Below are 121,896 nucleotides of genomic sequence, written 5' to 3'. Positions count from 1 at the left end.
CATAGCCCAGCTCCTCTGTTTCCCTATTCTAGGTCCAAAAGTCCAGCATGGCCTCTTCAAGAAGGGCCCCTCAGCAGACTCCCCCAGGAGACACTGGAAGTCCACAAGCAGGAAGTACACTCATAGACAAAATGTTTGTCTTGTTCTTTTTTTTTTTTTTTTTTTTTTTTTGGTTCTTTTTTTTTTTTCAGAGCTGGGGACCGAACCCAGGGCCTTGCGCTTCCTAGGCAAGCGCTCTACCACTGAGCTAAATCCCCAACCCCTGTTTGTCTTGTTCTAATCACTCTCTCTCCGCCTTGCTCTCAGAGGAAGACTCTGAACATCGGCCTGCGAAGGGAAGATGAAGAGACGATTCCCCAGCAGGCACCAACACTGGAGCGGTCAAGGAGAGCTTCGGTAGTACAGAAATGCATAACTCTAGGGACCATGGAAAGAGAGCCCAAGTACCCAGACCAGACCGGGAGGGCCACTCTGCTGGGGGCACAGGCAGCCCCCCACTGGATGGGATGGCCTAGCCCTTGCCTTACTTGGTATGTCCTTAGAAAAGAGGGGCAAAGAAATGGCATCGGGGAGCACTCAGCTGGGAGGTTCAGCACCGCTCTCAGAAGGGCTGTGAGGAAAAGGCTTCTACTCTTCCCTCCTCCCCTCCTTCCGAGGACTGTGGAGGAAGAAGCCACTGTCTGAACTCACCCTCCCCACCGAAGGGCTGGCTCTCTGTGGCTCGAGCCCCTTGACTACCCTCACCTGGCTGCCTGCCCCCTCAGACTCCTCCCAGGTCAGGGAAATAAATGTGCTGCTGTTGGCCGGATGCACCATCAAGTGCCCTTTCTCTGGTTGTCCTTTTCCCAAGGAGCACTGCTCGGGCTACACTGGCTGGGCAGGCCAATCTCTGAGGTGTGAAGAAAAGGCTCCAGGGGAGAGCATTCTCCCTCAAAGACTGCTCTGGAGGCCAGCTAGGGCACCTGTGCGTGTCATGGTCAAGAGGTGCTGTAGGTTGGGACAGTCTCTCCCCACCTCCCCCGGCAGTAGCAGGGAAGGTGAGGAAGACACTATCCGGCTGCTCACAGTACTAAACGCACACACACAGCGTTGCTCTGAAGCATGCGGGTGAGTCAGAGCTGTGTTGGTACAGGCACCATACGGACCACATTTATGACTCGCCCAGCTGGTGCCGCCTCCATTCCAGCTTGCAACACTTGCAGGTAATTTCACCAGCGGGCTGCAATTCACACCTGGGTCTACGATCGCGGGCAACCTGTCAACACTCCGACGTGGCATGGTTGGACACATTTTCCAGGTGTCGCCAGGCAATTCAGCACATGGCAGATCAGCCTTCCCACGGCAGAGGACGACAAGCACGCAGCAGTCATAGCCGAAGGCTGTCCCCAGGACTTGGAGCTCTATCTGCTCTCAGCTCTCACTTGTTTACTTGTTTATTTGAAACAGGACTGTGTAGCCCAGGTTAGCCTTGAGCTCACTGTGAAGTCCAAGCTGTCTTTAAGCTCATGATCCCTCCTCCTAAGTGCTAGGAGGACAGGTACGTGCCACCAGGCCACACTTCATTTTCTTATCTTCTCTCTAAGCCAGCGAGCTCGTACCAGATTCTCCAGAGGTAAGGAATCCTCTCCAGATCCGTCGCCCCAAACATGCTTCCGTCTGACATGGCCGTTTGTATTCCTCCTGAGGTCCTCTTTGCATTGCTGACTTCAAGCAAGCTAATTAATTATTTTAGACACCACGATTAAATCGACACAGTGATTAATCTGATAATCCTTTTTATGAAATTACCTCGGAAACGCTAACTTTTCATCTTCTGAAACTCGCTGTGTAAATTACTTTGAAGATTACATTGTACCAGCTTTTGGCTCCGTAAATCTTAATGGCACTGTTTTGCCAAAAGCAATAAAAGCTGTCCTGGATTTATCAGGTCCATCAGGGAAGAGGCAGGCAGGCAGGAAATTGAAGGTGACTCACACTGCAAGTGTGTGTGTGTGTGGGGGGGGGGGGGTTGACTGAAGAAACTGTTGCAACTTGCCACGGTGGTCACACACACCCAAGGAGGTCGGTAGCAGAGGGGCAGGCAGAGCTCCAGTCACAGCTGCCAAGGCTCCCTGTCTGAGAGAAGAGACTACAGTTCTTACAGGTGGAGGCCTCTTGCCCCTTCCCCCACCCCCAGCATCTCCTCCCAGCGCACAGGGCCGGCTCTCACTCAGCACACAACCCAAGTTCTAAGCTCAGAGGGCAGGCCCATTGCTAATAAACCTGCAACAGCCCCCAGATCCCTAGGCATAAGGAGAGGCAGGAAGTACGCCTGGGCTGTTGCCTTCCTCTGCTATACCCAGTGGGCCTCAGGCTGACCGGAATCACTCCAGTCATACTTTAGATGTTATCAACCAGGATGATTCCTACAGCCTGTCTGCAGTGACCAAGCCTATCCAAGTGCAGCATCCCCTTCCTCTGCTAAAGCTTTTGCTTTTTTTCTACTGAGTAGTGACACACTGGATCCCTCTGTGGGCCTCACCGGAAGTGTGTTACCTCACTCTGCAGTTCTGCACCACAGGCCTCTATAGATTGCAGGACAGGTGGAGGATGCTACCTCCTAAACCTAGGCCCCCAACTATCTAGCCATCTGAAAGACTTTATTGAATACCTACTTTGTCCAGGCTCTAAGGGAGATGGGAGGAACAAAATAGAGTCAACTCCTGTCCTCCCGACGGTGGAACTAACAGGCAGGAAACTCTATGAACGTGAAGGGAGATGGGAAGCAGACAGAGCCGGTAGTGGGGTCAGGGCAAAGGCCTGGGAGTCTCCCTGGCAGCACACTAACATTGGCTCTTCCTCACTGAGACGACATTTGAATGGAGAACTGGAGATGGAGGACAAAGCCACATAAATGCAGGAGGACGAGCATTGCAGGTAGAGAGAGTCACTGGTGACAAGGCCCCAATGAGGCACACACCTCATTATCCAAAGAGCAACACCACGGCTGGACTAAAGGGAACATCACGGCGAGACACTAAGGTCAGGTAGCTTTGGAATCCCCACGCCATGGAAAGAGCTGAGGCGTGGCCTCTCTGGGCATCTTACAAGGAAACCGCATTGATTTGTTGCCTTGTTCCGGTCTCAGAGGTATCCCCCAGGCAGACCACATGCTTCCACTGGCTCAGGTGAAAAGGCTGCGGGGCTGGGGTTTCCAAAGCTTGGAAGCCTCAAGGCCAGGAGTCACCGTTTGGCCTGAAGAAACCAAGGCACCTCACAGATTCCACATCGTCCCTACCTCTACTGCTGCCTCTCTGGGGTTGGAAGAGGACCAGCCCGCAGCTTCTGTCTCTTTTCCCCTAGCCCAGCTACTCAGATGATAGCTACAGACAAGGCAAGTTGCTTCACCTCCCCCAAGCTTCCACAGAAGGAGTTTCTGAGGAAGCTGATAGAAACCCTGAAAAGCTTCTAGCCCTCTGTGCTCCTCAGAAAAGTCTCGATGTGTGGTAAGTATTTGGTCAGTGAGGACTTCAGTTGTCCTCTGGAGAGTGACAGGGCAGTCCTCCTTTAGGAGGTGGTGACCCACACCCATCATCCCATCCTGGAGTTATTCTTTCCTTCACAGGAAGGAGCTGGGCCAGTCTGGAGAAGAAAGGAAGCTGGAGCATCCTCTTAGCTCACCCATCAAGGAACTAACTGGCCAGGGGCTCTTTCAGACAGAACCCGTCTTTGGCCCTGGGTCTCATCCCGGTGGCTGCCTCTTAGCAGAGCGGCCACGGGAGCTTTTCTGGAATAGGATAGCAGGGTGTGAGGGTCTAAGCGTGTGCCCTGAGAGCTCTGGCACCTGTTTGATACTTCTCGGATTGATGGTGGATTTTCTGGAATGAATCCAGCCCCTGGAGTTAAGTACATCTGCCACCTCACTTGAGGGTGCCAGGCTCCTCACCTCCCCTGTTCCAGGCCCACATCACCTTCCAGAATGTCCACCATCACGAACATGGCTAGGGTCTTTCCTCCCTGTTGCTTTTCCAGTGAGGCCTCTTTTCCCCCTAAAGTCATACAAGCACTTCCGAGAGAGCCATATCGACCGCCCTCTAGGTTGCCATGGAAACAGAGCTTTCTTTCCTCCCTCCTGTTTACCTTGGTCAGGGGACTGCGGCAGAAAGCAGCCTGTCGCAGGAGGAGAAGGGAAGGCGGGGGAGAGCAGGAGGGGGAATCAGCTCGCCTTAAACCAGATCATTCCGGTTTGGAGTGGCTCTCCCCCGCAGCCCCGGGCCCCTCTTGCAGAACAGCACTGCTGTATCACATAGGGGCTGTGGAGGAAGGGAGGATCCTCACCCAGTGAAGCTTTAGTGGAGAAGGTCCTAGCCCCCTGGTACCCCTGTGCTAATTCCATGTGGACCTGTCTCCCTCAAGGCCAGAGTTTGGTGTCCAGGGCATCCTCTGGAGGTGCTGCCGCAGGGTGACTGCTGTGCTCAGGTTGTCCTCCACCCCAGGATAAAGAGATGGGAGCTGAAGGCCATGCCTTGCTCTGTGTATGTACTCTTGAGTACCCTGGCCAAAGCGGTCTCACCCTGTTTACCAAGAGGTTTGTTGTCATAGCCTCGAACTTAAAATCTCCCAACTAACGCCTTAGAGAGCGAACTCCGATTATATATCAGTGCCTTTCGAGCACTGCCTCTCCTAACTTTCCACGTTTCCCCCTGCAGTTCTTCTGGCTTCTATCATCGGCTTCCTCCCTTTCCAGAAGGCGCCAGAAGGTGGGTGCTGTCCCTAAAACGCTTTCTAGCTCTGTCTGCTGCTCTGAGACTTCAGCTAACTGGCTCTGTCCTCAGTACCTGGTTATTGTCCTCAAACTGGTTTGCTGGGTAGAAGCCCTGCCCCCGGGTGCTATCTGCCTGAATACAAGGTTGTGCCCCGTGGCATCCCAGCCAGTTGCGTATCCACTAGATGCATAGTTAGCCTGGGCACCGGCCGCTGCCAGCCACGGTGCCCACGACCAGGCCCTGCGCTGCCCGCCAGGGGGCGGCAGAGAAACCACCCTGGGCGGCTTCTCTGTGAAGCACGAGGCCATCTTACATTCGGAAAATCCTGGCCTGAACACTGGGAATTTTGCCGCGACAAGTGACTGGCGGTGGCACCTGGGGGACCTGGCGCTGGCTTCAAGCGTGTCCCAGCCACAGGCTTCATCGTGCAGCACTGCGGCTCCGCGGAGCCCAGCCAACCTGGGGAAGGGTCCGATTCTTTAATTTAAGCTCTTCGCGCACCCAGAGGCGCAGGAAGGGTGAGAGTTCTTAACAAGGATACCCTTCCTTTGACATTGAGAGAGCTGGTAACCAACCCCCTTGGCAACAACACTTCGGTGGACCTTGGCCTGTCCTCCTATGAAGGCTAAGTAAGACGTCAAGCTTCTGTTCCAACACAATGTTTTTGTTTGGTTTCTGGTTTTGTTTTAAGAAGCCTTGGCTGGCCTGGAACTCAGTGTATAGACCAGGCTGGCCTCAAACTCACAGATCCACCTGCACTGCCGGGATGAAAATCAAGTGCACCATCGGGCCGGCTCCAGCACAAATTAACTAGGCAGAAAGTGGAGGGAGTAAGACTGGACTGCCGCATGTGGCATACGGCTCTGCTATTCTGGAGGAAGAAAGGCTGGGGGTTGGCCTTGTAGTCGTGGAAACCAGGTGGACAGGCGGACAACTGGGCGCAGCCGCCATGTTCAACATTCCAGAGGGCCTCATCTGCGTGGCAGGCAGTGCAGGGTGAGCAAGGAGCAGATGCAGACATCTTGAACCCTGATCTGAGTGAATTCCGGAAGTAAATAAGGGATTCAGTCACAGGGCTCTGATTAAATTTGTTCTCTTACAAGGGGGTGGGAGAAACTTTGGAAATTGGTAAAGACTCGGATTCTTGGTAGCTTTAGTGAGACGGTTCAAAAAAGATAAACTGATCTGCCTGCCCCTTCTGGGGTGACACACACTGACACCCGATATATTTCACAGATGCCATTGCTGTGAGGATCCTGGCTTTGTGTGGGGTACTAAAAATAGTAAGTGACCCAAGTGTGCAGCTGTCTCTGTCCTCCCTTCACCAGCCCAAGAGCTGTGCTCCTGCCTGCCCGGCTGCTGTGGGAGCTGAGAGCTCACTTCTGTATGTGAGGCTATGAGCTCCGAACCTTGGTGAAGCAGAATGGCTAATGTGCAGGGTCTCCTGGGCATGGAAGGTCCCCTCCACCTCTATTCACTCAGCTAAGGAGGTAGAAAAAAAAGTGGTACAATAATGTTCTTGCTTGGTATTATGAAGGGACAAGATAGTGAGGAATAAGCTTCAGGCAACACAAAAACAAAACAAAACCAAAAAACCACACACTTACAACAACAGATTTTTGTTTTTTAAACACACCTCCTTCCCCTTCATTTTTCCCTCTCTAGAACTGGCTCTTAAAAGATTCCCCAAATGCCACTTAGGCTGCATGTGAACGAGGGAGGAATTTAACAGCTGTACCCTTCAAATCACTCCAACTACAGACTCCATGAGAAAAGACATATTCACACCATCTAAAAAAGCAAAACAAAACAAAACAGGTTGTTTGGTTTTTGTTTTGTAAGGAGAAGGAGATGCCATTGGTCCAGCCCAGGGCACCCATGTCACATGCTAGGCAGGTTTCCTACCACCTTGCTATATATCCCCAGCCTCCACTCTAGTCTCAATGCCACAGAACTGAGTAGTCTAGGTCATGATGGCTTGTCTGTCTGTCTGTCTGTCTGTCTGTTTTGGATACTGTCCTTTTCGTCTCTAATTAGAATGCTGTCTAGTGGCTGTGTCAATCTGCGGCCTCCGCACTGTAGAGAGCATCAGTGACTAACACCCTTGCAGTAGTCTAAGTACTTTCTACAGTCATTTAATTCTCACAGTGGGGTGTCAGGAGACACCATTAATCCCACTTGAGGAGAATGACTCTAGCGCCATTTTCTCTTACTTCAGTGGTTCTCAAGGGAGGGAAGGGACGAGTCTGCTTGATCAGACTGTCATCCTCACATCAAGGTGATAAGGACAAGCAATGGTCAGTGTTCATTCTGGCCATGGCTCTCCAGTTCTCTGCTGGACAATTAGGAACAAGGAGGAGAGTGAGCAGCTGTGAGACGGAGTCCCCAAATCCTTAAACCAGCTCACCCAGAACTGAGATTTGTTAAAATAACATGTTTTATTTTCAAAATATTTAAAATAACAGTAACAAAAAATACCTAGAACTGAGTTTTGGGGATTCGGACCCCAAATTTTTCATTTTTAATAAATACGTATTTTTCTTTTTTGAATGATTGCTACATGTGTGCAGAAGATAACCTCAGGTGCATCTCGCCTTCTACCTTTGTGTGCGTTTAGGTGGCCACTTGCACAGGGAGGCTTTTCCCACGGAGGCATTGTGATAGCTCTCCATGTGTAGAGCGGCTTACCCGCTTGCTCTGCAGCTGGCTTCGTTCTTCCTCCTCCTCTGTCCACGCCAGTACGACAACGTGAGCATGCCACAGTGTGGCGCTCGCCTAGTCTACATAGCTGACACCAAACACAGCGGGACGGACATTTGGAGAATTAGATTAAGGAGTGGTAGCCACCCTAGGCCAGTCAGAGTTTACGCCTTTGGCAAGCATCCTACTCACCAAAGGCTACATTCCCAAGGTCCCTCATAGCTAGTCCACTTCCTCTGACTCATGAATAAACCACGCCCAAGGGAAAGGGAGTTCTAGAGAGGAGGCGTGCTTCTGAGAGAACCAACCCTGTTCCAATCCCACATCTTCCTAAAACTGCCAATCTCTGGCTGAAGCCCTCCCTGTGTGACTGTTTATATCTAAATACATTTAAATCAAGTTCCAGATTCTTATTCTGTCACCATAACCACTGTTGGAGTGTCCAATGGCCCATGTGGCTGGTAGCCGCCACCCTAGTGGTCAGTGCAAGTAGAGAGCACATCCTTTCACTAAACAAGGCTTTTTTTTTTTTTTTTTCCATTTTTATTTATGAGTACACTGTAGCTGTCTTCAAACACACCAGAAGAGGGCATCCTGTTACAGATGGTTGTGAGCCACCATGTGGTTGCTGGGAATTGAACTCAGGACCTTTGGAAGAGCAGTCAGTGCTCTTAACCGATGAGCCATCTCTCCAGCCCCTAAACAAGGCTTTCTGACTTGGCTGAGAGCAGAGTGGAGACCGCAGTGGTGCAGCCTAATTACACTAGGTAACATGGTGTGCTGTTCACCTCTAATAGCGCTGTAATAGTTTTCTGATAAACTAGAATCATGGATCCAGAGGAACAAAAATCATGAATATCAGCTGAGATACTGCAGCCCCTCCCCTCCCACTAGGCCTAGCCAAGGAACCCAGTCCGAGTTTTTCTCAGGGACTGAGGAGACTGAGGGATGGCTTGGTAGTCAAAAAAAAAAAAAAAAAAAAAGCACATGGGGCACTTGGGGAGTTCAGTTCTCAGCACTCATGCCAGTTGGCCTACAAACCCCTTAGAATTCCAGCTTGGGAATTGGCCTCTCCTCATTGTTTAGGGATAGGGTCTCCATGTAGCCCTATAGCCATCCTGGGGATTGGTTATCTATCTATCTATCTACTTACCGACCTACCTACCTACCTACCTACCTACCTACCTACCTACCTATCTATCATCTATAGTCAGGGTTTCTATGTAGCCCTAGCAGTCCTAGAACTCAGTATGTAGCCCAGGCTGGAATGGCCAGGATTAAAGGTGTGCACTACTATTATTCTTTCTTTTCTTAAAGTCTTTTTCAAAGCTCTTGCAGGTCAAAAGTATGAATGTCAAAGAGATTGACTTATTCTTTAGGAGGAAAATAAGGCAAAGGCAGGAAGACTGCTCTGCACAGGACATCTATGTACTGTCTATATGGTGGACAAGCGAGCCTGTACCTTTTCTCCTCCTTGTAGACTTTCATCATCACAGTAAAGAGCTGTCCTTATAAAAAGTCAATGGAATGTGTCCAATTCTAGAAGGCAAGCCTTAAAGTACTTGATGTGGATAGAGTGTCCCTGTCTACTCTGGACTAACAGAGTTAAGATATATTGCTGGGAGAAAGGCCACAAGATGAAGCAGGGCTCAGAACTGTGGTTTAATCCCCCCCAGAGAATTGCAGGACAGGACTCTGCTCCAATGACGGCCTTTTCTTTGGATTGTGAAGTCCCATGACTGCTCACAGGGTTCACACAGCCCTCATGCTTCCCTGTAGCTGTTCTTCACCACTCAGGGAAGTCTGACGCCACACAGACTGCTCAGCAGTGAGGGGCCTCCCCACAGTCGCTCCCTTGCTGAGAGCCGAGTTCTAAAGGCAGGGCTACTGTGAGTCCAGGAGTTCCAGGTGAGCAGAGAGGGGCGGGAGGAGGGCAGTGGAGGGCATGAACAATGTCCAGTGACCGAGGTAGGACTGGTGTATATGTCAAACAGGAGAGAACTCACACATGTGGAGAAATTACTGCAAACTGCAGACAATCACGGCAACTTGGACCGAATAGATTTAGAGATTTATTGATCAGATTGTTTTAGAAAACCAATAGCGAACACTGACAAGGTAAATAAGTACAGATGGAACATTTCAGGGTAGATTTACTTGCTCATAGGAAACCAGGGGAGGTGGAAAAGCTGTCCTGATCACATGGCATGCACACCAGACTGCAAAAGGACATCCACACTGTGTAACAGGACTGTGGCAAGTAGCTTTAAAGTAAGGCGAGCACTGTGTATGGCCTCGAATACCTGCAGGAAGAGCGGAGCCTGGCCCAGCCTCATAGCAGCTCCAAAGGGAGGCTGTCCTTTCCTGCCCATCCCTACAGCCTCCGCAGGGAGAAGCCTGCACTCTCCCTACCCCAGTCAGTGTGCTTCCTGCTGCCTCCTTTGTATTCCTGCTGTGTAACTAGCACAACAGCAATTAAACTACTTAGTGAAATCGGCCTCTGACTCGCTCTGTGCAGGCTAAGCGGGCCTTTAAAAAACTTCCCAAATGTTTTAAAAAAGGTTAGCAACATGGAAAGAACACCAAGAAGATGGTGCTACCATCGAAGCACAACTCGGAACGTCTGTTTTTGACACCAGACAAGGGGAGAGATTTTTTTCTTCCAAATCTCACAAACTCAGACAGGTGATAACATATGGAGGTCCCAGAACCCCACCGTGCCTGCTTCTGGCCCTGCCAAAGCTTCCAGAGTTCTAAGGTACCTGGGGATCAATAGAATTTACACCTGTGGTAGCCAGCTCTTCAAAAGCCTAGCTGTAACAATGAACCCTCCCTCATTCACCCTGAAGCCCAACACCAGGAAACAAGAAAGAACAAAAGGGAAAATGGCTTTTGTGCTATGCCAGAGTGTTGGTGGGAGGGCCACTCTCTAAACATCACTAAGAACACAGAAAACCAAACTGCTTTTACAGGAGACAAAACCAACACAGTCCAAGAGGACAGAGCACCCTTGCTGCGCACCAGGACATCAGACTGCAGGTAACTCCAAAGAAGAAACAGAAAAGCAAGCTTTGCCAGGAGCCAGGAAATGTGCTCAGATGGTGGGGTTTCTGTGTGTGTCTAAGAGTTTTCTCTGGTCAGGAGGCAGCAGAGAACTCAGCGGCAGACCATGCTTCAGGTTCCCACTTGTGCTCGTTCTCCTAAGCTAACTGGGACCCTGGCCTGGTGGCCGGCTGCTGGCCCTCCTTTGAGCCTCTTTTCCTTTGCTGTCAACTAGTCCCGTGAAAGGGGGGTGTTTGTGGAAGAGGAATAGGAAGGGAAAAGATATGCAAATCAATTGTTTGACAGAGAAGTTGAAACACTGATTATCTATGGAATTCGATTGTGTGTGCTTTCACCTTGCTACTGTGGATAACGAAAGATCAGTCATACTTTTAATCTAGAAATGTTAATATTTCCATTATATATATATAATTTTTAAATCTCGCTCTGTACTGGACACGAATGCTATAAAGCAAGCTTTTATATCAAGTCATTAGGCCCTGAAAGATGACTTCTGCCAGTGGAAAGAAAGGGTTGTGTTTGCCCTGAAAAGCAGGTGAAGTTTCAACCTATTACATACTGGTTTGCACTTTTCTGTAAAGTGGAAAATACCTTAGAGTAAAGAAGGCATCATTTAATAAGGTATTACATTCCCAGATAAATTAGCGTATGTGGGGGGAAACTGTATTAATATTAGGTTTTAACTCTCCACCTGGGCAACACTGTCAAGTGGACTTCCTTACTCCTGGGCAACACATGCAAACAGGAGATAGTACAGGGATGGGGAAGCCCTCACCTCTAACAAACTGAGGAACAGTAAGTTGTTTTATAACTAGAGTAAGAAAACATGGACCTGAAATAAACCCAGCTTTACCAAGAAGTTGGCTTGTGATCACATTAGAAATTCTTGGCATAACTTTAAGGCAGTAAGCTGACTTGCCCAAGATAGGTACAAACGTAGTGTCTCTGCTTTACGGCCATCTGTCCACATTGTCTTTACAGACCACGTGCTTCTACGTGTTGCACTTCCATTTCCAGGACTGCGGAAAGATGGCAGAGGAGCAGCGGGCACCACAACCTTCCCACACCAGGTGATGCCATCGGGAATCCAAGTGCTGCTTATAGAGAAACCAAAATGCTGGTGACTCTTAGAGAGGATCCAGCCCCCTTCCTTGAAGTCCTTCTCCACAGTCATTTGGCGTCCAGAGTGTGTGCGTGTACGTGTGCGTGTGCATGTGAGTGGCTGCGGCTTAGCTGCTCCCTGCCTGGCTTCCACTGTGTTCTAGTCAAAGACACTTCAGACCAAACCAGACTGCTAAGGTACAAGAGGTCATGCTGGCCTCTGACATCTATCTCAAAGAGACTGCCTTCAAAGGGCTTAACAAGGATGCCAACAAGTGTGGCTTCAATCAGCCCCTCTCACCACTTTCTGGTGTAACAGGACCAGAGACCTCTTTGTATTCCAAGGACCATGGGCACAGAGGCTGAACATTGTCTTTGGACCCTATATAAACCAATGACAAAAATCCATCTGTCATCCAAGAAAACAAGGCCTTTTAGTTTAGGATACATGTCCACCGCGTGTACAGGAGACCTGGCCCAGAGTCACACAGTTCTGAGCACACAAAGGCGCTCAGGCTGACTTGCTCTGTCAAAGGGTCCTATGAGGAGCACACCTATGGGTGGCAGGAAGTAGAATCGTACCACCAGGGGGTGGTAAGGTCTGGGGATGGGACCCCCAGAAGAGCAGCTCCTCAGGGGTAAGTGCTTCTCTCAGGATCGCAGAGCAAAGGCTCCACTAACTCAACCCACATGGATGGAGCATACGGCCTGGTGGGAGCAGAAGTCAAGAGACCTCCCTAGGATGGCACTCCAGGCAAGAACGTTTTTTTACTGCAACTCAAAGGTGACTTTAAATTCATACAAAGTAAAGAGATCTCCTCTGGGCTAAAAGAAGAAGAATGGTAAAGCTAGGTGGAAAAGAGGCACTTAAAGGAAAAATATGTTTGAAATCTCCTGCAAGCCTCCTCTGGAAGGAGCCTACAGCAGGGTCTGGCTGCACCCTCCCTCCTGCAGGCCTCCAGCATCCTGACTGCACCTATGGACACCCACAGGCTTACACAAGTCACTTGAAGACAAAAGGAGTAAAAACGTAGGTTACTTTTCTCTCCAGAACAGACAAAACAAAGCCAAGAACTAAAATCTCTCACCAACAAAAGCAAGTCACCCTGTCTCACCCCTTCCTCCTGCTGGGCTTTCCGATGATACTTGCTTCTTGAGGAAGGATATGCTGCGCCTTTTCCCTTAAGACCTTTTTTCTGGTTACTAGGCAATTACAGCATCGCGTGCACTGAAGCAGACAGCAAAGTTCAGGAGGGAATCAAGAACCAACTGCTTAAGAAAATGCAAGAACGTGGTCCAGAGATTTAAACAGAAACAAGCTTACAGAGAAACCGCTGCTATGCTAGCAAGGCCCATCACCCCAAGCAGAAGCGAAGATAGTGAGTCCGAAGGGTGCGGGTGCTGTGCCCTACTCTACTGCCCTTCGACATTTACACTGAGAATCTACAGCCCCCATGAAGAGGTCAAAGACATACTTAAAGCCATTAATAAGCGCAGGGGAAGTTCAAAACTGCCTACAAAGAACTTGATGCCAGATACACTTAATTTGAAAGACAATAACAGAGGGTGATGGTGACAGATACACTAAATACTGGCAGGCCAATGCTAACCACTGGAGCATCACAAGATTGAAGGGATCACAAATCAGACGTCGTCTGAACTGCCTGCTTTCGTCAAGGTCAGGCATCTTTAATCTTTACACCAAGTCACGAAGCACCAGAGTCTGGCACTCAGCACATCTCAGAAACACTAAGAACAACCTGCAGGACTACCAAGACTAGTGTTCTCGTTCTATCCCAGACTACCAGCTGTTGTTGCTGGCTTTTTAAGCTTTGTGTTTGTTGATGATATTTTAATCTGTAGTGTTAGTTGACATGGTCAATATGTTCAAATTAAAAAAAAGGCAACGATTCATCTCTCTTGATTCTTAACATTACGGGACTTTCGGGTGTTCCCTCAATCCCATGAGAAAGAGGAAATGCAGAAGTTTGAGGTGCATTATGGGGGCAGGAGGGAGGGGAGCAGAGAAGAAAGCACATGAGAGAGTGAGATGTCCACAGACTTAAACCCATTCACAAAAAGGCATCTGATGTATTTTCTGAATAAGGCCTTGATCAGGGTAACCAATCCTCTTTGTAGCACATTCTACACTGCCCATAAATAAAGGAGTCTCTTTAAATTAACATTTCCAGTATCAATGAACAGTCCAGAAATCCTCATTTCAAACGCTCGATGAGTTCCTGTGTGAGTCCAAGGTGCAGAAGCTGTGTTCGGGAAAGGTTTGCTAGGTTGGGGAAGGCCGCGAGCAGCTTCTCCCATGCCAGTTCCAGCAGGCTAGGTACCACCAGCCAGATCTTAAACAGCGATCCAGTCCGTTTGTTTTCGTGGATGTTCACCACTCCTCCGTGGATATACATGCAGCCGGCCTAGGAACAAATGGCAGTTAGAAGACAGAGTCAAACGCCAGAGAAATAGTAACCATGGCAGAGACTCAGCAAAGGAAAGGGAACAGCCTAGATCTAACTGAGGCGAGAAGGAACAAAACAATTCCACAGGCTGGAGATACAAACCAGGTGTGACTGCCAGGCCTGGGCTCAACACAGCCCCACAGACACTATCTGAACTATTCTGTCTCACTATCTGAACCTATGCAGAAGCCAAGTCCACTTATATAATGAGTAGGTTACTAAAGAAACAATAGGACTTTGGTGGGTTTTTTGGTTTTGATAAAAGGTTTTATGAACTGCTGAGTTGGAACTGGACTTTTTTAAGTTCAAAGGACATGGCCAGCTCAGTCTCCTGAGTGGTGGGATTACCATGGCCAATTCTACAGTTTTGTTTTATAATTTTCTTCTATTGTATTTTTGTTTGGTTGGGTTTTTTTTATTTGTTTTGTTTTGTTGAGACAGGGTTTCTCTGTGTAGCCCTGGCTATCCTGGAACTCGCTCTGTAGATCAGGCTAGCCTCAAACTTACAGAGATCCACCTGCCTCTGCCTCTTGAGTGCTGGGCTTAAAGGTGTGCATGTGTTTTAACTTCAAGTACAAAGAACTTTTTATTAACAATTAAATTTAGAGTATACTGATTATCTAAAGTACCAAATGCTGGTTATACTACAAAGATGAAAACCAGGTTTCTGTATATTCTCAATAATATGGTAACAAAGGGTAACATCATTCTGCTCTCTCTCTCTCTCTCTCTCTCTCTCTCTCTCTCTCTTTTTTTTTTTCTTTTCTTTTTTTTAGAGCTGGGGACCGAACCCAGGGCCTTGGCAAGCGCTCTACCACTGAGCCAAATCCCCAACCCCCATTCTGCTCTCTTATATATTACATTGCTTTTTTAAACTTAGATGTGACCGTACTTCCTTCTCCTTTCACACATGTGGTTGCTACCAGCAACTTTTCCTGGCTAGTCTTCCTCACCCTACAACTTCCTAAGATCAGCACAAGAACAAACTCACAGGTGTGACAGCTGCACAGTGAAAGTAAACGGGCTCTGGCATGGTGGCGGGGAGCTTCACCCACTGAAAAGTCTGAAGATTCAGCTTCCAGATGTCTCCCAGGATCACTTCTCCATTATAGCCACCACAAATGAAGACATCTGTCATGAAAGGAGAAAGCCAACAGCACACAAAGGAAATGAGTTGCAGCTACAGCATGTCTTATGGGAGTGCATGGTTAGCTGACAGGTGGACCGTGCCTCATCACAACTGGGACATTTTGCTGGGATGAAGGATGCCAGCCTCTAAGGCAGCTTCACATCAAGGTTCTCAAATTCAAGTATTTCTAGGTTACAGACACAGAAAGTGAGTGGACAGAGACATGAGGCACTGGAAATAAATAAACTGGAGTCAGGGAAAGCTCGTGCGCTGAAGGAGGGTGGCTGTGCAGCACCAAGAAATGCACTGGAGGGAGCAGGCCAGCCACTTCTTCCCAACTTCCAAGAGAAGCTAAAAATCCCACTAGTCAAGAAAATACTAATCGAAAACAAAACACAGCTACAGACCAGTTTCCAAACTCTTGCCTGGAAAGAGCATGCGTTTTTTCCTCCCACAGACACATATGCTCCGTATGGACATTTTACCTATGGAGAAATGCTCGCTGCAACATGCAATCTGGGCCACAAAACAGGTTCTTCCTGGCCATCTTCAGCCATAATAGCAAAAACTTATTTGATCTGTATAGCTGGGAGTTGGTTAGTTCATACGCCTGATCGATTTGTAGTAAAGGCCATGTGACCTTTTAAAGGCCCAGAAGTTCCAACTATATAAAGTGTGACTTCCAGAAAGCAAATGAATAAATGGCTAACTCGAGTTGGGACCATGTTTAATCCAATGCTTAATTAAACTATAAAACACAGCAGAAAGTTTTTTGGCTAGGATGCAAGAAAAACTTTAGCATTGCTGTGTCCTCAGAGGCAAAGCAGAGCAGCACTGCTCGCTATAAACCTATCCAAAAGCATGAGCCTAAGTTTAAAAGGCCCTGTGTGCATATAAAATGGCAGACAAATGCTACCTAAATCTGAACTAGAATGTCAAAGGCTCGGCTGTCAATTCTGCATATACCCCTTCCCAGGAGTGGGGAGGAGGGTGGGTATGCTCAATCATAAAAACAAATAAATGTCCAGTAAATTAAAAGCCATTAGCCAAAAATTCATTATCATACTTAGATACAGTAGCCTCTACTTTCTGAAATCACACCAAGCCTTTGCTACAGGAGGCCCAAAGAATGAACTCAGAGTCCTGACATCAGACAGAGAACAGAATAAAGTTCATGGTATAATAAATACTCTGAGAGTTATTACAATTTTAGTATGGTGTGCACCAAGGTCTTACTGCATAAGCACCCACACTGCTACAATCACAAATCATGCTCGGGGAGCCAGTGGTATAATAAAACTTTATCTCTCATCAACTTCAGAGTTTTTTTAACTGAAAAAGCCCAGACACAAAACTAGTTTATATTCTGAAAACTTCCAAGAGGCAAAATTCTCTAGAGTTTCCTTTAAGTTTAAATCATAAAAAGTAGGTGCTGTCCAAAATTATTCACCCCCTTTGAAGAGCTAATTAGGAAACCAGTCATTCTCAACAGCTATAATTACAGAAATGAATCAAACTTCATTTAGACTCCATACCATTTTTTATTTGAACACAACTGTGACATCGTCGGGCTGCAGGAAAACCTGTCAAACACATAAATACAGAAATTCAATTATGCACAGAAAACAATAGATTTTCTCACTGTGTGTGACTGTGTGTCTCTGTATACCACGTGTGTGCCTCAGAGAGACCACATCACTTGCAGGGTTTTGAACTACCTGACAATGGGTCTAAACTCGGGTCCTCTGGAAAGCAGTAAGTGCTTCAGCCAAGACCCCTCTCCAGCCCTTAGGCCCCCATTCCTTATTTCACATGTGCTTTTTCAATTTGTGGCGCGTAACCCAATGATCCTTGTCGAAACCTTTCTGCTCAGTCTCTGAGGGAGAACAACAACTGAGCAGAAGAATGTAAGTAGCTTCTAATGCCAGCTTTAGAAATACTTTATGTGGGGTTGGGGATTTAGCTCAGTGGTAGAGTGCTTGCCTAGCAAGCGCAAGGCCCTGGGTTCGGTCCCCAGCTCCGAAAAAAAGAAAAAAAAATACTTTATTGTCATGCCATTTAAGAAAACCACCCTACACCCCCAAAATATAATATTTTATATAATAATAATAATAATAATAATAATAATAATAAATATACAAGTATAAAATATAGTTGTAAAGACATGAATCATTACTTTTAATTTACCTATTTTTTCATGAGGTTTTGTTGCGATCTCCTCCCATGCATTTGTTTCAAGGTTATATGCGTGGATCTTGGAAGAACAAAAGAATACATGTACAGGTAAATAACTGTAATCTTAGGTACCATGAAAACAGATTTTCTAAAAGTAAACTTTAGGAAAAGTGAGAAAAGGGCTAGACTAAGGAGAGATGCACACGCCTCTTAGTGGTCTGTGCTGTCCTACTGTGTGCTGTCCTAGACCTTTCACATTTTCACATGTCCACAGTGAGTGAGAAACATCCTTGTAATAGAAAGAAGAAAGACAGCCCAGGAAAGGTTTCAGACTAAGGCTCAGCAGAACTCTTACAGGTTCAAGGCAGGCCCAGAGCTCCTCTGCCGCCTGACCTAGACCTCTCTGGGATTTCTAACTGACTTGAAATGCCCTGGGGAGGGATGACTAAGAAGAGTCCTAAGGAGCTATCTCTGGAGTCAGTGGTGTGGAGTCCTGACAGGGATGTTACATTCCCAGAAGCCTGCTCCATCTCTAACTACAATCCAATCTTCAGCCACAGCCCCACCCACCACACGTTCCTCAAGCCTTTTCAGCATGTGACGAATGTGAGTATCCTGCAAAGCCTCTCAGGAGCTCTGAGTCCAACCTTCTGTTACAGAGAACGAATACTGAGCACAAAACAAGGGTTGAAGCTGCTCCAAAATTCAAGTGCCCAACAGAATCATCTTCATTAGTATGATATATGCCTGTCTATTCATCTCCCAGTACCTTTCATTTCTTTAAGAAACAAAATAGTACCTTGTTTAAGGAATAGGCTGTCCAGGAAGTGCCTCCTCCCAAGATGTAAATCCTCTGCCCATCATGAGCAATTTCATGTCTGTACCTGAAAGTACCAAATAAAATACTTCTAGGTGAAAACGACCTTCCTAAGGTTTAGCTGTGAGGCTTTTATTAACTAAATATACACCATTATTTATGGTGACAAATGATTAGAAATGACCTAAGTGTTAACCAACAGTGAATTAGTTAATGAGTTACAGAATATGCACAAATGCACTAACAATCAGAAAGGACTAAAGGATGGCTAATCCATTCAGAAGTTCATCTCACACCATTACCTGGAAAACAAATGAGCTCTAAACAGGCTTCAGGCAGGTTTTAAACTCCCAGATATGCAAACACACGAGTGAGAGCTTGTCCAATCTCGACTGGTAATCTTAGCTATCTCTAAGTTTTGTTTTATCTCTTTCTTTAACTGCTGACATGTACTTTCTAGATTGTCTATAATCTTCCTGTCATAAGTCTGTAAAAGGAGGAACTAGCTCTAATAAGCGATCTACCTGTATTTAATTAAACCTACACTATGAGTTAAGATATTTGACAGAAATTGTGTGTGCAGAATGCTGAGTGAAACACCTACTAGAACTTTTTTTTTGGTTCTTTTTTTCGGAGCTGGGGACCGAACCCAGGGCCTTGCGCTTCCTAGGTACCTACTAGAACTTTTATCTAGGCAGCTGAGCTACAAATGAAACTTTCTCCCAAAGTGAAAGGCTCTGTGTGCTATTCTGGATTGTCAATTTGAGTATATCTGGGATTATTTAAAACTCAAGTGGCTAAATATACCTGTGAGGGCTTTTTTCTTAAAGCATTTGAGGTAAAAAGATGCACTTTCAATCCAGCTCTTTTGAGGAAGGAGATCCACCTTAAATCTGGGCCATTCCTTCTGGTGACAACCTATATAAAGGACACGTACAGACGAAGGAAGCTTGCTCTCACTGGCAAGTCCATTCCTTCTCTGACACTCAGCTTACTTCTTCAGGATTCCGGTGTATACTGAAAACCAAGTGAGACATCCAGCCTGTGGACTTAACAACTACTGGATTCTTGGGCCTGGCATTGGCAGATAGCCATTGTTAGACTGTTTATAATTTATAAGCCTGTGTGTGTGTGTGTGTGTGTGTGTGTGTGTGTGTGTGTGTTCATTTTATAAATTCTATTCTTCTAAAGACCCCTGACTAGTACAGATTTTCTTTGAATTGGAATTTCTTTTTTAAAAAGATATATTTGATGTATAGGTGTGTCGTCTGCATGTACTCTGCACACCAGAGGAGAGAACTGAATCCATAGGACTATAGTTACCGATGGTTGTGGGCTGCCATATGGGTGCTGAGAATTGAACTTAAGACCTCTGGAAGCTCTGGAAGCCATGTTAACCACTGAACCATCGCCCAGCCCTTTAGAATTGGAATTCTTTTTTGAGGGATGGGGTTGTGGGTGGGAGTGAGAGACACACACACAGTGATTTGAGACAGAGTTTCTCTATGTAGCCCAGGCTGTCCTGGAACTCACTCTGCAGACCAGGCTGGCCTCAAACTCCGAGATATCTACCTGCCTTTGTCTCCTGAGTACTGGGATAAAAGGCATGTGCCACCACCTCCCGGCTCAGAATTGGAATTCTTTTTTTTTTTTATTTTTTTTTTTCGGAGCTGGGGACCGTACCCAGGGCCTTGCGCTTCCTAGGTAAGCGCTCTACCACTGAGCTAAATCCCCAGCCCCTAGAATTGGAATTCTTAATCCTCCTGTTTCAGCCTCCCAGTGGCAATAATGTGAAAATGTTTGTCTTTCCCTGAAAGGCTTAGTGCTCACAGCATAAATTACATCCAAAGAATTGCATAAACAACCACATCCCAAATCCCCCCCCCCCCAAATAACTCCTACAAGGACACTGGAGTAGAGCAAATACAGACATGCTGTTTAAGGCAACAAGAGACACCCAATTAGTCTGTAGAGAGGGAATGCACTCGTCCAGTCAATACTCACTGACCCTCATTATGATTTTAGGGGTAACTTATTGTTGGTTTCTTTCAAATATTACTAACCTCGTACTACTGAAAGACTAAAAGGTACAACAGAAATAATATATTAAAAATGCTACACTTAGAGGAAAACACTCTCTTCTCATCAGCAGACCTTTCTTCCCTACTAGTCTGGATCCAGTGCAGTTAGCTACTTTCCTTTCATGTTGCTAAGGCTCTGAAGAGGTCAGATCTCAGCGAGAGGCCAGTGCTGTCCCCACACCTCACCTCTCCTCCGGCAGGTCACAGGACAGGTTGTTTGGTTTGAGCTGTGTCCACACCATGGTGTTGAGATCTAACTTGTGCAGGTCTGTGCTATAGATGTAGCCAGTTGTTCCCCCAAAGACGTAAAGGGACCCATTGATGAGGGCCATTGCCTGTGGAAGGGAGTAAGAACGCTCCTTAGTACTTAGCACAGAACTTAAACTCAGCAGATGCCCCAAACTGCGTCATATCAAATTCTCTTCTCTTTGCTTTTTCCTAGGTTTGCTTGTTGTTTTTTTCTTTTTTTTTTTTGTTTGTTTATTTTTCAAGACAGGATTTCTCTGTGTAGCTCTGGCTGTCCTGGAACTCGCTCTATAGATCATGCTGGCCATGAATTCAGAGATCCATCTGCCTCTGACCTGCCTGACCTCTTCTTCAGCCTTTAAGATATATGAATCTTGGGTTAGAAACATGTCTCAGTAGTCGGAGAGTTTCCTGCTCTCCCAGAGAACTGGAGTCAGTTCCCAGCACCCATTTGGGCAGCTCATAACCACCTGTGACCTTAGTTCCCCAGGCACCTCTGCACATACACATTGCATAAACAAAAAGAAAACATCAGGATTGAGGCAATGGCTCAGCTCTTAGGGCCTATTGCTCTTCCAGAGGACCTGAGTTCAGTTTCCAGCACCCACATGGTGGTTCACAACTGTAACTCCAGTTCTTCTGATCTTCATGGGAATTACGCACAGATGTATTACGCGCGCGCGCGCGCACACACACACAGACACACACACAGAGAAAATAAATCTAAAAATAAAATAAAGTGTCAAATTGACTCAGTGCGATAGTGTTCACTTATAATCCTAGTACTCAGGAGGCTGAGGCAAGATCACAAGTCTGAGGTTAGATTAGGGGCTCTATAGTGAGTTCCAGGCCAAACTGAGCTACAAAGTAAGACCTTGTCTCAATAAAACAAAACAAACAAGCAAGAAGACAAAACAATACCAAAGAAAACATAAACAAACAAACAAAAACCACATCAAAATCTCAAAAAGTTAAAGGTTAAAAGGCTGGCAAGATGACCCCTGTGGGCTAAAAGTGTCGGCCATGCAAGCCTGACACCTGAGCTCATCTCTACACTCCACAGTGAAGGGGACAACCAACTTGAAAATGTTGTCTTCTGACCCATACTTGTGGGCTGTGCGGCATCTGTGCACACACACACATACACACGTACGTGTACACACACACACACACACACACACACACACACACACACGCAGAAATAATGAAAATTCAGACCCTACAGCCAGGTAACATATGCCTATAATCCCAACTCTCATGAAGTTGATATTAAGAAGCTGGGACCAGCAACACCTGAGTCCTTGTCCACGAAGGAATGAAGAAATGACTAAAGCATTCTATAGACCTTGGAGGTTGTGTCTGACTGTGCCAGCTCTACCTAGAAAGGAATCTGTTGATGACTCTCAATGACGGAAGCTGAGCTAGCGACATCCTAGAAGTAGGAAGCGCAGAGCTGGCATTTCCCACCAGACTTCTCTTCCAAGCACCTACTCTGAAGCCCTGCCTCGGCTACTTCTCCATGCCTGAGTGGCTCCCGAGGTGGGACAGAGAGGGATCTAGAGCATGTCCCTTTCAAAGTTAGAGCTCAGAAGTATTTAATCACTCCTGTGCCAGACAGCTGAGCCACATGCCAAACAGTGCCTGATGTAAGTGTATCCACTGGTCTCAGAGTCTGTTATAGGGCAGCCCACTGTCTTTCTGGAGAGATCTTTATAAACCAAAGGTTAAACTGACTTACACACAGTCTCTACATGTTTAAGTTCAAACTCAAGTTCAGTCTCTTCTTAGGAGAAACAGTTCTTCAGAGAATTCTATCATCAGACCAGACTCAGACCACGATAAAGCTCCATTTACTCTAAGGTTTGGTGTAGTTAAAGAAACTTCCACAGATCTAGCTCCTACTTCACGCTGGATTAGAAGTAAGTAACAGTCCTGGGAAGATGGCTTGCTGGGTAACTTGCTGCTGTGCAAGCACAAGGACCCCAGTTCAGTTCCCAGCACCTCTTGAAACAACAAACACAACAAGCCAGGAGTGGTGAAGATGAACTTGTACAAGCAGTGCTGGCGAGGCGAGGTCAGGTGGCAGACCCTGGAGCTCACCAGCCAGGCAGTCAGCCTCAGCAGCAAGCCCCAGACGCCAGAGAGACACCGGCTCAAAAAAAAAGGTGGACAGCTCCTCAGGAACGATACCTGAGGCCGTCCTTTAGCCTGCACACGGAACAACAAAAGCCAACACCCAGGAAAGAATGGTGACAATAAGAGGGGCAATGGTAAGATTCACAAATTATACTTTCATACCAGAAGCGTGAAATGCCCCATCAAGTTCTATCTCCACTAAAACTGCAGCTGCACTGTTTTTTGACACTGCTGCTAGAGTATAAAAACATGAAGCAAATGCATCAACGTTAACCTGCCAGTCAGTACCTGTCCGTATATCCGACTGGGTCTCTTCCCACGACAGCTGAGTAAGGCCCATCTCTTGTACTTCACATTGCAGACGTGGACATCATTGCCGTTGCTCTCCCCAAATGGGATGCCTGTGCCTCCAAAGACAAGCAGGTTGTTTCCATGCAGCACAACTGAGAGAAGAGGAAGAGGAACATGTTCTGCTTGTGCACTGCTTCCTGTAGTGAGCTGCCCACGATCCCAAACCACTGACTGCAGTGTGCTGTCCATGCATCCAGACCACTGACTGCAGTGTGCTGCCCTCCGACCCAGAGCACTGACTGCAGTGTGCTGCCCTCCGACCCAGAGCACTGACTGCAGTGTGCTGTCCATGCATCCAGACCACCTGAGCAGCTCACGCATGTTTACTTTAATGATCTTATTAAGATCACACATATCCAACTGTAAGATTTTGCAAAAGAAATGGCTTACTTCACACTGTATGGATTATCTCACACGGCTCACTGCTAGATATATGATAAACAGCCAAGATGCACTAAATAAAATAACGTGCATAGCAATGTCAAGTTTACGAACTACAGAATACCACTGTTGTTCAAGACAGCTCGAATACACAGCACACCAGAGGAAAATGACCATTTTTGTCTTAGAAAAGACCCCACAGGACTAGAATAGGGGATTAAGGGATCATTCTCTGTCAGAGGAGTGATCTTTATACATTTTAAATTGTAGTTTCTGCCAGTTTAATCCTCTACCCGATAAAAAGAAACACCAATATCCTGCCGGCAGTTTTGGTATTTGCTCTTTATCTTTTCTGTTTGTTGCATTGTGTACAATCCTCCCTGTCTTCTTCCCTCCCTCCCTCTTTCCCTCTGCCTCTCTCATTTCCGTAGCTCTCCAACTTCCCATCGTCTTTTAACTCATACAGTGCAGTAGTTAACAGTCTATATATACTACAGCGCCGCCAAGAGTTGGATTTAATTCTAGTGGGACTTTTGGAGAAAACTAGTTAACCTCCCTAACGAATTGTAAATATTATTTTCTTCTCTCTTTCATTGTTACTTTCCTCTCTCTCCTGTCTCCCTCTCTGTGCTAAGTCTGCATCCAGAGCTTGGTGCACTCCACCATTAAGCAATGATCCAACCTCCACTTTTAGAAATGATAAACAGAAACAGAAGTAACAAATGTTTGTTTTTTAATTCCTCTGTTTATTTGTTTTCAGGAGATATAAGGCTAGTCTCAAATTCATTGCAATCCTTCTGTCTCAGCCTTCCAAGTGCTGGGATTATAGGTATGCACACCATATTGGCAAAAAGAGTTTAAATAGCTTAATGAGGGTTTCCTAAAAAGAGCTGGGATTCAATCCCAAGCAGCCTGGCTTCAGAGCATGAACCCTTAGCCATTTATTCTCAGAGTCCCTCTGAAACCTTGGGTTCCATCACTGTAGAAACTTATATCACAATGATGCTGTAAGGAAGTGAAGTCCTTCATTTAATAGCTATTAATTACTATAGCTGCAACTCCAGTTTTTCATTTGACTACATTTTTCCTAGGATATATGTAATACTTTATACTGAACCCCGAGATATCGTTAACCTCCCTTTACAGGTAAATAGTTAAAAACTCATCTGGCAATCCAATATTACAGTTAGATTCAAACCTGGAACTCAGAGATTCAGAGTCATTACACTATATTATCAGCACAGTGAAATACCTACTCAGTGACAACACTTACCATGTTACAATAGTGTACATTATTAAGAAGGGACAAGTGACACTGAACCTGCCACTTCAGATAGTTCACAAAGTCAAAAGTTCAAAACTGCTGGCACTTACGTGACATAGATGCCAATTCCCGGGGCATGTAGCCATCTGTGCCCATCTGGTGCCACACGCCTGTTGCAAAATGATACCTCCAAAGCTCCCTGAAGAGAGGATAGTCTTCGTTATCTGGCCCTCCCGATTCATCATAGTCTGGGTTATACCCTCCAAACACATAGAGATTGGTGTTATCTGCCACACAACGGTGTCCACTGCGGGCTGGGGGAGGTCTGTGGCCTAAAGAAGAAGAGGATGGTTTTCCAAAAGTGGCCCACAGTTGAAGAACATAAACAAAATTAGTAACAATCATTTGAACTTCAAAAGGGAGTCAGGGAGGGATTCCTAACACACGTGTCTGTCACTCACCTAGGTACTTTATGCATTACACAGACTACTCAAGATTTTTAGGGAGTTAGTCTCCACTTTTAGTCATATGATTTTCAAATTTCGAAGAGTAAAAGATTCTTCCCAGGAGAGGTGACACAGCATGATAAACTCAAGGAAATGACTGACGATGTGGAATTCAGAGAAGAAAGAGAGGCCTAGAATTTCAGAGGCTAAGAGGTCAAATTTCTTACTCTTTAGGTGAGAACACAGGCAAGCTAGGTTAAACTGTGACTATTGGAGAAAGCAATCACAAACATGAATGAGTCATGTCTAAGTAAACACATACATGTAAGTATACACTTAAAAAGAAAACTGGCTGTCATGTGCTCAGAGCAAAATTAATTCTTTGAATACCATTCCAAAACTTTTCAAAGAAGATCCTGCATTTATCCCAAAGAACATCTTATATTCTGTTTAAAGTTATCACTAAGAAAAGCTATTTATGAAAAAAAGGTTTAAACTCAAAATGGTCAAAAATAAAAAACTGTAGGTAAGACCTGTCTTCTGAAATACTCCATGATATTGGTAAAGACAATATTTTCTGGATAGGACCCCAGGACTCTTCCCCACACCCCCTCCCCAAAAAAGGGCAAAGTTTGGTGAACAGGAAGGAAGCAAATTATAGATTTTAAATATTTTTCCCTATGAGAGCTGGAATCAAACCTGTCTTGTGCATGGTTGGCAAGCATTCTGTCCTGAGCTACAGCCATAGACTCTTTCTCAAGTTTCAACTACACCAAACAGCCAGGCCTGTGACACAAGCCTGTAATCAAAATTACTCAGGAAGCTGAGGTAGGAGAACCATAATTTCAGTGCCTGACTGAGCTCAGAGCATAAGTTCAAAAACAGCCTAGGCAATTTGAGGACATAGCTCAAGTCAGTAGAGTTGCCAAGCATGTTTAAGGCCCTTGGTTAAATACCTAGTATACAGTAAGTAAATGACTAAATTATATACATTAATTCATTTAAATAATTTTGAGGTCCTTTTAAAGGAAAAAATCCACTACTTTATATTTCTATTATCCTTACAACCTCTTATACCAGTCTACATAAGCCCTTGAACAGTTACAGAACCAAACAGCTAAAATGCCATATGGACTAAGATGACTCTACACTCGTTACTACCCTAGAGATATCTGTTTTCATGTGCTACTGACAACAATATAATGTTCACTAGTACTTAGGGACACTGTTAGACGCCTAATAAATATGTTTTAAATTAGCATTTATTACCAAACTTGTGTGTCTTTTCAATCAAAAGCCCACTTTATAGGGTAAATTTGGAACAAGAGTTAAAATGCTATGTACAGAACTAAAATAACTGAAAAACAAAGCAACAATGTATCTTTTAGTCATTCTGGCCCCTGTCAGGCCTGTGTACAAATCACTACAGCTCTTTAAGGCCTGAATGAAGCAGCTCAGAGCCTTCTGATGCTAACTCCTTCCTTCACTTACTCACTAGGGCTGCCAGCCTCACTGCCCAGCTGCTCTTAAATGTTCACTGGCTTACAGGTCTCTTTCCAGGTGGAGAAGAGCTATTTGAGAAATAAATGTAGGTGCACCCACTTTTCTGTAACCTAGCCTATGGCTCACAGAGAACACTGAACAAGGTTGACAATGGAACTGGTTTGTAACTGATTCTTCTCCATTCATTTCATGTTTTTCTATTGCAAACAGAGTAAAAGTTCCTCAAAGGCAAACAGCGTGTATAATTATCCTGCATCACCCATATCAGCTGACACAGCTGGAAAAATACAACATGTTTAAAAGTTTCCCTGAGTTTAACTTCAGGCCAGAGTAAACAGTGGCAAAGATGATCAAAACAATGCCCAGCTCTGTGGACTCTGACGTAGTTATTTCCAAGATAGATGGCGTGGAGCTCACAGCAGAACAGGTGCTTAGCACGTGTGAGGCCTGGCTTCAGTCTCCAGCCCAGAGGAAGAAAAGGGGGAGAGGGCGAGTGTGATCTAGGGGACAGGGGCTAGACTGTGCAATGATCTTTGCAAGTTACAATGCATCTAGGAATCAGCAAGGCAAACTTAAATCAGTTGCTATGCTCACTAGTCAGGAACTATGATGCTCTCTCTCTCTCTCTCTCTCTCTCTTTTTTTTTTTGTTTGTTTGTTTCCAGGAGCATTAGATGATTCTTAGGATTTTTACATTTTCGGAAAACATGAGAAGAAATACAGTAGCATCCTAGGACTTTCAATGGACACAGAGCAAAGAACATGTTCCAAGTTTACCACCATCTTTATGATGAACATAACTCACGCGGCTCAAACACTTCGGCAAAACGAAAAGATGATTTGACATAAAATGTATCCATTCACTCATTCTAAGCTCAAACATTACTGGACAACAATTGTGAACTGTTATTGTGACAGCTTCGGGGCCAGTGACATTGTCTCTGGGGCTTACAGCCGAGCTCTGCCCTGCATGATGCAGTAATTCCTGGCTACACTTGAATGTGGCTGGGCCCAACTGGAATTTATGTTCAAAGATTTAGCACCCCTAAAAGAATGTAAAATTACCAGTTCTATGTTAATGATATAACAAAATGACATGGATTAAATAAAATATTAGCATTACGCCTTGTTTTTCATGAGGCTGCTACAAAAGTGTGTAGCTCGTTTCTCCCTGGCACTGCCAGGTGACTCTAACTGCAACCTTCTGCTGTTCTCACAATCTAGTCTAATTAAACAGCTGGGTGCGAGCATCTGCCCAGTACCTGATAAACAAATGCTGAGCATTCTGTCAAGGAGCCTTCAGAGCTGCACCAGGTTACTCACTCCCCTCTCCACAGATCTCCTTCCTACAGTCCCAGCCTAAGAGCAACTCCACATACCAGAAACCCACTTCTCTTTTTAAAAATCACAGGAATTTATCAGGGCAAGAAGCAAGCATTGATTTTCATCATGTGGCATATAGCACAGGCTCCTCGACCTTGACAAAATGAAATTTGGTTTTAGTCTCTGAATCCTCCACCAAGTTTTCTGCTAATGAAATCATCCACAGGCTTGGGTTGCCTGCTTCCAAAACTCACTAGAAAACGGAGTAGGGTTTCAGAGTGAGCTCAACAGTAAAGATTCACAGAGCCAAGCCCAAAGACCAGCATCCAACTCCTGAAATTACATCACACATACATATGTAAACACACACACACACACACACACACACACACACACACACACACACAATGTAAAAACATAGAAGTGAGAAATAAAAAATGAACCTATGTGCTGGGGTGATCTGAACATCCAAAAGAGACAAGGCTGTGGGACCTGAACACCTGAGCCATTTCCTTTCCTGAGGCAAGCATCTGTTCTAACTCAGGGGTAAATGGGAGCTATGGTCACTAGGGAAGTGGGTCTGAATTTGTAGCAGAAACAAGCTAGCTCTCTGAGATTATACTACAGATGATTAGGCCATTTCCAATGTTCTCATTATTACAAATAATATTGGAATAAAGTTTCTTCTACATATGCATATGAAAACATATGAATATACCTAGAGATTGAATTCTTGGGTCAAAGAAACAAGCATTTCAAATATTTACAGATAAAACTATTGTAGAGCTATACTGTTTCTCCAACAGCTGAACTGGACCAATTTATACTCCTACATATGTGTACTTTGTTTGTTTGGGGTTTTTTTTGAGACAGGGTCTTCAGTAGTAGCCCAGGATTACCTCAAGCTCTCTATATAGCCCAGGGTAATTTGAGCTACTGATCCTCCTATTCCTACTTTCAGAATGCTGGGACTACAGTTATGGGTCACCATGCCCAATTTTCAGTGTTGGAGACGAAACTTAGGCTTCATGAATGACAAGCAAGTATGCTACCAACTGAGCTATATACCCCTCCCAGCACTACTATCTTCCTCTATTGAGATAGGGTCTGGGTATGTAGTCTGGGCCAGCCTTTAACTCTGTTGAGGCAGGATCTCACTATATAGCATTGGTTGACCTGAAATACATTCTTTAGACCAGATTAGCCTTAAACTTGCAGAAACCTGTTATGCCTCTTCAGTGCAAGGATTAAAGGCATGTACCACCACATTTAGACAAGGCTTGAACTCTTGATCTTCTTCCTCTGCTTCCCCAGAGTGCAGTCCAGAAAAATATTTTTAAAGATTTATTTTCTGTGTGTATGAATGCCTAAATGTATATATACTATGTGCATACCTAGTGCCTAGGGTGATCAGAAAAAGACATCAGAACCTCTGGAATTGGAGTTATAGACAATTGTGAGCTGCCATGTGGGTGCTGGGAAACAAATTAAGGTCTTAATTAAGCGCTCTTAATCACTAAGCCATCTCTCCAGCCCCCCAGCAAATAATTTTTTTTTTTGTTTATCTATTCAAGTTTTAGCTGAAATTTAACACAACAAGGTTGTATAGAAGAGATGATACTTGCTTAGTTTAATTCAGGGAGGATGCTGGTCAAATTTCACTTCTAAATTAAGACATTTCCTCTTGGTTTCTTATTAATGGTCTACCAATAAAATAATCACTAGATTTTGTTCCTTATCAGAAAAGGGTATGTTTTTAAAATAAAATTTGCATTGAAATGTTAAATACAGAAAGGGACACATACAAGACCACAGTGTGATGATACACCTTAACAAAAAAGAATGCTTAAATTATTGTTAGGTTTTTATATTGGGGGGGCTGTCATACTTTTTCTTTGAACCTATTAGTGTAGGTACTACCAACTCCCAGAAGCTTGTCCTTCATGATCACAGCACCAGACTTTTGTGAGCTCCTATACGGATGCTGGGAATCAAACCTGGGTCCTCCACAAGACTCACCAATGATTTTAATCGCTAATCCATTTCTCCAACCCCATTAATTTTTCTGTCAATCATAAAACTAGCAGTTTCTTTATAGCTTCATTATATGTTATCATATCTAAGTGTGCATTCCCAAATAATATTTGAAGTGTATAACAAAATGATATAGTAACTGGGTGATGGCACGTGCCTTTTTAGCACTTACTTGGGAGGCAGAAGCAGGAGGATCTCTGAGTTCGAGGCCAGTTTGGTCTACAAAGCAAGTTCCAGGACAGCCAGGGATACACAGAGAAACCCTGTCTTGAAAAACCAAAATAGGGGTTTGGAGATTTAGCTCAGTGATAGAGCACTTGCCTAGCAAGCTCAAGGCCCTGGGTTCGGTCTTCAGCTCCAAGGGGGGGGAGTGGGGAGGGGGAGGGGGAGGGGGAGGGGGGACGGACCAAAATAAAACTATGTAGTACAATTCTTTTGGGTTCTTATTTATGATTGCTTCAAGGCTTCCTTTATGCTGTTGTTGTTGAAGATGGTACACATAGCCTGCTCCTCTCTCTCCCTATGAGTGAGCAGCCCCTTTACTCAGTCAGTCTAGTTCTCTAAATAGACATTTAGGTGTTTTCAATTTGTGGCTCTTGATGTTGATATAAACATTTTCATACATGTTTTAAAGTATACAGAGGGTCACAATGCTGTTGGCTATAAATCCAGAAATTAAATTCCTGAGTCTTAAAGGAAATCCTTATTAGATAAGGCCATAGTTTTCAAAATGGCAGGAACAATCCCCATAGTAACCAACAGCATGAGAATCCCTGGGTCCCACATGCATGCCAACACTTGGCACAGTTACTGCTCCCATCTGGATAATTCCTGTTAGTCTACAAGCCTATCTCACACTAGAACACACAGTCTCTCATGGCTGATGAAATTGAGCACTTTTTAAAATCTTTTTAGACGGGATCTCTATGGAGTCCTGTAAGTCACTATGTAGACAGGCTATCCTTCAACTCACAGAGATCCTCTAGCTTCTGGCCTCTAAGAATGCGGAGATTTAAGGCCTACATCACCATGCCCAACCAAGTTCTATTAGTTGGCCATCTGGAGTTTTCTTCAGTAAATGTCTACTTTAGACTTTTACACATTTTTCTAGAGACATGCCTTTTTAAAATCCTGGTTTATATAAATTCATTGTATATGTCTAAAATAAGAATGCTCACTTTTCACCTATTTCAGTATTATTGAAATGTCATATTTTTACTAAGATTTATTTTTGCTTATGTGTATTGTGTTGTGTATGCATGTGTCTATGTGTGTGCATGTATATAAGGGCATAGGTATGTGTACACGAGGCCCAAAGCTGACTCCTGGAGTCTCTCGTCCTTCCTCTTGCTGCCTGAGGACAACTCTTTCTTTTTTTTTTTTTTTTCTTTTTTTCTTTTTTTTTTTTTTCGGAGCTGGGGACCGAACCCAGGGCCTTGTGCTTGCTAGGCAAGCGCTCTACCACTGAGCTAAATCCCCAACCCCAGGACAACTCTTTCTGTTCGTTTCTCATCCAGCTAGTCTGACTGACCAGCTTGCTCTTGGATCTACTGTCTCAGCTACAGAATTCTCAGTTATAGAATGTAATACATATGTATATGTATACACACATAGTTACACAATTCCTCTACATTGTTAGAAACCTCTGTAATTATACTTAGCTTCGTGGCTATGTTTTAGTAGTCTCTACATACTACTTCATATACTCAAATCTTCCTCGTTTTGGATTTTTTTATGTTACCAGAGATATCTTTCCAACTAATTTTCCCAAAATAAGTGTACAGCATAAATTTCAGATCTTTTTTTTTTTTTGACTCCCCCTACCTTAAGCAGAATTTATCTACAAAATAATTTCCCCTGAGAACACTGAATGCAACCAATCACCTTTAGCAGTCTGTGTTGCATGTTAGAAACCGGGGGCCAGTCTTAAGTCTGAACAATGAACAGTTCACTACTGGATCTGTGAAGACACGGCTCGATTTAACAGCTTCCTCTCAACCTGCTTCTACCATGGGTGGGCAGCTGCTTCATTTGTTCATCTTAAGCCGTCCATATCAAGTTCCTCTTTAGTGTCTGTGAGCTTGACATTAACAAAATGAAAGTCAGGCATAATTGTGACATTTTTAATCTAGCAGCCTCTGTGAGTTGAGGCCACTGAGTTTCAGGCAAGCCAGAGCTACTTAGTGAGACCCTGTCTTAAATATGAAATAAAATAAGCACTAGTCAAAAAAAAAAATCAGACTATGTACGGTAGCACACGCCTTTAACTCTAGCACAGGAGGCAGAGACAGGTGATCGATGAACGCAAGGCTGACCTGGTTTGTATAATGAGTCCCAGGCCAGCAAAGAAGATGTCTCAAGACTAAGTCTTAAAAACAAAACAAAACAAAACAAAACCAGGAGGCCAGGTGTGAGGGAAGACTTTAATTTAAGCACTCGGAAGGCAAAGGCAGGCAGATCTCTGTGAGTTCAAGACTAGCCACATCTGGAGAGTAGGTTCTAGGCTAGATAGGGGATACATAGTGAAATACTGTTTCAAAACAAACAAACAAACAAAAATAAATTCTCTGATATCAATCATGCATCAAGAACCCCTGTTTTGGACTGTATTATATTCAGTGTTGGTTTCTCAGTTGATGTAATTCCATTGTTAAGACAACTCTGTACAGCCCAGGCTTTACAAATAAGGAATCTGAGGGAAACAAGAACTAAGCAAGCACTTGCCCAAAGTCATACAGCTGACAAATGGCAGAGCGTGGATTCAGATGCAGATACTCTGACTCCAAACTTCCTTTTTCTGTTGTTTTCAATAAAATTGTGATGACACATCACCATTCATCTTTTTTTCATTAGCAGTGATACTGGAGAACTGAGGAAGGTTAAGTGGATATTTTGTTTACTACTTTATGATGGAAATCCAGTGTTTCAACACATCAGAACTGCTTTTACCATGCCACACTGTTAGTTGGTAGAAACCTCTTTTGAGAAGATGCATGACCTAGTTACAGAAAACAGACTCTATGAAACTGTTTTCAACCAAGGCAAAGGATTTCCAAAATGAAAGACCTGAAAATATTTTGAAAGACTATTTCTAAAGTTTAAATAAGTTTTTTTTTTTTAAAGAAAACACCTGGGGCTGGGGATTTAGCTCAGTGGTAGAGCGCTTACCTAGGAAGCGCAAGGCCCTGGGTTCGGTCCCCAGCTCCGAAAAAAAGAACAAAAAAAAAAAGAACAAAAAAAAAAAAAAAAAGAAAACACCTAATGGATTATTGAGAAAGCATTTGCATGTTCTCAACAATTTATTAATTTACCACTTACAACTACAACAGTTAAGGATATACTAAAATTTCCACCCATGCTCTTCCCTGACCACTGCTGTATAATTAGATCTAACTCCATGTCCTCTGGCATGCACTGAACTACCAAGCGGAGATGAAGAAGTCAGAGCCAGCTGTCCCACTGCTCCTGCCCCTGTGCTGGCAGAGCTCACAGCCTGGGGGAAGCACACACACATGAACAGAACTCCATGCGGTCAGTGCTGGTGCTGTTACAGGCTGTACACAGAAGGAGACATCAGAACAAAGTGGGGACAGGTCTTCCAAGTTTTCCTGGAAGTAACTGCTATACTGTCAAAGAATCAGAGGGTTTTCTGGAAATACTTCTTAAAAGTGTTAAGGGATAATCAACTAGTGGTTTGCAAATCAACGGGAGTTTAACGCCTACTTCTAAACTCTGCCCTGTGATTAGCCTAGTGACAAGAAGTAGGTCATACAGAAAATCTGGAAGTCACTTTTTTTTTTTTTTGTTCTTTTTTTCGGAGCTGGGGAGCTGGGGACCGAACCCAGGGCCTTGCGCTTCCTAGGCAAGCGCTCTACCACTGAGCTAAGTCCCCAACCCCTGGAAGTCACTTTTTTAAAAGATTATTTTTATTCAGTGGGTTTGAGTATTTTGCCTTCAGTATGCATGTGCCCTGGGTATCCGCCTGGTGCCTCTGTGGGCACCACTCTACAACCAGACCCTGGAAGTCGGTCCTTGTTTTTCCCCCACTCTCTTCAATTAGTGATCAAATCTCTAATTCAGCATATGCATAATTCAGGTTCCCACCACCCAACACCCCCCCCCCCCCCGCATCCCCACTACAGCCTCCTCATTTTGGGCTGCAGCTTCCCTGGACTTGGGAACTGCAGTCGTTATCTCCTTACTAGCTACAACTCTCCTTCAGTGGTGCTTGCTCTATCTGGCCCCCTCCAGATTCTTTCTGGCTGCCATTCCCCACTATGCTAAACTTTCTACAGACCTTGAAGGCATTTACACCAACACCATATTCAAGCTACCTGGCACTTGTGTCTGAAATTTCACTCTTCCCTTGCAAAAACCCACTTAGGTTTAAGTAACTTATCTGAGAAACCATATGATACTATTCTTCTTCATCATCTTTCCCATTTACTGATGAGAAACCTCTCTGTGTGCTCCACTACCTTATCAGGACACTGCCACAAAAAACTTCATTCCAATCACTCTGCAACTGTCCATTCACCTGGTTCCCTAGATCTGCACCATCAATCTATCAAGTACAGTAACTGCTACACAGGAAGTCATCCAGAAACACCGAATGGAGGGATGAATGATGAACAGAGTTAAACCTAAGAAAGGCGATGGGACAATCAGAGGTCATGGAGAAAGGACAGAACACTGAATTTCCACCTTTAATGGGTAGAAATAAGAAAACACGGAAGGGAACAAAATGAACAAAGAGGAGGAAGCAGAAACACCTAGGATCATACACACAGCGCTGTGACCCAAGGGAAGAGAGACGTTAAGGGATGCAGGTGGCCACAGCATCAACACTGAAACTAGTCAAAGGAGAGAAGACAGACAAGGCCACTGCTTCTAAGGAGGCTAGTGGTGATCCTCACACCCAATGCTGAGCCTGCTCCCCTCACCCTGCTCGGCATTCTCTATCACCAGCTTTCTCAGCCATTCTGAATTTAGGACTTAAAAATACCAAATGGTATAAAACTTACCTGTGCAGTATTTTCCCCCATGATTAATTTTTTTTAAAATGGAAACTATACAAAAAAAAAAAAAAAAAAAAAACAAACCACCATTCAGATAGAATCAGGCTTGTTTTTACTATTTCTTTTGACATTCTATATTTTTATAGGATTTTATACAATTTTTAAAGTTTTGTAAATGTTTGAGGGTGTGCCTGCAAGTGTGTGCGCCGCAGGCACACCTAATGCTGCAGAAGCCTGAGAAGACTCAGATGGAGGTGGTGCACATGCTGTTGGCCACCGTGTGGTGATGGCACTCAAGAAGGGTCTTGTCCAGAGCGGCAAGTGCTCTTACCCTCCGAGCCCTCTCTCTAGCCTCACACAACTGCTTTTTCATTAAACTCTATGTCCTAATTATTGTTCTTTTGGTGGTGATGGTGGTGACACGGTTTCACGTGATTCAGGTTCCTTGAATTCACTATGGAACTGGAGACAACCCTGAACTTCTGATTGTCTTGCCTTCACCTCCCTTTCAAGTGTTGGAATGAAAAGTGGTACCACTTTTGCCTTTGTTTGCTTTGATGGTGTTTTGTTTGTTTTAATTTTACTGTATTTATTTTGTGTAGAAGAAAATAGTTTTGCCTTGCGTATATAAGGAGGCCAGAGGACAACGTGTGGGTGTTTCCTTTCTTGTTCTACCGTGTGGGTCCCAGGAATTGTGAGTCGGTTGTCAAGTCTGAGCCATCTCCCTGCCCCCATACTTGGTTTTATATGTGGTGCTGGGGATCAGGATTTTATATGTGGCTTTGGGCATGCTTGATTTAAGCACCCTACCAACTCAGCTACCTCTCTAACCTTTGTTCTGCTTCTTTAAACAGAGTTTCATTCTACAGCCCAGGATGGCCTAGAATTCACTATGCAACTCGGGCTGTCCTACACTATAAAAATCCTCCTGCCTCAGTCTCCCAAATTCTGGGATTATAAATCTGAACAATGGGCTGGAGAGATGGCTCAGTGGTTAAGAGAACCGACTGTTCTTCCAGAGGTCCTGAGTTCAAATCCCAGCAACCACATGGTGGCTCACAGCCATCTGGAATGAGATCAGATGCCCTCTTCTGGTGTGTCTGACAGCAGCTACAGTGTACTCATATATAATAAAAGTAAATAAATCTTTAAAAAATAAAAATAAGGGGCTGGGGATTTAGCTCAGTGGTAGAGCGCTTACCTAGGAAGCGCAAGGCCCTGGGTTTGGTCCCCAGCTCCGAAAAAAAGAACCAAAAAAAAATAAAAAAAATAAATAAAAATAAATAAACCTGAACCACCATGCCTGGCCTTAAATTACTTCTTAATTACGCTTATATATAGAAAGCATGAGTACTTAAAATAATGCTGCATTGCTTTTGAAGTCTAATTTATGCTTATTTCAAACTAAGTTAAATTTCTGTTTAAAAAATGCAATAAATTAGCATTTTAATTTAAAAAGAAAATATTACAGAACTAAACATCTTTCTTTGCTAAGCTACTTATATAATTTTTCCATCACACACTGCTAAAGTAACTTTGACATTTATCAATAACATCATTTGTGCTGAGAGGTGGCTTGCTATCACTGAATTTCTTAGCTTCACCCATTCAGGCCTGGTTTTAAGTCTGTTCATGTTCCAGGGTCTGGCTGCTAAATATGTTAAAAACTAGATACGGAAACATCTACAGCAGCTGTGGAACTTTCCTTAGGTGGTCTTTGTTGTTTGTTTTTTGAGAAAGGGTCTTAATGTCTAACCCTGACTGTTCTGGAACTTGCTATGTGGCTTGGAATTCACTGATCTACCTGCTTTAAAGGTGTATGATACTACATGCTTTTTAACTTTTTATTCCATTTATATATTATTTATGTATACATTCCATGTGTTGCATGTGTGTGTGTACACATGCTGTGGAAGTGCACATGTGTGAAGTCAGGACAAGTTGTTGGAGTAGTTTCTCTGCCTCTACCTTGTGGGTCCCAGAGAGCAAGCTCAGGTCACCAAGCCTAGCAATAAGCACTGTTAGACTCCAAGCCAGTTGCCCTCCCCAGCTAGCACTTTGGTCTGTACTGACTATTCATATGCATTCACTTATTTTTCTAGTACGTATAGAGTACTAGTTTCTGGGAACTCTTTATATTCAGATTAACGACCTGTTACACACGCTTTCCCTGGCTATGTTTTTAATGTATGATATTTGATACAAAGGGTTTTAGTTAGACTCACATCATCACTCATCTCTTCCTTAGAATCACATCCTACACTTGAAGTTTTTTTGAGATGGCTATGGTGGACTGCCACTGATACTGATGAGGTGGTCTACTCTATCTAAGATACACTGAGAGAATCTAAGTTCCCCAAAACTTGTCTTTACAATCCCAGCAGTCGTCAATATAAAACATAAATTTAGAACTAAGGCCTAGACTTGCTTCAATTTTGGCTGTTAATACAACTTAAAGAAAACAGTTTTGAATTTAGAAAAGCCATTCAAAATTCCCTTCAACCCACAGGAAGCACAGACCTCTTGCTAGTTATCACCCACCTCTCAAGAACCTGTTAGGGATCCTTATGATGGGACAGGACTGAATGAAGCGCCTCCTAACTGGGTCCCATCGTATTTTCTTCTTACCTGTCACCACAATTATCAGCAGTAAGTCAGACACATACAACACATGGCAAATAATACATAGTTACTGTATTATAAAGACAGAAAACAGAAAACAAAACAGTACTTGAATACAGAAGGAAAGTGATATAAAGTATCATTTAACTCTGGAAGTTAAAATGACAATACATAAGCAGTGATGAAAGTCTTCAACTCTTACCCCCCCAACAACACTGAAATCATGTGCACCTTTTTAAAGCTGGTTCAATAGCATGTGCACTCAAATAATCACCAATGCCATCTTGTGGCAAAAATTTACCAGGAATTTTAGAATCGACTAGAAAGAGCAGTCTTTTAAAGCCAATGAAGCCAAAAGGCACTCCACCCAAAAGCGTCAGGTCCAACACAGGCTCCTCCGCTCACGGTTTCTTTTACTAGTTACAAAGCCATGGATGCTGGCCTTCAATAAGAAATCTGCTGGTCTTAAAAATTAAAACTAAGTGACAACCAAGTCAAACAAAACATTACTATCTGGGCACCTCCATGTAGCAAAGGGAGAAGGAGTACATATGCCTCCTAGGAAGCAAATTAACTCCATGCTAATCCCAATTAAAATGTGTTTTCTTATGAAACAGAAGAAAAATGTAATGAACTCATAGAACTGTTCAAAGGAGCAATTTTCTCTCTTCCCAAAGTTTTGATACCTCCCATTAAAATAGCTCTTGTCAAAAAAACAAACATTGTTTGCATAACACATAAAGTTTATATTACATCATATAATTCCCTCAGCAATCCACACTCATTTTCTTAGGCACCTGCTATGCCTGCATCCCTGTTTTAGGATCTAGAGTTGCAAAAGAAGGATATGACTCATCCTACCTAGAACTCCTGCTCAGGTAAGCAAAGGACTTGTATAAACAAATAATCACATACAGTGAGGTAGGTGTAACAAGGGCTGTAAAAGCCCTCACAGATCTTTTGTAGACACATGTGAGGAAGGAAGCCAAAGGAAACTGACTGATGATGGAGGTGAGGGCTCCACCTAAACATCCCTCCTCCCACTACATCCCACCTACTCTGGCTCCAGTTCCCTAGGAAGAGAGTGGGTTTTGCTTTAAGCAATTGAAGAAATATTCAGATGATCATCAGAAGGTCTAGCTTGTGTATTCAAACACTTGACATGGAGAAACACAAATTCTGTTTAGTGCAGTAATATGACCTTCACAATACTATGGAGAAAAGAGACTTAAGGGGAAATTATATATCTGGCAAAATATATAAAATCTTTTAAGTATGTGGTTCCCGAATGTTGGTCTCTAGATTGCTGCTAGGTTAAAGTGAAAATTCCCAGCCCAATATAAAATAAGAAAAATATGACAAAAAGCTAAATGTTCTCTTCAAAGGTCTACCTTTTTTGTTAAATAGTCTTTATTTTTCTAAGAGAATGATGATAGAAAATTGCATTGGTTATGCTTTTACATATCTTTACTTAGAAAAATAGAAAATTTGCAAACAAAAATATACTCTAATATTACTCTAATATATACACAAACATATATATTTTTAAATGTACAGACTGAACCACTGCTTTGAATCAATGATACACCATGATGACTCATGAGTCCCACACAGGAAGTCATACTGCCAAAGATACTAACACATATTATACACTTCCCTTACTCTCACTTATGCTCCATTTAGAAAGACGAGACAGGCACACACAACCACTGAATAGCAATACAAGACAGAATATAACAAGTGGTTAGCTTAAATTTGACAATTTTATGTATCAAAAGTGTTAAAGTGTACATACCCTTTGACCCAGCTATTCCACTTCTAGGAATCTATTCCTAAAGAAATAACCATAGATACATGGAAAGATGTATGGACAAAGATATTAACTATGGTAATATTTATAATGGTAAAAAATTATAAACACTTTCACTGTCCAACAAGAGGGAGATGGTTAAGTATGTTAGTTAAACATACTTAAATATCTTCATATGCTACATACCACTTAAAAGTTTATATAAGGCTATTAACATTAACAAGCATTTACAATATATTGCAAATGAACCAGTTACAAAGTAGCATTACAACATGAAATAATATTACTAAAAAAGTATATGATCATGAAAAATATAAAAGATTTATATCAAATTTTAATTGTGATCATTTCTGGGTAAGAGTTTATGAGTGATTTTGTTTTTTTCTCCTTTGTTTTCCAAGCTTTTGAGAACACATTACTTTTGGACTGGAAAAAGACAATACCATATTACTTTAATTTTTGAAAACATAATTTAAAAAAATACTGGAAAGAAACACACCAAACTGTTAACAGTGTAGTTATGCCTAAGGTTGGAGTAATTACTCTTTTTATGTTGGCCAAAAATGATATGGCATATTATTTATAGAAAATAATATAATCATATGAATTTTCCTTTTGCTTTTTTGAGATAGGACCTCCTTGCGTAGGTTTGGCTGCCCTGGAACTCAATATATAGACCAGGCTGGGCTGGAACTCACAGAGATCCACCTGCCTCTTTCTGAATCTTCCACATCCAGGTGCCATGTGAAATTTAAAACTACTTTAGAATATAGAAATAACAAAAAAATTAGTGAATCAAAGCTGTAAGCAAAGGTCTTTGGGAGAGCTGGGTGCGTAGCTCCGTATAGAGCACACTTGGCTAGCATGCACAAGATCCTGGGGTCAAACCTAAGCGCCCACCCCGTTTTGTTTTATTAGAACTGTTAAACATCATTGGCATGTTTCTCTCGCAGCAACCAACATGTTATTTCTGTCACAGAAAAAGGTAATGCTAACTTCATGGAAGTTAGTCAGTCAAAATGGATGCTGACTGTAGGACCCATGTGCTCATCTTCACCCAAAGAGCAGAGATGAAAGAGAGGGCAAAGGGGGGAGAGAGGAGAAGAGGAGGAAAAAATAGAGAACAAAGGGGAGGAGAGGGAAGGAGGAGGCATAGTAGCATAACAGTAACAACAGTAGTGTACACATGCACTTTTTTATTTTTACAGAAACACACACCTTTTAAATTTCATAAATGTATTCCTGACCTAAATTTCTATTCATTAAAGTTTACACAAACATCAAGCTGCTTGTGGTTAAAATTAAGCAAACTACCATTCTCCATTAATGCTTATTTTAAAATAAGTCTTCACAAAGAAAAACAATTTCTCTTAACATTTAACCAATATTTTATCTGCTACCTTTTCTTCTTTTTTACAAAATTTGCATCTCTATAATCATTGACTAAAATTAAAACTTTAGCAAGACACAAGCTAACTTAGCTTCTCCCCAATTTCATAAATAATGTCATCTTTTTACAAATCTACAGAGGTAGTGCATGCTTTCGATCCCTTGGGAGGCAGAGGCAAGTATATCTGAGTTCGAAAATAGTGTGGTCTACAGAGTGTGCCCCAGCACAGCCAAGGCTACACAGTGAACCCTGATGGAGGTGGGAGGCCTACAGAAGAAAGACAAATACCTAAAACTAGGCGGAGTCAGTGAGAAGTCAAAAGAAGAAAGGGAAAGTTAAGAGAACAGACTCAGAAGTCAGTCCAATAACAACCAGGAGTGGGTGAGAGGTGGCTTTTACTGGTTTAAACACTGAACTAAGACCACAGAGGCAGGCAGGCAGGCAGGCAGCACAAAGAGCTGAAACAGTCTGTAAAACTCACCACACTGTTGGTTGGTGATACATAGAAGTTATGTTACAGATCCACCCCTCCTACCTATTTGTCTCCTTGAGCCAAGTGTTTAAGAAGAGGTATTTGCTCCCAGATGAGACAGGTGGCAATGACCATGAGGGGCCTAAGAAGAGCCCTGTGTGGATATTGGCATTCTGACAGATTAAGGGCAGCTACAGTAGAGAATGGTTGGTATCAGGTACACTCTAGCTCACCACTCATCCAGTGTCCACTCTTCTCCCTACCGCAATCAGTGGGATCTGTGCAAAACACTGAGGGGAAGTCATAGCAAGGCTAGCAAAGATTCTCAAAGCAGGATGAACCAGCATAAAATCAAGACCCAAACATGGTAAAAGTGAGAAGTAGATGTTAAGATACCAAAAAGAAGTAACTCTATCAAAATTTGAAGTACTGTGTTTTTTGCTTTACAGAAGTGAACAAGTGAATCTTAAGCTTCATACGGAAATGGAAAGAGCCCAGAACACCTAAATAATATGGAAAAAAAACTGGAAGACTAACATGACACTTCAGTCCCAAACTTATATCGGTACAGTATTTAAAGCAGAGGTGCCAGCATAAGGAAGAACACTCGTAAACAAGTGATTTCCAGTGAGAACTCAGTGCTGTGGCTGCATATGCCTGTAACCCGCACACTCACACGGAGGGCAGAGCCAAGAGGATCACCAGAAGTTTGAGGCCAGCCTGGTCTACACGCAAAGTTCCAAGGCAGCCAAGACTACATAATCAGACACTGTATCAACAAACCAAAAGCAAATAAGTAAATATATAAATAAAAAAAGTGAGGGTTGGGGATTTAGCTCAGTGGTAGAGCGCTTGCCTAGCAAGCGCAAGGCCCTGGGTTCGGTCCCCAGCTCCGAAAAAAAAAGAAAAAAAAATGAGAATTCAGAGTTAAATACAAACATCTATTATCCATTAATTTTTGAAAAGTGACAAGGAAGTTAACTGATTAAGTCTTACAGGTAACAAGAATCATCTTTCCAACTTACTCTACAATTACATATTCTTTTACTTAGGATTTTTTGGGGGAAGGGACAGGTAGATATTGTTGTTTTGTGTTCTGAGATGGGATTCTCACTTTGTGGCCAGGCTTATGTTGACTATGAGCCTCCTTTTTTGCCTCCCGAGGGCTGGGACTATAGGCATTCACTGCCATATTCAATCTTTAAACCTAGAATTCTACATTTAATCTCTTTTTCATGTATAAGGAAGGGCATTTTTGGATGTTTAAGGACACAATAAAATTGCTCCCTCAGAAATCTGAAAAGGGAATCACTCAACATATGCATATGGAATAAAAAATAATATTTAACAGGACATCAGAGAGAGTGACCAGGGAAGCCTCAAATCTTAGTAAACAAGCATTGGCTGACTGGGAAATAACAAATTACTGACATTCATAACTGCAATTAGTTTGGGCTAGATAGGGGAGACTGTCTCAAAACACACACATAAAAGCCAGAGTGTGATGGAGCAGACCTTTAATCCTAGCACCCAACAAGCAGATAGATCTCTGAGTTTGAGGCCAGCCTGGTCTACTTAGTGAGTTCCAGGCCAGCCAAGGTTATATAGTGACCCTATCTCAAAAACCAAACAAACAAAACCTCAAACAAGAAACACACACACACACACACACACACACACACACACACACACACACACGTACGTGCGTGAGACTAAATACATCTTTTGCTAAAAAGTCCTTGATTTTGGTTTCTCTCAAAACTGACGTGGAGGGGCTGGAGAGATGGCTCATTTGTAAGGACACCTGTTGTTCTTGCAGAGGACCCATAATCAGTTCCCAGCACCCATGTGGCAGCTCACAGTCATATGTAATTCTAGTTCCAGGGTACCCGATACCTTCTTCTGACCTAAAGGGATACCAGGCACATACATGGTGCACATGCATATAGCCAGGTGTGCTGGCTAGTGTATGTCAGCTTGACACAAGTCATTTGAAAGGAAGGATCATCAATTGAGAAAATGCCTTCATAAGATCCAGCTATAGGCAAGCCTGTAGAACATTTTCTGCGTGTGTGTGTGTGTGTGTGTGTGTGTGTGTGTGTGTGTCCGCCCCTGGGCTAATGGTCTGGGTCACTTAAGAAAGCAGACTGAGTGAGCTCTTCATCAGCTCCTCCATCCAGGCTCCTTCTGTCTAACTACCTTCCATGATGGACTGTGCTGTGGAAGTGTGAGTGAAGGTGACCATTTCCTCCTCGAGTTGCTTTGGTCATGGTGTTTCATCACAGCAACAGAAACCCTCATGACGACAGAAGGCAAAAACCCATACACATAGCATAAATATTTTTAAAAGAGTTTTCAAAACTGTGTATCATATCAGAACAAATACAATTTAAAAAATGAATACTGGTGAGCATGCATAGAAACTAGGTCATGTAAACACTCCCAGGTGTGGTAATACCTAATCCAGCATTTGATAGGCAGAGGCAAAGTATCTGTAAGTTGAGGCCAGCATGGTCTACATAATGAGTTCCAGGGCAGCCAGGGCTACACAGTGAAATCTGTCTCAACCCTCTCCTGCCAAAAGTGTGGGGGGCGGGGAGGGGGGAGAAAGGAAGAAAGGAAGGAAGGAAGGAAGGAAGGAAGGAAGGCAGGCAGGCAGGCAGGCAGGCAGGCAGGCAGGCAGGCAGGCAGGCAGAAAATAAATGTTACACAATCACTATGAAAGAGACATCACAGCAAGGTTAAACAGGTGCTTACTGTAGAATTATGTTCTTGAGCATTTATCTCAAATAAGTGAAATTTTATGTTCACATAAAACATATACACAAAGTTCATGACAAATTTATTCACAAGGGTTAAAATATGAAGCAACCCCAATTTCCTTCAGTGACTGGTTAAACAAACATCTATGAAATGTTGACGTGTGGGGCAACTTGGGTAGGTCAGAAGGGAATTATAAAGGGTAAAATGCACCAGTTCCCCCGCCTCCTCAGCTGGGGACTGAACCTAGGGCCTTGCGCTTGCTAGGCAAGTGCTCTACCACTGAGTTAAATCCCCAACCCCAAAATGCACCAGTTTTACCAAGACATTTCCATAGTTAATCTTGATGTCAGCTTAGTTGGATTTAGAGGTACCTGGGGTGTGTTTGTGAGGCTGTTTTCAGAGAGCAGAAGGCCCACTATGAATATAGGCTGGGACAGGCTGTGGTAGTGTGAATAGCAATGGCCCCCAGAGACTCAGGTATCTCCATGCTGGGTCCCCATATGAAGAACTGTTTGGAAGGATTAGGAGCTGTGAAGGAGGTAGGCCACTAGAGGTGGCCTCTGAGGTTTCAAAAGCTCATACCAGGCCTGAGCCTTTCTCTCTGTCACTGCTGCCTGTGAAACAGGGTGTAAAGCTTTCAGCTCCAGGGCCATTCTTGCCTCCATGCTTCCTACCATGATGATAATGAACTAAACCTCTTAAAAGGCCTTCTGTAAGCCTTCCTGAAAAACTCTGTAAGCAAGCCTTTAGGAGCTGCCTCAGTCATGATGTCTCTTCATAGCAGTAACAGTGACTAAAACACAGGTGTTTTCCTTTACTGCTCCCTGCCTACCATGAGTGCGCAGCCAACCCAAGATGCTTCTATAACAGTCCACCTTAGCATGGCCCCAGAAACCATGGAACCAAGGACTATGGACAGAAGCATCTCAAGTCTGAAGTCATCTCAAGATAACGTTTCTCCTTTTAAGTTGTTTCTCTGGTGTTAAGTCACAGAAATGAAAAATTAACACACACACACATACACACACACACACAGAGAGAGAGAGAGAGAGAGAGAGAGAGAGAGAGAGAGAGAGAGAACCTTTGGTTCTGAAGTCTTTGTACCTGGTTTACAGGAGGAATTTAGAAGAGTTTGGAATGCATACCACAGAAGTCCTAGAACTACTGCTACAAGCTTAGCTTAATTCTGGTAGGAAGTCAAAACTTCGTAGTAGAGACAACTCACCAGGCTTCTTCCAAGTAGAAATGAGGACTCTCTTGAAACTGGACATGGGACCACTTGTGTCTTATCATAGCAAAGAATTTGTCTATATTTTGCCCATGCCTTAAGAGTGGTAGACTAAATGAATCTAGTAGAGAATTTTCTGAACAGTTCAGCATTCGGGCTATGGCATAGACATTGCTGACTGCTTTTAACTGGGTTGCAGTGAGTGAGAACTGGGGATAAAAGTTGAGCCAAACAGTTGAGAAGTGGAAAAATGCGCAGCTTGGCCAGGAAAGGCAGCATATGTAAGTCAAAACCAATGAAGCTTTGGCTGCTGACAAAAGGAGTCCCTCTAAAAAGATGCATCTTACAAAAGGACAGCAGGGAAATGCTTCAGGGGCATTGGGCATTGGCTGGGCCACACTTAGGACCCCAGAGCGCCCTGTTCACACCTGGCTGCCCAGACAAGTGTTTCTCTGAGGTCAGCAGCCCAAGAGAAAAGAGACCACAGCAGCAAATACCTAAGTGAGACTCTTCTTTAAGCTAGTGGCAGACATGGGGCCTCACATGACACTGTAGGGTTGTGTGCTTGAATTTAGAAGGACAGTCAAAGATTATCATGCTTGGGTGACAATGAGATTACTGCATGGAGTTCTATTATTTTTGTTTGTTTTTCCAAACTTGTTTTCCAACAAGTCATTCATGTACCATTTTTAAAAAGATTTTTATTGTTGATTATGTGCAGGTGTGTGTGCTCGTATGTAGGTATGTGCATGTGAGTGTAGGTGCTTATAAAGGCCAGAGACAGGACATCTTCTGGGGCTAGAGTTAAAGGTGGCTGTGAGCTGCCACCTAACGTGGGTACTGGAAACTTAATTCTGGAGCAGCTGTGCTCTTAAGTGCTGAGTCTCTGCTCAGCCTCTCAGATGAGACTTTGAACCTGGACTTGTTAGCAATGCTGGAAACAGTAGGATTATGAGGACTCCTAGAGATGTGCTAATGCACTTTGCATTCTGAAACAGACATAAACCCTTTAATGGTGGCAGGGGGAGGGGAGCAGAGGTGGAAATGACAAGCTTAAACAGATGTATCTGATAAGTTGACAAGAAGTGGGCTTGGATTTGTGACACTTAATTTTAATCATCAACCTGACTGAACTAAGAAACAGCTAGGAGGGCTGGAGAGTTGTTGGCTCAGTGATTAAGAGCACTTGCTCTTGCAAAGGACTTAGATTTGATTTCCAACACCTACATGGAGGCTCACCACCTCCTCAGGCACCAAGCATGCATACAGAGCACATACACACACATAGGCAAAATGATCATACACACAAAATAGTAAGCACCCCCCCCAAAAAAAAAACAATTAAGCAAAAGAGGAAAGGGAAGGGAAAACCCACCGGATTAGTAAAGCACACCTCTGAGTGCTTCTGTGAAGGCATCCCAGGAGATTAATTAGGCAGGGGATAGGGGGACCTGCCCTGAATGAGACAGCACCATTTACCTAGGATGGGGGAGCAGCTGAAATAAAAGGAGTGATAAAAACCTAACATGTAACATGCCACTCCCAAAGTTCCCAGAGGTGTTCAGGTGTGCACCTGAACAGATAGCATTCTAAAACTCACAATAGCAAATTCTGGTTTAGTATTGATCACTTGCTAAATAAACTACTTTCTTTTAAATTTAGGAAAATGAACACTTGAGTATGTATTCTAGCACTTACATATCATTAGTTTTAAATTTCTGCCTTTTGCTCTTAAAAATATAAACTACAGGGGTTGGGGGTTTAGCTCAGTGGTAGAGCACTTGCCTAGCAAGCGCAAGGTCCTGGGTTTGGTCCCCAGCTCCGAAAAAAAGAAAAGAAAAAAAAAATATATGAACTACAGGCCAGGCATGTCGAGGCATTCCTGTAACCAAGAAATCTGAGCTGAGGACCAGACATGACAGCACAGCTTAAATCCCAACACTCCACAAGCAGAGGCAGGCAGGTCTCTGGAAGCTCAGTGCAGGCCTCGTTTATAACACTAAGCTCCAGAACAGCCAAGACTACACAATGAAGCAACACTACCCTCACCCTCTGCAAACACGGACACAGAGACGGGGGATGGGGGATCTAATCCACATCTTTGCTCTTCCTTCTTGAAGAATACTCCTTAGGGCTTCAGTTCTATCTCAAATAGAACTTTTTGAAATAACGTATACAAACAAACAGCAAACTAAAGTATAACTCATGGTGCCATGATGTATTATGGTCTAGTTTGATTAGCCACAGCACTATACATATACATGAAAACAACTGCTCGCCTCACTAGCTCATAGCAGGTTCTTAGCAGAGCCGCTGTATCCGGAATGAATTCCACAGTGGTGGCGCCTAGGCTCTGCAGTAGTAGCCTTTGTCAATAACTGTTGTCTGAGAGTTTATGGGGCTGTTCCTTTGAAGGATTCTCAGAGCTTTGGCACAGTTTTGAGACACGGCTGGCAAACTAGGATGTCCCGGAAGGCTGAGAATTGCTTAAGGTTATAGTCTCTCAAGACAACCCCTAGATCAGATAAGAGGTTTTGGTATGTGGAAATTGACTTGCTAAAAATGACTTTTGTGTAACAATAAAGAGGCTCTGGAAAAAGAGTTTGAGGTTCAGTTCTTGAGAAGCTGATTCCCTTGCTACTGAGAAGCCTAAATTTATCCTGCAGTGTTTGTCTGTCTTTTGTCAGTCACGAATCCCAGTCCACCAACCCCAGCACTATTAAAACTCATTTAATCCTCTCCACAACTCTATCATACTGACACTACCATGATTCCCAATTTACACATGAGGACACTAAGAATAGTGAGATTTGTACAAGAACACCCGAGTACCAAGTGAAAAGTCTTGAATGTAAACCCATGGTTTTTCTTGTTTTTTTGTTTTTGTTTTTTGCTTGCTTGCTTGCTTGTTAGAGACAGACCTCTACATGAATGAAGCTGCTATAGTTTACCTGGGATCGCTGGCCTTAAACTCTTTCTGCCTCAGTATCCCAAATTCCAGATTACAGGACTTAGGCATCACCAAGTCCAGCTGAACCAGTGCACATAAATCTAAATTTCCCTTATGCTCTTGATTATAGTGCAGTGTGGCACCTAAACAGGTATGTCTAATAAAGCCATTTAATCGATACTTGCTGAATGAAGACTAAAACACTGACCCTCAGTAAGGTCAGTCTTGTAATCGTCCAAAGGGGTTACTCTTCTATGATTCTGATAGTATCTCCATTACACTCTGCATTGCCAAATCTCATTAAAAATCAAAACCAGAGGAAGTCACTGTGGCTAACAGAATAAGATAATGTTTTCTATCACATCAAAATCTCAGGAATTAAACAAAACAAAGCCTATTAATTAAGAACAACTGTGGTGAGCCTATAGCGGTAGCATAGACCTGTAACTCCAGTACTTGGGAAATAAAAGCAGGACAGCCCTGATTCATTTTGTGTTTGTGGCCTGCCTAGGCTACAGAAGACCCTGTTCAAAACAATCAAGGCACTGATAGCCTCAGTACTCGGATGATGCCTTTATAAACGAACCTTCTAGCTACAGTGTAAGGAGCTGTTGACTACTGCACTGGCTAGTTTTGTGTGTCAACTTGACACAAGCTGAAGTTATCACAGAAAAAGGAGCCTCAGTTGTGGAAATGCCTTCATGAGGTCCACCTATAACGCATTTTCTCAACGAGTGATCAAGCGGGGAGGACCCAGCCTATTGTAGGTGGTGCCATCCCTGGGCTCGTGATCTTGAGTTCTATAAGAGAGCAAGCTGAGCAAGCCAGCAGAAGCAAGCCAGTAAGAAACATCCCTCCATGGCCTCTGGATCAGCTCCTACTTCCTGACCTGCTTGAGTTCCAGTCTTGACTTCCTTTAGTGATGAACAGCAATGTGGAAGTGTAAGCTGAATAAACCCTTTCCTTCCCAACTTGCTTCTTGGTCATGATGTTTATGCAGGAATAGAAACCCCGACTAAGACAACTACTTACTCTCCTCTACTATACTTCCCTAATATTAACAACAGCAAAGACATCTTTGAGCAGTATACTGAGGCAAAAGCAACTTTCTACCTGTGGTGCTTTGAGTGAAAATGGCCCCCAAAAGTGAACAGGGAGTGGCACTTGTAGGAGGTATGGCATGCTGAAGCAGGTGTGACCTTCTTGTAGGAAGTTTATCATTGGGGGTGGGCTTTGAGGTCTCAGATTCTCAAGCCAGGCCAGTGACTGTCTCTTCCTGACCTGCAGATCCAGATATAGAACTCTTAGCTCCTTCTCCAGCATCATGTCTGCCTATAAGCCACCATAACGATAAGGGACTAAACCTCTGAAACCGTAAGCCAACCCTAATTAATAGTTTTCCTTTATAAGAGTTGCTGTGGGGGTTGGGGATTTAGCTCAGTGGTAGAGCGCTTGCCTAGCGAGCGCAAGGCCCTGGGTTTGGTCCCCAGCTCCGGAAAAAAAAAAAAAAAAAGAGTTGCTGTGGTCATGGTGTCTCTTCACAGCAATGGAACCCCAACTAAGACACCACCCCTAAACGTTGGGCATGCTATTTCTTTTAACTTTAACCACAGCTTATATACATTTATGCTAAGCACTGTGTTTTCATAAATACTCATTTATAAATTATCTCAACTATGAGGGGACTACCAGAGGAATAAACAAGTAAGTGGGCAGAAATGGCTAGTTCTCAATTTTCCCGTTGCTTGATCTTCCTGATCTTTCTGAACAGCCTGGCGGTCCTTTCTGCTTTACACAGCTTTCTCTTGCCTTGTTTCGGTATTTTCTTTCATTTTCTTATTCCTCCAACATTATTCTTATTTTTTATAAAACAACGCAGGCTATCAGAGACATCTCTTCTGTAACTATGAAGGAAGCATAGCATGGTGAGGAACAGCTTCTACTCTTGCTAGTCTTTGTCATTTTGGTTTTATTACTCAAGCATCCTTATTCTGAAAAAAAAAAAAGTGGGCTCATTAGGTGAAGAGCTTTTGTCTTTGGGGAAAAGAAAGGGCACAGATATGACACTCATCTACATAAATGACTGATTCTTGGCTAGATTATCCTTGAAAAATAAGCTAAAATTTACACATTTACATATATTAATCAAAAAGTATTATAATTCATAAATCTGTTAGATTGGAGCATTACATCTGAATCTAATAAATACAAAATTCCTGAGAACCCTGTGGTTTAAAATATCATCATAGTCTTAATGTTTATGAATGTCTGCCAAAATGTCAACATAAAGCTCTACCCACATCTGGAGATGTGTCTCAGTGATGAAGAGCACTTGCTGCTCTTCCAGAAGACATAGGTCCGACTTTACCTCTAGGCCCAGGGAATCTGAGGCCCTCCTCTGGCCTTCTTGAGCACCAGGTAGGCATGCAGTGCACATACAAACATGCAAGCAAAGCTCATATAAAATACACATATCTTTTAAAAAATTAAAATGAAAACTAAAAAAACAAACAAAAACAAATAACTCCACCCTTTTGGCTAGTCTCTTAAGCCCCCAAAATCCTAGAACTCTCAAAGGAATTGCAAATACTTACAGATCCTTATAACTACTCACTACAATAGTTACTGAGACACTAGACTAGAAAAACAAAACAAAACAAAACAAAGCAAAAAAAACACATTGACAGCCCTCTCTCGGTACTGGAAATTAAACTCAGGCTGGAGGAGGTAGAGTTTACCTACCTAGTTCAGTGGTTAGAGTACCAGCTGCCCTTGAAGAAGACTGGGGTTTGACTCCTAACACCCATGTGGAGGCTCACAACACCTGTAATTCCTGCTTGGGGGGGGGGGGTGTTTCCAACACCCCCTTCTGGCCTCTGTGGGCATTGCATGCACATGGTGCACAGACATGCAGGTAGATAAACATTTACACACATAAAATAAAAATAAATAAATCTTAAAACTCAGGCTGGAGAAATTAGTTTCCAAAGAACTAAAACCTGACTCTTTCCTAAGAAGAATGTGACATATGATAGAGCCCCTGAAGAATATCTGTTAGGCACAGCAGTTAATGGAACTACATAAAAAAGAAAAAGAGGGCTGGAGAGATGGCTCAGTGGTTAAGAGCACTGACTGCTCTTCCAGAGGTCCTGAGTTCAATTCCCAGCAACCACATGGTGGCTCACAACCATCTGTAAAGAGATCTGATGCCCTCTTCTGGTGTATCTGAAGACAGCTACAGTGTACTTATATATAATAAATGAATAAATCTTTAAAAAAAAAAAAAAAGAAAAGAAAAAAAGAAAAAGAGTCCTGGGTTCGGTCCCCAGCTCCGAAAAAAAGAAAAAAGAAAAAAAAAAAAAAGAAAGAAAAAAGAAAAAGAGTCACATTCACAAATCTATGACTATTTTCAAGGGGGCAACTCAATGGACTTGCACCACATTATAGGGAAGTCACCTACCTACCAGGAGAAATAACAGGAGTTGCCATCAAATGTATGACAACTTTTTGGAATAATTAGGACCTGAAAACAATGTGTCAGCTTTCTTTCAAAGTAACAGACAGGCATTATTCTAAAAGTCTTAAATGTGTAGACCTCTTAAGGTTCAAGTTAGTAACAACAAAAACTATTAAGAGATTTTTATTGTGTGTGTATGTGTGGGTGGGTACATGTTAAAGTGTGTTGGGTACTAGTGGGTAAGGTGAATCCCATGTGGAGGCAGGGGTGTCTCCCTCAGGCTTCATTCCTTAATGTCCACCTTGTTTTGAGATGGGCTCTCTCACTGGGATAGGCTGGTTGGCCACAGAGCCTCAAGGATCCTTCTGTCTCTGCCTCCACAGCTCTGGGACTACAAGTATCAGCCACCCATCTAGCTTTTCACGTAGGTGCAGGGGACTCCCACCAAGATCAGGGCTAAGGTCTTTTTCAATTTTAACATCTTATGGTTCAAAGAAGTTTCAAAGGGGAGGAAAAAATAAAATTTCATTCTGCAACTTTATTATGATTTATAAGGTTGATTTCAGTGTTAACAATTTCTTGTGTTAAATCCTTACAGAGGATTTAAAAGCAAAACCCCTGACTTCATTATAGTCTACATTTTTCTGCAAATGAGTCTACAATGAAATATACACTACAGCTACTAAATCCATTTGCATACTTCTCTTTTTGTTGGTGGTGGTATTTGTTTTTATTATTCTGATTCCAGGCTCTTGTGTACACAAAGAGCATGCTTTACAGCATGCCAACAACCAACAACCTCTCAGCCAACAACCTCAGCTCCTGACTTCTTGATTCAGTATCATCTCCACTCTTTATCTACAGCAAAAACCTGTTTAAAAAATGGATGGGGCTAGAGAGATGGTTCAGCAGTTAAGAACAATTGCTGCTCTTGTCTAGGACCACATCTCTCATGGCCAGTTCTCACAACTCCAGTTCTCAGGGATCTGACACTTCTCTTCTGACCCACACAGGCTCCAGGAACACATGTGATGTACATGCATACATGCAGGCAAAATATTCATACACATAAAATAAATCTTTAAAGAAAAAAAAGTTGATGGGCAGTGGTGGTTCATACGTTTAATCTCAGCACATGGGAGTCAGAAGCAGGTATATTCCTGCATCTGAGGCAAGTCTCTACAGAGAGCTCCAAGTCAACCAGGGCTACATAGTGAGATCCTGTCTCAAAAACAACAAAGGGTGGACTAAAGAGATGGCTCAGTGAATAAAGGCTGACAAACTGAACTTGATCTCTAGGACCCACATGGTAGGAGGAGAGGACTCTTGAGACACCTCTGACCTCCAGACATGCACCATGGAATGTATTACATATGAACTCACACATAAAATAAATAAAATGGAACTCTTAAAAGTATTGAATAAGGAAACCAGACATGGCGGCCCATGCCTGTAGTCCCGGCATTTGAGAGCTAAGGCTGTGCTATGTGGTATTTCAAGAGTATGTATGATCTTGTCTCAAAAATTTTTCTGTGTATCAGATATAACTAGGAATATAGCTTAGTGGTGTGTATCATTTGCCTAGCATGCATGAGACCATGGGTTCAATCTCAGTATCTACCCCAACCCCAAAAGGTAGCACATAGCCAGGGCTACGAGTGCATAGCTTATAATCACAGTGCTGAGGACAGTGAAGCAGGGCCTGTCTTGAGCTGGAGGCCAGTCTGGGCTACACAGGACATTTCAAGCCAGTCTGGGCTTTGGAGGGAATTTTGTCTTAAAAAACAGGCATGGTGGTATACATCTTTAACTCCTACACTAGGGAGACAGAGGCAGGAGAATCTGTGAGTTCAAGACCAACCTGGTCTATGCAGGAGCTCTAGGACAGGCAGCCAGGACTTACAGAGAGAGCCCTGGCAAAACAAGACAAAAACAAAACTCAAGGTTTGTGGTTTGAATAAAATATCCCTCAAAGTGCATATATTTGAACATTTGGTCTCCTATGGGTGGAACTGTTTGGGAAGGATTAGAAGGTATGGCCTTGTTGGAAGGGTATAACTAGGTATGGCTTTGACAAAGTTATTAGGACAATCAGGAAGGTGGATTCATGAGAATCAGAAGTTCAAGGTCACTCTCAGCTCTCAGCTATACCATGAGTTCAAAGCCAACATGAACATAAGATTCTGTCTCAAAAAATAAAAAAAAGTATGAAAAGAAAGCCAAAGTAAGCAAGATACCTAGGCCTAGTATGACTTTGGAATGAAATACTACATGGAGAAATATCTATTTCCGGGAATAGCACAATGTGCACACCCCTAACCCAAGTTGCACTGGAAGCTAAGGCAGGAAGATCTTAAGTTACAGGTAAGCGTAGGCTACATAGTTCAATGCCATCTCAGAAAAGTAAGCCTATTCTTTTCTTGGAAAGCAGAATGATAAGACAGTATGCGCACTAAAGTATTTTCCTGTAAGTTCAGACAAGTTTCACTTAAAATCATAACTTAGGCCCCTTTCTTTGAGACTGGGTCACACTATGTATCTCTAATTGATCTGGACCGCTTCTTGTAGCTCAGGCTGACCTTGAACTCACAGAGATACACTTGTCTGCCTCTGCCTCCTGAGTCTGGAATAAAAGGCGCACACCATGGCTATTTCAAGTCCCTAATTTTTTTTAATATTTTTTTTTTTTGGTTCTTTTTTTCGGAGCTGGGGACCGAACCCAGGGCCTTACGCTTCCTAGGTAAGCGCTCTACCACTGAGCTAAATCCCCAGCCCCTAATATTTATTTTATTTATATGAATACATCGTCACTGTCTTCAGACAACACCAAAAGAGGGTATCAGATCCCATTACAGATGGTTGTGAGCCACCATGTAGTTGCTGGGATTTGAACTTATTACCTCTGGAAGAGCAGTCAGTGCTCCAGCCCCTAAATTTTTTTTTTTTTTTTTGGTTCTTTTTATCGGAGCTGGGGACCGAACCCAGGGCCTTGCGCTTCCTAGGTAAGCGCTCTACCACTGAGCTAAATCCCCAGCCCCTCAAATTTTTTGATACAGCTTTAAGAAGTTGTTTTCCAGGCTGGAGAGATGGCTCAGCAGTTAAGAGCACCCGACTGCTCTTTCAGAGGTCATGAGTTCAATTCCCAGCAACCACATGGTGGCTCACAACCATCTGTAAAGAGATCTGATGCCCTCTTCTGGTGTGTCTGAAGACAGCTACAGTGTACTTATATATAATAAATGAATTAAAAAAAAAGTTGTTTTCCTTGATAGTTTAATATGTAAATATATTTAAAACTAAATATTTTTTCTTTTGAAATTATTAACCCACACCAGAAATTCCACAGTCCTGCATGAAATTTGTGTGCATATTTTTAAAAGAATTTGTTTCATGTGATCGCAAGAAATGTATAGTTAGCATTTAATCTATTATACATCTGATTCAAGCTAACAGAGTTGACAGTTTAATGATGAAACCATATGGCAAGAAGTTACTGTGGATAAAAAGGGAAACAACTCAAAGAAAAGGCATCACTCAACTCCCAATTATTTTATCATCTCATTTTCTTACCAGTCATACTTCTCATTTTACTACCTAAACTTACTTTCAATGATTAGATAGCATAAGTCCAGGCTGGACTCTAAATGTGGCAGGAAAACAATGTAGAATTTTGATCTAGGAAGCAATATATATTTGTGCTTTAGCAAACTTAATTCTGCTTCAACACATCAGGCTGATCAGAAGACTAAGAATAACAGTATATATCTATATCTGTGTGTGTGTGTGTGTGTGTGTGTGTGTGTGTGTGTGTGTGTGTGTATGTGTGTGTGTAGAGATATTCAAACACTGCAACTGAAGGTAGTAAAGACCTAATTGTGGGGCTGGAGAGATGGCTCAGCAGTTAAGGGGCACTGACTACTTTTCCAGAGGTCCTGAGTTCAATTTCCAGCAACCACGTGGTGGCTCACAACCATCTGTAATGGGATCCTATGTCCTCTTCTGGTGTGTCTGAAGACAGCTGCAGTGTACCCGCTCACATTAAATAAATAAATCTTTTTAGAAAAAAATCATTAGGGTTGGGGATTTAGCTCAGTGGTAGAGCACTTGCCTAGCAAGTTCAAGGCCCTGGGTTCGGTCCCCAGCTCCTAAAAAAAAAGAAAAAAAAAAAACATTAAAAAAAAAAAAAAAAAACAACCTAAATTGTGGTGGTGATAGAGTGAACTGGAAGGAACAAGCTGAGGAAGGAGCGCAGTGCAGCAGTCAAGTGGTAGACTTTTAGAATTGCCAGGACCCACAGCCTGACTCTGTAACCTTCAGCTTACATGGTCAAGACAAGAGTTTTACACTCTGTGCCTCAGTGTTCTTACCTACAAAAAGGGGGACAAAAATAAAGTGTCTAATTTAGCTATTTACACACTGGGGTATGAGTGCATGTTTACAGAAGTACTCAACTAGGGCCGGCAGATGTTGTTTGTTTGATAAAGTACCTACCTAGCATACTCAGTCTAATACCTAGTACCTACCATATGCACCACACCCACACCCATAATCCCAGCACTTCAGAAGGAGAGACAAGAAAATCTGATCAAAACCATTCTCAATTCTCTAACAAGTTTGAGACCAGCCTAGGCTATATGAAATCCTGTCTCAAAACAAACAAACAAAAACAGCTTAGTAAAAAAAGCAAGAGTTAAGGCAGTTGTACATCTTTAATTCTAGTGTTTGGGGGGGGTCAGGGCCAAGCAGATCTGAGTTCAAAGCCAACCTGGTCTAGATAACGAGTTAGTTCCAGGACAGTCAGAGTTGCCTACATAATGAGACCCTATCTTGGATAAACAACAATAAAAACAAACATAACAAAAGCAAGCACTAGACCACCCATGGTGGTACAAACGTATAACTCCATCACTCATGAGCTGTTTCAGGAAAGAGATGTGGAAGTGAGGTAAACCCATCTTAGTTGACTGCTTTGTGCTGATGGACAAATTGATTCTCAAATTCATGTGAAATTGTAAGGAACCCAGAATGGCCAAAATGAACCTTTGAAAGAAGAGTAAATTAGGAATGCCCATAATTCTTTATTTCAAAACGTATTTCAAAGTACCAATAAATGAAGTACTACCATAATAGCATATGAGCAGATACAGAGATCAGTGGAAAAGAACAAAGAGATCAGAATGAGTCCACTTTACCATAATCAACTCATTTTTGACAAGGGTGACAGGACATTCAAAAGGGAAAGAAAAGTGCTAAAAACAAATGACACCAGACTGGCCGGACAGAGCTCAGAAGACCCTGACACCAAAGACAGGGACAACGCAAGACCCCAAAAAACTAAAGGAAAACAGAGAGGTGTTAACTTTATGACCTTGTATTTGGCAAAGAATCCTTGTATATCACACCAAAACATAAACAACAAAAGGGGAAAAAAACTAGACTTCATCAAAATGTAAAAGATCAGTGTGTGCTTTTAGCAACACAACTAAGAAAAGGATAAAATGGAAGGAAATGCACATATAAATGTTAAATTATATAAACAAAGGACCTAAGTCTAAACTATAGAAAGAACTCTTAAAACAACAAAAAGATGGGCTGGAGAGATGGCTCAGTGGTTAAGAGCACTGACTGCTCTTCCAGAGGTCCTGAGTTCAAATCCCAGCAACCACATGATGGCTTACAACCATCTGTAATGGGATCTGATGCCCTCTTCTTGTGTGTCTAAAGACAGCTACAGTGTACTCATATATAATAAATAAATCTTTAAAAAAAAAAAACAAAAAAAAAAATAACTCAATTAAAAACAGGAATAAAAACAGGGCGTTTAAATATATAGCTCCCAAACAAGGAAGCTCACAGACAAATGGTCAGCAAGCACATAAAAAGATGCTTGGCGGGGTTGGGGATTTAGCTCAGTGGTAGAGCGCTTGCCTAGCAAGCGCAAGGCCCTGGGTTCGGTCCCCAGCTCCGAAAAATAGAAAAGAAAAAAAAAAAAAAAAAGACGCTTGGCAATGTTAGTCATCGAAGGAAAACACATCAAAAACTACAATGAAGTCATGAAGATGGCGAGGCCTACAGCCCAATTTACTGAGGCCGAGGTTGCTTCAGCTTGGGAGTCTAAGATAAACCAGAACAACATGAATATCCGATCTAAAAAACAAGAGCACTAAGATTCTATTTCACACATATTAAAATAGTTGGTATATACACTCAGAAAGTGAGATGACAAGTGTTTGGGGAGATGTACAAAGCGTTGGTGGGAATGTAAAATTCCACTTGCTCTGGAAAACTGTCTGGCAATTCATCAAATGGCTAAACATATTCCACAGAGTTACTACACGCTTCAGCAATTGTACTCTAAATATTCACCTAAGGGAAACATCCAGACAGCTCTACACAGGTATACATACACAGCGACATTACACTTAGCGGTCAAAAACTAAAACCACCTAAGTACATATCAACAGATGGCCTGGTAAATGAATATGGGAAAGATAGAAACACAACACGGGAGGGGTGAGATGGGTCAGCTGGTAAAGGTGCTTATTATGATGATCTGAGTTTGTTCCCTGAAACCCCAGTGGTAGAAAGGAGAACTAACTCCCAAAAGAGTTGTTCTTTGACCTCTACATGTACACCTTGGCTCTTGTGTGCCACACAAACACACATGCATACACACAAACAAATAAATGTCAATAAATCAATAAATGAAGTCAGGGTCAGAAAAATGACTCATGGATAAGAACACTTGCTTCATAATCATGAAGACCAAAGCTCAGGTCCCAGCACCTATATAACATGCCTTAACCCCCGCCAAGGGAACTGGAGACTGGTGGATTGTTGGAGCTTGCTGCTTCTAGCCTACTTGAGACAAAAGAAGCCCCAACTTCCACTGAGATCCTGCCATAAAAAAATAGGCAGAGTGAAAGAGAAGGATATCCAATGCTCCCTTTTTGTCTTCTGTACAGGCATAGACACACAACCACACATGAATATACAGGCATACAAAAAAGTCAAATTTGAGAAGGAGAGAGAGAGTGTGTGTATGTGTGTGTGCACAGTACTGTGCCTTTAATCCCAACACTCAGATTATTCTTGAGCCCTAAATAATAAAATCGAGTCATTACCAAAAAAAAAATCAATGGAACAAAGATCACATTGAAGATCTCAGCCAGGTGGTGATAGTGCACGCCTTTAATTCCAGCACTGAGGAGGCAGAGGCAAGAGGATCTTTTTGAGTTCGAGGCCAGCCTGAATACAGAGAGAATTAATTCCATGACAGCCACAGCTACATAGAGAGACTCGTCTCGAAAAACAAAGGAAAATAAACAAACAAACAGAAACAAATAAATAAATAAGGAAAATAAGAGCACTGGCTACTCTTCTTTAATCCTGAGTTCAACTCCCAGCAATCACCAAGTGGCTCACAAACATCTGTAATGGGATCTGATGCCCTCTTCTGGCATGCAGGCACACATGCATGAAAATTTTAGATAAGACATGTTCTCTCCTGTATCTCTGGATGCCCTGGAACCTAATTTTTAAAAAAGGGTGGGCTGGAGAGATAGCTCACTGACTGCTCTTCCAGAGGTCCTAAGTTCAAATCCCAGCAACCACATGGTGGTTCACAACCATCTGTAATGGGATCCTATGTCCTCTTCTAGTGTGTCTGAAGACTGCTACAGTGTACTTATAAATAAATCTTTAAAAAGAAAAAGAAAGGGGTTGGGGATTTAGTTCAGTGGTAGAGAGCTTGCCTAGGAAGCACAAGGCCCTGGGTTCGGTCCCCAGCTCCGAAGGAAAAACAAAAAGAATACCAGCAAGATGGCTTGACAACTAAAGGCACTTGAGGTCTGCTGACCTAGGTGCCATCCCTAGAACATACACACTGAAGGAGAGTACCAACCCCTAAAGCTGTCTTCTAACCTCTCCATCTGTGCCATGGTACATTCGAGCTCACAGACACACAGAAATAAGCAAATGTGAAAAGGGCTGGAAGGTTGCAGAAAATGTGAACACCAAGAAATGAATGTAACAGACAAGTGGATCTCTGACGTCATGACCAGCCTGGAATAGACAAGTTCCAGGGTAGCCAGGGATACACAGAGAAACTGTCTCAAAAAACAAACACAACAACAAAAAAACAAGAAAAAGAAAGAAAGGAATACCCTCCAAAGATTGCAGCTACTTTTTTTTATATCTATTTTAAAGATGTATTTACTTTATGCATATGGGTGTTTTGTCTGCAAGTATGTCTGTATTATCAGAAGAGAGCACTGGATCCCATAGGACTACATTTTGAGCTGACTTGAGGTGCTGGGAATTGAACCCAGGACCTCTGAAAGAGCAGCCAGTGCTCTTAACTGCTGAGCCATCTCTCAAGTCCCCTATTTCTTTTTTAAGGATGTGTGTGTGTGTGTGTGTGTGTGTGTGTGTGTGTGTGTGTGTGTGTGTGTGTGTATACGTGCATCCCCACACCCCATACCAAGGACTCAAAAGGCTGAGCAAAAAGGTCTCTTGAGCCCAAAAAATTGCAACAAGATTACCAAAGCAACAAAAGCCAGGCATGGTAGTGCACATCTGTAATCCCAGCACTCAGAAGTAGGCAGAAGGATCAGGAGTTCAAAGCCAGCCTCGGCTATGTAGCAATTCAAAGCTAACCAAGGATAAGCTAACCAGAGTCATAAGACTCTGACTCAAAAAGAAAACAAAATTACGATTTTAGGGGCATTAATTAGCTGATTTCATATTCAGAAAAAGATAAGAAAAACAAACAGTAATAGAACACGGGGCAACAATAATCAAAGAATGAACTGATTGACAAAGCGAAACAGTAATCTCATTCTATTCAGGAACTAAGTTGGCCTACGGATAGAATTTCACATGCAAGGAAACAGTGGGTACCTAGAGAAGAGCTCAGTGACGATGCTCAATAATGGGCAGGCATCCAAAGGAAAATAAAATAGTTCTCTCTCAGTGCTTCATTAAACATATCTACACGGTTGGGGATTTAGCTCAGTGGTAGAGCGCTTGCCTAGAAGCGCAAGGTCCCCAGCTCCGGAAAAAAAAAAAAAAAAAGAAACATATCTACTCAGACATGCTTACATACAAAGAAAAAACTATAAAAGTACCAAGAATAACACAAGAACATCCATTCCAATTTTAGCTAAAGAGTACTGGTAAAAGGATGATCTTTCTTAACCACAAATTATTAGACTCAAGTGGTTCAAACACTGCCGAGTGGCTAAGAGCTCACAGGCTCTCACAGAGGACCTGAGTCTGGGTCTCAGCACACACGTTCTGTAACTCCTGCTCCTACCTCAGGGACCCAAAACCACTTTCTGGACTGCAAGGACACCAGGACTTACATAAACATGCACATAAACATCACATAATTTAATGTTTAAAAAGCTTTACTGGAAAAATTTAATAAACTATTTAACACTGTTTAATCCTACTGGAAAAATCTATCTATAAACAAGGTTCAAAGATAAACTGAAAAACCCTGGAAAACATCGGCAACATGTGTCAGTGTGGTAAGTACCAGTCTCCTTAGAACATGAGTTCCTATAAATAATATAAATAGAAAAATGAACAGAATCTATGGAGACTATAAATAACTGAAACAAACACAGTTCTTTCATTTCCTACAAAGATGCTTAAGGAAATATTCAAGCTGGGTGGAGAGGGCTAATCCCAGCAGAGGCAGTCGGATCTCTGAGTTCGAGGCCAGTCTGACCTACAGAGCTAGTTCAGAAAAGCCAAGGCTACATAGAGAAATCCTGTCTTGAAAAACAAAAACAAAAAAACAACAAAAAAGTGGTTTAGGGCTTCAGAGAGATAGCTTAGTGGTTAAGAGCACTGGCTGCTTTTCCCAAGGACCTGGGTTCAATTCCTGGAACCCACATAGTGGTTCACAGCACAATCAATAATTCCAGTTCTGAGGGATCTGATGCTTTCTTCTGATCTCCGAGGGTACCCAGAACACACATGGTACACAGGTAGACACATACATGCAAGGAAAACACCTGTACACATTTTTTTAAAGGTAAAGTAAAAGTTTAGCCAGGCATAATATACATGCTTGTAATCTCAGCACTTGAGGAGCAGAAGTAGGAAGATTTCCACACATTCCAAGTCAGTCTGGGCTGCACAGTAACACCCTAACTCAAAGCAAGGGGCTGTAGGTCGAGGTGGCACACGGTTTTAATCCCAGCACTCATGAGGTAAAAGCAGGAAGATCTCTGCGAGTTTGAGGCCAGCCTGGTCATATAGTGAGTTCCAGGTCAGTCAGGGCTACGGAGACCCAGTCTCACAAACAAAAAAGAAAATCTAATCTCTGGCCTGGCAGAATAGCTTCTGGGTAGCATGTTCCCCTATCATATACACAGCCTGGGTTCCATCCATGGCTATTACAAAGATGTGGAGGGGGTTGGGACTCCAATAAAGGAACCGAGCAAGAGCCACCAGCCAGTTAACAGAGTTATCAGACCATGACCTGACCCTACCTCTACAAAGGGCAATTTGACAGTTTTTCAAAGTTTAAATAGTAAGTATCCTTTGACCTAGCAACTGAGCTTCTAGGAATTTACCTGCAAGATAAAGATCCTAAGTGTGAAATTCCTCACATACAGAACGGAACTCAGGGCATCACAGTGGGAGGAAAACATATGACAGCTCTACCCTAGGCACAATGCACACTCCTGGACAAACAGACAAGAAATACATCATTACTTGCTACTAAGGAGAGAAGCCAATAGTCACAAAGGCAGCAAAAGCTTTCTCCGTATGTTTTGTTTTATTGCTTTTTGAGACAAGGTTTCACGTAGCCCAAAATGGCCTCCAACCCAAATGCAGCAATGTCATGGAGTAGACCAGGCCTTCCTGCCTCTCCTCCTCAGGCTGTGATCATAGACACTACCATGTATGGCTAACACATGTTCTTTTCTACCACTTGAAATTTACATTTATCTAAAACTTTTTTTTTTTTTTTATCTAAAACTTTTAAATTAAAATTTCATGATTGGGGCTGGGGATTTAGCTCAGTGGTAGAGCGCTTACCTAGGAAGCGCAAGGCCCTGGGTTCGGTCCCCAGCTCCGAAAAAAAGAACCAAAAAAAAAAAAAAAAAAAAAATTCATGATTATTTTTCACCCAGCTTACTGCTAAGTATGTCTTCTTCCTCTTTGTCATTTTTTGTGTTAGCAACGATGTTTAACTGTTTTTTCCTACTAACACATTTACTTAATTAAACTCACATATTAAAATGAAATACTAACTTGTATTCTGTCCCTATTCCCTTGCTCTCTGAACTCTATCTCTAAATGCTTAATCTACAAAACAGCAGCACCATTCCCTACTTTTTCCCTAGGTATATAAAAATTATTAATTACTAAACTAAAAACCTAAGAATGTTCTTAGCCTATGGGGTAAACATAGCATCACTGCTGTATCCTAGAAAATAGCAGAAAAGAGCCAGCAAGATGGCTTAGCAGTAAATGAGATTGCCGCCAATTCTAATGACCAGAGTTCTAGTCCTAGGACCCACTCGGTAGAATGCAAAGAAGCATGACTCCCAGGCCCTATGACACCCATATGTACACTGTGGCACACACACACACACACACACACACACACACACACACACTAAGTAATTCTGTTTTTAAAGGAAAATATTTTAGAATTAAGAAGATAGCAGAACAGCAAGGCAATATTCAAAATTTCAAAAATACTATGCTGACACAATGTCTGAAGTAGTGCTTGGTACTTTTAAGGACTCAGTATTCTCTATCTGTCCACAGCTGGTGGAGCTATGGAGGGCTGAGCTACAGCAGTCAATCATTAAACATTAATACCTTACATATAACGCCAATGCAGTAATGTAATCTTTTTAAAAATTAAAAAAAAAAACAATTTTTTCAAGACAGGGTTTCTCTGTGTAGCCCTGGCTGTCCTCAAACTCACAGAGATCCACTGCCTAACTCCCAAGTGTTGGGATTAATAGTGTGTACCACCACCACTCAGCCTTAAACCCTTAATTTATGTGTTGAGGTGTTTCACCCGCCTAGATGTCTGTACACAACCTATATGCCTGTCCTGTGAGGCCACAAAGGATGTCAGGTGCCCTGGAAGCAGAGTGTCTGATGGTTGGTTATAAGTCACTATGTGAATGCTGAGAATGAAAACCTGCTTCTCTTAAAGAGCAGCCTCTTAACTTCTGACCCCTCTCTATAGACCCTAGTTAAAAACTGTTAATATCTTACATTGTAGTACATACATACAGATATATGCATACAGACACACACATAAACACACACACATAGTACATCGTTCCCAACAATATTCATGCACAAATGCTATGTATACCTTAGGAAAAATTTGATAGGAGGAGAGGGTACAGGGAGAGGGCCATGTCAGAAAGGTGAGAGAAGGCTCCTAGGGAAAAAAATACAATTGAGATGCAGTAAAGGTGAGGTAAATAAGAAAGGATGAAGGTTCCTCCAGGACAGAAGACCATGTGTGTGCAGGGCTTCCTGTGGTGAGGGAAGCAGAGCAGAGAGTGCAGAACAAAATGGAGGGCCAACTCAAGGCGAGAAGGCAGCCGGTGTGGTGCCTCTTAGGTCTTGGTCTTACTGTGAGAACAATAAAGCAGCAAGAAAGGCTGGATATGGTAGCACAAACCTGTATGCCACTACTCTAGAAGCTGACACAGGAGGATGGAAGGTTCAAGGCCAGTCCGGATAAAGGTGAGACCCTATCTTAAAAACCAAAAAAAAAAAAAAAAAAAAAAAAAAAACAAAAACAAAAGCTAAAAGAAAAGGGCTGTAAGCAGAGATGATAAAAGATTTGTATTTTCAAAGATCAGTGATATATGAATGGAAGGTTCTAGCAGAAGTTGGAAGGCTGTTTAGGAAGCTACTGCAGTGAACCTAAAGGACAAAGACAGAACTAGTTACAACAGAAGCAAAATAAACAACACTAGGTAGCTAATTGCAACTGATGTTGGTAGGGAGCTTAAGGAGACCATGATTTCAGATTCCCACAAGTAGACGAGTAAAGGTCCTACCACCAAGCCAGGCACAGCAGCACAAGCCTTTACTCCCAGCACACAGGACATAGAGACTGGAAGCCACCCTGGTCTACATAGTAAATGCTATATAGTAAAATTTTTGTCTTTTAAACTTTCTCAAAAAACATTATCCTTAAAAGACAATGGGAGCATTCCTGGAAGACCACCAGGTCGTACTGCTTTGTTTCAAAGGGACTGGACACAAGACAGAAATGCAAAAAAGAAAAAGGTTCTTTAAGTATGGTAAAGAACGGTGAATTGGAAAATAGGAATAGAAGTCAAAAGAGATGGAAAATTAATATACCAAACAAACAAAAACAAACCAAAAACAAAAAAAAAAGAAGAAGAAAAGATAGGCCTTCAGCGTCAGCCATAAAACAGACCTACACAGTCCTACTCCTCACTACCACTGAAAATATTTTGAATTATTTCAAAATAGACTAAAGAGCTATAATATGCAATACCTAGGAGAACAAAGGATTAGCATAAAAGAATTTATTATTTATATCAAAGTGTATTATTGAGATATCAGAAATTTTCTAATTTTGAGAACGAAGGAAAGATGGAGACCGCCTGTGTGGGAAGAAGGAAGTAAATGCCAGCCTGGAAGAAAGGAAGCAGAACGAAGTCTAATGACTCCACTTCTCCAATTTTCACAGTTTAAGGACATTTTATCTTCACCTCTGGACAAATGGCTGCTCTTGTCCTCGGTGCTAAGGAAATGCAGAAATAGCGCCATACTTATTTGAAACCATGGCTTACCCTGCCCTCATGTGGTAGCAGAGAGGAACTACACCAATATGTTACAGGACCCTGAGAATGCCCACATGAAGTTCATGGTATAATTATTAATCCATGACCAAAGACTTAAAGATTGCAGGCAGAGAGAAAACTGGTAATAGTCCTTGCCAAGGGATTTATCTTCTAGGCTAGTAATGCACAAAAATCTAGGGTTTTGTTGTTAACTGGAGGTAACAAAAAAAGATGTCTCCCCTTTTCTTAAAGATCACATATTTAGCAATTCCAGAATACAGTCTGATACTGTTTTTTCAAATCCAATTCATGGTATATTTGATTATATACAAATGTCTCAATTTTTTAATGGCATGCACAAACGGGTTAATGAACATTTCTGGTACACATAAAAAACCATAACACAGATATCAGAAATTGTCTTTTTGAATAAATAAAATCCCCTTTGTTATCTTCAAATTAATCAACTGACTTTTTTACTACCTAGGAGAACATGTCACAATAGTAAACACAATTCAGAAAAAATTAGGTTCTCAAAACTATCTAGACAAATATATCACTGATACAATCAACTTAACATTAGTCACACATACAAAAAAAAACATGGCGAAGGTCTAATACATCATTCCTGACAATTCTCTTCACGGTAAAAAAAAAAAAGAAAAGAAAAGAAAAACACGATTGCCCAATATGATTGACATTCTGTGCAGGATTACCATCCTTTTAACAGACTGAAAATGTGTATGCTTTTCACAACTGTTTACACACATATAGATTTGACTTTGGGCTTTTTATTTTTTTAAGGCATGTGAACTCAAAGACCAAAACATGAAATATAGCAATAGGTATATTTTCCCAATTTTCAGTTTTGATACCGGGATAACATCATTTCATTTCTTTATATTCATAATCTTCATTTCCCCCTTTTAAAATCTAGACACTATTATCCATTCTGTCTCTGTACATCCCCAAATATTACTGATTCAACCGTTTCCCTTAATCTTCTTGGTTTTCTTTCCCATATACTCCCTAGCCAACACACACACACACACACACACACACACACACACACACACACACACACACTTTCACATGCTCATTCCATTTCAAAACACCCAACCAACTCTTACAGTTGGTTGGCTTTTTTTTTTTCTTTCAAACAAAATCACTCCTATATTGCTCTTGTTTCCTCTCCTTAATTTGGCACTCCTTTTGAAATAATTTTACACACCAAAACACCAATGTCTTTCTTTCACAACATCAATCTGCGGAAGGGGAAAAGATTAGGAACCGGGGAAGTGAAACATTTGGGAATGTCAAAGAGACAGCGACCTCTCCTTCGGGAGGAAAATACAACTCTCATCACCGAGCTGTCGACATAGTGAGACTTTTCTTCAGGCGTGCTCCGGTTCCCCTCCTGACCTCAACGCCACCTTCCTGGTGCTCTGCTTCCCTGTCCTCGGCTGTGTGTCCGAGGGGCAGCAGAGCCCGGCGGCCGCCACCTTCTCGCCGGCAGCGGCCCCACCACTCACCTGGCAGGTGCGGACGTCCGGAGAGCTGCACGAATCGGTTGAGCTGTCCGGTGCCCCGACCCCCGCCGGCCGCGCCGGCCCCGCTAACCCCGCTGGCCCCGCCGGCTGCGCCTCCTCCCCGCCGGCGGTTCCGGTCCCAGCCCTGGGCAGCCGACATGGCCCGCTAACGATTGCCGCAGCCCGGTCCCGGCAAGCCCCTGCCCCGATAGCGCGAGCCGAGCCTCCTTCCCGGGCTCCTCAAGAGACCCGGGAGACAGGGGCCGGGGGAGCGCCGAGCTCACCAGCAACCAATGGCTGGCCGCCTTGGTGACATAGAACCAATGGGCAGTCGTTTTCTTGGCAGGTGGAGGGAGGCGGGGAGAGACGTGGTAACCATAGCTATAGCTAAAAGAGGTGGGGGGGAGAAAGGCATAAACAGCCGCTCACTGAGCGCACCAATTCTCAGGAGCTAGCCCGCTTAGCTGGGAGGCTGGGTGCTCAGACCAGACAGTCGAAAGCCGAGTGAGGAGGCTACGCCTGAGGAGACTCCCAAGCAGGGCCGCTGCCCCGGCATGGTCGGTACTCCGGAACTCTGCCCATAAGCATTGTATTTAGAAGTATCATATGTACACAATGCATGTACTTGGTGTAGGTACATCTGTCTGCAGCTATGCCGACTGAGACCCGGTCTGCGGACTGTTGCCACACACAAAGGGCTCACGGGAGGTGGGGGCGGAGGGGCGGAGTCAGATGAAATCTAAAAAAACTCCCGGCTTTCATCATTTGTTTTGTTTCATAGTGGCACTGCCGGGACTCTTCGCCGTCGTAAGCCACGTCAAGAGCAAACCTGATTAGCAAATACCGAAAACTGTTCGATCTTAGAGTAATCATAGAAACACAAATGAAAATTCCAGTAAGAAACCTTTCAGGCTTCACATACATCAATGAAGATCTTTAAATATCACACAGCTTCTGTAAAAAAAAAAAGAAAGAAAGAAAGAAAAAGATACTCTCATAAATGACCAACGATCATGTAAATGTTTCTACTCACAAAAACAAAACAAAAAAAAACCTCAATTGTTTTACAATATACACAACGACAGAAAATGAAACGGACGATGTGATTTTAAAATGTAAAGATCAGAACTTCCTATCGTTTCAAAATTAAACAGAAAATTTGGCTTAGGACTCGGGGAGGCGCAGTGCACAGTGGGAAAATGCAGATACACATTGCTGTTTCCAAATAAGGAAAAAACATAATTTTCTCAAGGGGGACAAAACCTTTCAAGATTAGCTGACCCTCTTGATGTTTCACACATGAGAACCTCACACGTTGGATTTTTTTTTTTTTTTTTTTTTTTTTTTTAAGGATTGGGGTGGAGAAGGAGAGAATGCTGAGACCAGAAATACCCTTTGACCTCAGCAAATTTCTTGTCGCCAGGAGATTTTGGTTTTGTCCCCACACCCAGTTTCTGTAGGAAAATTAGTATTTTATCCTCTATGCATTATAATACAGTTTATTGAAATGTTTGACATCTGAAAAAAGAGGAAACCAGCGATGCTAGGGGTGTAGGTAGCTCAGATGCTTAAGTACTTGTCTAGCACCAAAGGTGCAGTCCCCTGCCACAGAATAAAACTCAGCATGGTGGCACATTCTTGTAACCCCAGAACTGGGGATGGATGGTGGCAGGAAGATCAGGCATTCAAGTCCAGCCTCACTCAGATACATTACAAGTTCAAAGCCAACCTTAGCTCCATAAAATCTTGTCTCAAAAAAAAAAAAAAAAAAAAACCAAAAAACAAAAGACAAAAAAACCCAAAGAAACACAGGACCAGAGGATATGTGCTGGTCTTCTAGAGGACCTGGGTTCAACTCCTAGTACTCACAGAATACTTCAAATAAATATCAGCTATGGTTGCCTGCACAAGACCGGGCTGATGAACATTCCAGCACAGATCTGTGTGGAGAGGGGGACCAGGAGGCTCTAATTCTAGCTGAGGAACTCTGGACAACAGATGGCTACTGGATGAGGGTCATTTTTCTTCAAGGGTGTGACTACCAGTAGTTGCTCGCGCTCCAGTGTATAAACCCACACCCACACACATGGAAGGAGCACCAAATGGACTCAGTGGTTATTTATTTTTTTTAATTAAGAGCTATGGTTCAGGGGCTGGGGATTTAGCTCAGTGGTAGAGCGCTTACCTAGGAAGCGCAAGGCCCTGGGTTCGGTCCCCAGCTCCAAAAAAAAAAAAAAAAAAGCTATGGTTCAGCAGTTAAGAATGCTTACTGTAAAGGACCCGGGCTTGATTTCCAGCATCCACACCAGACAGTTCACAACTACCTGCAGTTTACTTCTGTACACACAGAGGACACATAACTTCATACCCACAAAGATAAATAATAAACTTTAAAAACTTGCTGGACACGGTAGTAATTCCAGCCACTCAGAAGGTAGTGGCAAGTGGATCTCTGAGAATTGGAGCTAGTCTGGTCTACAAGTGTTCTAGGCCAGCCAGAGATATAAAGTGGGATACTGGCTCCAAAGGAAAGAATTGGGGGGGGGGTGTTAAGCTGGGAAGATGACTTGCCAGTTAAAAGCACTGGCTGCTCTTCCAGAAGAACTATAGTCCATTCATAGCACCCACAGTGGCCCACAATCATCTGTAACTCCAATTCCAGGAAATCCAACCCCCTTTCTGGTCTCTGTGGCCAGCAAACATGAACATAAGTGCACAGCCATACAGAAACACATGCCAATACTGACACATACATATACATAAAAGAAAAAAATGAGGGGGTGGGTGTCAAGACATGGTTGTTGTGTAGCCCTGGAACTTACTCTGTAGACCAGGATGGCCTTGAAATCAGAGATCCACCTGCCTCTCTACCTCCCAAGTGCTGGGACTAAAGGCATGCACCACCACTGCCCATCTAAAAAAGCAAATGTTTAATAAAGGAAATTAGCAAATATTTAATAAAGAAAATTATACAAAAAAATCCTATGACAGAGCTAGAAAAACAATCCAGTGGCTAAGAGTAATAGCTGGGAGTAGGGTGGTGTGGGGAACAGTGGACAAAGGTGATCAATCAGTGATTAATCAGTGATCAGTCAGGTTAGAAAGAGCTAAGAATTGATTCTGTTGTAACAAGATGATGGATCCTGAGAGTTAATCTTATTTTCTTTCTTTCTTTTTTTAGATTTATTTACTTTATTTATATAAGTAAACTGTAGCTGTCTTCAGACACCAGAAGAGGGCATCAAATCTATTACAGATGATTGTGAGCCATCATGTGGTTGCTGGAGGTTGAACTCAGGATCTCTGGAAGAACAGTCAGTGCTGTTAACCGCTGAGCCATCTCTCCAGCCCAAGAGTTAACTTTAAAGCTGCATGTGGTGGCTCATGCCTTTAGTCCCAGCACTCAGGAAGCAGAAGCAAGTGGATTTCTGTGAGTTCGAGGACAGCCTGGTCTACCAAACAAGTTAAACAAAAAGACGTAGATTTGATTACTTTTTCTCTTATTGAGAGGTTTTTAAGAATAGTTTTGAAAGGAACAATTCTCAATTCCATAGTGTAGACTATGAACTTTGGCTGATAATGGGGAGGGGGGCAACACTGGTTCACTGATCCTAACAAATGAGTTACACACTGCCCTGTGTTGATGGATGGGAAAACTGAACAGCAGGGACAAGATGACTGTGAACGCTCTGTACTTTCTATGTGATTCGCTGTAAACTGAAAATCACTCCAAGAGAATAAAAAGGCATTCATTCAAAAGTGGGATTTGTGAGAAATTCTGCCTAGGAACAAGAAGGAGCTAGAAAAGTCTTCCCTGTAGATAGTCAAATAGACAGCCTGTATTAGTCAGGGGTCTCTAGAGTCACAGAATTTATACACTGTATATTAAGGGAACTTATTGGAATGTCTTAGAGTCTGCAGTCCAACTAACCCAACAATGGGCAGCTATGAATGGGAAGTCCAAGAATCTAGAAGTTGCTCAGTCCCAGGAGGCTGGGTGTTTCAGCTGGTCTTCTGTAAAGCTGGAATCCTGAAGAGGTAGGTTCCTACAGATGTGCTGACAGGTAAGTGCAAGCCGGAGAAGAGTGAATCTTCCTTCTTCCAGTGTCCTTATGTAGGCCTCCAGCAGAAGGTGTGGCCCAGATTATAAGTGTGTACACCTGATTTGGAACTTGCTCTGTCCCATGCTGGCCTTGAACTCACAGCTGCTTGCCTCTGTCCCCTGGGATTAAGGGCATGTACTGCCTCACTTGGACCTAAGCTTTTCATGGCCACTATGCCTCAAGAGCTGGATCACAGGTGTGCACTACATTTCTGGATTGGAGTTCATTCCACATGTACTCGAGTTAAGGAGCTAGGAATAGCCCATCACACAGGGCTCTATTTTGGAGGGCAGAATGAACTATAGAACTCTTTATGTTGGGGGGGAGGGAGGTGTGGCTCAGGTGAGCCTTGAACATCCTATGTAGCAGAGGATAATCTTGAACTTCTTATCCTCCTCCCTCCACTTGCCCAGCATCCCTATGTATAGTGTTTGCTAAGTAAGCACTCTCCCATCTGTCTACATCCCCTCCTTAGAGCCTTTTAACCCCCCCCCCTCTCATGTTCAGTCAGGCGTTTGGCCTTTGCCTTATAACTACAAGAACTTGATTTTGATCCTCAGAACCTATCTAAATAAAAGCCAGCCCCCCACCACCATATAAGCCAGGCATGGTGGCACACACTGAAAATCCCTGTGCTATGAAGGTGGGAACAGATAGATTCCTGGGACTCACAAGTCAGCCTCACCTATTTGGCAAGTTTTAGGCCATTTAGAGACATTATCTTAAAAAATAAGGCAGACATCCGAAGTTGACCTCTGGGCTTCACACACATGAATATACACATATACACCACACAAGCATGCATGCATACGTGCACATACACATACCCATGAGCCACATGTGTTCTAGGCATTGAACTCAAGTTGTCAGGCTTGGCTGCTGTTACTCACTGAGAGACATCTCCCTAGCCTCATTGTGTGTGTGTGTGTGTGTGTGTGTGTGTGTGTGTGTGTGTGTGTGCATGCACACTAAGGCTAAATCAGTGATCTCCAGGTCCAGTGAAAGACCTTACCTAAAACAAGATGGCGACTGAAGAAGATAACTGACATCACATTCTGGCCTACACCTAGCCATATGTACGCCAGTTTTTGCTACTTTGAGTTCTTTTTCCCCTGCCCTTTATCCCCTCCTCCCTCAGTTTCATCCCTTAACACTAGATAGGAGAGAAACAAAGGTAGAGGGGAGAAAGGAATTAGGAAAATCCCTGAATCTAATTTCTTTCCTTTTGCCTCTTTGGCTGGGACTGCTAACAAATTGCAACCAATCCCACTGAACGATCCACAACCACCAATCTCCATCTAGCAGGGCTCTGGCATTTATATACCCTCTAAAAAGTTAGCAGAACTCCAGCCACCAGGCAATCGCAGAAACTATCTGCAGCTGGCAAAACCATGCCTCTGTCAGAGCACAAGGGAAATCATAGCCAGCCAAGGCGGAGAGTCCAAAGCAGCCACATATCTCCACACCTGGGATTAAAATGAAAACACATTCTTAGAATAGTTCTGTGGGGTTGTGGATTTACTCAGTGGTAGAGGGCTTGCCTAGCAAGCGCTAAGGCCCTGGGTTTGATCCTCAGCTGGGGGGGGGAAGGGGGGGGAGAAAGAAAAAAGAAAAAGAGGGGTTGGGGATTTAGCTCAGTGGTAGAGCGCTTGCCTAGGAAGCGCAAGGCCCTGGGTTCGGTCCCCAGCTCCGAAAAAAAGAACCAAAAAAAAAGAATAGTTCTCTGTTTTTAAAGAAAACAAAATTCCAAAATTGTTGTTACACATGGGTGCATACACATATATACAACAATATGTGGGCTGGAGAGATGGCTCAGAGGTTAAGAGCACTGACCACTCTTCCAGAGGTTCTGCGTTCAATTCCCAGCAACCACATGGTGGCTCATGACCATCTGTGATGGGATCCGACACCCTCTTCTGGTGTGTCTGAAGACAGTTACAGTACTCATATAAATAAAATAAATAAATCTTTAAAAAAGCAATATGTATATACACCTACATCACACACACACAAAAGGAAAAATAATAGTAATAGATATGTAGCAAAAGACAAGACTAAGAGGGCTGGAGAGATGGCTCAGCAGTTAAGAGAACTGACTGCTCTTCCAGAGGTCCTGAGTTCAAATCCCAGCAACCACATAGTGGCTCACAACCATCTGTAATGGGATCTGATGCCCTCTTCTGGTGTGCCTGAAGACAGCTACAGTGTACTCATATATAATAAATGAATCCTTTAAAAGAGAAAAGAAAAGACTAGTGGGCTGAAGGAATTGGTCAGAGGACCTGGGGTTGATTCTCGGAACCACTCACCCGTATATACATTCAGCAGGACATTCATAAACATAAAATAAATAAATCTAGAGAGAGAAAAAAAGACTAGCAATATATGCTCACACACGAGTTCAGGCATCTCAGGAAAGTCACCCTTAGGTGTCATATGATTTTGTGGCTTCTTAAGTTCCATTGGTCCAAGGCTGTAATTAAGATAAGGTTTAAAGATTAAGCAAGCCCAGGGAGCTGGCTCAGAAAGTGAAGGGACTTCCTGTGCAAGCCGGGCCACTTCATTTTGATCCCTGGAACCCTTGAAAAGGTGTTAGGAGAGAGCTGACTCCACAAGTCACCCTCTGACCTACATATATGCTGTGGGACATGTGTCCACACATACACATCACGGACATACACTAATAACAAAAAAAAAACAAAACAAAACATGAGTGAGTCATATGGTGCATGCCTTATATCATAGCCCTTGGGAGGAAGAAGCAGGTAAATCTCCATGAGTTTGAGGCCAACTTGGTGTACAAAGTAAGTTCCAGGACAGTCATGGCTACATAGTGAGACTCTGAGAGAGAGAGAGAGAGAGAGAGAGAGAGAGAGAGAGAGAGAGGAGAGGAAGTTTAAGAATTAAAGATGTAGGGGGCTGGAGAGATGGCTCAGAGGTTAAGAGGTCCTGAGTTCAATTCACCCCACATGGCGGCTCAAAACCATCTATAATTAGATCTGGTGCCCTCTTCTGACCTGCAGGCACACATGCAGGTAGAAGACTGTAAATAATAAATGGATAGATCTTTTTAAAAATTAAAGAATTAAAATGAAGTGGAAAAGATAGTTTTGTAAATGGCGTTTTTTCCGTGGTTTATAGAGACAGGCTTTCTCTGTGTAGGTCTGGTTGTCCTGAAATTCACTCTATAGACCATGCTGGTCTCAAACCAAAAGATCACCTGCTAAGATTAAAGCTGTGCACTGCCATCTCCTGGCCGTAAATGACATTTTAAGGTATATTTACCAGCTGTATCATTTATGTTTCCGGATGAGGAGTGCTAAAAAATTTGATACAACATTGTATCTGATGCCCTCCACAGGCCTTCCATCTCTACATAAGCAGTTGATTTATTAATACATTATTGTTTGGAAAAAGTAGGGTGTCTACAGGAAAAGCAGCATTATCTCTGAGGGCACAGTTTCAAGTTTTGCTGAAATTTCTGGCTCTTGGATGCAAGGTATATAACCAAATTCTGCAGCAAGGGGCCTTCTGTTCTTCCTTTGCCTCCTCCTTCTTTGGTAAGAGGGCCTCGTGGAGCTCTGACTGGACTGGAACTATGGAGACTAGGTGGTCTCAAACATACAGAAATCTGCCTGCTTCTACACCCACGTGACATCATGGGTTTCAAGTTCCAGTGTCTGGGAACCGTGTTGGAGTCGGGAGCCATACATAGGACATAAGCTGAAAGAAGAGAGATGATCCCACTGTCTTCTTTGCTCACTATCCCTGCACGTCAGTCTTCCAGCTGGAGGTTTTGAAAGATCCTGTGCAGGTTTCTTCCCAACAACCTCATCCTAAGACTGGGTTTCCACCTCGGGAAGCAGATCTCTATGAGTTCAAGGCTAGCCTGGTCTACAGAGTTAGTTCCAGGACAGCCAGAGCTACACTAAGAAACCATATCTGAATAACAAAAACAAGCAAGCAAACAAAATACTGGGGTTCACCCTCCCATCTCTCCTTCTGCTGCTCTATTGAAGAGTGTTCTTTTTAAAAAAAGATTTTACTTGTGTGTGTGTGTGTGTGTGTGTGTGTGAGAGAGAGAGAGAGAGAGAGAGAGAGAGAGAGAGAGCGTGAGCAAGCATAGGCATGTACACATGTTCATGCAGGTGCCTGGAAAAGCAAGGAGGGCATCAGATTCCCTGGAACTGGAATTACAGGTGGTTGTGAGCTGCCCAACACGGGTGCCAGAAACCAAACCAAAAGTACACAGGCTGACTGCACTCTTTTTTTTTTTTTCTGGAGCTGAGGACCGAACTAGGGCCTTGCGCTTGCTAGGCAAGCGCTCTACCACTGAGCTAAATCCCCAACACTGGCTGACCGCACTCTTAACCACTGACTCACCTCTCTAGCTCCCCACCTCCCCCTTTAAAAGAAACGCTTTTGGGTTGGGGTTTTAGCTCAGTGGTAGAGCGCTTGCCTAGGAAGTGCAAGGCCCTGGGTTTGGTCCCCAGCTCCGGGGGGAGAAAAAAATAAATGCTTTTAAGGTTTGTTTATTTAATGTGTATGAATGTTTTGCCTGCCTGTTCTGTATGTGCACCATGTGCCCTTGGAGGTGGAAAGAAAGCCCCAGATCCCCAGAGAAGGGATAGTTATGAACCACCATGTAGATGCTGGGAATGGAATCATGTCCTCTGCAAGATCAACAAATGCTCTTAGCTGCTTAGTCTTCTCTCCAGGCCCACTACCTTTTAAAATGTAACGTAGGCTGACCCTGAACTTTGCAGGTAGACTGGCCTGGAGTTTCTAATACTCCTGCTGCTACCCTTGAGTGGCAGAGACATCAAACAGATGGTTTTCTCAAGACTCTGCAGCCAAATTAGGTCCTCAGTGAGCCTTCTTTGAAGCATGTATAGTCATAATTTTAAAATTATAGGATGGGCTCGGTGGTAGATTGCTTACCTAGCTTGTGTGGGGCCGTGGGTTTGATTCCCCCAGCACTGACATGCACACCTCTCTTGTTCACCATTTTGTCGACAATTCCCAGTACATCAAGGCAATAGTTAATAAATGTTTGCTAAAGAAGGGAGGATGAGGTCAAAGCCATAAACTTCTTCCAATAATAACACAATCCTATGAAGGGTTTCAGATTATTCTCAACTAAACACTGCCATTTCCTTGCCTGGAAAAAAAAATGTAATTTAGGAGAGTCGGTATGACTTTTATTTGTAGGCTGCAATTGAGTCCTTCATCTCTACTGAATCTGGAGTGACTTGGCCTTTAAAACCCTTTACTGTAGTAGCACCCGACTTTATTCCCAGTATTCTGGAAACAGAGGCAGAGGCAGGAGGATCTCTTGAATTCCAGGACTGCATAGAAAACTCTATATATCAAAAAAGAAAACTCTTTGTTAATCTAAATATGCTAATTCATCGGACAAGCAAATAATCTACATTTAGTTTTAAACAATATAATCTTAAATTCTTTTAGATAACCAGGAAAGGGTGGGACTCGCAGTCACTATTTTGATAGGCCGGGGGGCGGGACTTAACTCAGAACGTAAGTTCCTGAGCCTCACAACGCGAGGGAACACAACTCCGGAACGGACCAAGATGGCGGCTTCCTGTGAGGGGCAGCTGTTTGCCGCGGGTATTGAAAAGACTTGGGGTGCAGTCGTTCGTTCCCCTGAAGGGACACCCCAGAAAGTTCGGCAGCTGATAGATGAAGGAATTGTCCCGGAAGAGGGGGGCACAGAACCGTGAGTTGTCCAGGCTGTGGGCGCTGGAGTAGCTTGGGGAACAACGGCCTGGAGCAGGGGGCGGGGAACGCAGGGGGTAACTTCAGTCCGTGACTTGGTGGGTGAGGTTAAATTCTTCCTGAGCTCTGGAAAAAGGCTGGCCTTCTCTGATTGTTTGGCTTCGGAAGCCTACGGTTGTGTCTGACGCCGCATCACTAGCGAAATTTTGAAATAAACCTTTTTTGAGAGAGAAGACTGTTAGCTGAATGAGCAAACCTGACTTCTAAAGCCGTGGGGTCTCACAGTATAGTGAAGCTTAGCAACCCCTTTACCGAAGAACAGTCCTAAGTGTGTAAAGCAAATTACATGGGATTGTAAATGAAACAATCACACAGTAAATTTAGTTAGCAAGATAGTAAAATGAAGTTACGTGGAATTATGCCGTTTCCCTCCCTCACTCCTTCCTTAAATAGTTAATGCTGGGCTGGGAAATAGCTAGCCTAGCGTGCACTGAGCTCAAAATTTGAACCCTAGCACTTTATTCAACTGGTAGCGGTATCATACAACGCTAAGACCTTGGAAGGTGGAGGATCTGAAGTTCCAGGCTAATTTGAGGCCCTGTGCCAGAGAGAGGTGTAGGGATGAGGGAGAGGAGAAAAAGAAATTGTCTAGTAGCATGTCTACAATCAATCATAATTTTGAATTAGTAATACCATGATACTATTTCAAAATATAGTCAGCCTTAATATGAATAAATTTTTTTCTCTTGGTGGCAAATTCACAAATATTTGTTTTATTCGTTTTATGTATGTGAGTACACTATAGCTATCTTTGGGCACACCAGAAGAGGGCATCAGTTCCCATTACAGGTGGTTGTGAGGCACCATGTGGGTGTTGGGAATTGAACTCAGGACCTCTGGAAGAGCAATCAGTGCCCCTTAACTGCTGAGCCATCTCTCCAGCCCATGACTTAAATTTTCTAATTGAGATAGTGTGAAACAAGGGTCCGTGTATGTAACAATATGTAAGCTATTCTTTCTCCTATTGAGAGTTAGATTTATGGGCCAGCAGGATGGCTTATCGGGTAAGGGTGCTTGCCATGGAAGCCTGGTGACCTCAGGTCAAACCCTGAACATCATAAAGGTAGAAGAAAAGATCTGACTCCACAGAGTTCTTCTCTGATTTCTATACACATGCATGGGCACATGCATTCACATATATATTGTACATACACACATGTACACACGCATATTATCCACACTTAAGGAGCTGAGACAGGGACTAGAGAGATGGCTCAGTGGTTAAGAGCACTGACTGCTCTTCCAGAGGTCCTGAGTTCAAATCCCAGCAACCACATGGTGGCTCAGAACCATCTGTAATGGGATCTGATGCCCTCTTCTGGTGTGTCTGAAGACAGCTACAGTATACTTATAAATAAGTCTTATTTGAAAAAAAAAAAAAAGGGTTGGGGATTTAGCTCAGTGGTAGAGCGCTTGCCTAGGAAGCGCAAGGCCCTGGATTCGGTCCCCAGCTCTGGAAAAAAAAAAAAAGAGGCTGAGACAGGAGGATTGCTGAGAATTCCAGGCCAGCCTGGGATATAAAGTGAGATTCTGTCTCATAAATAAATAAATAAATAAATAAATAAAGGAATTATTTCGCTGAAGTGGTTTAAATTGTATTATCAATCAATACCTAAACCCTTGAAGGCCGTACTTTGTGTTTACTAAAGTTATGCAAAATATTGTTGGAGAACTGTGAATGAGCTAGGAGGCTGGCTAAACTGTAGAGTTGGGACTCCCAGATTGAAGAATTTAGAGCCTATTTAGTATTGTGAAGTCGTTGGATATATTAAGCAGAGGGACAGCTTTAGAAACTTAAAATCTAGTTCAGGTTTGATATGTGATGTGTGTGGAATAGTTAGGCTCAGGAGATTTAAGAAGAATGGTACAGAGATCACTAATAGTCCTATTTGGTTTCAGAAAGGACACATCTGCCACATTCCAGTCAGTCGATGGGTCGCCTCAAGCAGAACAGCCTCCACTGGAATCTACAAGCAAAGAAGCCTTTTTTCACAGAGTGGAGACCTTCTCTATATCCTTTTCAGTTTGTGTGTCTCTGCCTGCTGCAGAATTGTTACTATAGAGGCACTGCCTACTGTAGCAGTATGGTAGAGTATAGATACTGCTTACTCTGATCTTTTGTTTTATATGTGTGGGTGTTTTGCCTGTATATTTGTGAACCATGTGCATGCAGTGCCCAAAGTGTCCAAAAAAGAGCATCAGATCCACTGGGATGAGTTACAGCTGACTTACCCACCATGTGAGTGCTAGCAGTTGAACTGGAAGAGTAGCCAGAGCTCTTAACTGTTGAGCCATCTCTCCAGCCTCTTTACTCTGATCTTTTAAACCAAAGAATTAGTATCGGTAAGAACTTTTTTCTGGAAATTAGCACCATTATATAATATTCTGCAAAGTATCAGTTGAGGGATAGATCAAATCTTTTGTTTGTTTGTTTGTTTCTGGGTTTGGGTTTTTTGTTTTCTTTGGTTTTGTTTTTTTGAGACAGGGTTTCTCCATGTAGCCTTGGCTATTCTAGAACTCACTCTGTAGACCAGACGGGCCTTAAACTCACAGAGATCCACATGTCTCTACCTTCCAAGTGCTGGGATTAAAGGCGTGCACAGCCACCACCTGGCTTGGCTTGGTTTGGTTTGGATTGGTTTGATTTGAAATGGTCTGGAACTTGCATCCCTAGACCAACTTCAGACTTGCAGTTCTCCTGCCTTGATCCCAAGTGCTGGGATGATAGGTGGGACCCACCATGTCCAGCTGACCTCTTTTTTTTTTTTTTTTTTTTTTTTTTTTCTTTTTTCTTTTTTTCAGAGCTGGGGACCGAACCCAGTCTACCACTGAGCTAAATCCCCAATCCCCTGACCTCTTTACAGAAGGAAAAAAAACTAAATCCTGAGAGAAGGGGTACCTCTAATGCTTGTGTATAGTATGTTTTCACATGTATGCTTACCTTGGATCTTTAATGACTGTGAAAATAGTATTTTTACTGCCACATTTTTTTTTTTAGTTTGGTTTGGTGAAGGGCAGTGCTAGGAATTGAACCTACTGCCTCATGTATACCAGGCTAATATCCTTATACTGAGCTATGTTCTCTGCCTTGTTATATTCATTTTATAGAGAGCAGATAGGTTACATGGTTTGCCCAAGACATCTGCTAACAGGTAGAGGAGCCAGGACAAGTGTGATGTAATTGAAAGTATGTGACAGCGCCCACTGCCTCCTGCCTCTCCTCCTCCTATGTCCCCACCAGACAGGGTTTCTCTGTTTTAGCTCTGACTGACCTGGAACTCACTCTGTAGGCCCAGCTGTCTTAGAACACCTCCCACGTGCTAGGATTAAAGGCCTGCACCACCACTGCCTGACTTCTTGATCCCTTTTTTTTTTTTTTTTATTCATTTATTATATATAAGTACACTGTAGCTGTCTTCAGATACACCAGAAGAGGGCATCGAATCTCTTTACAGATGGTTGTGAGCCACCATGTGGTTGCTGGGAATTGAACTCAGGACCTCTGGAAGAGTAGTCAGGTGCTCTTAACCGCTGAGCCATCTCTCCAGCCCTCTTGATCCCTTTTTTATATTAGTCATTATTGCATGGCAAACTGCTCTAATATGCAGTGGCTTTAAAGAACTATTATCATAAACTCTGTGGATTATATAACCAGACACAGAGTAGTTTTGTTTTGTTTTATTTTTGTTGTTGCTGGTAGTGGTTGTTTGTTTTATTTTTTCATTTATGCATTTGCTTGTTGTATATGCCATTTGGGGTTAGGGGATGCCCAAGGAGGCCAGAGGAAGGTATCAGACCTAGGGCCAGAGTTACAGGCCTCCAAACATATGTTCTGGGATCCAAACTTGGGTCCTCTAGAAAAGCAGCCACAGGTGCTCCTGTGGCTCTTGAGTATTTCTCCAGCCTAGTGTGTGTTTGTGTGTGTGTGTGTGTGTGTGTGTGTGTGTGTGTGTGTGTGTGTGTGTGTGTGTGTTTTGTTTGTTTAATTTTCTAGGCAGGGTCTTAACTATATAGCTCAAGTTGACATGGAATTCATTATATAGCCCTGAAATCATGATCTTCCTGCCTTTGCCTCCCTGACGTGGGGATTACAGGTGCCTTGGTTCCTTACTACATGGGTTCTTTTGGAGCAGTCCACAACTTGGAAGCTGGCTTCCATCACAATGATCAAGTAAAACAACACTTTGAAAGCCAGACTATTTATTGTTAAATGTTTTTTTTTTTTTCCTTTTTTTTTTTTTTTTTTTTCCTTCGGGGCTGGGGACCGAACCCAGGGCCTTGCGCTCGCTAGGCAAGCTCTTGTTTTGTTTTTTTTGTTTCTTTTTTATTTCTTTTTCGGAGCTGGGGACCGAACCCAGGGCCTTGCGCTCGCTAGGCAAGCACTCTACCGCTGAGCTAAATCCCCAACCCCTTTGTTTTGTTTTTGAGACAAGGTCTCACTGTTGTATCTCTGGCTGTCCTGGAACTCATTCCTTTTTTTTTTTTTTTTTTTTCTTTTTTCAAAGCTGGGGACCGAACCCAGGGCCTTGAGCTTGCTAGGCAAGCGCTCTACCACTGAGCTAAATCCCCAACCCCAACCTGGAACTCATACTGTAGACCAAGATGGCCCTAAGCTCAGAGATTGCCTCAGGTTCCCAAGAACTGGTATTCAAGCTGTGCATTTTCATGTTTGGCATTAAATTTTTTTTAATATTTATTTATTTATTATGTATACATTATGCAGCTTTCTGCCTGCATGTATGCCTGCAGGTCAGAAGAGGGCCTCTAGGAAGAACAGTCAGTGTTCTTAACCACTGAACCATCTCTCCAGCCCCAAATCTTCTTTTTTCTTTTTTAAAAGATTTTATTTATTTGTTTATTATATATAAGTACACTGTAGCTGTCTTCAGATACACCAGAAGCTGGCATCGGATCCCATTACAGATGGTTGTGAGCCACCATGTGGTTGCTGGGAATTGAACTCAGGACCTCTGGAAGAGCAGTCAGTGCCCTTAACCTCCGAGCCATCTCTCCAGCCCCCTAAATCTTCTTTTTAAATTTAACTTTTGGGGTTTAACTTTTTTTTTTTGGTTCTTTTTATCGGAGCTGGGGACCAAACCCAGGGCCTTGCGCTTCCTAGGCAAGTGCTCTACCACTGAGCCAAATACCCAACCCCAAAATTTAACTTTTTATTATGAGTACTTATTTATTATTATTATCATGTGCGCTTTGGTGTATGTTTGGAAGCCAGAGGACAGCTTGTGGGAGTTGGGAGTCTCTTCTCTCCTCCCATCCTGTGGGACCCAGGGTAAGCAGGTAGTTAGTCTTAGCAACAGATACTTTTACCCTCTGCACCATCCCACTGGCCCAGACTCATTTTTGTAACTTAATCTCAGAAGATAGCCCCTCCCTTTTTACCATAATGTGATTATTAAAATGTTGCCAAGCTAGCTCATATTCACCTCAGGGCACAGTACCAGAAAGCAGGCTACAGGGATTACCTGATTGTCTACTCTGCTCTTGTAAAAGTCTCAGCAACGTGCTTAGAAAGTACAATTTAACATATAGTCCATCATAATTAAGCCTGGGGCAGAGAGTTGCTAAGATTCTTTTCTTTTCACTGTTTTAGAAAGTAAGGGGATGTGGCAAATTAGGAGAACAGGGACAAATGTGAAAACATCTCAGCCTCTTTGACTTCATGGCCCTTTGTTCCCTAGGCGCATCCGATCCAGGACTCTCACCAGCACTCTCAATCCCTAGTATTTCAGATAAACACAAGTAGACAGCGTCTGTATTCTGCCACACAGTCAATAGTAAAAGAAGTTTTACATTGCGTTTTTAAAAGATGGGTTCTCAATACACAGAAAGAGAGACCAGACTAGCTAAAATGGTAAACTCCAGCTTCAAAAAGACACTTCTTCCTCAATTGGGCAGCAATTGAGGAAGACGGCAGACGTCAACCTCAGGCTTCTACATACATTTGTGCCCCTATACATGCAAACACATGCATATCTATAATACATACAAAGAAAAACAAATTCTTTTTTTTTTTTTCTTTTCTTTTTTTTCGGAGCTGGGGACCGAACCCAGGGTCTTGCGCTTGCTAGGCAAGTGCTCTACCACTGAGCTAAATCCCCAAACCCGAAAAACAAATTCTTTACTGTCTGCTTTTAATGAGTGTATTCCTATATTGGTTAAGAATGTTCAAGTTTTAACTGTGCTTGGTTTTCATGTACATGGTTTTCCTTAACATGAATACTCTTTGAAATGGGCAGGGAAGCCCCCTGAGCTGTCTCCACTTATCTGCGCAAAATACGGTTGGGTTACAGTTGAATGTGACATGCTCAAGTGCTCCAGCTGCCAAGCTTTCCTCTGTGCCAGTTTGCAGCCCACTTTTGACTTTGGCAGATGTAAGTATAAAGTCTGCATTCCAAGGTGCACTGGGCTGGTGACATAGCCCGTGGCAGAGCACTTGCCTACTATGTGCAGGGTGCTGGACTGGCTGTCTGTCTCAGCAAATAATGTGCTGTTTTATGTGTGACGTGGTGAAGTTGGGGTGGTCCTCCCCTGTGGCCTCGGTTGTTCTCTGTGTGTTCTAGATTGATAGCAGTATGCAGACTTGAGAGCAAAGAGCGCATTCTGAAGGCCCGAGACTTGGAAATCACACCTTCCCAGTTGCACAGCATACCTTCTTTGTACTAACAAAGGATCTTTGTTTGTAGACAGTGTTTCTCTGAGTGCTAGGATTAAAGGTGTATGCCACCACAACCGGCCTATTTTCATATATTTTGGGGTATTCTAATTATTTAAATTATGTGCAGTTAGGTTTGGTCTCTAAAAGACTCTTGTTTTTACTTTGGAGTCTGCATAGTGTCTAATAACCACTGCCTCTTATGCTTTCAGATAAGGAGCGATGTGCTGAGCTCAAGAAATCCTTGTGCAGTGCCCATGAGAAGTTCTGTTTTTGGCCAGACAGCCCCTCTCCAGGTACACGTTCTAAGGATTCCCATTTGCCATTTCTCCTGGCTCATCGTGTGTCGCGCCCCCCCCCTCCCCCAGCTGGGGACTGAACCCAGGGCCTTGCGCTTCCTAGGCAAGCGCTCTACCACTGAGCTAAATCCCCAACCCCAGGCTCATCGTGTTTTAATAGTGTCCACTTGTAAACACCAAATCATTGAAGTTGTGTTGTTCTTTTTGTGCTTTTCAAGACTTGCATTTATTAATTTTTCAAGATGCATTTGTCCCACCAGCTCTTTGGGGGGGGGGGCTGTGTGTGTGTGTGTGTGGTGTGTTGTGTGTGAGTGTGTGGTGTGTGTGAGTGTGTGTTGTGTGTGTGTGTGGTGTATGTGAGTGTGTGGTGTGTGCGTGTGTGTGTTGTGTGTGTGTTGTGTGTGTGTGTTGTGTGTTGTGTGTGAGTGTGTGTTGTGTGTGTGTGTTGTGTGTGAGTGTGTGTGTTGTGTGTGTGTGTGTGTGTGTGTGTGTGTGTGTGTGTGTGTGTGTACTTGAACACATACTGAGAGGATAAACCTAGAGAAGGCTTTTCTCACCTTCCCTCCATGCGGGCCAGGGATTGAACCCAAGATCATTTGGTAGGCATGTCTTTCCTCACTGAACCCTCTCCCTGGTCCTCAGCAGCAATGTTTAAGCATTCTCTTCTGCTGGCACATCTCCACTGAGTAAACAGATTTAGCCGCAGAGCCCTCTGGTGGGGAATCTCTCCAAGTCCAGGTACAAACCTCCAGACCCAAGGTTTCCGAACAGTGCTGGTGTTCACGTATGTCGTGACTACTGGTCCGTACACTGTACGGTTTTGTTTTGGTAGGATGGCTCAAGCTGATTCTAAGGTCACTGTGGCTAGGAATATTCCATGACCAACAAAACCTATCGGAAGGGACTAGATTTCTCTCCCATGGTGAAGTTGAACATGACTGTAAGGTAGGGATTTGCATCTCTAACCTGGTTTCCTTTCCCCTGTATAATACAGCACAGCTCAGTCCTGTGTGGACTTGAGGTTACCACGGCCAGTCACTAGGCTCTTGTCACTATATGTTCTCTTTTCTCCATCCATTCACAGTGGATTCTTCCTGGAAGAACTTCTAACGCCTATCTTGACCTCTTTGAGGTCTCATTTCCAACTCCTTCCTGAGCATCTCTGCTTAATGTTAGAAGAGGTCCTTGCACTCAGCAGTGCAAAGCCTAACTATCTAATACTTAAGGTCTGCCTTGACTTCCCATCCAGTTGTTACTGCCGGAAATCTGGATGTTGTTTTAAAATCTTCTATGCTTTTCTTTTTTAAAAAATTCCTATGAGTTATTTACATGTATGAGTGTTGCCTGCATGTGTGTCTATACACCTGTGCATTCAGTGCCCTCAGACGGTTGTCTGCTATCAGTGACCTGGTTTCATTCAGCCTGGGCTCTTAGCCACTGAGCCCTTTTTTTTGTTCTTTCAGACAGGATCTCACATTGTCACCCTAGCTAGGCTGGGTGTAGATCAAGCTGGTCTTGAACTCTGATCTCTGAGATCAATCTACATCTCTCTACCTCACAAGAGTTGTTATTAAAGGCAAGTACCAGGACAGAGCTGGAGCGATGGTTCAGTGGTTAAGAGCACTTGTTCCTCTTACAGAGGATCTGGGCTTGGCTTCTAGCATTCACATGGTGGCTCACAACCATCTGTGACCCAAGTTCCAGAAGCCCTTGCTTCCTCTTCTGACTTCCATAGGTACCAGGCATGCATGTGGTGAACATAACAGACATGCAGGCAAAATACTCATATACATAAAAGTAAAACACATACAACTTTAAAATACTTCTTTTGGAAAGACATGTTACCACATCTGGCTACTGTTTTCTTCTCCCTCCCTCCCTCCCTCCCTCCCTCCCTCCCTCCCTCCCTCCCTCCCTCCCTTCCTCCCCTTTTGGTTGTTGTTTATTTTGTTTTATGTGTGCACACCTAAGTGCATATAGGCATACTACATGTGTGCAAGAGCCCTGGGAGATCAGAATAGGCACCAGATCCCTTGAAACTGAAGTTACAGACAACTGTGACCCCATCATGTGAGTACTGGGAGCCAAACCCTGGTCCTCTGCAAGATCGATGAGCATTCTTTACTACTAAGCCATCTTTCCAGCCATAACCACTCCCTTGATTTGTTTGTTTGGCTGGTTGGTTGGTTGGTTTGGATTTTTCGGTTCTTTTTTGGAGCTGGGGACTGAACCCAGGGCCTTGCGCTTCCTAGGCAAGCGCTCTACCACTGAGCTAAATCCCCAACCCCGGTTTGGATTTTTCAAGACAGGATCTTACTGTGTAGCTCTGGCTATCTTAGAACTCACTCTGTAGACCAGGCTGGCCTTGAACTACAGAGATCCTTCTGCCTCTGCCTTCTGAGTGCTAGAATTAAAGGCATGTGCCACTCACTACACCCAGCTACATTGTGGTTTTGTTATGTTTTTTTGAAGCAGGGTCTTTTTTGTAGCTTAGATTGTTTACTGTGTAGCTATTATGGCCTTGACTTCTTGGTAATCTCTGCTATAACGAATGCCCCAAATGCTTGAATTACAGGAATGAACTAGCATACATACCTTTAGATGTTTTTTCTTTTTCTTTTTTTTTTTAAGATTTATTTATTATATATAAGTATACTGTAACTGTCTTCAGACACACCAGAAGAGGGCATCCCATTACAGAAGGTTGTGAGCCACCATGTGGTTGCTGGGAATTGAACTCAGGACCTCTGGAAGAGCAGTCTGTGCTCTTAACCACTGAGCCATCTCTCCAGCTCTAGATGTTTTTTCTTATCATTACCAACTTTGTCCTTATTCTTTCTCCAACCATCTCAGATACAGCTTTCAGTGGTATCTGTTAGTTTTGCTTTTAATACTCAGGTAACTTTTATCAGAAAACAGAATACCTATACTTATTTGTTGAGATTTATTGTTTTGGTTCTTTTTTTTTTTTTTTTTTTTTTTTTTGGTTCTTTTTTTTTTTTTTTTTGGTTCTTTTTTTCGGAGCTGGGGACCGAACCCAGGGCCTTGCGCTTCCTAGGTAAGCGCTCTACCACTGAGCTAAATCCCCAGCCCCTATTGTTTTGGTTCTTGAACTAGAATCTCATAGTCTAGGTAGGCCTTAAGCTCTCCATGCAGCTAAGGATGGCTTTGACTCCTAATCTTCCTACCCTTTATGAGTACTGAGATTGCTGACGTGTGCCACCATGAACTGGCTGATTGTTGTAGTTTTTATAGTAATTTCTCTGATATTTATTACTAATTAAATCCCTTTAAACATTTTAAGTGACAGTTACAAATTTACTAGGGCTGAATATTTTGAAGATAGACACGGGCCCAATATACAAATAGATTAATTTTAAAGCATGTTTAAGCTCATTGTAAAACTTGGTGCCCTGCTTTTTAATTAATCACCAGATTAGGAGGACCTTTTCTTTCTTCATCTTTTTTATGTAATATCTCATTTCCTAAATGTGGGCATTCGTGGGCACAAGAAGATTGTTGTACGTTTGAGGCCAGCTGAACTATGAAGATCTGTTTCAAACACGGCCTTAGAAATATTTTTCTGTGTTTCATTTTGAAAAATAACTTACTGAATTCCCTACAAGAGAGCAAGGCACTGTGAAGTAACTAAAATGCCCACTGCTTGGTTTTGGTCTGTGAAAGACAGTCTTTTTTTTTTTTTTTTTTTTTTCATTTATTATATATAAGTACACTGTAGCTGTCTTCAGACACCAGAAGAGGGCATCAGATATCTTTACAGATGGTTGTGAGCCACCATGTGGTTGCTGGGAATTGAACTCAGGACCTCTGGAAGAGCAGTCAGGTGCTCTTAACCGCTGAGCCATCTATCTCTCCAGCCCATAAATTTCTCTTTTTCTTTTCTTTTTTTTTTTTTTTTTTTCCTGGATCTGAGGACGGAACCCAGGGCCTTGTGCTTGCTAGGCAAGCGCTCTACCACTGAGCTAAATCCCCAACCCCGAAAGACAGTCTTGATGTTTAGTTCTGACTCGTTGGCCTAGAGCATACTGTGTGGACAAGGCTGTGTTGAACTTGACCCAGTGCAAGTCCAGGGATTGCAGGTGCACATCTCTGCTGCCTGTATCATTACTTTGTTGTTGTTGCGTTGTCCTTGAACATCCATGTACTCAGACTATCTCCGAACTTGAGCTGGTCCTCCTTCCTCAGCCTCTGGAGCACTCAGATTACAAATGTACATCTCTCTGCCCAGCTTGTATTTTTATTTTTTCTTTTTAATTTTTTGTTAATTACTTGTAGATTTTATCTGTATGGTTGTTTTGCCTGCATGCATACCTGTTTACCATGCATGTACCTAGTGCCCAAAGAGGCCAAAAGAGTCCATTGGATCCCGTGGAACTGGAGTTACAGACAGTTATGAGCCACTGTGTGAGTTCTGGGAACAAAACTCAGGTCCCTGCAAGCTCCAGCCCCATACCTGGATTTTTACATGGCCTCATGCTGGCACAGCGGGGGCTAACATTTGCTGCTTTCCCATTCCTCCCTCCCACTCTTCCCATGTTCCCTCCTTCTCTCTCAAATTCATGGCCTCTTTTTCTCTACTTGTTGTACATGCATGCATGTATGTATTGCTAAGTATATAAGCAGCCTGCTCAGTCTGTGTAATGTTACTTTATATCTATGCTTTCAGGGCTGACCATGTGCTACTGTGTAACCAGTTCCTGTGCTCTACCCTGGGAAAGCCTTTCTCCATCCTCAGCACTCCTTAGTTGCCTGTGGTTAGTTCTTTGTGTAGGGCTGAGGCTTCCTGATCTATCCCCCTGTGTTAGCATGTCTGTTGGTGTCACCCTTCTTCAGGTCTTGTTTAGGCAGCCATGTTGGTGAAACTTATGGCTGTACCTTCTCTGAGGTTTCTAGGAGACACAATCCTACAGTAAATTTCTATTCTTCTGTCTTTTGCAGTCTTCTTTTCCCTCTTCAGAAGTGATTTCTGAGCCTAGGAAGCATGTTGTAGATGTATCAGTTAGGAATGGGCTCTACAACTCTGCACTTCGATAGATTGTGGTTTTCTGTCTGTTGCAGAGGGTTTCCTTGAGGAAGGGTGAGAACTACACTTTTCTGTGGGAATGAAGACAAGTAGTGAGAACGTAGGTATTGTGGCAGTTCTATTAATTGACTGTTGTCAATTAATTCCCCTCCCAGATTCATGATTTCACCAGCCCTGGGTCTTTGGCTAGGTGTCTAGTACCCAGTGTGATTTCCTTCTTGTTGAGCAGGCTGTGAGAACAGTTAGAGAGCTGGTGGTGGTTCACCAGGCTGTGTGCTGCTGCTCTACTCTTAAGGTCACAGCTGAGTAGGACTGGTGGTTGCTTCCTTCCTTTGGAAGCTTGTGTGGCACATTCAAGGGGGAGACTTTCAAGTCAGATGTAGCTTGTCTCTCTGGGTCCTGTGTCTGAAGTGTATGGTGTCTTCAGCAATAGGAATTTACCTTCTACCTCAACAACTCACAGTGAACTATCTACAACTTACAATTGTTACAAGATACTGTTTCTTTAGTTTCTGTCTGGTAAATCAACACTTCAGTGTTTGTTTTAATTCTTCCTCTGACTTTTCTTAAAGTAACTCTTTCATACATACACAGAAGCACCAAAAGTTCGTAATTAAATGCTGTTCAACTGTCAACAACTTCAATAATCATCGGTGTAGCCCATCGTTTCTCCCACAGTAAGACTGGAATGGAAACCAGGCCTTTGCCTATGAGGGGAGAGCTACACCCTTCTTCACCTTCCCCCTAAGACATGGTTTCTCTGCGATTACACTCTTGACACCTACTGCTAGACAGTCTTGCTTCTTCAGTGTTCCCGATGCCTCACACTCTGCGTTGTTGAGAGACTCCTTCCCTCATCTTCCTTTCCTTTCCCAGCAGGTATCAGTTGCATGTAGCTTCTTGGTTAGGAGTAAGACTTTGTGTACGCTTCTTCTGTGAGTTCATATGTAAAACAATGGTTTCTTAACATCATCAACTATCTGTTTTACATATCTCTACTTGCTTATTCATGTTCTTTATTTCTTCCTCCCATCTAACTCCCAGTTTATTTTTCCCACAGATAGATTTGGGATGTTGCCATTGAGTGAGCCTGCTGTTCTTGTCAGTGAGTTCCTGGACCGGTTTCAAAGCCTTTGCCATTTGGACCTCCAGCTTCCTTCCCTGAGGCCAGAGGACTTGACAACTATGGTGAGTGTTTCTTGGCTAGGTTGCAGTGGCCTCCCGTAGTCACCAGCTTTTGTACACAATCCTGCGTTTGACTGACAAGAGGATGCAGAGCATTATGACGAGAACTACTTCTCTCTCCCTTTCTCCCAGAAAGGCAGTAGTGGAAGGTGTGAGTACATGATTTCTATGTAAACAATTAGATAGGGATCTTTAAGTAAGCTTTGTAAGCCGGTCTCTCTGTTTAGCTCTGGCTGACCTAGGCCTTCCTTATGAACCAGGTTGCCCTGAAATTCAGAGATTCTCCTTCCTCTACTTGTGGGGTTCTGGGGTTAAAGGCCTGTGCCCCCACATCTGGCCCTAGAAACTCAAACTGCTCATTGTATTTCAGCTGTGACAGGACAAGAAATTCTCCTTTGATGAATAGAAATGTAGTTGTGTCTATTTCCTCTCTGAGGTTGAATATTGACTGTCATTTTGCCAGCCCGTGAGTCTTTTGTGAAGATACACTGTGTTGTAGGCAGTAAGTTGACACTGTTAGAGCTTCTAGCACAGGCAGTTCACCTCTGTTTGTTCTTAAAAGTGTCAGCCTGACCTTTACAAGGCAGAGCCTCCTCCCCCACCCCCAGTACTCATAATGCCCTATTATCCACAGGCCAAAAATTAATGCTGTCAAGTTTGTTCCATCAAAAGTAAATTCATTGTTAGGTCGAGACATAAATAGTCTTTTCATTGTTTGGGTTTGAAGGTCACAAGTTTCAGATCAGATCTACAGTTGGCAGTCTAAGAACTGTCTAATGCTTAGAAGGAAGACTGCTCCGTTTTCAGTCAGCAGTTCAGTGTGACACTTAGCCCTGCCCTAGAATATGTCTTTCCCATGAAGATGTTGCCTCTCAATCCAGGGTTCCCTAGTCTAGGTGTGTTATTGTGTTTTTTTCCTGTGGAGGCTAGAACTTGGAGTTGGTTTTTAACCATGGTTCCTTTGCAGTGCTTGACAGAAGACAAGCTCAGTGCTCTGCTGCACCTGGTGGAAGATGAGCTCGATTTCCAAATCGATGACAGAAAGACTACAAGCAAATTAGGCTCAGACATCCAAGTCCACGCCACCGCCTGTGTTCTCTCTCTGTGTGGCTGGGCATGTAGGTTAGTGAGTGTTACCCAGGGACATGAACCTGATACAGTCACTGTCACTATTTATAAACCACCTGTGTCCTATGAGAAAACAGAGAATTTGGAGTGGGGGAGGGATAGAAGAGTGGATAAGAATCAGTAACAAACCAGAATAAACACTAAAGGCATTCCTGTTGTTCACAGCTGCATTTTCCTTCTCCCAACTGACAACTCATGTTCCCATAAACAGTGCGGCTCTTTCTAAAAGGAAGGGAAAATAACACCCTATTCTTAGAAATAAGGAAAACTAAGCTTAATTGATAAAATTCCCCAGAGGAGACATCAGCTGGTGGCCTGGCCCCATGTTGCCATTCCCATTCCACTTTAACTTAGTGTTGACTTTCTGAGGAAGAAGACTGTCAGAGCCAGTCTTGATTTTCTTGAAAGGTTTCCTTTTTCCATTTATGATGTGCGTGGTGGGGGCAGGCATACCCATGCCTACGCAGTGGCGTGAGTGAACAGACGGTCAGGATACTTGGCAGAGTCAGTTCTCCCCTTCTACCACAAGGGTTCTGGGGATTGTACTCAGGCTGTCAGTTAAGCTTGATGGCAAGTACCTTTAGTGCTGAGCCGTCTTCTTGGCTGTGTCTGTGAGTGTGTGCCAATATGTGCAGGTGCCCTCGAAGACCAAAAGAGGGCTTCCCAATGTGAGTGCTGAAATCCAAACAAGTGGCCTTAACTTTTGTCTTCACAGGCCCTCGCCTGCACACATACCATTTACTTTAAAAAGTCTTTCTTATTGCTGGATTGTGGGGGAGGGCGTGCCATCCCTGTAATCACAGCACTTGGGAGGATTTCTCATGAATTTGAGGTCCTCCTAGGCTACCGAGTGAAACTATTTCATACAAACAAAATAAGTAAATAAATGTGCTTTCTTTGCTAGATTGAGAAAAGAGATTCAAAAGGACCAGGAGCTTATAAAACATACTTCACAGCGTCCTTTCCAGCAAGAACATACCAGGATGCTTGGACCTCTTTGAGAAAGTAACATGGGAGTGAGGGAAGGCTAGGTACTCAGAGTACTCAATGAGGGCTCTGAAAGCCCATGGTTCTAGCCCTCTGGCTGACTGCAGAGACTACCTGCTGAGATAAAACAGTTACTACACGTAGTGACCTGGAAATGTCACCTCTGGAAATACCTGTTTTTTTTTTCCCTTTCCTTCCTAGTTCATTGGAGCCTACACAGCTCTCCCTGATAACGTGTTACCAGTGTATGAGGAAGGTCGGTCTCTGGGGCTTTCAGCAGATGGAATCGTCCATGACAGATCTGGAGGCTTCCCTTGGTTTGACAAGCTCCCCCATTCCAGGTGCGGAGGGTCGGCCTGAGCACTTCCCTCTGGTGCCAGAATCTCCTAGGCGGATGATGACCCGAAGCCAAGATGCCGCCGTTTCTCCAAGCTCTGAGCAGGTATTAGCTTCTTCAGGTGCCAGCGTAACAGCAGGTTGGAGATTGGCAATAGGTTTTGCTTTAACCCTGTCAGTAAGACTACGCTATCACGTTTCCCTTCACAGATGGAGACGCTAAATTTGTTATGGAAGCTAAATATAGAACTACAATATTCCTTGAAGATCTTAGTTTGTTGGCAGTTGAGATTCTAAATTTGTATTACAAATTCTAAAATACTATGTTTCACATGCTAGGAATACTTGGGCTAAAACCGTTAACATCATTCATATAGTTCCATTGCTTTTCTTTTCCTTCAGTCTGAAAAAAGTCCTGGTCCGATTGTTTCCCGAACCCGGAGTTGGGAGTCTTCCAGTCCTGTTGACCGGCCTGAGCTAGAGGCAGCCAGTCCTACCACCAGGAGCCGCCCAGTGACCCGAAGCATGGGAACCGGAGATTCTGCTGGCTTAGAAGTTCCCTCGAGCCCTCACCGGAGAGCTAAGCGACCTCGCCTTTGTTCTTCCAGCAGCTCGGTGAGGCTCCGTTTAGCAGGGGTGACTTTATGTGTATCGGGAAAAGCAGGCACAGACCCCTCCCAGGGTTCTGGCCAAAAGTGGACTTAGCAAGTTTAAAGATGGGACATATTTCATTACCTGTAATCCCAACACTTGAGAGGCAGGATCACGAGTGGCCAGCCTCCACTAGATTGTGTGACACAGGAAGGATCTTGTCTCAAACAAAAAGCCAGCTGGCAATAGCTCAGTGGGTATAAGTGCTGCAAAGCCTGAAGCGCATTCCCGCACACTACATACACATGAAAGCACACAATGTTTAGGAGAGACAGCTGGGGAGCAAGGAAAAGGTTTGGAGTGGTGTCTGGAAAAGTCATAGATACTTGGACTAGGAAGACAGCAATGCAGTAGGACACTGATCTGATACAGGCTTTCTGGATTCTCCCTCCCTTCCTCTGTACCAGGCCTCATATAGCTCAGGTTGCCCTCACTGTATATTCCAGGCTTAAATATACAGTTTACGCCAGCCCCCTCAATCTCCGCACTGGGATTATAAGCTTGACCTATCACATCTAGTAGGTAATTTGTTTTGTGTTTTTGTTCATTCTTAATATTTGAGACAAGGTGCCTATGTAGACCAGGCTGTCCTCAAACTCACAAAGATATGCCTTCCTCTGTTTTCTGAGTGCTGGGATTAAAGACCTGTACCACCACAACCAGCAGGTTTAGGGTTTTGTTGATGATGTCATTGGTTTAGGTTTTTTAGATTAACATACAAGGTTATGGGTTTCATGTGGCATTTCCGACTTGTTCCCTCTCCTCAGGCATCCTCTTGCCCTCCACTATAGTCCCCACCTTACCAGGCTGTGTACTCCTTTGTATCTGTGTTTCACAGGGGTTTTATTTGGTTGTTTGTATTTTGGTTTGGTTTGTTTTTTTTTTTTTTTTCTTTTTCTGGAGCTGGGGACTGAACCCAGGGCGTTTGCTAGGCAAGCGCTCTACCACTGAGCTAAATCCCCAACCCCTGGTTTGGTTTTGATTGTCCTTGTTTCCTGTTTTTTTTTTTTTTTTTTAAGATTTATTCATTTATTATATATAAGTACACTGTAGCTGTCTTCAGATACACCAGAAGAGGGCATCAGATATCTTTACAGATGGTTGTGAGCCACCATGTGGTTGCTGGGAATTGAATTCAGGACCTCTAGAAGAGTAGTCGGGTGCTCTTAACTGCTGAGCCATCTCTCCAGCCCATAAATTTCTCTTTTTCTTTTTTCTTTTTTTTTTTTTTTTTTTCCTGGATCTGAGGACAGAACCCAGGGCCTTGCGCTTGCTAGGCAAGCGCTCTACCACTGAGCTAAATCCCCAACCCAGAAAGACAGTCTTGATGGTTTTTTTTTTGAGATGGGGTTTCTCTATGTAGCCTTGCCTGGCCTTAAACTCAAAGAGATCCTCCTGCCTTTGCCTCCTGAGTGCTGGGATTAATGGCTGCCCTACCGCTGTCAGGTTTGATGTTTGTTTTCTTGGTGTTAGCTGTTCTGAATGGGTAGTTCTGATTTGCATTTCCCTGCTGGCTAAAGATGTTGAACACTTTACAAAATACTTGTTGGCTCTTTTTTTGAGAACTGTCTGGCCCATTTATTGATTGGAAGCTTTGGCTTAGGTGTTTGGTGTTTCTTTCTTGCAGTTCTTTATATATTCTAGGTATCTGTTCTGTCTGTCTGCAGCCGCACAGATGCTCCCGCTCACGCTGTCTCCACTCTGCTTATACTCTGATTTGTTCTGCTGAAGTTTTCTCAGGGTTGTTTTCTGTGCTGTCCCGGTGCTTTCAGAACATTGGAATAGCTAGTAAGGACACAGCTCCAATCCAGAGGCTGAGGCAAATTCAAGGCCAGCCTGGGCTGCACACAGACCCTGATCCTATCTCATCATAAGGGGGCAGGGCTAGAGACTGAGAGGAAAATGTTAGAGTTGCTTGGGAACCTGAGGCAGAAAGGTGACCAGCCTTGGCTACATACCATGATTTTACATCAAAATAACAAAAATAAGATAATGAAGAAAGAGCTACAAGCGTGGGCAGCTGTGTGACTCTAGGCTTGAATAGCTACAGTGCCTCTCCCCAGACCTAGCATCTGTCCTTGAATAACACTGTGCTTTTTCTTCCTCCTCCCTCAGGACACCTCTCCAAGAAGCTTCTTTGATCCCACCTCTCAGCATAGAGATTGGTGCCCTTGGGTGAATATCACACTGGTCAAAGAAACCAAGGAGAATGGGAAAACGGAAGTGGAAGCCTGTACCCCAGCAGAGCCAGGCTGGAAGGCAGTGATGGCCATCCTGCTGGCCCACAAGCATTCTAACCAGCCAGCTGAGACCGACTCCATGGTGAGATGGCCGATGCCCAGCGTGTGCACAGCACTTGTGTTCTGTGAGGCTGGTTAGCCCTGTAGTTAGTGCCTGCCTGTTTTCAGCTCTTACGTCGTGTTAGGCTCCTTCTGGTCTCAGGAGTAAAACACAGAAGTGATTCGGTCTTTGTGACCTGCTCAGCATATGGTATTCCATGACATCCTAGTAAATTCTCTGTTCCTCCAACTGAAATGACTTCGAGTAGGGAGGGAATACAGAAGCAGACATGGGTGAATGGGCAGCTGCCCGGCCCTGTGCTGCAGGACAGCTGCTCTCTGTCAGACTCCATCACTTGTGTTTGGAACCTGGCCAGCTAACTTAGCTGTTGGGAGCTCTGTCTCCTTATACCACACTGTGCCTTTATACCCCAAGTCTTCATGTCTCTTCACTCTTCTGCAGCCTGGTATGTGCTCTGACTAGCGTTAGCCATCCCACTCAGGATGGCCGCCATTACAGACCTGAGGAAATGCAGAGCCATCAGAGCCATCTGGGAAAATGAGAATAAAGGCAAGAGGGTAGACAAAGGAATCCAGAGAACTGGCTTTGTGTTCCTTTCCAGGTTCAGCTCTATATGTGCCCCATAGCCTGGCATAAATGTAGCCTTTCTGACCCTTATGCTTTTCACAGACTAAAGCAGACAGAAGATACTTTCCTGTCAGGCTTCCCAAATTCATGGTGGTCGGGTTACAGGATTTCCACCAGAGGGAGCTATAATTATACCAGAAGCCCATCAAAGATATCATTAGTACCCTTAATAAATAAGTAGAGGAAAGGTTTCCAAAGCCATTCTTTCTTTCATTCATTCATTTATTCATTTAAACATATTTAGGTCAGGGGCTAGCTTGATGGCTCAGTAAGAGAGCTTGCTGCTAAACCTGAGGACCTGAGTTCAGTACCCAGGGCCCAAGCCAGGAAGGAGAGGACCGACTCCAGGAAGTTCTCCACATACCTACATTGGTATTTGTGTACACAGTAAATAAATCCATAAATGCATTGATACATCAGTGTTCAATGTTTAGGTAGATACAATGGTGCACACTTGTGCCAGCACTCAGTAGACTTAGCAGAAGGATCATAAACCAGAGGCCAGCCTGGCCCATATAGGAGACCCAGTCTCCAAAACAACAACAAAATCGGGGTATGGGATATAATAAGGTACATAAAGACAGAGAGTTGATCCACCATGCAAACCATCCACAGTAAATTAAATCTCTCTGTCCACAAATTCAGGAAGGGATCTTTTGACTAGGTTGATTGGTTGTTCGGTCATGGTAGCATGCACCTGTAATCCTAGCACTCTAGGAGCTAAGGCAGACTGGTCTCTGAGAGTCAGAGGCCAGTGTGGTCTACATATTGAATGCCAGGACACTCAGGGCTAAATGTACTGTGTGAATGCCTAGGTTACAGATGGTTGTGACCACCGTGTGGATGCTAAAAATTGATTCCAGTTTCTCTGCAAGAGTGACAAGTGATCTTAGCCAGCTCTTTAGCCCCACGTGGTTTGTTTTGTTTTAAAGGTTTATTTTTAAGTATACATAGGGTGCGCTCTCTTCTCTGTGTATGTGTGCGTGTGCATGCATGCATGTACACATGAATGCTGGAGCTAGATGGTTGTAAGCCACCTGATGTGTGTGTCACAGACCAAACTTGGGTCCTCTGGAAGAGCAGTTAAATGCTCTTAACTACTGAGTCATCTCTCCAGCCCCTGTTTTGCTTTAAAAAGAAAAAAAAAAAGTTTTTTTTTTGTTTTTTTGTTTTTTTGTTTTCCGGAGCTGGGGACCGAACCCAGGGCCTTGCGCTTCCTAGGCAAGCGCTCTACCACTGAGCTAAATCCCCAACCCCTAAAAAAAGGTATTAAAAGGGGAAACAAGACTGGTAAAGGTTCTTCCCACCAAGCCTGATGACCAGAGTTTGATCCCGATACCCACAGGATAGACGAGAGAAGCACCTCCTGCAAGTCATCTTTTGACTTTCACACATATCCTGGCATGTACATGCCTGCATACACAGTAAATAAATGTAATTTTGAATAGTGACACATACCTTTAATCCTAATGATTGAGAGGCCGAGACAAGAGTATTTCTGTGAGTTCAAGGTCAGCCTGATCTACGTACTGAATTCCAGGACAGCCAGAACTACATAGTGAAACTCTGTTTCAGATAGATAGGTCCAATAAACATCCTGGGTAAAAGCCAGAGCACAGCATGTGCTGGACTCAGCGTGGGTCAGGAGTGCCCTTGTCACAAAGATGAGGACAGTACGAGGGAAGCTCAGAGTGTTGGCAGTGATCTGGCCATTGAACACAGGCTTCTTGATTTGTTTGACTTAAGCTGTGCATTATGTACAATGTAGCATGACATAAAATGAGTGGTTTTTTGTTTGTTTGTTTGTTTGTTTGTTTTGTTTCTTTTGGAGCTGAGGACTGAACCCAGGGCCTTGCGCTTGCTAGGCAAGTGCTCTACCACTGAGCTAAATCCCCAACTCCATAAAATGAGTTCTTTTTTTGGTTCTTTTTTTCGGAGCTGGGGACCGAACCCAGGGCCTTGTGCTTCCTAGGTAAGCGCTCTACCACTGAGCTAAATCCCCAGCCCCATAAAATGAATTCTTATTCAATCACAGATACCAAGGCAGGCCTACAGCCATACCTATCTTTCGTCTCTATGGAAGAATGTAATTCTAATAATAAGCTTTTCTATCTACAGAGTCTCTCTGAAAAATCAAGGAAAGTGTTCCGAATATTCCGGCAGTGGGAGTCTTTATGCTCATCCTGAAAATGCTGCAGACAGAACTGTTGAGGGCGACTTTTTGAAAAACAGTCAGCTGACGCTGCTTTTCTTCATTCTGGTTGAATTGCAAGCGCAAAGGCCTGCCATCTGCATGGCAAAGAGGGGACCCAATTGCCATGTGGGATGTGGACAGGGTAAGATACAGCAGGCCCAGTTCTGTCGGGACTGCAGGGCTATGAACCAGCCACAAGACTTGAGGGTTTGGTTCAGGCAGTGTTCTGAGCGTGAGGCTCAGGAGTGTGACAGTATTTGTTAATAAAGTGTTTGCTAAGGTTCTGCTGCTAGAGAATTGATTTCTCCCTCCCGGTTCCCCGGGGGCAGTTTTCATAAAACTGAGCTGTGGTTGGCCTTGGACCTTACTCAGAAAGCAGGACAGTTATTGCTTAGAATCCCCAAGAGAAAAGTCTTGCAATAGTAATATTCCATCCATACTTTGCCTCAGTCGATATCACTAAGAAATGTGACTTCTTTAGTACAGTTATGTCCAGCAAAATTAATCCCTAAATATTGCTTAACTAGTCTGTATTCAAAATTTGTTATTAGGGGCCTGGAGGAAAGGCTTGATGGTTAAACATGTGTTTGGCATGGCCAGTTCTGGGTGTAAGTCCCAGCATGCCCTGAGCCCAGATTTCTAGTTGTTCCAGATGCAATTCTCATATGATTTGTCTACCCTCAAAGGAAGAGTAAAATTGGAAGTTAAGGCAACATAGTGGCTCACACCTGTTCTCCACTACCTGGAGGCTAAGGCAGGAGAATTACTGGGACTTTAAGGCTAGACTGAGGGGGGTGAAAAAAGGAAAGAAAAAGAAAAAAGGCCAGGTAATGGTGGCCCATGTCTTTAATCCTAACACTCAGAAGGCAGAGGCAGGCGGATCTCTGAGTTTGAGGCTAACCTGCACTACAGAGTGAGTTCCAGGACAGCCAGGGCTACACAGAAACCCTGTCTCAGAGAGAAAGGAAGAGGGGTGCTAATGCTCGGATGGAATTGGAGAGAATGTCCAGGGAAGTACAGTGCTGACTTCTACACGACGTACTCCTGGAAAATTGACTGGGGCAGTGAGGGAGTGAAGGAAAGGCAAACACAGAAACGCATAGAGAACCTGGGACCCAGGGGGCTGCTCACACTCAGACGGAACCACCGCAGCCACAGAACAGCCTCAGCGCAGTCATTGTGTACGGTGCGGGAAGAGTAGCCGGCCATGTGGGTCTGAGGCACTGGGGTCATTGGCGTGTTTGCGATCACTCAGGACTGCACACAAGGCAGACCAGAGCAGGGGCTGGCCTGGAGGTCAGAAAGGGGAGCTTGCTTTTTTTGGTTTTTAATCCCAACACAGTGAAATACATACCACAACGGGTACTCAGTTCTTAAAAATGATGTCTGAACCAGACAGTGGTGCCGCACACCTTTAATCCCAGCACTCAGGAGTCGGAGGCAAGAGGATCTGAGTTGGAGGCCAGCCTGGTCTACAGAGTAAGTTCCAGGACAGCCAGGGCCACAGAAAAGCCCTGTATCAGGGGGTAGGGATGGAGGGTGTTTAAACCAAATGTATTAGGACACACCTATAGCTACTCTAGAGACTTGGGAGCAGTGTTGTAGAAGTGGGAAGAAAAGAAGAGAGGGCTGTGGCAGTAGCTCAGAAGAAAACACGTCAGCCGAGGAAGGTCCTGGCTGTCTGGTGCAGTTACATCATTTACCTCAAGTTCTGTGAGAGCCCATTTCAGAAAAATAAAAGGGAGAGCCTCTGACCTCCACATATATACACACCATACCCACAAACACACACATACACACAAGTGACTCAAAGATGACCTTGAGGGTGTGACCTAGCCAAGATAACTCAAGGAATGAAAATCATTTACTATTTCTGAGAGACCCCTGTACCACAGATCAGCACAAATTGGGATCCTTCTTCCTCCCCTCAAGTGTTGGAATGACAGACCTGAGCCCCACTCCTAACTCTTACACTTGGTGTGGTGACTTCTGTCCTGTGGTTAAATTCCTGTCTAAATTATCGCTGTGTTCTGAAGCACAGGGTTGGGGGGTTCAATGCTGGTGGAAAACTCAGATCTGGGAAGCCATGTAAAGTGAAGCACATGTGTTGTTACATATGGTACCGTGAGCATGTGGGGTCCCACCCTGTGGAGTCAGTCCTCTCTGCACCCCTTTAGGTAGGTTCTAGGAATCAATCTCAGGTTTCTAGCCTCTTCACCTCCTGACTCCTGAGCCATCTCACTGGCCCTAGTGTTTTGCTTGCTTTTTAAGGTTTTCCACTTACTGGTGTGTGTAATGGGTGTCTGTAATGGTGTATATCTAGGTACCACAGGCACGCCTGGCGCCTGTGGAGGCTAAGTGAGGGTGTCTGATTCCCTGGAACTGTGAGCTGCCACGTGAGTGCCAGGAACCTCCGAGCCACTCCTTCAGCTTCTCAGTCCCTCTGGCTTTTGTTCCTTTGTTTGACATTTTAAACTAGCCAGGACTGGTTTCCATATGTAACTGGGGGTGACCTTGAACTTCTGAGCCTTCTGCTTCAGCTTCCCGAGTGCTAGGGTTACAGGGATGAACCAGCACACCTGGCTCATTTGATTCTTTATAGTTTGGTGTATGTATGTGTGCATGTTCATGTGTGTGGCTATACATATGTGTTTGTGTGTAGGGGACATAGGACAACCCTGGATGTCACCTTAAGGAACTCAGTTTACTTTCTTTGAGCCTGATCTTACAATAAGGCCTGCCTAGCTGCCAGCCTGCTCCAGGGATCCTCTGGCCATCTCCCCTGAGCTGGGATCACAAGCACACACTGCACCGTAGCAGTGGGTTCAGGGGATCAAATTCCAGTTCTTTCCCTTATCACATGCACCCTTTGATCTCTGATCTATTTCCCCAGACACTTCCACCTTTTTTGAGTACAGGCTCTGCTCTCCCTTATAACCTGAACTAACCTTAAATTCAGGATCCTTTAAGCGCTGGGGTTAGGCATAGCCACCACACCTGGCTTGAATGATGTTTTTTAATGCCCCATTAAAAGATTATTTTGGGGGTTGGGGGTTTAGCTCAGTGGTAGAGCACTTGCCTAGCAAGCGCAAGGCCCTGGGTTCGGTCCCCAGCTCCGAAAAAAAGAAAAAAGAAAAAAAAGATTATTTGTATTAATTCAGTGCTGTGGTCTGAATGTTTTTTCTCTCACCCACACATGTTGAGACTAGGAGCCATTCCATTGACGGGTGCTGGGGCCTATAACAGAGGCTAATGCTTCCCTGAGAGGGTAAATTCTGGCTTTCCTGGGACTGGCGTGTCACCACAACAGTGTACATTGTTTAAAGCTTAGTTTGGGAGGCTAGTGCTGTAGCTCAGTTGAGGAGTGCTTGCTTAGCATGCATAAAGCCCCGAGTTTGGTCCCCCAGCATTGCAAAAAACAAACATGGTGCATTCCTATATCCAGCACTTGAGAGGATCAAGGTTTCGAGGCTACATAGAGAATTCCAGATCATCCTGGGCTACACGAAACCCTGTCTCAAACAAAACCATGGGCTGGAGAGATGCCTTAGTGAGTGAGTAGAAGTGCCTGCCAGGCCTGCTGACCTGAGACCAATGCTCAGGTCCCACAGAAGAGGGAGAACTGATTTCAAGTTCTCTGCCCTCCACACATGGATGGTGTTATATGCTTAATACATACATACATGTACAAAAAAAAAAAGTGATTTTTAACAAAACAAGAAAGGGTTGACTAGGAAGCGCAAGGCCCTGGGTTCGGTCCCCAGCTCCGAAAAAAAGAACCAAAAAAAAAAAAAAAAAAAAAAAAAAGGGTTGAGCTTTTTGGGATCACTCTTGCTACCTCTCATGGTCACATGATATCTCCCACCAGAAATGCTGACTGTGTTCTTAGCCCCCCAGAACCTCCCCCCCTCTCCCCCCCCTTCCTTTTTGAGGCAGAGTTTCTCTGTATAGCCCTGACTGTTCTTGAACTCAGTCTGCAGACCAGGCTGGTGCCTCTGCCTCCTGAGTGCTAGAATTACAGTCTTGTGCTACTACCACGTGACCAAAAAATTTCTTTCTTTATTAAGTACCCAGTCTTGGGTGTTTTGTAACAGCAACACAAAACAGACTAACACATTACCCACAAAAATAGTAGTATAAGATTTCCCACTTTATTAATTATATTGGGCAATCTTGTAGGATGCTGGCTAACCTGTTTGTCTTCTCCTGGGAAAGGGCTCCCAACTCCCCCTTCTTTGTTTCCCTGGTTTGCACCTTTCACTGTCAGGGTCACCCAGACCCTTTTATCTCTCCATCCTCCCAGCCCTACTGTCGTCCTATCTTGATTTGTCACTGGAGCCGCTAGGATTCTGTTTGGCAGAGACTGTGTTTCTCATGGAAGAAGATTTGCTTTTCTAGAAGACTGACGCTCGAAGATACTTAATACGCACCTCTGTCATAGCTAGAGTGTGGCAGACAGTGACACTCCAGTCCCTCCCTCCCAGCCTTCTGTTCTTTCCATTGCCTTGTAGCCGGGAATAACTCCGGCCTTGTGATTCTGTGATTTTCCTTTCCCAAGTCCTAAACCGAGCTCTGCCTCTCTTGGTGGAAAGGAAGATCGTGTTGCCACGGCTCATAAAACACTAGTTTCCTAGCTCTTTTTAGATTTTAGCCAATTTTAATAGGCTCACCAAGTGAGACATTATTTTCAGGGGCTTGTCACATTTGGTCGTTGCATCCGTAGACAACTGGGACTGACTGCTTCTCAACCAACCCTTGAGTCTTCCACCCAGTTCCACCTCAGCAACAAAAGCAGCTGCTTGTATGGCTTGACCACCGCCAAGAGTCAGGCACTTCCTCCTCAAGCTTTCCTGACTATTTTTAGTTGTGTTCCTATTCTGGGTTTTCTTTGGCTTTATATAGCTGTCATCTGGTCGGCTGACCCGTGCCTTTAGGAGAGAATGCTACACTTGAGCCCTTCATTGAGAGACAGATCTTTCCATCTTTAGCCCATGTTCTCTTTTCGGTGCCTCCCTGGCTAAATTGATTCATGTAGCTGAAGCCATTAGAGGATCAGGAGACCATGCAAAGGCCTCTGGGTAAGGCGGTTAGATCACAGAGATTGAGGGTCAGAGTGTTCTAATCCATTTATCGCCCTTTTTGTACTTGATGCTCTGAGCTCTCTATCCAGCCCATCAGTGAGACAGAGAGACGAGAAAGTGGTGGGTCAGCAGCAACCAGGGGATAGCAGTAGGAACCAAATGCCTAGAAAGGACTCCAGATTTATCTCCCAGGAAGGCCTTCACTGCCCTCAGGAAGAAGTCAAGACCAGAGACAAAAAAAAAAAAAAAAAAAAAAAGCCCTCTTCAAAGCCTGTTCAGTTCCAGGCCAATCCCCACAATCGAGGCAGATCTATGGCCATTCTGAGAGCAGAGGCTGTGGCTACAATGTGCTTCTCACACAGTGTGAGGGAGGTGGGAAGGGGGACCTCGGAAGACTGATTCTACTCCTCTTAGGCACTGGCCTAAGCTCGAGACCTAGTTTCACCTTTAGAGCTTCATATAACCACTATTTCTGTTTTACAAATGAGGATGCTGAAACATAAAGTAATACTTTGCCCAAGGTCACCAGCCAGTGAGGGCCAACATTCAAGTTTGGTCCATCTGTTTCCAAAGTCTGCTTCCCAACCAAGGTCCCACAGAAGACAAGACATATGCATGGCAGTATTTATATATTACTACTTGAAATAAATTGAAAATAACCTAAACATCTGGTAACTGATCACAGAGTAACTTGGGAGACTATAATTTAAATTATTGAAATGATTATTGTAAGGGGTAGGGAAATGGCTCAGTGGTTTAAAAAAAAAAGCACTTCTTGATCTCAAAGAAGACAGGTTCAGTTATCAGCATCCAGTGGTCCATAACCCAGCTCTAGAGAACCTGCTACCCTCTTCTGGCCACCTCTCACACCAGGTATGCACATGGCACATAGACATACATGCAGGACAAACGCTCACACACTGGAGACAGATCTAAAAATATCGTAGTCATTCACAGCCGCGGGTGCATTTAGTCCCAATCCTCAGGAGGTAGATTCAGGCAAAGCTGTGTGTGAAGGCCAATCTGTTCTACATAGTTTCAGGCTGGCCCTACATAATGAGACTCTGTCTTACAAGAGAAACATTGCCTCAAAAAAAAAAAAAAAAAAAAAAAAAGGAATGATACTGTACCACACCCTCTGTGTTTAAGCTGCTCCTTTTCTAGTGTGGGACAAAAACAGATGTGTAACTAGAGTGATCTGTCTTCTGTAGGTAACTAGACATCCAGGAAAATGTGACTTATATCAAATGACTAGAAAACCTTACCTTCATCCATAGCATCTGCCCACTTTCCGGAAAAAAAAAAAGTAGGTACTTAGTCCAGTTCACACTCAAGGTCAGGTTGACTGTAACACTAGCAGTACCCACTAGAGACACTAGGTGGCGCCAGCGCTTCACATTGAACTCCAGCTTGCCTTTCAAACAACCACCACCCCACCACCACCACCAACAATCACTGGCGGATAGGCCCTGGGCCACACTCCCCTTTCCAAATGGCTCAACCTCATTTCTGGATCCTTCTTTTGGTTTAGTTTTTGTTTTGAGAAAAGGTCTCAGTTTGTAGCCTTGTCTGGTCTGGAATTCTGTCAGTGGTTCTCAACCTTCATAATGCTGTGGCCCTTTTAATACAGTTCCTCATGTTGTAGTGACTTTCTTCATAACTGATTTTGTTACTCTTGTGAGTAGTATGTAAATATCAGTTTTCCTGCCGGTATTACTTGACCCTTGTGAAAGGGTCACTTAACAACCTCTCCCAACAGGGGTTGTAAGATTGGCCTCAGACACATAGAGACCCACCTCCATGTGCCTCCCCAGTGCTGGCACTGAAGGCAGACGCCACCTTGCTGGCCTCGCGGCAGCATCTGACTTTTCTAGTTCAGTGTATGCTGCTGGAAGCTGGAGCTGCCTGCTTCGTACCACAGACTGGTCAGTGATAGGAAAATGGACAGTGTGTGCTCAGAGCAGTGGAAAGAGAAAGAATGGAGTTAATGGAGATCCAGAGAAATGGAGGATGACCTCCTTAAAGTTCCGGGCTAATCCCTTGTATCCAGCATTAGAGACATGAAGAAATGCCTAAAACCCAGTTTGACTGGGAAGCCTGAAGAGAAAAACACGAGAGAAAACAACCCATTGGCAGGCACCTTGACGCACATGGCTGCACTGAAGCCAGTCCTCCCGAGATGTCACCAACACTTGGGCTGAGTCACTCCAAACCCAGCCCACAAAGTTAAGCCAGTAACAAAACCTGGAGGACATGTCCTCAAGGCCATGAGCCCAAGCGGTGTCATCATTGCCACCCTGCAGCTCAGGCCCAGCTGGTGACCCTTTCCTCTGTGAGCACTTCAGAACATGTGACTAATGCTCATTAACCCTGATTCACGGCAGCACCGAACACAAAGAGGTCATTGTTGCCCCTTGATCAAGTGGGGAAACTGAGGTATGGAGTGGGGAAGCAGCTTTGCCCCATTAGTCAGTGGTGCCACGGCATGAGTGCTTTACCACCCTGACAGATGCCTATGAAACTACCCTTAACAATCAGAAGTAAACAGGGCTGGCCTGGGCCGGGGAAGGGAGGGACTGACATTCAGTAACCTTTTCATACCTGTAGAGCCCTAGAACTAGGGAAGGAGTTACAAAGACTATGTATGACCTGACTCCCCTGCATTCCACACTGAGGAACCTGAAGGTCAGAGTGGGAGGTGACAGCCAACCTCGCACTGAGGTTGTGGCCAAGCCCGCCCAGAGTCGGTCGTGATCTGGCCATCTGGACTCAAATACTGGATGTACTTGTTATCATTCTGTCTTCTGAACCAGCTCCTCAGGGCCTCTGATATGTAAAGGGGGCAGTAGGAGTCAGTGGCCACATCGAAGGGCTGTTAAAGGACCTGATGTTTGTTATGGGGTTGCTAAGCAATCCTTAGCTGCACACCTGGCCACTCGAGTCTCCAGACTGTCGAGACTTTTGGGTCTGAGAAAAGGAGTAGGTTTTCGGCTTGGGCAAGGATATCCCAGAGTTTTCTCTCTGTTCATCCTTGCTGTAGGTAGAATTCTTTTCCACCAGCAGTCCTCCACCATCAGCAGAGGTGCTGTACTTGAGCTCTATGCCCAGTTTTAGAAGCATCAGGAAGCATCTTGGGCAACACAACACAAACTGAGATAACCACATTCTTGCCAGCCTCCTCCAACCTTGGCTCAGGGCCCAGCAGGGCCACCCTTAAGAGATGGTGCTAAGATGACAACAGGAGGGCTAATTATAGGCTCGGCCCGCTGGGCTGTGGGTACTGCTTGTCTGGCCTGCACAGCTTACCTGAGTCATCTATCCTGCGGCCACATGAGCCCGGATCTGGAGTAGGAGGCCACAGAGAGTCTGGAGCACCTTCCCTGTGGCTCATTCTGGTCAGCTACTGCACTTCCTGCCTGGTTTCCCCTCAGAAAGCCAGTTGAGGCAGATTAGCACCGCAGATGGAGTTTCCAACTGATCAAGGAGTCAGGCTGGGGCCTGATCAGAGGAGCCCAAAGGCCTAGGGCCTACTGGGAGGTGAACACAGAGCTGGGTCCCCGCGTCTCTGGAAAGTCACTTCACAGACTCTGCTAAAAGGCAGAGAGTGAACAGGGTAGTAGCCACCTCCTTCCACCACACCGTCCGTCCACACCTCCATCTGCTCCCTGAACCTCACTGGTCTGCAGGGACCCCGGACTCTCTTGTCCCTTTGTGCTCAGCTGTGGTCTGGGCTCTTTTCCCAAGAGCTTAGCCCAGGGGTTTTTCAAAGTATAATGAAGACAAATATGGGTGCCGTGTTTCAAAAATCAGTCTTAAAATCACAATAGGGTTAGAAAACATTTTTTAAGTCGTTAAAAATTTGAGAATAAATAACAAGAATGTCCCCAGCTCTTTGGACTTAGTGCACCAGGGAGGCAAGAGTGTGGGCAGAGGAAAACTGGGGGTGCCCTGTGTGAGTAGGGAAGGGAGTGTGTGTGCCCCGAGGAGTTCTCATTACAGGGCTCATCTGTACCCTGATGTCGAGGGAACCTCAGAAGGCCAAAATGAAAAGCCATGAACCCAGACTTGGGAGGGAAAGGCAGGGGGATCGGGAGTTCAAGGTCAGCCTTGGTTAAGTGGTGAGTTTAAGGCCAGCATGGGCTACTTGAGATCCTGCTTGAAAAAAGAACAATAAGCCAAAGAGGCCATGAGTGTGATAGGACAAGAAACAGGAAGCATGTAGGTGCTGTTCTGTTGTGCTTCTGTGTTGGGGAGGGAGTAGTGAGAGTATGTGTGAGGCCAGAGGCCATAGGTCTCCTGGGGCAGGAGTGACAGGAAGTGAGTTGTCTGACACAGATAACTGGAACTGAACTCAGGTCCTCTGGAACAGTAATACTTGTTTTTAATTACTAAGTCATCTTTTCAGCCCCCTTTTTTTTTATTTTAAAAAAACATGTGGGGGCTGGGGATTTAGCTCAGTGGTAGAGCGCTTACCTAGGAAGCGCAAGGCCCTGGGTTCGGTCCCCAGCTCCGAAAAAAAAAGAACCAAAAAAAAAAAAAAAAAAAAGTGTATGATTGGAGGGGTCTATCACGGTACAAGTGTGGAGGTCAGAGGACAACTTTGGAACTGATCCTGTCCGTCTACTTTCAAGAGGGTCCTAGGAGACAAATTTAGGTTGTCATAACAGTAGCCATCTCACCAACCCTTTTCTTTTGGTTAGTTTGTTGTTGCTGTTGTTGTTGTTGTTGATGATGATGATGTTTATAAACGATAAAGATAGGGGGGATATGTTCTATGGGGTTATGGTGAGGTATGGGGGAAGGAGGTACCTCTGCACGCCCACAACGAGACACCCCCCCCCCCCAGGGACCAGCCACACGACAGTACAGGGTAGAATAGAGTTTATTCAGGGCATGGGGAGGGGAGTTAAGAGGGTAGTAGGAACAGAGAAAGGCAGAGAGAGAGAGAGAGAGAGAGAGAGAGAAAGAGAGAAGTAGTAGAGGAGGAGAGGCCAGCCATGAGCATGTGGAGAGAGAGAGAGAAGAAGGGAATGGGGAGAGAAGGAACAAAGGGGGAAGAGGGTAAGAGCAAGGAGGGGGCAAGCAACCCCTTTTATAGTGAGTCAGGCATACCACTGGCTGTTGCCAGGTAACTGTGGGGCAGAGCTTAGACTGAATGCCAACAGTTGTTGTTTGCTTTTGTTTTTCCCATTTTATCTATCTATCTATCTATCTATCTATCTATCTATCTATCTATCTATCATCTATCTATCTATCCATCTATCTATCTTGAGACAGGGTTTCTCTGTGTAGCCCTGGCTGTCCTGAAACTCACTTGTGAACTCAAGATGCTGGGACTAAAGGCATACAGCCCTGCCTTCCTTTTTTTTTTTTTTTTTTTTTTTTTTTTTTTTTTTTTTTTTTTTTTTTTTTTTGACAGGGTCTTGCTATGTAAGCCTGACTGGCCTGCATCTTGCTATGTAGGCAAGGTGGACTCAAACCAGATCCTGCCTGATGAGCTTCCCAAGTGCTGGGTTTAAAGACTTGTGCCACTTCACCCTGCTTGTGCTTTGATATTTGGGACAGGTTTTCTTGTAGCCCAGGTCAGCTTTAAACTCTTGATCCTCCTGCCTCTACCTCGCAAGTGCTGGGACCATAGGTATGTACCACCATGACTGACTGAAGCAGACTTTTAAGGGAAGCCCTCCTATTGGTATAGGAATGAAGCTCTCTGCTCCCCAGGAGAATGGAGCACCAAGAGCCCACCTGAGAGCCTTGCCTGGTCTCCCTTTCTCTCTGCAGCTCCCACATCATTAGAGGGTTGGTGACACCCTCTGCCAGCTAAGCCTCAGTGCTCCTGTTGCCACCCACAGCCCCTCACCTTTTCTACCCTCATGATGTGAACCTGATTACAGACTGGCCCCTGGGGGGAGGGAGAGGCGGGAGGGTGGAGGAAGACCTAGTTCTGGCCTTGCTGACTAAAAGGATGACCTCAGTGTCATAATGACTGGCTTTCTGGTTAAGCTGCCAACCTGGGTACCTCCCCACTCTGGCCTTTAAGATAACTCCACACAGGATATTGTGTTGGACAGCAGAGAGCAGTTGGACTCCTGTAGCAAGCGTCTTTCCGGAGCTGGTCCAGCCTCAGTACTACCCCATTAAGCAGGGCTTGGGATGGAACTCCCCCGGACAGAACCTCTCTTTTTTTTTTTTTTTTTTTTTTTTTTTTGGTTTGGGTTGTTTTAGACAGGGTTTCTCTGTGTAGCCCTGGCTGTCCTGGAACTCTTCTCTGTAGACCAGGCTGGCTTCAAACTCAGAAACCTGCTTGTCTCTCTGAGTGCTGGGATTAAAGGTGTCGTGGCCTGGCTCCAGGACAGAACCTGGATCGGCAACTCAAGAAGACTTTTATCACTCTAGAATCTGAGGGGAAAATGGGGGAACCGAGTCTAAGGATGACTTTGCACATGAAAACACTATGACGGTTTAAAAGTGAGTGGCAGTGTATACCGTCCATACCTGTAATCAGCGTGCTCAGGCCCAACGTGGTGAGCTTCACACAAGCCTGGAGATCAGAGGTCAGTGTCCAGATCCCAATAAAGGTCCCAGGGCAACCTACTCAGCCTTTGGTTGTTGGTTGGTTGGTTGTTTTTTTTTTTTTTTTTTTTTTTTCCTGTGATAAGCCATTCTGACTGGAAGCATCCTGGGGAGGAAAGGGTTTATTCATCTTATATCTCCATTTCTGAGGGAAGTCAGGCAGGAACTTGAGACAGGAACTGAACTGAAGCAGAGGTGATAAAAGAGCGCTGTTTACCAACTTGCTCTCCCTGGCTTAGCTCAGCTGCTTTTTTTTTTTTTTTTTTTTTTCTTCTTCTTTCTTTTTTTTTCTGGGGCTGGGTACCGAACCCAGGACCTTGCGCTTCCTAGGCAAGCGCTCTACCACTGAGCCAAATCCCCAACCCCGCTCAGCTGCTTTTATTATACAACCCAGGCCCATCTGCCCCTGGATGGCACCATCCCCAGCGGGCTGGGCCCCCCTCCATCAGTGAGCAATCAAGAAAATACCCAACAGATATGCCCACAGGCAAGTGGATGGAGTCACTTCCTCGGTGGAGAGCTCTCCCAGGTGTGTCAAGTTGACAAGCAAGATTAGCCACCACACTGTCACAACAAAATCAAAAGCTAAATAGAAGACAGGTGGCTTGGAAAACAACCACCCCAGGAAGAAAGCACCAAGGAATCAGGCAGAGAAGCAAGCCTTGGACCAGGAAGTGACTTGGGGCATCTGAAGCCATACACTGGGAGGTGACAGGCAGATGCCCTTTTCACTGGGACCAGCAGCTCTAGGCTCTTAAGACTGGGCCACTGAACTGGCAACAGGCAGGAGCCATTGCAGACTGTCACAGATGCTGTCAATGCTGCCGAACGGCTCATCAGTTCTAGGCAAGAAAGGGAAGCCTTTGAGAAATCTGATTTGTGCCCCTCCAACTACCCAAACAGGAATTTAGGGCCATGGAGGTGACAGTGGGGACATCCTTCAAGCTCCTGATTCTCCTCAGCCTTGGAAGGGCTGAGATTACAAGTAAGAGCCTCCATGCTTACCTAGCCCCAGGCCTTTGATATTTTGAGGAATCCCAAACGGGGCTTTCCATGTGTTCTTGGATAACCCAGTGATGACCAGTCATCATGGGGCAGCTTACGTCAGCCTCCCTAGCTCTAATTTTAGCTCCTACTGGCTGACCTTGCATACCCCCAAGCCACTGGTGGTCAAAGCTACCATGTTTCCAGAGGTTCCAAGAAGCAGTGCTCCCTGTCTGTATGGTGAGGACCCCTGCCCAATTCAGTGCCAAGCTTGTTGGTTGCCTCAAAGCCATATGAGCAGTTGGGCTAGCTTATGATCCTTACCCTACAAGGTCTGACCCACAGCCAAGGGTCTCATGTACCTCAGGATAGCTATGTATGAGACCCAACACAGAATCCTAAAATGACTTAAAACTTTAAGAGATTTTTCTTTCTTTCTTTTTATTTTATGTGCATCGGTGTTTTGCCTGCATGTATATCCATATAAGGGTGTCTAATCTTGGAATTTGGCACAACAGTTGTAAGCTGCCATGTGGGTGCTGAGATATGAACCCTGGTCATTGGAAGAGCAGTCGGTGTTCCTAGAGGCTGAGCCATCTCTCCAGCCCTGAGATTTTTTTTCTTTTAATTTTGCAACTCAGTTTTCTGATTCATGAACTTTATAGGCACCATCATGTCATAATGTCAAAACACCTGGCTGAGATTGAGCTGAGACCAAGAACATGCAGAGGACTGGACACCCACCCACTCGGCTCTCTCTCCTTCCTTCCGCCCGGGTCCTTCCGCCCATTCCTTTGGCACCTGAAAGCAGTTTTGCTGCCTGGAGCTAGGGCAGGCACTCGGCCCACCTCTGTCTTCAGAAGCTGCTCCTCCGTGTTCCATTATCAGCAATATCAGTCTTAGTGCTTCTCCCTCCAAACAAAGGAACTGGGTGTCCTAGAGGTAAATGCCTGTCTGTACCAGAACAGGATTCCGCTGAGAAGTTTGGTTTGATCTTCTTTGGGGCACATTGAGAATTGGAGGACTGAGTTTCTTCAGAGCATAGTGCCACATCAGGGTACAAAGAATAAGTAAGACAAATTGAGCATGGAAACAGGTGCCTGCATGAAGAGGATAACCTTTGACCTCTCAGAACTCAGCTGCCTGGTTGGCGTCTCTACACATAACCAAGCCTTCAGCACGTGCCTGGCCTAGAAGGGGCCTCAGAAAGTGCGTGTTAATTATGTAAACACATTATATGTTTACTGTGACCTGTGAGAGTTTGGGGGCATGGCAGAGTACGTGGTGCAACCCTGACGTTGGATGAGGAACTCCATTCTGCTCTATGAGGAACTCCATTCTGCTCATTTGAAGAAACTATTGAAGGACTGGAGGTGAAGTTCAGTGGAGCACTGAGTGTTGACCATGTGCAAGGCACCAGGCCTGAACCCCCAACACACACACACACACACACACACACACACACACACACACACACACACACCACAGCCAAAGCAACAACACAGTAAAATCCTACTTTGAGGTCCAGTGGTCCTGGCCCACATCTTTAATCCTAGAACTCTGGAGGCAGAGGCAGATGGGTCTCTTAAGTTTGAGGCCAACCTGGTCTACAGAACGAGTTCCAGGATAGCTAGGGCTAAACAGAGAAACCTTGTCTCAAAAACTCAAAAAAAAAAAAAAAAAAATCATCAGATGGCTCAGTGGTTAAGAGCACTGACTGCTCTTCCAGAGGACCTGAGTTCAAATCCCAGGTACCACATGGTGGCTCACAATCATCTGTAATGGGATCTGATGCCCTCTTCTGGTGTGTCTGAAGACAGAGACAGTGTACTCATATAAATAAAAATAAATAAATCTTAAAAAAAAAAAAAGGAAGGAAGGAAGGAAGGAGAAAAAAAGGTCCTACTTCGTAAGCCTCCCGGATGCCAGGAATGACAGTACGTGATCTGTAACCGCAGTACATGTGAGACTTGAGGCAAGAGGATCATGAATTTGAATTCAACCTGGAGCTCCAACATAACAGAAACTGTGGATCGTATTTTGGTGGGGGAAAAACAGAAAAGAGATGAAAGAGGGGAGGGGAGGTGGAAGGCTGCCCCCTGGAGATAGGAAGTATCCAAGCCAAGTAGGAAGTAGAAGGTAAAACCAGCTCAGGATTGGGAAGGGGAAATTTGGAGTAAGTGTAGGCAAAGAAATGATGAAAGCTATGTGCCCAGCAAGTGTGTGGCCAGGCTCTATTAACAGGACTTTTCTTTTAGACTTACTAATTAGTGTGTGTGTGTGTGTGTGTGTGTGTGTGTGTGTGTGTGTGTGTGTGTCCGACCTGCATAATACCTGCCTGGTGTCTGCAGAGACCAGAAGAAGACATTGAATACTTTGGAACTGCCATTTGGATTGTTGTGAGCCACCATGTGGTTGCTGGGACTTGAACTCTGGTTCCTCTGTAAAACCAATGAGTGCTTCTAACCACAGAGCCACCTCTGGAGCCCATTAGCAATATTTTTTTTACATAAATTTCTGTGCCTTCTTTCCATCCCCCTTGATATTCTCAATGCAGGACAGATAAGGGAGAGAATTATATGCAAAACCTGCTGTTTCTTTTTAAAATATGGGTGAATAAACTTGATAGAGCTTTCTGAGTGTGTGTTGGGAGCACAGAGGGGTGTGCATGCATATGTGTAGGTGTGCATGAACAGGTGTGTGCAACCAGGGCAGAGGAGGGGTCAGGTGTCCTCCATCATTTCTGCTTCGTTCTTTAAGGCGGGACCCTCTCTCCCTGGACCTAGAGTTCATGTCTTTTGGCTAAGCTGTTAGCCAGCAGGCCCCAGGGATTGCTTGTGTCCACTCTCCTCACTGCTAGGGTTACCGGTGTGTGTGGGACCCATGGGGCCCTGGGATCAGCTCCAGACTTGATGCTTACCCAACAAGCGCTCTAAACTAACAAGCCACTTTGCTGTCCCCTTTAGGGAACTTTATTATAAGGAAATTATATCTAAAGAAAAACAATTTTACCTTCAGAAACCAACAACACACTTTTTTAACCACTTTACAAGGGAGCTACATATTTCATATTCTTTTATACCTTATGCGCTCTTCAATTTTTCATGTATTTTTCTATTTTTATTCACATGTACTTACTTCCTCAATCTGGATAATAACATAGCAAAGCTTTATCCAAAAACAAAATAAAACAAGGACCTCTTGATTGGACAAAGCCAGTTACAGCTCTGGTCTACATTTTTTGTTTTTTGTTTTGTTTTTTTTTTCCTTCTTTTTTTTTTCGGAGCTGGGGACTGAACCCAGGGCCTTGCGCTTGCTAGGCAAGTGCTCTACCACTGAGCTAAATCCCCAACCCCTGGTCTACAGTTTTTTAAAAGAAACTTTAGATATTTTCTTTCTTTCTTTCTTTTTTTTTTTTAAATTATTTGCTTTATTTATATGAGTACACTGTAGCTGTCTTCAGACACACCAGAAGAGGGCATCAGATCTCATTACAGATGGTTGTGAGCCACCATGTGGTTGCTGGGATTTGAACTCAGGACCTCTGGAAGAGCAACCAGTGCTCTTAACCTCTGAGCCATCTCTCCAGCTCCCCTTCCTTCCTTTCTTTTCAAGACAGGGTTTTACTGTCTTGGAACTCTCTTTATAGACAAGACTGGCCTTGAACTCACAGAGATCCTCTGGCCTCTGCCTCCCAAGTGCTGAGGTTAAAAGCATGCATCACCAGGGCCAGCTTTTAGTTGATTTTTTCATTTGTTTACTGTTTGCTTGTTTGTTTTTAATGATTCATGTATATATTTTGCTTTCATGTCTGGTAAGGTCAGAAAAAGGCATATGATCATCTGGAACTGGAGTTACAGATGGTTCTGAACCACCAAATGCGTGCTGGGAATAGACCCAGGTCCTCTGCCAGAGCAGCAGGTCCTCTCAGCCATCGCAATATCTCTCCAGCCCCAGTTTACTTTTATTTAATGTTATTAATCCCATCAGTAGTAGCAATGGTATCATTCAAAGTATTTTGCCCAGCACGGGGTTAAGTCCAGGTTGACATGTCACATTTAGTCATAACTAGTTAAGCCTAGGTTGACATGTCACATTTAGTCATAACTAGTTAAGCCCAGGTTGACATGTCACACTTAGTTCTAACTAGTTATTTAGTCTCCCCTGAGCCATAACCATTTCTCATTCATTTTTCTTGTTATTCTTGACTTCATATGATCTTATAAGTTGTTTTTTTAGTTTTATGTATATAGGTGTTTTGTCTGCATGTGTTTGTGCACTATATATGTGTGTGTGCCTGGTGCCTTAGAGTCCTGAGACCAGAATTACAGATTGTTGTGAATGCCACATGAGTCCTCTGAACTGAGTCTGGGTCCTCTGGAAGAGCTGCCAGAACTCTTACCAATGAGCCATTGTCCCATCTCTCATATGGCCTTTTATAAATGCCAGTTGTTTTAAAGCATATGCCCTGTTTGGATATGTATGTGTGATTAGATTCCAAGTGTATTTTTTCTTATTTTGTTTTAAACTGTATTTTTATTTTTTTCTATATATGTGTCTGTGCTCACCTGTATTCAGGTACCTAAAGAGGCCTGAAGAGGACTGGAAAGATGGCTCAGTGGTTAAGAGCACCAACTGCTCCTCCAAAGGTCCCGAGTTCAGATCCCAGCAACCACTTGGTGGCTTACAACCATCTGTAAATGAGATCTGATGCCCTCTTCTGGTGTGTCTGAAGACAGCTACAGTGTATTCATATAAATAAATACATCTTTAAAAAAAAAAAGAGGCCTGAAGAAGGGATCAGATCCCCTGGAGCTAGAGTTCAGGCAGTTGTAAGCCACCCAACCTGATGCTGGGAATTTATTTCAGGTTCTCTGGAAGGGCAGCAGCTGTTTGTCTCATCTGAACCACAGTGGCCTGGAACCGAGAGATCCACGTGTGTCACCACTGCTGGGCAAACATGCCCTATTGTTTTTTGAGACAAGGTGTCATGGAGTTTAGGCTGGCCTCAAACTCAACAAGTAACAAAGGATGACCCTGAACCTCCTTCCTACTGGTGGGATTATAGACATGTATGTAACCCCTGGCTCACCATTGATGTTATTGTCAATTAAAAATTATTTATCTCTGTGTGTGTGTGTGTGTGTGTGTGTGTGTGTGTGTGTGTGTGTGTGTGTGCGCGCCCCCACGCTCGCGTGCGCTCGCTCAGGTGTACAGATCAGGGGATTATTTACAAGTGCATTCCAGGAATTTAAAGCAAGTCATCAGGCTAGGTAGCAAGCCCTTTTTACAGACTGAGCCAGCTCTTTGGTCCTTTTGTTTTACATTGTTTTACTTTTGAGACAGAGTCTTGCTATCTGGTTCTGACTGGTCTGGATCCTCCTGCCTCTGCCTTTCTCTTGCTGGGATCACGTGAAGGTGTGAACCTCCGTGCCCAGCTAGATTACATTGTCGGCTGAACTATTCAATAAGTAACAACATAGCCTTCCTGAGATGCCTGCCACACACAGGGACACAGAGTATCTTTTAATGAGACACTCACTCTTTGTTCTGTCACCCCGTTGCCCTGCCCTCATCACACCTACTCTGCTGTGACCTTGGAAGCTAAGAAGGGTCTACCCCGGTTAGTACTGGAATGGGGGATGCACGTTTTGATCTCTTGGTTAAGATGTCTAATCTCTTTTCCCTGTTATTATTTGCCCTTTTGTAATTATGAGTAGTTTGTGGCAAATTAGTTTGAGACTACGGGAGTGTCCCATTTCTCACCTGTGCCCCCTCCCTGATTCTGCATCCAATGGCCTTGATCAATTTTTACTAAGATGTGTCTTTGCTGCTATTATTACCTGTGGCCCAAAGCTTTCATACTAACATATCTTATAGAATGTTTGCTATGAAAAGTAGGCAGCCTGGTCCTTTAAAAGCAGAGCTCAAAGGATGTTTTTGCAACTTAAGTATGGCTAGGGAGGGGCTTGGTTCTTCACCTGCTTAATAGCATTAGCTGTGGGTTTCTTGCTGGCTACAGGCCCAGCACCTTGTGACAGACAGGACTAGAGCACACTGAGGCTTCCCAGTGAGGACCTTGCCACCCTCTGACAAGCTGTTCTTTGTGTTCTCCCTAAGACTTCCAACCTTCTCCATTTTTCTAGCCCAGGCCTGTTGGGCTCACCACCCTTTCTCCCAGATTCCTGAACTTTTCCACCTGGACATCCTGTTGTCACTTCGAACTTAGCAGAAGCCACATCCCATTTTCTGCCTATGTTGTCATAGTTACAATGGTTACAAAGGCTGGAAAGCCTTGGTCACAACTTTTATATACACACTGAGTCATCTCTCCAGCCTTTTCTTCATTTTTTTTCAGCAGGATCTCACTGGATAGGTGTGGCTGTCCATGAACTCTCAATCCTCCTGCCTCAGCATCCCCAGTACTGGGATTTTCTGTTTTGTTTTAACAGCTTTTATTAGATGACTGATATTCCCAAACACACACAGCAGAGCCTCAATCTAGTGACTTTCTTTTTTTTTTTTTTTTTTTTTTTTTTTTTTTTTTTTTTTTGCTTCTTTTTTTCAGAGCTGGGGACCGAACCCAGGGCCTTGCGCTTCCTAGGCAAGCGCTCTACCACTGAGCTAAATCCCCAACCCTAGTGACTTTCTTTTAAACGTCCCTTTGTGTCCCACTCCCTATCTCACTGGTGTCCATCCCTTCAGGACTCAGCACCACTCCCAACTTCAAAGCAGCTCACAGCTCTGAATTCTGTAGTTTTTACTTGTCAGTGATGCAGGCACAATTATTTTCTGCTCACATGTCAGCTGACAATGCTATTCTACCACAATGGTCAAAAAATGTGGGCTCTGGGGCTGACCATTATGGTGTATCTGTGACCTCAGTTCAGAAGACTAAGTCAGGAGGATTGTCCGTGAGTTCAGAGCCAGCTTGAGCTACATAGTATCAGGCTAGCCAAGACATCTTCTTAAAAAAAATAATAAATAAAAATAAATAAAGTGGGCTCCGGTATCAACATCCCTGGCATCAGTTCTGGCTTTGCTATTTGTTACTTTGTGAGTTTCAGTGAATGACTAAACCCTCTGTATCTCGTCCATAAAAGGAGGATTAATATTATTCATCTTATCAAGTTTGCTGTGATAACTAGATGTTTTAAAACAGAAGATACTTGAGGATACAATATCACATGACCTAGGAAGTCTGTTTCCAAATATGTGCCCAAAAGAAATGAACTCAGGACGGGGTGTGGTGACACATGTAACCCTAGTTCTTGGGAGGCTGAGGCAGGGTGATTGTGAGTTCCAGGCCAGCCTGGACTGCAGAGTAAGACCTTGTCTCTTAGGAACACTCGGAGCAGCATGGTAACACACCTCTACAAGTCTCAGAACGCAGGAGGTGGAGGCAGAAGGATCAGCTCGAGGTCATCCTTAGCCATGTTGTAAGTTGGAGGCCATCCTGTGTTATGAGAGAACCTGCCCTAAACACCCAGGAAGAAATAGAACAAAATGAGAGTCTGATGCAGACCAGGAAAGCCTGCCGATCAAACCAAGCCAGACATGATGTCTTTTGAGACAGGGTCTCACTCTGGCTAGTCCTGTCTGGCCTGGAACTAAGAAAGATCCACCTGCCTCTGCCCCCTAAGTGCTAGGATTAAAGGTGTGTGTATGTGAGTGGATGCAGGTAGCTGCACAAATGTTAATGTATATGACTGTGATTCCATTTATCTGAAGGAGGGAGGAAGGGAAGGAGGGAGGGAGGGAGAAGGAGAGAGAGAGAACTCCTGAGGGTGTAGGAGGTAGAAATGACGTAAGTGGAAAAGGAATTTCTGGGAGATGCTGTGAAACTTGTAGCAATGGGTGCTGCTGCAGCTGCCCCTGGACAGTGATGAGCAACACTGTATGTGCTTAGCATTAACTTTACAAGAAAAATGGTTACACTGGCAACATTTCTTTAGGTGTATTCTACCACAATTTAACAGTCCCTTCCCCAAGAAAGGAGTCACTGAGCAATGTGAGAGATGGTCAGTACGGACGACGTGTCTGGCTCACACTGCTGGGCTGTCCTGGCCCACATTTGATCGATGACACATGGACCCACCTTGATCCAAAGCCCAGATCTCTAAATGCAGAGATATGGTCCTGTGTGAGCAGCTTCAGGGGACCAGCCCCAGGGGAAGTGACTCATAGAAGTCAAATTCCCTCACGGTGGCCAGCCAGTTCTCCAGATGTGCATTCTTGGAAAACTTTATGGAAAAACAACTGTGCTCTAAAGACTGCTTAAAGAGCAGCAGAGGGCAGGAGTAAGGGAACTTTGGCCACTGGTAGTACTGGGCTGTAGCTCTGGTCTCCTTCCCCCTCTGTAAGAATGACTTTTGCAGGAGGGTGCACTGTTCTGAACACCTACCCACTGGGGATCAAACCCTGGAACGCACGCTGACTGATATTGCTTCGTTTCCCATGCTACAGGTAGATCCTCTGGAACATTTATCCATTTATTTAAAAATGCCCAGCCCTAGGAATCAAACTCGGGGGCTTTTATATGCTAGTCAAGTCTGCCACTGAGCAAATATTCACAATCCCTAACCTCCTATCTTACCTTCATCTATTCATTTTGTATTTTTGTTTTGTTTTGTTTTGTTTTTTTAGGTAGAGTCTCATTTTTGTAGCCCAGGCTACCCTAGAACTCAGAATCCTCCTGCCTCAGCTTCCCAAGTGCTAGGATTGTAGGCACGTGCCATCATATTTTGCTAGGACATTCATTAGTCAAATTCTAAAACTACTGTTCACTTCTAAGCCCTCTGTATTCTAGGTGTAGCTCTCCTCCTTGGAATTCTAGAAGATTTCCCAAGCCTACAGCATTAGTAGCACATCAGTTGGCTGATTTCAGGGAGGGAAATCTATACCCTAAGCCTTTCCCTTTCCCTAGGAAGGTAACCAAGTTGTGAGGACACCGCCCCACAGCTTTATGCTGGCTACAGTATTCCATTGCTGCTTACAGGTCCTGATATCACTTATTGTGCCCTGTCCGTTCCTTCAACGAGCATTATTCCGGAAGCTGCTCAGGGCTAGTCATGTGCTAAGCACGAAGGATACAGCAGTGGACCACACAGACCCATTCTCAGAGCATGTCGCTGGGTGGACAAAGGCGACTAGAGGCAGAGTGAAAACTTCGCAGGGCTGGAGCTTACGTTCAGTTGGTAGACTGCTGGCCTCGGATGCGTGAAGCCCTGGGCCCATTTGCACGTGGAGCAGCATGAGTGGGTGTGGTGGCAAATGCCTGTAATCCCAGCAATTGGGATGTGGAGAAGAGGACCACAAGTGTCAGAGTCATTCTCATCAGCTACACGGCAAGTTCGAGGCCAGGCACAGCTATGGGAGATTCTGCCTCTGGTTAGTTAGTTTGGCTGTTTTCCTTTTGTTGATCAGGGTTTCTCTGTGTAACCCTTGGCTGTCCTGGAACTTGCTCTGTAGACCAGGTAAGCCTCAAACTCAGAGAGATCCACCTGCCTCTTCCTCACAAGTGCTGAGATTAAAGGGATATGCCACCGCTGCCCAGCTGAGATTCTGTCTTTAACAGTTTAAATTTAGAACTTAGAATTGACACAAAGGAGGACCTGCCCTTTACACAAGAACTGGGAAGATAGTCGGCAAAATGCTTAAGAGTTGAGCTCAGGGTTGGGGATTTAGCTCAGCGGTAGAGCGCTTGCCTAGCAAGCGCAAGGCCCTGGGTTCGGTCCCCAGCTCCAAAAAAAAAAAAAAAAAAAAAAAGAAAAAAGAAAAAAAAAAAGAGTTGAGCTCAATCACTAAGAATCTATACAAAAACCGCTGGGTACAGCAGCACGTTTTTATAACCCCAGCACTGGGGAGGCAGAAGTAGCTCATTGGCTGACCAGCCTTACCTACTGACTGAGCTCAAAACCAAAAAAAAAAAAAAAGAGAGATTCTGTCTTAGAAAGCAAGATGGGGGCAGGGGGTGGCAGTGATGGCGTCCACCTTTAATCCCAGTGCTCGGGAGGCAGAGGCAAGCAGATCTCTGCCTTCAGGGCCAGCCTGGTCTACAGAGGTGAGTGACTGTATACATTCACATGTCCAAAATGTCACCTGAGATCAAACCTCTCCCGCCTCACTAACAAGCCTCAGAAGGTTCTATTTGTTGTTATACTTTCCCAACCTCCTGAGATAGCTTCAAGAGCATTCCAGCACAGTCTTGAGTATCCTCAGAGGTGCCAAAGCTGCCTGGTTGACTTTGGCCCTGATTTGCAGAAATAGCCAAAAGGTGTCCCTGATCAAAGTCTGGCAAGTCACCTCTGAGATAAAGCTAGGCAGTAACTAGCTAGTTGTAGTGCATTGGCCTAATGCTGGCTTGTATTCTAATGCTAATTTAGCCAAGACTGGTTACCCCAAAGATGATAAGGCACTGAGTGACCCTGCCTCCAGCTAATTGTGATTGGTAAATAAAGATGCCAACAGCTAATAGCTGTTCTCAGGCTTGGGGAGAGAGGACCACAAGGAGGGGAGGAGGAGGGAAAAGCTGCCATGGAGTAAAAGAAGAACGTGCAGGAGAGGAGAAAGGAGAAGCCCCCATGGGTTAGCCAGACCATAAAAAATGCCCTGAGGGCTGCTCAATAGGAGTTAAGAGCCAGGTGGAACATAGAAAATAGTAAGTAATAATCCTAGGTTATCGATAGGAAATTAGACTCTAACAGCATGGACGGTAGGCAGCTACCCAGCTACTGTGCTGCTTAAGTCATTGTAAATATAAAGGCTGTGTGTGTGCACTCGCGTGTGTGCGTGCATCTCTCTCTCTGTGTGTGTGTGTGTGTGTGTGTGTGTGTGTGTGTGTGTGTGTGTGTGTCTTTCATCCAGGAACTCAATAACCAAAGGTGGGGTAGAAGAAAGCACTGGGCTCAGGATTTTTT

General features: G+C 43.9%; 2 protein-coding genes and 2 long non-coding RNA genes across 7 annotated transcripts; 2 read left to right on the top strand and 2 right to left on the bottom strand.

Annotated features, from left to right (window-relative positions):
- Window positions 1-1,758: 1,758 nt before the first annotated feature.
- LOC108350685 (uncharacterized) lies at window positions 1,759-4,179 on the bottom strand. 2 transcript variants are annotated; one of them, XR_005503501.2, is made up of 2 exons: window positions 3,951-4,179; window positions 1,759-2,115 (listed from the first exon to the last, which is right to left on the bottom strand). It is a non-coding gene; the product is annotated as an uncharacterized LOC108350685 (long non-coding RNA). The 2 variants fall into 2 exon arrangements; XR_005503502.2 differs by having other exon boundaries at window positions 1,759-2,111.
- On the top strand, window positions 4,125-9,792 carry LOC134486570 (uncharacterized). Of its 2 annotated transcripts, none has more exons than XR_010065774.1 (2): window positions 4,125-4,514; window positions 4,689-9,792. It is a non-coding gene; the product is annotated as an uncharacterized LOC134486570 (long non-coding RNA). The 2 variants fall into 2 exon arrangements; XR_010065773.1 differs by having other exon boundaries at window positions 4,437-4,567.
- On the bottom strand, window positions 9,505-67,313 carry Klhdc10 (kelch domain containing 10). 2 transcript variants are annotated; one of them, XM_006236201.5, is made up of 10 exons: window positions 67,022-67,313; window positions 37,522-37,608; window positions 24,768-24,989; window positions 22,950-23,104; window positions 20,466-20,614; window positions 18,181-18,265; window positions 17,394-17,460; window positions 16,742-16,789; window positions 15,069-15,208; window positions 9,505-14,035 (listed from the first exon to the last, which is right to left on the bottom strand). In XM_006236201.5, the coding sequence occupies exons 1-10, from the start codon at window positions 67,176-67,178 to the stop codon at window positions 13,826-13,828; spliced, it is 1,320 nt and encodes a 439-aa protein (XP_006236263.1). In that variant the 5' UTR covers window positions 67,179-67,313; the 3' UTR covers window positions 9,505-13,825. The 2 variants fall into 2 exon arrangements, with proteins under 2 accessions (XP_006236263.1, NP_001017456.1); NM_001017456.1 differs by lacking the exon at window positions 37,522-37,608 and having other exon boundaries at window positions 13,677-14,035; window positions 67,022-67,252.
- A 9,373-nt stretch (window positions 67,314-76,686) lies between these two features.
- Window positions 76,687-98,621, top strand: Zc3hc1 (zinc finger, C3HC-type containing 1). Its single transcript, NM_001127293.1, has 10 exons — window positions 76,687-76,858; window positions 78,817-78,928; window positions 83,156-83,306; window positions 83,800-83,883; window positions 89,991-90,118; window positions 91,083-91,237; window positions 92,432-92,672; window positions 92,969-93,181; window positions 95,333-95,539; window positions 98,264-98,621. The coding sequence occupies exons 1-10, from the start codon at window positions 76,713-76,715 to the stop codon at window positions 98,330-98,332; spliced, it is 1,506 nt and encodes a 501-aa protein (NP_001120765.1). The 5' UTR covers window positions 76,687-76,712; the 3' UTR covers window positions 98,333-98,621.
- Window positions 98,622-121,896: the final 23,275 nt, after the last annotated feature.

Source organism: Rattus norvegicus, chromosome 4 (genome assembly GCF_036323735.1).
Source record: "Rattus norvegicus strain BN/NHsdMcwi chromosome 4, GRCr8, whole genome shotgun sequence".
Classification (NCBI taxonomy): Eukaryota; Metazoa; Chordata; class Mammalia; order Rodentia; family Muridae; genus Rattus; species Rattus norvegicus.
Note: the sequence above shows the minus strand (reverse complement) of the source record. Positions and strands in the feature narration are given on the sequence as shown.

What these genes read in the sequence shown, in the direction of transcription:
- Klhdc10 (XM_006236201.5), bottom strand. Translation starts at nt 67,178, where the DNA reads ATGTCGGCTGCCCAGGGCTGGGACCGGAACCGCCGGCGGGGAGGAGGC. An exon ending in CCCTAACAGGTTCTTGAGAG is followed by an intron (nt 24,990 to 37,521) that starts GTGGGTGATAAC and finishes CTTCTTCTTTAG; the next exon opens with GCCACAGACCTCCCCCAGCC. An exon ending in TGTGACCTGCCGGAGGAGAG is followed by an intron (nt 18,266 to 20,465) that starts GTGAGGTGTGGG and finishes TGGTACTTTCAG; the next exon opens with GTACAGACATGAAATTGCTC.
- Zc3hc1 (NM_001127293.1), top strand. Translation starts at nt 76,713, where the DNA reads ATGGCGGCTTCCTGTGAGGGGCAGCTGTTTGCCGCGGGTATTGAAAAG. An exon ending in CTGTGTGGCTGGGCATGTAG is followed by an intron (nt 91,238 to 92,431) that starts GTTAGTGAGTGT and finishes TTTCCTTCCTAG; the next exon opens with TTCATTGGAGCCTACACAGC. An exon ending in CAGCTGAGACCGACTCCATG is followed by an intron (nt 95,540 to 98,263) that starts GTGAGATGGCCG and finishes TTCTATCTACAG; the next exon opens with AGTCTCTCTGAAAAATCAAG.